This window comes from Triturus cristatus, chromosome 4_1 (genome assembly GCF_964204655.1).
Source record: "Triturus cristatus chromosome 4_1, aTriCri1.1, whole genome shotgun sequence".
In the NCBI taxonomy this organism is placed as follows: domain Eukaryota; kingdom Metazoa; phylum Chordata; class Amphibia; order Caudata; family Salamandridae; genus Triturus; species Triturus cristatus.
The window spans coordinates 241,187,527-241,331,705 of NC_140585.1; the positions used below are offsets into that span (position 1 = coordinate 241,187,527).

Here is a 144,179-nt window from a genome sequence, read left to right on the forward strand (position 1 = left end):
GAGTTTGTAGTCCAGACCGATGCCTCCGAGCATGGCATTGGGGCCGTCCTGTCCCAGGTGAATGACCAAGGCCTAGACCAGCCCATCGCCTTCCTCAGCCGGCGGCTGTTGCCCAGAGAACAGAGGTGGAGCACCATTGAGCGCGAAGCATTTGCCGTAGTCTGGGCCCTCAAAAAGCTGCGCCCTTACCTGTTTGGCACCCAAGTACAAACCGACCATCGGCCCTTGCGATGGCTCATGCAGATGCGAGGAGAAAACCCCAAGCTACTGCGGTGGTCAATCTCCCTCCAGGGGATGGATTTCACCGTAGAACATCGCCCTGGTACAGACCATGCCAACGCGGACGGCCTCTCCCGGTTTTTCCGCCTCAGCGAAGAGAACCCCCCAAGATGATGGGTAGTTCTCTCCGGCTTTCAGCTGGGGGGGACGCATGTTAGACCCGGCCTCGTAGCATGGCTCTTCCTGTCCTCGCACTACCTAACCTGGTACCAGGGACCCCAAGCACACGGCCCAGCCGATCCTTCCCACCAGAACACACACACGCAGCCCGGGCCTCCCCGTCCATGGCCTCTCTCCTTTCGGCCACCCCGGGCACGCGTGCCCACTTCGTGCACCAAGATGGCCGCCCGGCCCCAGCACAACCCGGGCCTAGAGGCGCCACTCCGGCTGGAGGACATCACGCTTCCAGGGGATGAGAGAGGGAGGAGCAGTTTCTATTGCACCTCTGAACTCCCCTGGGACGATGGGTTTCGATCGGCCCTCCGGCCTCCCTGAGGGCTGGCTCCACGCCTGCTGGGTGTCTGGGACTCCTCCCGACCCGGCCCTGAAAGGATCAAAAGACAATAGCAGGAAACCTCGACAAGCGACCCCCAGGTGACAAGACCCCTGCCTGCACAGACTCCGGACATCAAAGAGGGGTCGACCTATAACAAGGGGTGCTCTGGGACTGTCCGGCAGATTCGCCTTGGAACACCTGAGCCCTGCTGAGTGACTCGCGGCTCCCCGAAGAACGAAGACCTCCGAACCTAGGCTTGAGCCCTGCTGAGTGACTCGCGGCTCCCTGAAGATCGTAAGACCTCCGAACTTGTGCTTGAGCCCTGCTGAGTGACTCGCGGCTCCCCGAAGAACGTAAGACCTCCGAACTTGTGCTTGAGCCCTGCTGAGTGACTCGCGGCTCCCTGAAGATCGTAAGACCTCTGAACTGGTGCTTGAGCCTGCTGAGTGACTCGCGGCTCCCCCTGACTCTCTTTGGTCCCGCCGGACCCCACGACGACAAGCGTATCCCCCAGCTCGAGGATTGTGAGCTGTGCGCCGGGTACGCTCCTAAATTTGATCCAATCCCCCCAAAGACTGTCCCGCTACCTCCTACCCCCGCCAAGACTCTGTGAGCCCACGCTCTGCTTGTAAATATCTGCCTTACTGATCATAAAGATCCTACCACTTCGATTTGATAAAGCTTGAATCCTAAGAACCCTCGGTGTGGTGTCTCTTTGTCGTGTGGTGCCAAGTGTACGATCCTAGGTACGAGATTCCTCCCCTGCGGAATCTCCCGCCAGTGCCCGGCTACGATACCTTGAGGGTGGGTCTCAGGACAGTCAGGGCCCCCTCCGGGCTCCCCTGAGGTCGCCTTCTAACAGAGCGGCTTCGCGTAGTGCGGCAGAGTTTTTTTTGCACTTCGCGGAGTTCCGCATAGCAGAACTCTGCGAACTACGCCCAGGCTTATTAAAAACCCAAGATACAGTAAGATGGGTGAGGGAAGAGGGAGATCATAAATGGTAAGTGGAGGATATAAAGAGATGACACATTAAAGGAGAGCCAATAAGAAATAAAACAAGCATTTGCAATGCAATAGGTCTTGCACTTAGGCCTGTTTAAGCTATTGGCAATGTGAATGACAATGTGTTTTATTTATGTTTCAAAAACCAATACATAAATAAAAGGCATTGTCATTTACAATGCCAATAGGTCAAACTAATGTAAATGCGAGACCTGTTGCATTGCACATGCTTGTTTTTATTGTTTCCTGCTTCCGGTGGTGTTACTTTTCTGAAGGCTAATAGTCACTTTTCCTAAGCGATAAATAACTCTTTAGTGTTGATATATATGAATCCAGAATAGTGCTGTAAACTGTATGTCGCATTTCAGCTAGGCCTAGGCTAAATTTCCGTTCCGCTTGCGGAAATTGCGATAATTTGACATTTTCGTGTTCCGCGGAGAGTGCGAAAATGCCAAAGTTTCCGCATTCCGCAGCTTTGCGATAATTTGCTTCTTGCTCGCGCTGTAAAATAATACATTCTCGCGCGCGCGATCGCCATACCTGAATCCCCGCGTTCGCCGACAAGTTTTCCCGATCCGGTCGCGTTCTCCACGAGATGTTGGATTGTTGGTAGCCATTTGCGCTGTCTCGCGACAGTTCGCGCCCGCAGTAATGTCATTGGTCGCGCGATCACGTCTTTCTTCTCGCGATCATGCACCGCGAGAAGAGTGAAAACAAGATGGCCGCGCCCGCGAGCAACCGCATGGGTAAGTTGGCGAGCCGCGAACACGCAGAAAATACCGCGAACGGGCGGGAAAAAAACTTCCGCATCTTCACGATATTTCCGCATGTTTGAGGAGATTTTTAACATTTTCGCGATAATTTGCGAAAGTCACTTTCGCAAATTCCGCCCACCCCTAATTTCAGCCAGGGTTGCAGCTATCATATTTGCCGCTGGCAATGAGAGACACACAAAGTCTTAGAATGGCATCTATGTTCTGAAGCTCGCTGGAAATAGAGGAAAGCACGATTTTCTTTTATCCGTCATCTCATTTCACTGCCTCACAGTGATTCATGTGACACGTCCCTCTTAAAATATGCTACAGAGTGCCTTTAAAAACTGCTATATAAATATTCTGAGCTCAACCTTGAAGCCTTGACCAAAGCACTAGCACGTTACTTATACGGAATAACCCATTTATGTATGGTTTTGTTTTCGGCCCATAACGATTTAAGGACTCGTTAGTAATTATGCGTTAATGCTCTTTTTAATTTTAAGATTAAAGACCAAGGCATTTAAAATGCTTAACATACTATCACTGGCTTTGTTTGGTGAAATGAAAGGCAAATGATCTCCGATGAGATAAACCTTTACAACATAGGGGCCCGGTAGTAGTATTTATGAGGGCGGGGAGGGCGGTGTGCTGGGCGGTGAATGGGCAGGGGAGGCTGCGGCATTTCTGAAATAAAAAAGCCGCTGCACGGCTCGCCTGCCCTGAAGATTCGGGACTGCGGGGACAGCACACATGGACTTTGGAATGCCAGGAAAATGGCATTCACTGACTGGTGTGCAAAACAACGTGCACGCCTCTTACAGTACACCATGCTGAGATTAGAGAGGCGCTGCACGGTTCACCTACCCAGTGTGACCCGAGTGGAAGTCCTTTCTAAAACAAGTAGTCCCCAAAGAACACACAATACATGTGTGTGCAAGGAAACTGTAATTTACCGGTGCTCCTCGCCGTAAAACCGGAAATTATGGTTTTGAGCACTGACAAATGAGGAGCACCGAAATACAAGCGACGCAAGAGTGAACCAATTATAAACAGCAGGCGGGATTTCACTCAGTACGAGTGATTCCAAAAGGTCTTGCAGACAGCGCATGCGTGCTGACGCTCGACCTAAAAAGAAAAGAGGGGGCAAGTGGGGGTGCAATAGCGAGGTTTATCAGAAGGTCATTGAGCAGGAGTGTCTCTTGCTCACAAGGAGGAAGAGTATGGCATATATGTCGCAGATGTAGTGAATGATGATAGAGTACGACTGTCATAGGTCAACGAGAACCACAGTCATGCTAACCTTTCTAGAAAGGGGCACTATATACATTTATATGCAATCAATATAGGAATCATGGCAAGTCAGTGGTTATCCTGAGTCTGGCATGACTCCTGCCCTCATAGTTCCACTTTGGGCACCCCTTAGTGATGGTATGTAACTTGAATTTATTGAGCTGTAGATCCCTCTGGGCAACACGGGTGTGCACTTCTCCACTCTGTTTAGATGTTGCAGTGATGAGGATACAGGTGATACTAGAGAAGCTGGCTGCCGGCTATCATGATGAATTGATTTTAAGGGTCTGTAATTATTAGGGATATGTGTGTGGGGGGATGAAAAGGCAAACTTTGCAATAACATGGGTATGGGGGAAGTAGCAGGCAGGCTTGTCAGACGTTTTTGCAACACTTTGGTCAAAAACGTAATGGGGGTTCTAGGCACTTTTTCCGTTTTTGCCAGGTACCAGAAGCACCTGTTTGTATGTATTAAAAAAATATATTGCAGGAAAAGAGAAAAATATGGCATCTGTCACCATCTGGCCATGAAAGTATTCTTTGATTTAAAAATATAAAAATAACTTTCACATAATTAAAATGCCCCCTTTGCATCCCACCCATAACACAGCCCTGATAGGAGAGGCGAAGAAAAAACGGAGCAGCATGATTAAGGAAGACAGAAAAAAAGGGGCAAGCAAGGCTTTACCCGACTTCAGACCGTGCAACCTTTTGCTTGATCTATGGTTCTGTTGAATGCACAGTGGAGAAAGCAAATGGTGCTGGCACGGGACTGGGGCTAAACTAACGTTACCATTTGTACGTCTCTGTATGCCTAACAAATGCACTACAGACCTGTGATATACGGCGCGTCAGAGAGGGCTGTCAGCCGGAAGGGTGCAGGAGCAGAGGGATAATGGGAGGTGATCATTCGTCAACATCTGAACTTAGGATCTGCGCGCGCCGCACACGCAACACAAACAGCACATGATGAAGAGCTGCGCACCACATTAGAATTCATGAGTCAGGGAAGCGCGCGCGGGAGATTTATGAGGTTCACCTTCTCTGCTCAAACGGCGAAACTCTTACTCATCAGCGGTGAAAATGGGTCTGTCCCCGAATGGCGTTGATCAGGACATTTCAAAAGCACCGACTCCTATTTCCTGTACCTTAACTCCTTAATTTCCCTGCGGGGGGAGGGGCATAACAGACAGCTCCGCTGTCCCTGCGGTGCGTGCGGAGGCCCCCAGCCTTCTCTACATGAAAGGGGGCCCCTCAGTATGTCTGTGCAGCGTGTCTCTCTAAAGCAGCCGCAGTGTGCAGCACACCCTGAGCTGACACTGCACAGACCCATGACTGAAAAGAAACAATATAAGGGGCATATCTACAAGGCGGCGATATAAAACTATCGCCGCTTTTGTGGCCGTTTTCGGCCGAAAAGCGGCGATGATTTTATTGCGATATCAGCAAGGTCACGCTATCGCGTGAAACCTTGCCTTAGACTTCCTAACGCCCATCTTTGCATCTCTAGTTCCTCCCCAAGATAACGGGAGAAATGTCTCTAAGCGACATTTCTCCTATTATCAAGCCTCACGCAAAGCAGCATAGTGACAGGAAAGGTAGCGATAACCTCTGTTATCGCTACTTTCCTTACGCCTGCTTTGAAACTGACTTAGACATGATATCCTATGGAAGGTGAATATCATGGCTAAGTATGTGAGGCCCTATCAGCAGGCTATCGCCAAACTTCGTGGGATTATCGCTGGGTTTGCAGCGATAATCTCACATTTGGTAGCTAGCGCTAGGATTTTTATTGCTTTTGAGATAAGCGTTGCTAATAGCACGCTATCTCAGCGATAAAAATCCACGCTAGCCGGCGATAATTATCCTAGCGCTAAGTGAGTTTAGCGATAATTATCGCCGGTTGTTGCTAATATGGCCCTAACTTCTTTGTTTCTCTTCAGTCCAAACCTGACAGGCATCTTCCATATCTGTCCTTAATAGAATCGAAAATTCTTGGCGCGAATGCTAGCAAATTTTTGATTCTATTACAGGACCGGAGGCTTCAGATTATACTAGTTTAACGCTTATCAAACACAACAGATGTTATATCTAACACCGGCTTATAATAAAACTGTTTGAAAGTTTATTCAGATGACCAATCAGCACAACGCATAATGTCTTGAATGTTAGAACCTAACATATAAGATTTTGATGTCTTGGCACCACGTACAAAATGTGCACCAAACATTTGAATGTCAATACCAGCTTCTTTCTTAACATAACAAAGCCATCTGGCTATTGTCGCAGCTGAAACAGGCTTAAAGGGTTGTTGCAAAGCAATTAGAAGTTGAGTAGAACCCTCTGGTCTCAAAGAACGAGTTCATTCCTCATATGTTTTCAAACACTGTACAACACATAACTTATCATTGCTAAGAAAAGCATTATACTCAATGTGTCTTGAGAAAGTCTTTGTACGACCTGTGATAATAAAGGAAACTCCTTCCGGAGTAAATACTCTACCTAATGTCCAAGGCCCGCCCTTACGATGAATGCCTACAAACTGACAGGCATAAAAGCATTACCAATTTGGCAGACAACTGTTTCCTGGATAAAAGATTATTCGCTGGCCAGCTATTAAAGAGAGAAATGACTAAGGAGACATCCCATAGGCCTGAATACTTAGGCTTAGGAGGGTTAGCCACCCTTACGCCTTTAAGAAGTTTACATATCAATGGGTGCATACCTACCGATTTTCCGTCTACCTGACTATGGCACGCCAAAATGACTGATCTAAAGTTATTCAACGAACGATAAGCCAAACCTTCAGCTGCCTTATCCGAAAGAAAATTTACAATGTGGGGTAGGTCTGCCCCCACGGGATACAGGTGCCGTTCCAGGCACCAACCCATCCAGCCTTTCCAGGCTGAAGAGTACCGTTTCCTAGTTGAAGGAGCCCAAGCTTGCTTGATGAAGGCTGTAGCTGTCTCCAAAAATCCCAGCATTGCCCACTGTTGCCGGAAAGCCGCCATGCCATCAGCGACAGTCGCCACGATAGGATCAATGGATGCTGTTTCTTGTGAGGTCCCAGGAATAGGGACTCCGACCACGGAAGCATCCTGGGGAGATCGCAGCTCATCTCCAGCAACACTGGGAACCAGGGCTGCGATCTCTACGTGGGCGTCACTAGAATCACTTCTGCTAGTTGTTTGAAAATGTGTGACGTCACTCTGGGAATTAGAAGGAAAGGTGGAAACGCATAGTTCAATGTCCCCGACCAATCCTGAAGGAAGGCATCCATTGCCTTCGCTGCTGGATCCGGCCTCCAGCTGAAGAAGCTGGGAAGCTGCCGGTTCACCCTGGAAGCAAACAGGTCCGTCCGACATGGACCCCAAAGGTCCTGCAACCATTGGAATATACTCGGAAAGTAGTTGCCAATCGCTGTAATCTCTGAGATGTCTGGAATTCCAGTCCGCTATCAGATTGGACTGGCCCGGGATGTGTTCCGCTACTACCGTGATTTGACGATTCAGGCAATAGTGCCAAGAATCCTTGGCAATCTCTACTAGTAGAGATGATCTCGTTCCTCCCAACTTGTTGATGTACCTCACCGCTGAAATGTTGTCCATCCATAGAAGGATACAACATGAGGTCTGCTTGGGAGATAGAGTCCGAATCGCAAAAGAACCCACTAGGAGTTCCAGACAATTTATGGGTAGCGATAATTCTTGGGGAGACCACCTTCCGCCTGTGGAGATATCCCTGCAGCGCGCTCCCCAGCCCCAACGACTGGCGTCGGATTCGATGATAACCTCGGGGTGTGAGACGAATATCGCTCTGCTGTTCCACGCTTCCACGTGACCCAGCCACCACTGCATTTCTTCTCTCACTTCTTGTGACAACGGGACCAGGTCCGTGTAAGACAGACCCTTCTGGATTTTTAACCTCTGCAGTGCTCTGTAATGCAGTGGTCCCAGAAAAATCGCCTGAATGGATGACGCTAATAATCCCACTACTCTGGCAATGACTCTGAGCGAAATCACTGGTTTGTTGAGGATTGCAGTAATCTCTTTCTTGAGATCCTTTAACTTCGCTTTGGGAAGACTCAACTGGGCCGACTGGAAGTCTATCACAAAACCCAGAAACTCTGTTGTCTGCGCCGGGGTTAGCGCTGATTTGGAGTGGTTGATTACAAACCCCAGACTCTGTAATAGAGACTTCGTTGGGGTTTCCACCACCTTGTCTGGTAGATCAGGCCGGGGACACTCTGACCTAAGCCGGGAGGGGCCTCTTCATCTGTTGAAGTAGTGTTGGGGTCGGTATTTGTGGTATCAGTGTTCACATAGACTTTTTGCTTGCTCTTTGCTTTGCCCCCTGCGGAATACCCATGATCCCCCATCTGAGCTTGGGGTAGGGAACTTAACGCACTAGCATGCGGCCATTGACTCTCTTGCGCTGTGCCCGAAGCTGGAGGAGTAGACTTGGTTTTATCTTTGGTGAACCAATGACGTTTCACAAAACTTTCAAGCTGCTTAGTAATTGGTTTAAGTGCAGCTGCCAATGCTTGCTGCACAGTGTTTGGTACTGTGCTCTCTATGGCCTTATTGACCGAGGATTGGACCGAGGCGTCCAGAGCCTCCACAATATTATCTTCAAGGACAGTCTCTTGCTGTCCCTCATAATAGATATCCTCCTCATCGTCTTCATACCTCAACCACTCTTCCATTCTTAACTCTTAGTGAGGTGATGTGGCTTAAATTCAATGAAGCACAATATAACTCAGTAATGGAGGAGTAAAGGGGGGGGCAGCCCACTTGCACACTCAAATATTTGCCAAATTGTGCCAAGCCCCCTCACCAAAGCTGTAGTCAAGTTGTTCCAGCCAGTAATAGGCATTGGAGCCAAAATACCAGTATATGGAGCGTGGGCTCACTCTTACAGGTGATGATTATTGCTGCCGATCAGGCGTCACCTCCAACTAAAACTTGTAACAGAAAGTGTGATGAAACTGCTCACTGCAGGACGATCGGCCCAATGGGCTTGCTTGCGCTGCGCACGTCGGCCGTGAACCACACAGCTCCTGCGGCGTGAACGGGCAAACACCAGTGTGGTATACGCGCGTCCGTCAAACTGGCCAAAATGACCGCAACTCGGTCCGGTACGTTCGGGCTGAGTAGCGCGCCCTTGTACAAGTAAAAACGAAAGCCCCAGCAACGCTGTCAATCGAGGCAAAGCCTCGTCTATGCGCACAACGTGCGCTTCCCACAAGTAATTAAGGCAACAATTAATCATCAGACAAATTACAAGACTCTATAAAACCAACGGTGGCACAAGTACATACATTAACATGTGAATTCAAAATAATCATAACACAAGTCGTTTGTCAAGCAGAATAATTCTAATGCTGTAATAAGACAATATTAAGGGAAGGTACTTAGCTCTGCTGTGAGCAGCAAAGAAAGAGGATGATGGGACTGTGCTCATGGCTCTTATTGGGGGCTAAGAAGGCGTGACTGATGCAAAGCATCATGGGCAATGTAGTTTGTGTTAACTAATTGAATGTTTCTATTAGCTGCTGTGATTTTACAGTAAAAGAAAGAGATGGCATAATCCGAAGCCTCTGGTCCTGTAATAGAATTGCTACCTTTCTCAGAGAAAAATTCCAGCTTTCTTTCTTCATGTTTTAAGATTCTCCAGAAGGCCGGCACATGATGCTTACGTCGAACTTTATATGAAATATTCTGTATTCATTTCCACATTGCCTTTCTGTCTTTGTTTACTTAAATTATCAGTCAGGGGCCACTATGGCAGCTGAAAGTGTTTTCTTTTTACATCAACAGTTAAAGGTATATATTGATAAAGGGGAAAAATATACCACCGAGGACATTAAATGCTGGTCATTGCAAGTGATTTCCCAATGGTTCTATCAAAGGATCTGGATAGAACCCCAGAGTTCTTGTTTCCCTCGGGCAGCATGCAAAGCATTTGAATAACGTGTCAGGCAAAAGTTAAAAGCAGCATGCAAAACAATAGTTTAAAAATAATTGACAAATATATAGCAATAAAAGCACTACATTGAAAAATGAAAGTGACCAGTTTTAAGTAAATATATCCAAGTGCGTTGTGTGCTTGTTTTAAACCATAGTAGCCTGCAAAGCAGATTACCTTTGTGGTACATAAAAAGATTCAATGCATTCAATATTTAAATAACAATTTTATCTTGCAGTATTGTAAAGCAGGAATCCCAACTTCTCTCTTGCTATATGTATCTTTCTTTGCAACCTGGTTCTTGTTATTTTGCTTTTCCCATGATTGACAGAGCTACAGGTACTAGAATGCAAAGCATCAACTACCCACACCTGAAATGGAAAAATGTGGGGTCACTGTGTCTGATCTAATGGATGATTACCTGTACACACATACAACATGAACACCTATTCCTTCATTTTTTCCACAAAGTACGTTTGTGTTTTTATACTGGAATAACAGGAATGTTCAGCCGCATTTCAATTTTAGTTTCCAAACTAAAATGCTTCTCTCGTGTATAAAAAGGGGGTCTGTGATACCAAAGCATTGTCTATGGGTCTGCGAGGAAGGGGAGCAAGCAGATGATTTTATTGGGCAGATGATGATAATGCCAGGTGGCTGTAAGGGAATTATTGCTGAAAGGGGAGTCTGAAAGGTATTACTGAATCGAAAGATGGGTTTAGTGCATATTAAAGAGCCATTTTGTGGTTGCAAACCTTATGGCTTTGTGACATGCAGGGACAGGGAATTCATTTTTTTGTGTGTTTTGGGTTCTATATTAGGTAATGAATTAATGTATATTCAAGTGGTATGTTGCGATTAGAGATGTAATGTGTTTTAATAGGACTTCAAAGAAAATGTTTTTCAGTAAAATATTTAATTTCTGATTTGTGTACTTGATAACAAAATACAAATATAATAAATAGAAGTTAGGTCTGCTAGTTTCACTGTGGCCAATTCCATATCTAGACTATAATTCATCCCACAAATATATATATGTTTACTGGATTTATTGGAGTGGGGAGACATGTGGTGGGGGTCCCATCAGCATTTCTTGCAGGGGGGACCCCTTAAGTTTTTTTATGCCCCGGGGGTGGGGGGCTTCTGTGAGCTGCGAAAGAGCAAAAGGGATCAGTACCCTTATTTTGGCATGTTGAGTGCATACAATAAATCAAAATATCTCCGAGTAAATGCATGTTTTTGACAAAAAAGGTCAGAAATTCAGGGCAACAATTGCATCTTTGTGATTCTATGCGTTGCTGTTGGTAAAAATATGCATTTTCTTGAAAATATTTTGTGCTCAAAACCCCAAACAGATCCCTTAGGAAAATGGCATCCTGATTTGACCCTAAAGGCCTTATTACAAACAGTACCCCAGTACCCCAGAGGGGCAAAGTGCATGTGTGCTGATTTTCTGTGCCCCCGGGCAACTGTAGTATCACAGAAGAAGATGCAGCCTTTTGTGTTCCCTGTTCTGTAATGCAGACAGTGCTGGGGCATATAGAGCGCCTGCACTATCTTCAAAGGGCGTACCCTCATTAGCATGGGCGCGTGGCCCCATGCTAATGAGGGTATCACTTTGCATCTGCGCCTGCACCATATTATGGATGGCACAGAGGCAAAGATGTGAACTGATTTCATCACAAAAAGGTGCACACAATTAGTATGGCCACTGAGTGCAACCCCTGGAAGGAGTTTAAAGGATGATCCTATGGCCCACCTTTTAAAGACCACAGGATCCATGCAGGTCTTGTAGGATAGTAGATTTATTAAGATACAGAGAACAACCCCCAGAAGTATCTTCTCAGCTCCTCAGCCAAGCCACACTGAGGAATCCACAATCTAGAATCCCCAGAGAGACTTCGTTGCTAGGAGACTGAGTGATTGTATACAAGAATTGACAATGCAATATTTCCCACAAGAAATATAACACATCTCCCTTTTCCAACCATCAATCATAAAATTTATATATGTTTTTTTTTCTTTATTCTAATCACACAGATAATCATCCAATGTCTTTGGCTTACATTTAACTCGCTCACTTAGAGTTCTTTCGGGATCTTCCCGTGTTTTCATTCCACCTGAAATCTTTTCTTTCCATATTCTCACTTCTGCATCATTACACCTTGCAAGTCTGCGTGAATTCCACCACTTACCATCCACCAATTTAACTATATTACCTTTTACTTCTTCAGCTTCTTTTGGATCAGAAAATTTTGATGCCCCCTTTTTTGACATGTTACTAGAACAAGATCTCACAAAATCCCCTTTTTTAATTCCCATCGAATTCTTGGTTATCTTGTCATTATGTCTTTTTTTGTAAGCATCCTGAAATACCCCAACCTTGGCACACACCTTTGTGACATCCACATTGCTTTTGCCACTCCTACCCATCCACGCCGGCACAGACATAGTGCAAGGCACTCTACCTTTGAGCAAACTAAACGGCGTTTCTCCAGTCACTGAGGGCCTCATGTAGGTAGCGAAATACCGGTCGGTAACGGCCGATTTTCGGTAAATATGCCGTTACCGACCGGTATTCAGACAAGTGAGATGTAGGAGTCCAAAAACCACTTTTCGGTAAATATGAGGCGGTAAATACCGATTCATAGTTACCGAAGTCTAAAATACCGATTCATATTTACCGAATACATAATTAACGAATCGGTAAATATGAAGTGGTAAAAATTTAAAATGACATGTAGGAGCAGTCGGTAATTAAGAAATCCAGGAAAATCGGTAAATAAGAGTCGGTAATTAACACGGATGGAAAGCAGGTGGTAACCATCAACAATGCACATAAGCAATCCCAAAATGCAACAGCGTGGACAACATGGCCGCCATGTACGTCATTGCAAGGCGCCTACGTCTACAGGCAGCAGGACTGAGGGTGTGGCGACGGGAGGAACAAATCTACAGACAGCGCATCACACTATTCCAGCTGACTGATGCAGAGATACATGAGAGGTACAGGCTACACCCCGAAACCATCATGGACCTGATAAGGGACCTGCACCCACTCCTGGACCAGCCAACAAGAAGGGCGCACGCCATACCACCACATGTGCAGGTGCTCTGCAGCCTACATCTACTGGCATCCGGCAGTTATCAGGTGGTGACAGCTGCGGTGGGTGGTGTATCCCAGAGTTGCCTGTCCCGTTTCTTCAGGAAGTTCCTGGATGCCATGATGCAGAGAATGCACCACTACATAAGCTTCCCAAACACACAGGCTGCACTGCAGAAAACAAAAACAGACTTTTATCACATGGCACAGTTCCCCCATGTCATCGGCTGTATTGATGGTACACACATCCCAATCTGTCCACCAGCTGATACAGAGCACATCTACAGGAACAGGAAGTCCACCCACTCCATCAATGTGCAGGTGATCTGTGATGCAGGGAACATCATCACAGATATTGTTGCAAAGTTTCCTGGGAGCACCCACGACTCTTACATCTTCCAGAATAGTGGGATCTACACACGACTGAGTGCCGGCGAATTCGGAGAGGGATACCTGCTGGGTAAGTAACAGTGACGCCCCTTGAAACCTGCAAATCAGAGTGTATAGAGGCATGTAACTGATGGTTCCCTTTTACTCATCCAGGCGACAGTGCATATGCATGCCGGTCATTCATCCTCACTCCCTACCTACACCCAGCAACCCAGAGTGAGAGACGATACAACGTGGCCCACAAATCTACACGCAATGTGGTGGAGCGCACGTTTGGACTACTGAAGAGCAGGTTCCGCTGCCTCCACAAGAGCGGAGGCGCACGCCAGTACAAACCCATCACCTGCTGCAAGATAATTGCCACTTGTGCAATGCTGCACAACCTTGCCACGAAAAAAGGTACAGATGTGGAACTAACATATTTTGAGGACAACGAGGATGAGTCAGGCCAGCCAGAGGGCAGCGCAGCTAGAGTGCCAACTGCAGTCGATGGGAGAGAGAGACGGGCAGAGATCACATGCAACTATTTCTGAGTAAGTGAGGGGACACAGCGAGTTGTGAGAAGTCATGACGTAGTTTAATGTGGCACCACGCCATGAACACATGAACAGGCCAATCTGGCAATATGCCATCTATACAATGAGTATGTCCAGGGTTACGTCACCCAATGGCAAGTGGATAAGCAGGGCCACATCAATGTTTGCGCATACGCGCTGCAGTGGTGGATTGCACGGCCTGTGCATCCTCACTAGAGCCAACCCCAAGCCGCCTGCTGCTCCTGCGTGCTTCGGGGACGGGGGGTGTGATGCTGCTGCTGGTGTCGATGCTCTCCGCAGCATCCCCTGCAGCAGTTGTCGACGCCTGACTACTCAATAGCACCCCTAGTGCACTTGTCACCTGCACCATCCCCCGAGACAGGTCGCTGCTGCACTGTGTTAGGCCCTCCTGCATCGTCACAGAGCGCCGGCAAAGTAGGGAAGTCGCAGTTGCCAGACGGTTGAGTGCCCTGCTGGTAGAGTCCCTTCGCTGGCGTTCCCGGCGCCGTGCTTCGATGTCAGCATCTAATTTGCTGCACAACTGCTGGATTGACTGGGACATGTCCCGAATGCCCGCAGCCATGCCGCCAATGTTTGTGTCCATGTTGACTAAGCTTGTCTTCATCACCCGCATGTGCCTCTGGACTGACATAACTGCCTTTGATTGCAGGCGCTGTTGCTTCAACATTTGGCCCTCGAGCCCCAAGAAGACACCATGGCCGTCAGTGGGTGCTGGTGGACTCTGGACACGCGACCTGCGGCGCCCTCTTGCTCCCGTCTGTGCTGCCTGTGAGGTGTGGGGCACAGTGGGATGGCTCCCTTCCTGGGGCCCGGTGCGGTCTTCTGGGCCCATGCTGTCGTCTGACGAGGTGTCTAAGGCTCGTAGCCTGGCTGCTGGACGCCTCCTCATTCTCACACCTGCAAGCGGAGATGTGGCCGGTGAATCGAACATAAGTGGCGATGCTGGCTCTGGTGGTGGTGATGCTGGCTCTCGGTGAGGTGATGCTGGCTCTGTGTGCGGCGAGGCTGGCTGCGTAGGTGGTGCGGCTGCAAGTGGGCCTGCTCCCTGGTCTGAACTCGTGCTGGCTAGAGGTGATTTTTGTGGCCGGTGTGCCGTCTCCCCTGCAGCATGCCCTGTACTGCATGATGTCACATCTGTGGACAGAAAACAACATTGGCTCAGTGTCCCCGAAGGGCTGCATTGCAAGCGTCACAATAAATCATTTCACATTCCAATCTGTCCTCTGTCTCCTTGTGCCTCGAGTGCGTGACATGCCTTGTTGCCCTGTGACATTTACGTCATGGTTAGTGTTGCCCTGACTACATCTCCCGGAATGCATTGCCTGTCTGCACTGACACGTGTGGACTGCAGTGTGATTCTCGTTTCACAATGGGGGATGTGGGATAGGGGTAGGGGAGGCTACATTGCTGTGCTTTCGTCTTACCTTGGTGTGTTGCGGCTCTGGCAGAGCTGTCGGCGTCCCCAAGACCCACGACGCTCTCTTGCTCGAGTGTGGCCGCCACCAGCTCCTCCAGTTCGGTGAGGGCAGGTGCCCTGTTGGTTCCACCTCCGGTCTGGCTGGCCTCCTTCTGGATGTCGCCCATCTTCCTCTTGGTCACAATCCTCAGGTCATACCAGCGCTTTTTGAGGACCTCAATGTCCCTGTGGGTCACTCCCACAGCATTGACCTGCGCCTGGATGGCCAGCCATATGTTGCGCTTTTCGGCCTCAGGCACTTGCAGGGATTGCCTCCCAAACAGCTTCTGATGCTGCTTCACCACCTCCTCCACCAGCACCTGGAGTTCCTTGGGGCTGAATTTGAGCTTCCTCCTCCTTTCCCCTCCGTCTTTCTGTGTTCTCTGGCTGGACATGCTGTTCGTTTCCCGCTCGCACATGCAACTGCTCCCTGCCTCTCCTCTGCACTCCAGGCCTCTCCAGGGTCGGCTAATTATGTACACCTGCCTGGGTGTGGCCACTTCGGCTAATTGTGTACACCTGCCTGGGTGTGGGCAGTTCCTGGTTGGGTGGGCTGTCGTTGCACAGGATTAGCTGTTTCGTCAAGTCATGTGATGTTATTTACCGAATCCGTACGTACCGATTCGGTATTTTCCGAATCGGTAGATACCACCTCGGTATTTTCCGATTCGGTAGATACCACCTCGGTATTTTCCGAATCGGTAATTATCACCTCGGTATTTACCGAATCGGTGAATTCCGATTCGTATTTACCGAATGTTACCGAATCGGTAACTGTTACCGAATTTTTACCTACATATAACTTACCGATTCTAATTTACCGATTCGGTACGGCTCGGTATTTAAGAACCGGTAAAATTTATTTACCTACATGAGGCCCTGAATGAGGAGTGGTCCTATAGTTCCATAGTAAATCTTTTATTTCAGTTTTCCAACACTTATTGGTTGACATGCATAGTTGAATGCACTCCCCCAAAACACGGTTAAAGCGCTCCACTAAACCATTACCCCGGGGATGATACACTGGCGTCCTTAAATGCTTAATGCCCAATTTAGTAAGAAAACTACTAAATTCCTCAGAAGTAAATTGTGGTCCATTGTCTGATAGAATCTCTGCTGGACATCCCTCTCTTCTAAAAATTTCATCACAAAACGCAATTATACTGCTTGACTTAACCTCCCTTACAAATGCCACTTCAGGCCATTTTGAGTGATAGTCCATCATGACAATCGCAAATCTTTCCGAAGCTGACAAACAATCAAATGGCCCACAAACATCAATCCCCAACCTCTCTCACGGGTTCTCGGGTATCCTTATGGGATTAATTGGAGTCTCCTTCAAGACATGAGACTTGTCACTGCACGTACACGATACACACTCTCTTACACATCTCTCTATGTCCCTGTCCATTCCTGGCCACCAAAAATCCATCCTAGCCTTCCTTTTGACAGCTGACATGCCTCCATGACCCTCGTGTAACAATTCCATCAACCTTGTTCTTAATGAAGAAGGAACAACTAATTTGTCACACCTCCTAACAATTCCGTTAACTACGGATAATTCATCCCACACATCTTTATAGCATCTCACATACTCATCCACTTTCCAAACATAATAGGAAGGTAACTGTTTGATCACATTCACCAAAACTGTATCGGAAGCAATCGCTTCTTGCCATTCCTTCTCCGTAATAGCACTACATACGTTTTCAATATTGGCAACCATCCATTCTTCATCGTTCTCACCATCATTCACTTTACCAACCACTGGTAGACGAGATAAACAATCTGCATTGACATTTCTCACCCCTGGGACATATTTCACATCAAATGAATACTCTTGTAAACGATATAACCATTTTGCTATTCGCGGCGTGGCTCTTCCTGCACCTGCTATAGTAAAGATGTCTATCAAAGGTTTATGATCTGTATATAGTTCAAATCTTATTCCCCATACATAGATTCTAAAATGTTGTACACCCCACCAGCAAGCCAGAGCCTCTTTCTCGATAGTGGTTTATGAAGGTTCAGCCCCCTTAAGGGTACGTGAGGCAAAGGCTACTACTCTTTCTTTACCCTCGTGCCTTTGCATCAAAACCGCCCCCAAACCATATCCACTAGCATCTGTAATGATTATCGTTTCATGTTCTGGGTTGAAAGAGCACAACGCCGTGGCATTGGCAACTGCTCTCTTGACATCTGTGAATGCTGATTGACATTCCAAAGACCATACAAAGGGTACACCCTTTTTCATCAAACAACGCAAAGGATGTACCTGTTCAGGAAAGTGACGAACAAATTTCGAATAATATTCAGCTAAGCCAAGAAATGATCTTAACTGTTCTTTGTCACGGGGAGGAGGAGCTTTTTCCAAATCAGCAACCAAATTCAGTTTCGGTTTAATGCCTTCAGACGATAATGTGTGTCCTAAATTTTCAACAGTAGGTTGAGCAAACTTACATTTTTGGAGGCTAATCGTCAGACCAGCAGACTCCAATCTCTGTAGGACCTCTAACAACGTTGTATCATGTTGACCGTTATTTTCTCCCCATATCAAAACATCATCTTGAAATACTAATACTTTATCCATTCCTTTTAATATGGTTTGCATCACTCTCTGGAATACTGATGACGCTGATGCCAACCCAAATGGCATTCTTACAAATTGATATGCGCCCTCGGGTGTTATGAATGAAGTGAGATGCTTAGATTCCTTTTTTAAACGCACTTGATGGTAAGCGCTGCACAAGTCTAATGTGGTGAAACATTTACCTCCAGCAATACTAGATAAAATCTCATTAATATGAGGTAATGGATGTCTATCTACCCATATACATTCACTCAGGTCCCGCAAGTCCACACACATCCGAATATTTCCATTGGGTTTGTGTGCGATCACAATTGGACTCAACCATTCTGACGCTTCTATCGCCTCAATCACACCCTCCTTACATAATCTTTCTAACTCATCCTTCAATTTGCCCCGTAAAGCTAGGGGTACATTCCGAACTTTATGCACTTTGGGTACAACATTATTTTTCAAAATTATTCGGTGTTCAAAGTTTTTGAGACATCCCAAACCGTCCCTGAACAAATTTGGAAATTGCTCAATCCACTTATTGTTCCCCCATCTCTGTTAACAAAACTTGCGAAGGATGATTTGGATTAAGAATGATTCCCAAATTTTTCTGCTCCACCCAACCCAATAGGCATTTTCCAGTTTCCACAACATATACTTTTGCTTCAGTCTCCCTTCCCATGAAAGACATAAAGGCTTTAAAATAACCAATGACTGGCAATTTAGTTCCACAATATCCTTGAGGTTCTACGTCAGTTGCTATTAATTCCACACCCTTCATCTTTTTCCACCATTGTTTGTCGACTAGAGAAAATGGGGAACAAGAATCGGCCCACATGGGAATATCCACTTTATTGATATTGACCATGCACTTGGGAGGCACGTACCTATCAGAATTTCCCAGACTTTGTGTCTCGCCGTCACTTACTACCATCACTTCAATGTCTGAATCTAAATCACTCAATTTCTCAATGAAAGGACTATCTGTGACATTTTCTCTAACCATGTTTACAGATTTCTTTACATTATGGAATCCCTCCCCTTTGCAAACTCTAGAGAAATGGCCAATCCTTCTGCATTTAAAGCATCGGGTTTTCAATGCAGGACAATGGTTTGTTTGTTACTCCCACACCTATAACATACTCTTCTTTTTGTGACATTATCTTTTTTCAAATACGGTGTTTTCTTGTTTTCACTATCTACCTTTGGATTTTTTTTACTGTGAATAACACTTACTTTGCTTGTATCAGAATCGGCTTTTGATTTGGTATCTGCTAAATCCTTAACGTATTGGGAAGTGTTCTCAATGCGTTTTGCAATTTCTAAGGATTTGTCTAACGAGGGATCTTTTAAATCTAATAGTTTCTCTTGAATTTTTGAATTGTTTGTTCTATTTATTAATTGGTCTCTAATGATTTCATCTCTCAATTCCTTGAATTTACATGTGATCGCTAATCTACGTAAGGCAGAAACATTTTGCTCTATTTTCTCTCCTTGTTTTTGAACTCGGGAGAAAAACTTGTGTCTCTCGACCACGAGACTTAATTTTTTACCAAAATTCTCTGACAATGCAGACATTGCACTCTCATATATATCATGCTGATCGTCATCAGATTCAGAGTTGGCGTTCTCACTATGCTGAATAAAACTTGGCAACGTGCTCAGTACTTTTCTTCCTTCAACCCCCAAACTCAACTTCAAAATTGCAAACTTCCTTTTGGGCAAAAATACATCCCCACCTATAGCCTCTAAATATGTAACAAACGCCTCCTTCCAGTCCTCCCATTCCATACAGGTAGGACCTGGTTCTTGTAGAAAGGTAGGAGGCGGAGGAATATTTTGCGTAGCCATAACGTATTATCACAATCCTGGACTACACCTTTTCAACACAATTACTTAACTTATTACACCATGAAATAGTTTGCGTAATGGTGTGTAACCAAACTCTTTTCCATTCACAATCAGCGTCAAAATGTAGTTTAATTTGTCCCACCTAAGATTTTGGTTCACTAGGGGCGATTCCGTGTACACTGCTTGTGTTCCTAGATCGTTGACACTGATTGAACCACCATTCCGATCTCCTCGTAAGCGCTGTGTGAGATTTATGCAGTAACTTGGCAACGCTCCGAAACACCAATTAGCTCACTGTTACGTGCACCAATCACTGAGTACGTTTCAGCGGTGACGTCGCGTTGAACGCTGCAATCTTTGCGCTCCTTTCAGTAGCTAAGCAACACACAGTGACACATCTCGAGCTCTCTGTTATGAGCACCAATCACTGCGTATGTTTTGGAAATGACGTTGATTTAGTCCAGACCAATCGCCGTGTTTCTTTCAAACCATCCTGTTAACTCGAACCTCCAAAGAAGATGGACGCCGGAACCGCACGCGATTTGGACACGTACGCTCGTGAAGGGTTTTCTTTCAAAGAGATGGCAACTGACTCCCGCACGCTCTACAGCCGTTCCCCTCCTTCAAATGACAACAGGTATTTCACTCACGATGTAAACTGAGGTTCGATCGTTTTCTCGACACGTTGGTTTACTGTACTTTTCATTTCTTTACAACTTTACTCCAATTGCCAGTTCAATCGTCACAGAAAACAGTGAATTTCACGGGAAACAAATTCCCAAACCACTGCAGTTCCGCCGAGCACGCAGTTGCTTCAATAGTTCAATCACCACGCTTGGTAATGTGCACTTCCCATCAAATTTTCCAGACGCACTTCAGACAAATTCAACCGTCGCTTTACTCACATATGATCATATGTTATCTTGTTAGAAACAGGGCGTCCAACAGCCAGCTTCCGACCAGAGAGCGATCTCTCCCTTCTTCGAAATTCAATACACTAGCTCCCAGTCAGAGGACACCTTCTCCTTGAAAATTTCTTCGGCGCAAGTGCTCACATACAAACTGGGGGTCTTCTTCTCAATGCTCTTTGTGGAGTCAAACTTTCTGTGCTCTCTTTGGTTGATTATTGATCCATCCCATCCTCGTCGCCATTTTTAAAGACCACAGGATCCATGCAGGTCTTGTAGGATAGTAGATTTATCAAGATACAGAGAACAACCCCCAGAAGTATCTTCTCAGCTCCTCAGCCAAGCCACACTGAGGAATCCACAATCTAGAATCCCCAGAGAGACTTCGTTGCTAGGAGACTGAGTGATTGTATACAAGAATTGACAATGCAATATTTCCCACAAGAAATATAACACCACCCTGGCATCCCCCTGAAGACAGGTGCAGTCACTCACTGCACCTGTCTGCAGCGGGATCTCGCATGCAAGCACCACCTGCACAGAAAAAGATGGAGCAGATGATTCGAACAGCGCTCCACCTGTCACTGAATGCCATGCCCTCAGGGCAGTGCAAGTTCACAGCTGCATTGGGGCAGCGGGTTACTTGTAAGAGGGTGCACTGTCCCTGTTTGCACCTGGGGAACTTAGCACAGACAGGGATAGTGCATCAGTTATGTCATATCAGTTCTCGTTGCTGTTAATGATATTAAGAGATAACTCATTGTGTACATTGTCATCCTAGTGTGCCAATAAAATAGTATAAATAATGTCACAATACGCCTGTTACCTAACAAATTTATCACTAGTCTAATGTTCTAATGGCATGAAAGCAAAACAGGCTGTGCGGGACTTATCACATTTAAACAACACACAGAAGTCTAAATGTGGTCAGCCTCAGCCTTACCCTTATCTACCTCTCTGCAAGGCCAAACTATTAAATTACTCTTTTCTCAGAAATCACCGAAAGATTTCCCTGAACTTGTTTGTGACAGCTGATGACTCTCTGTGTTGTGTGAACAAAGGTGGAGAAAGAGGAACAAGTCTGGTCTCATCCTAGTCACCTATAAACAACAACTCTGTGAGTGGACAGGCCACTAATATATATTAGAGGAAAAGCTCTACCTGGATGAAAGAAAGAAAGAAAGAAAGAAAGAAAGAAAGAAAGAAAGAAAGAAAGAAAGAAAGAAAGAAAGAAAGAAAATGAAAGATTCCAATGGACACAATCTGGAATGTTGTGAAATAGCAGCAGTCAGAAAAGCAAAATACTCTAAAAGGAATTTACAACAGTATTGGCAGGAAATGGGATCTGATAAAAGATGAAATGTGCATCAGAAATGTCCTATCACATCAGGTGCTAAACACAAAAGCAACACTAAAGTAATTATAAAGTAAAAATAAAAACGCTGGTACTGAAAGGAACTAGTTTCTTACGGATGTGCTCCTTGTGAGGGAGCAAAATGCAGTCACTCAAAGTGAAGTTAACCAATGGCTTAAGAAGGCTGACCCACTGCCCCGTGCTATATCCTGCAGTGTGCGGAAGCAAAATGTGAATGACACAACAACAGACGACAGGATGAAAAGAGATGGCTGAATTCACCTATATGTAAGTACAGTATACAGATTTTAGTAAAATCAAAATGTCTTGGCTAACGCCAGACCTAAGAGATGCAACAGGAATTTCATGCCATTGTTTTATGATGGACTTGTTGCCAATTCTTTGGTGACTAAAGACAAATCCTCGAAGCTATAGTCCATCTTTAGTATCAGTGTCCCTTGTGAGCTTTGATTTTTCTCACAAAGAAGGGGGGACTGTGAGAAGTTGGCCTGGTATATGCTGTCCACTAGTTATAGTGGGCACCTTGCACCAGTCCAAACAACCCCTTATTGGTTATAGGTTAAATACAACCTTTATTGAAAGATATCCTATAGTGGTAAGCTATGGAGAGCAGCCTTCAGGCTAAGTCTTGAAGGAATGTAAAGCAGCTTGTTTTACCAGTCTATAATCTCTTGAATGGCTAAATGAAAAACAATCACACCAGGTATATATATAAAATATATGTATTTATTTCTAAACACACCCTCCTAGTCTCTTTATGAGGCCAGAGGTCAAAACACATAAGTTATACTTCAAATATGACAGTAATAAGCACAAATACACGTCAGGCCCTAGGGGCGAGCCAAACCATATACTAAAATAGTGGTATAAGAACCACAACTTGAGTAGACACAAGGCCTAGAGCCTGTAGAATCGCTGGGACCCCAAGGAACCACCCAAGGTAGTGACACAGGAGACCCACGGGGGCCGTGTGCAGTGTGAGAACACAGCCGCGAGCTCCCGTTAGCTTCTATGGGAAAAGTCGCAGTTAGATTTTTAAAGATTAGGGACACTTAGAATCAAACTAGGACCAAACCCTTTGGGACTTAGGAAGTTCTAGGGCCAACACCCACGGGAGCACCTGAGTACTCGTGTTACCTCACCCAGGGAAGCCGGGTGCATAGGTGTCAAATGGTGTCGGGTCGCGTCATCGATTTCAATGGGAGCTGGCAAAGAAGTGCTGCTGCCGGGAAGATGAGAAGTGTCCGAAGAGATCCAAGCCTGGATCAAAGATGAGAAGAACCTGAAAGCAGAGGGGACAGGTGATAGGCGAATGCTCACCGGTGTCGGGTGCTTCAGGTGAAGAGGGTGCAGCTTAACTCTTCAGCCACAAGGACCAGGAGCGTTGAGGACAACCAGGAGCTAGATTCAAGCTGTGCCACAAAGGATGTTGAGTGCTGCAGCGTCGGTGCCCGGATTGGATACAACAAGCATTGGTAACAGCAACCCACGCAGAAACGAGAAAGATGCTTCGGTGCAGACCAGCAAGGTCTGAGGGACTCACCACTTGTTCAGGAGTTGGGGCACGCCTGGAGCAACCGAAGAAGCCCAAGGAAAATCAAAGTTACCCCCTCAGGAACCCACCAGTCAACGGACCAGGGATCGCGAAGGGACCTCGAGAGGAAACAAAAAATGGTGGCCCACGGATCACTCGGGGTGTCTAGGCTGACAATCTTCAGTGGATTTTCTGCTCGAGGTGGGGGCTACAAGTAACTCCAAGCACGACTTCAAGAGAAGTCGAGAAGTCAATGCACTTGCAAAAGTGCACGGTGACCAGGAGTTCTGGTTCCACGCTACTCACGAGGGCTGCGGGTTTCAGCTGTGCTGGGAACTCTTTCTGGTCTGCAAATACTTCGGAGTCCGGCGGGAGCTTCGGAAATGCAGACCGGCAAAATGCTTCGTTGGTGCCTGCCAAGAAGGGGAGTCACTCCTTGACCCCAAGGGAGATTTCTTCAGTCCTCTAGTCTTGAGAAGAGCGTCGAAGTTCCAGGATTCAGCTTCAGAGTTTTGTCCAGGGATATCTAAAGTTCTGGTTATAGAGGTTCCTTACTTATACCCAAGGAAGGGGTTGGACTAGCTCTAGGGACCCACCTATGGGAGAGTTTGGAAAGAGGGATGGCTACACCCATTTCCTTTGTCCAGTTTTGTGCCAGAGCGGGCTGGAAGCTCTTGAACCAGTTTGAGCTGGGCTATGCACAGGGACACCAAATGTGCCCCCAGTGCAGGACTTCAAAGCACTCAAAGAGTGCTCCCACCCAGCCCCAATATACATCAGCCTGTCTGGGAGGTGGTTACACCTCTCTGTGACAGGAAACCTATTGTCCAGGCCTCCCCTGTCGGCGTTTCGGTCAGCAGCAGGAGGCCAGACTTGTGTCTGTGGCTGCAGCATCCATTTTGTGATGCGAGGACTCTGTTAGATTTCTACCGGGTATACCAGTGCTGCCATGTCTCTCCCTCTAGAAGGGTGGGATCATACCCCCACACTAGTTACTCGTGTGGGGGTATGATTCCAAGGTGTTTCACACCAAACACGACATGTTTCCGAGCAGCCAGTCCAAAGTTAGCATTAACCGTTTAAGATATAATGCACTTAAGAGTATATGGTCAGGCTGCACCACTGACAACCCCGGAAAAGAGATTCCGAAGGCTGCAGTGGGGCTCAACTCATGCCTGGTTACCCTCTCACATAAAACCAAGCACTCTGCCTTCAGGATTGTTAAGGCATGCCATAGGAGTGACTGATAGGTTTGTATGTGCAGTGATAGGTGAGGTATAGTGAACCTATACCTCAGTAAGGGGTGCATGCACCACCTTACCCAGGCTGCAGTAGCAGACCTGTGGTGTCATTTTGGGTGGCTTTCCAGGGGTGGCATAATACATGCTTCAACCCCTGGTAGGCCTCTTCGGTACCTATGACCTGGGGAAATAGTATATCATATACTAGGGACTCACAAGGGTACCTCAGGATCCAATCTGTGGTGTACCTAAAGTACATGCAATCAATTTAGAGAGGAAGCAGCTAGGCTGGGGCCCTGAATAGCAGGGACCCAGCCGGACTAAAGTTGAAAAACAGTGAAACCCCATCAAAAAGTGGGGGTAAACATGTGAAGCAGATCCTACTCTCCTACAGGGACATTGCTTGATTTTCCTTGTCAGAATTGTCACGGTTCAAACAGCAGCCTATGCTGGAAATAAGTATAGGCAAAGCCAATAGGTCTCGATGTAATGTGCCAATGCATGCTGCATTAGCACCTGTGCTTATTAGTACAGCAGCCCCAAAGTCTGGTCAGACGTCCACAGCTGATGCCATTAAATGACGCTGCTTTGAGTACCTGATAGTCTTAAATCTACTTCATGCCTCTTTAATCCTCTACCAGCTACTCCCTGCCTCTTAATCTCACTCATGCAGGTTCCTGCTTTCTCCCTTTGTGACAGGTTTTTTTGTCTTTCTCTTTCTCCGTCTTTCTGCTTTGTATGATTTGCCACTCTTTTTTTTGCAGAGTCTTATATAGCGCAAACTTGACCCGAATCCAATCAGGTATCATAGGGCTTTACATAGCACCAGTTATGTTACATGAGGACACACATTATGTTTTTGTTAGGCACGGGGAGATTAAGTGATGTGCCCAGAATCACAGGATGTTTTAGCGTCATTACCGAGACTCGAACCCAGTTCCCTAGGTCCGAGGTCGAGTGCCCTAGCCATTAGGCCAACTCCTCTCCCCTCTTTCGCTCAGTAACTATCTATTGCGGAAAAATAAGGACTGGTCCCTTAAAATAAGTGCAGATGGCCCCCACTGGCAACCCCCTTCTCAAATTAAGCACTGATTGGCACATTAGAATTGGACTCAAGAGAAGGAGCCACCATGAGGGAACAGAGATGGCTGTACTTGCAAATAGTTCTCTGCATGAAGGGGTGCAAGGGCGATGCAAAACCTAAGTAAGATTTATCAAACCATGCAAGGCCACCTTACGTTGCTCTGAGTGGCTTGATAAATACAGAGTAATGCAACGCAGTGCAAATCACTGCGTTGCCTTAATCTGCCCTGTGAAGGCGTTCCATGGGTGGAACGTGGGAGTTCCCACCCATCCATCCACCCATGGATTCTGAAGCATTCCCAGATTTACCATTAGTGGTAGACCTGGGAAGGCGTCAGAATGCCATGCCTTCCCAGGGGAGGCGTAACAAGAAGCAATATCCTTATTTCTCCTCGTTACTGCCTCTTTCTGTGTGTGCTGCATTCTGCATTCTGCAGCACACATAGAAAGCATCAAGTGCCTCTGGGGATTGTTTTTGTGAAGGAAGGTGGCACAAAAACAATCGTGCTTACAATGCAGGCACCATTGAACCATGGTTCAAGGGCGCCTGCGTTGGTGCTAGACAGCATATTGTGCTTGCTTAATCGCTGGGAAAAGACATGAATGCGCCATAATGTGTTAAATATGGTACGTTCTTGTCATTTCCTGTCACGCAGCGCAGTGCAGAAAGGTACCTTGCTGCGCTGTGTGACTTTTTGTTAAATATGCCCCTGTCTTTTCATCCCGGCGCAGTGAACCAAAAGGAGAGCGCTCCATATGAGATGCCCAGACAGACAGAAAAGACTTCATTGTATCTCTGAAGTGCAGAGTGGTGAGCAGATCAAAATTGCAATTGGCGCTGCCATTCCTCCAGCTAAGAGGTAGTGACGCCATAAAGAAGTGAGATGGAAAATATCTATTTGGGATGTTTGCCTGCATATCGTCTGCCCACCCATGCCAAGCTCCTGCTCAGAAAGGGGAAATAAGAAACTTACGCAGAAAGGAATTTTCAACAAGTGTGCCCTGGGCACACTGAAGAGAGCCTAGCAGTCGTCTGGCTACTATATGTTGCTGGGAGTGAGACTGGCACTGCTGCTAATAGGGGTATAGCTACCATTGGTGCAGCCGGTGCATTGGCACCGGGTCCCAGAGCCCTCACGGGCACATTAAACTCTGATATTTGCTGTATTTTACTACCCCAACAGCAGGCATAGAGGGTATTTCCTTGCTTGCATCAGGGCCCATAGCATCCTTGCTACGGAACTGGCTGCTGGTGCTCTCCGAGACAAACATGCGATGCGCGTATAGCATTGCGACGGTGACTATCCTGCTTCATTTTTGATTTGAGGGACCAGGTTTGAGGCACAGTGTGAACTGAGCAGCCTCCTGATGATTTGCCGCTTGAGCAGAACAACCTTGCCCCAAATCACAGCACAGAGCACCAGCAGCTTCCGCAGCTGTGCCAGACATCTGCTTTCTGTGCTCTGTTGATCCCCCCCTCCCCCCCCAGACAGATGGAACCAGCAATAGTGCGCAAGACTGACTAGATGTAGAGTTAAAGGAAGAAACCACGGATTGCATGAGATGTAGACCAGACTGCAATGAGAGCATTACCAATCAAGAGAATAGAATTGTAGTGGAGAAGTAGAGTGCATGAACAGAGTGAGTATAACAGATACCGAACGAGAGATAGCAAGGGGGAGTTAGCATGCATGTGTACATATGTCAAACAGAGGAGGACGGAGACAGTCAGTGGGGCATATTATCAAGACAGGAGATAAAATTATCGCCGCTTTAGCGGCAGAAAACTGCCGCTAAAACGGCGATAATGGGCTTGATAATATGCTCTATGGAATTCCAATTGAATCCCAGGTTAGATGTGAAGGACAGCTAACATGGGCTTCAATTGGAATTCCATAGAGCATATTATCAAGCCCATTATCGCCGTTTTAGCGGCGGTTTTCTGCCGCTAAACCGGCGATAATTTTTAACACTGTCCTTGATAATATGAGTTTGGAGGAGACTGCAAAGGACACGCGAAGGGAGAGAGAAGTATAGAGACAAAGGACTTGGAAGACAGAAACAGGCATTTCATCCTGTAGTGAAGAATGCTCGTGCATCCATTGGTCCAGTAAGTGGTGGTCAGGAATCCTATGGCTCAATGACGGACAGCAGATATATGGTCTAGGAAGTGATGGGAAGGAAAACTTTGAGCCAGTAGCTAATAGAAGAAATTAAGTGGTCAAGTAACTGACGAGAAGTGACTGACAGGCAGCTATTAAATTATCCAGTATTGGATAGACAGGTATGATGCGATTGCAACCTATTGCAGGCATTGTCTGGCCTAGTTCCTGATGTTGAGGTGTTTTATAGCAATGATGGCCTTAGCGCTGGTGGTGCCGGGTACGAGAATCTGTCCCCCCCCCCCCCACAACCCCTGAATGACCTCGTCCTCGGCTTCCCTCGCTATCACCCGCAAAAGTGCCCCTCATCTCTCCATTGACTCTCTCTCGAACATTTTAGTGTCCCTGAGTGTTGTGTTGTTCTTTACATGTGAGAAATGAAGAATGCTCCTTATTGGTACATCATTATAATTTTGTTCCAAAGGAGTAATGTTCTGTGTACTGTCATTAATATTAAACCACTGGAAAATGTTGTGAGCTGTCCGTCTCAACAGTATCTTAGCTTAGGGTTTTTAAGCTAGTCTATTCGGGAAATTATGCTTTAAACTACACGACTGAGCTATTCAACAAAAATGAAAATAGTGGATAGGAATAGGGGATCCGTACCTCTATAACTAACTTCAAGTGGTGGCTGGTTCATTTGCATGTATGCACATTTCATCTCTCTCTAGTGCATGCAACCAAGAATACTGTACAGACAAGCATGTTGTTGCCACATACTTAGACGAACAGCTACAGAGGACATTGGTTGTAAAGTAGCCCCTCATGGAGTCCAGTGCAAGCTGTCGAGTGGAGGTAGTGGGGCTCACCCCAACATCCAATAGCATTGGGTGAGAGATGAATACGCCACTGGGATGTGCCAGGCTGTGATTGATGAAGTCTAAAGCCAATGGCTAAAAGAGGCTGTCAAGGAAATCCAATGGTTGAATGGGGAGAACCCAAATCCTGCCATATGTTATGTTATGTTAATTAATTTAATTAAGTGCACGACTCACCCGAGGGCATCTCGGTGCTCTCTACAGGTACAAACAAGCACACACAGGAGAAAAATCACTTAAAATTAGGACGCTTTCAACAATTTCCTGAATTGACAGTTGTTGGAACTGGGGGTCTCTAGTTGGCTGAGGTAGATACCTTAGTCCAAATAGGGACCCTTGCTTCTAGTCAGGGAAAGGAGGGACACACTCTCAGATAACCCCTGCTCACCTCCCGGTAGCTTGGCACGAGCAGCCAGGCTTATCTCCAAGGCAATGTGTAAAGTATTTGCAACCACACCCCCAGTAACACAGTGATAACACAACAAATGGACACCACACTGGTTTTACAAAAATAGCTGTATCTTTATCAAAAGGAATACGATAACACCAAACGATAAAAATCCAACATATGCGTATTCATAATATTTCACTTTGCCGGTTATTAGGCCAGAAATCACTTGTAGGTTCTTGCGGTATTAATGAGGAGTTTTCGATGATCTAATGCAGTCCTGATGCAATGCTATGCAGTTCGTAATGTAGTAATAAGGCGGTCCTTAATGCAAGTACTAAGGCAGTTCGTAATGCAAGAATCAGGCAGTTCGTAATGCAAGGAATATTGCGGTTTGTAATGCAAAAATCAGGCAGTTCATAATGCAAGAATAAGGCAGTTCGTAATGCAAGAACAAGGCAGTTCGTAAAGCAAGAATCAGGCAGTTCGTAATGCAAGAATAATGCGGTTCGTAATGCAAGAATCAGGCAGTTCATAATGCAAGGAATAATGCGGTTTGTAATGCAAGAATAATGCTACAAGCCAATCTGCGCGGTCAACTCGGGCACCACTAAGCCCCAACAGCAGAGACAAAGGTTGTAAGCTCAAAGAGGCGGCCCCGGTACTGTTGGGCAGGTATGAGCTGCTCGGGGACTCAGCGCGTCTAACGCAGTGCAGCGGGAGAGAGATCGAAGCACTCCTGTACTCCTCTTGCACACCTCCCCAGGCCACACACACTTGCGGCTCCCGACCGGAGTCCAAGCCTTACCTGGGGGGTGTGCTGCCTCACTCTCTCTCTCCGCTCATCGGACGTTCTGCCGGGCGGCCCGATGACATTGCAGCTCTGTTGCTTATGCAACGCTGTAGCCGGACGGGTTACAGCGCTGCCTTCTCCTTCGTTGACGATCTCGGGCAGATTCCTCTTGGCAAACAACGATCACGATCCCTTTCACCTTGCAGCTTCCTTAGCTTCAAGAAATCCTTTAGCACGATGTGGCTCGGGCCGGCGGCGGCGATCCTCACTCACAGCCTCAGTTACGATGACAGCTCGAGCCACAAACAGCAATGCAGTAGCGTGGACGATATTTCACGCTGCTAGGGCAATACGGTCACGGGGCACCTCATAAACAGCGCCACAGACCACACGGCAGTCTCAGGCGGCAAAAGCACATGCACCAAGCGTCGCTGAGACACTGTTGGAAACTTTGATGTTCCTGAGTTTCCTCAACAGGGGACCAGTTCTCCTCGGGCCCTTGGAAACAAGATACTTCAGGACACAGCACACACCAAAGGCCTCTCAAGCAGAGGGACACAGCACACAGCAAAGTCCCTTGTCCTCTCCTTAGTCAAATCAGAAAACTGCAGGCCAGCCCCAGAACACACAGCAAGGGCAGTCCTTCTCTTCAGTATCTTCAGCTGCTCTCCTTTGGCAGAGGTTCCTCTTGATCACAAAGTAGTTTCAATGCTTTTTCAGTCTGGATTTCAGTCTTGAGTTTCAGCTCTTACATTTATACCCCTAAATGCCTTTGAAGTCTTTGTGTTCAAGGGGCACTGAGCCCGGGCCAAACCAGTTCTGGGTGTCTTCCTGCCTGTGCACACCTTCTTCCTTTGATAGTGAGGGTCTGGGCCCCAGACACTCCGCAGGAGGTGGAGCCATTCTTTTGTGGCAGCAGCACAGCTTTCTTCGCATCAAAGGGGCTACTCCTCCCATCACACCAAATGCAGGCCAGCCTGTGCTGTCTCACCTACTCCTCCCTGGTGTCAAGACACTTCCCAGACCCTGTCACATCCAAACCCAGACAGTCAATACACAACCAGGCAGAGGCGCACAGGATGGTTAGGACAAGAAACCAGCCACTTCCAAAAGTGTGGTTCCTAAACACACAATTTAAAAACCATCTTCATTAAAAGATGTGCTATTAAATTCTGAATTCAGGCACACTAAACTTCATCTCTCCATCTTATGTCTATGGGAAGATATGCTGCAAACATGGGACCCAGCATTCCTCAGTCTGTCCTATGAATAAGATGGCCTTGCAACAGTGAAAAACAAATTTGGCAGTATTTCACTGTCAGGATATGTTACACACCTCAGTACATGTCCTACCTTTCACATACACTGCATCCTGCCCAGGGGGTTAACTTGGGCCTACTACAGGGGTGTCTGATATGCATAAAAAGGGAAGGGTAAGGTCTGGCAAGTGGGTGCACTTGTCAGGACAATAAGGCAGTTAACAACTGCGCGCAGGCACTGCAGTGGCAGGCCTGAGATCTCTCTTTAGGACTACTTGTGTGGCTGGCACAATTAGTGCTGCAGGCCCACTTGTAGCATTTGCATTACCAGCCTTGGCACACAAAGTGCACTTTACTAGGGACTAAACTAGTAAGACAAACATACCAATTATGGACAATCAATTACCATAACACTTTATACAGGGACCACTTGCACTTTAACACTGATCAGCAGTGGCAAAGTTTCCAAAGCATCTAAGTCAGCCAAAAAATGTCAGAAAAAGGTCTAGGAGGAAGGCAAAAAGTTTAAGGAACTTTAGCCAAAAAGTGCCAAGCCCAACACAACCCCCTCCCAACCTAAAGCCAGGGTAGGCCAATCAACTACCTTGATGGACTCCCCTGCTTGGGGCGATAGAACCCGGACGCAGGCCCGCCACCGCAGGGACACCCTCCCGTTCCATGCCTTCCTGATCCCAAGGGGTTCCCTCGGTTACAGCTCTCTGAGCCAACTAAGCTACTCCACTGATACTTCATGGCAGTCTGGAGCCCTCTAGGGGTGCTTGTCCCTTGCCAACTCCCACATGGAGCGGTGCCCCTGGAAGACCAAGCAGCCAGGGCACTTTTTACAGTTATCCTGCCCTTCAGGTTAAAGGTGGGGTTATCCTGATGATTTCTAGGGGACCCATCCCTTCTGGCTGGGCCCTGACCCACGGGTTTTCCTACTGGGAAACACCCCCTCTCAACCTTCCGTCTAGACCTCTGGGCCTGCCACTTAGGAATGGCACCAACAAACTTCAGGGCCACGGGAGCTCTGGTTACAGACGCCCCACGACCTCCTGATGCTAGATGTTCTTTCTCGCACAGCTGACAAGTAGGCTCAAGACCTCGAACTGGGTGCTCTCCTAAGGAACCCTCCAGTCTCTGGGGTGGGGCTGCGGACCCCCCCCGGGGACGCTGCTTATACTCCCTCCCTCTCCTCTGAGACAGGGTGCTAGCATGCACGCCCCCCCACTACTCTGGGTCCTGACTGCGCCACTCTGTCCTTCTTTCCTCCCACGGGACCGGAAGATCTGAGTCGCTGCTGGAATCCCCCCTTAGTGCCTCTTCAGACCCTCTGTTCCTTATCCAGAGGTCTGTCTCTGGTGCAATCTCCTGGGAATCAAAGAGCTCGCTCTCTAACAGGTGTTGGCGCAACTCTGAAAAATGATTACTGAGCCGCGGCTCCCTGGGGCCAAAATTGAGCAATCCCTTGAAATCATTTGCCATGCTAACCATCACCCAATCACCTAGTGCTCGTGTGTACTCATCCACACCCCCACCCCAAGGACTGGATTTCAGTTTCTTGAAGTTCCTGAATTTCTGCCAGTACTGTTCAAGAGTGAGCCCATACCTGAGGCATAAAGCCTCCTTCATGTTGGCGTAGGTCAGGGTTCCCGCCCTCTCTAAAGGTGGCAAAACATCCCTCCTGGAAGCCTCAAATTGTTTCCATAGGCCCACCCCCCAATGCTTTTCAGGCACCTCATTCATCCTCAGTGCGATCTCATATGCCGTGAACAACGCATAAATATCATCATCCCTTTGGTAATCTCGCACTAAGTCTTTTGGAATGTACACCTTACCTGCTGGCACTGGCTGTGCGCTGCCACCATTTGAACTGGACTCCACCTGTTTAGCCTTAATGTCAAGTTCCCTCATGCTTAACTCATGAGCTAAGAGAATCTTCTTCTCTTCCAAGGTGAGAGCGTTCTTGCTCTCATCTTCTCGCTTTTCACTTTCAATGAGCAGCTTTTTCTCCTCTGCTTGAGCCTTAAGTTTTAAAACCTCCAACTCATGCTCTCTGACCATTTAGTTTTCCTCCAGCACCTCTGGGGAAAAGCTCTTCCCTGAATGGTTACTACCAGCCCCTGAGGCTGGTCCTCCCACCGGCAAATCCTGTGGACCAAATCCATTCCCTGGGTCATCCTCATCCACCTCAGCATCACCTGTCTCCTGAGCCTCTTTGGCTTCCCACCAGGCCCTCAAGGCCGTTTGCAGCTCCTCCTTCTTGGTGGTACATTTCATGGGACATCCCAAACCTCTGTAGAATTATCTTAATTGATCAACTTTGTAGGTAAGCAATGCCTCAATGTCGAATTCTGCAACCTCACTGGCTACTTGACTCCTTTGAGACATGATGTGTGGCTTAAAGGTCGCTCAAAAATAGAACCAAAAATCAAAAACATAATATGTGGTTGCATCGTGGTCTGCGCTAAAACTAGTGATGTACACCAGTCAGGACACTCCCCAGACCCTGTCACATCCAAAACCAGACAGTCAATACACAACCAGGCTGAGGCACACAGGAGTGTTAGGACAAGCAATCAGCCACTTCTAAAAGTGTGGTTTCTAAACACACAATTTAAAAACCATCTTCATAGAAAGATGTATTATTAAATTCTGAATTCAGGCACACTAAACTTCATCTCTCCATCCTATGCCTATGGGAAGATATGCTGGAAACATTGGACCCAGCATTCCCCATTCTGTCCTATGGGCAAGTTGGCCGTACAACAGTGAAAAACAAATTTGGCAGTATTTCACTGTCAAGACATGGTACACACCTCAGTACATGTCCTACCTTTCGCATTCACTGCACCCTGTCCGGGGGGGGGGTACCTTGGGCCTACTATAGGGCTGTCTGATGTGCATAAAAAAGGAAGGGTAAGGCCTGGCAAGTGGGTGCATTTGTCAGGACAACAAGGCAGTTAACAACTGCGCACAGGCACTGCAGTGGCAGACCTGAGATCTCTCTTTAGGGCTACTTGTGTGGGTGGCGCAATTAGTGCTGCAGGCCCACTAGTAGCATTTGCATTACCAGCCCTGGCACACATAGTGCACTTTACTAGGGACTTTACTAGTAAGACAAACATATCAATTATGGACAACCAATTACCATAACACTTTATACAGGGAGCACTTGCACTTTGACACTGATCAGCAGTAGCGAGAGATTGCTGGACGAGAGATTCACCAACTTCCAGCAGCTGTCATGTTAACGCCCCCTCTAAAAGAGGCAGTAAATATCACCTAGCTGCGAGTTTAGTGTTACTTTAATTGTGCAAATAATACAATCTTCTGCCATTTTTAAGGAAGAGGGTTTAATAAAACAAAAATGGCTCAATACAATTAAAACAAGTAGCCTCAAGTTGGGCTCATCAGCTTAGGTCACTCTGCCATATTGCACCACTGTCTCCATGGCAGTATTTGCTTTCAGCAGTTTTCTTTAAAAGCTTTCCTTTAAATTGTGTTTATTGGAGTCCATAATGACCATTATTGAGCGGTACATTGTACATTAGCTTTCAGGAGCTTGTGTGACCCTTCTCTTGACGGAAATGCAGGTGGTTTGCCTGACCATCATTTTGGAATCGTAGGGATGTTTTCCACAGTTTGCTGCCATATCAATAAAAGCTGTTAAAAAGAAAAAAGAGAAGGCAAAAAAGCTGATGTTGAATGGACAGGGTCACAAAAGTATGTTGTTGAAAGTACAATTCAATAACCTGCATTTGTGCAGCGATCCATGGCTGCAAACTGAAATGGAAAAATGTGGGAAGACTACCTGCTGTGTAGCATCATCACATTTTGACTTTCCCATGAAGAAATGCATGAAAAGCAGACTATATAACAAAAATGCACATGACAGTCAGTGAGTGCATACATGCAAAGGGAGGCTGGCACAAAAGCCACTTAAAAAATGCAGATAGAAACTGTTTGCAACAAAAAAGGCAGTAGGAGTGGCGAAAAAAAGTGATAGCGAAATATATGGAAAAGAGCGGTGCGAGTGGAGGAGACAGTGCTGTGCCCTACAGTGTCACCTTAAGGATTTTGAAGGCCACAGGCAAGACATACTCGGAGGCCCATGTTCTGAAAAACTTTTAATTTTCTTACCTATTTCCTGCCATTTCAAGCTCATAAGATGCCAATGTGTTGAAATATTGTGTTACATTCCTTCAATGCCATTTGCTTGTTTTGTCATCTTGTGGAGTTCCCTGTTGGAGCATGGAACACATGCCTGCGTGGTATGACTTGTGTTCTATGTTCCAGAGGGGGCAGTTGAAGGAGATTCTTCTCTTATCAGGATGCGCTGTGTCTCTACTCCATGAACCTGAATAAACTTGGATAAATCATCCGCCTGCCTCAGCTGTGATACTTTACAAATTGGCGACGATCTACAAGAAATCCACCAGCTGCTACTACTTACGGAGACACAGGTGCGGTGGGATTTCTTCGAATTCACCTCTATGTCTCTCGGTCTACCGGCAACATCCATGCTCCCAGCATTGTAGATTTCAGCCTCCTGCAACTCCGGAAGTCCTACGACGTATTGTGGCAAGTCTACCGAATTTCAACCTTTTAGCGATAAGATTAAGCTTACGAACGGCTTCATGATCTTGTACGCATGCGCGCGTCCAGACGCGAAACACAAGTGAGCGACGTCATTGGCTACGCGTGACGACATCACGCTGGCGGCCATCTTGTGTAAGTGTTTGCTGCATAAGTCTTCAATACTTGCAGAGGCTGACATATCTGGTTGTTTTAAGAGCGGAGGACGTCCGAACACGCGTCTATGCGCAACGCAGATTCTGGTATTTACACATATTGTGCGCAGAATTATTTTTTTGATTCATTCATTTTTAAGATATTAACACAGCATGTATATGTAACTGATAACTTGGATTATACTTGGATATTCACTCGTGTATGGAAAGGTACATACCTTTTAACTGCTGATACTTCAAGTGGTGGGGTCGAGTTACAAATACTTCATCTGGTGAATTACTATTTTTACAAAATCACTCTATAAGCCTTAGTGCTGTTTTTGTTCAAAATATTTAGTGATTGATACTAGCACCCACATTACCACCAAAAAAATGCAGTTTGATCCACCTTCCAAGTTCCTACAAAACAAAGGAGAACCGCCTATTCCGTGGTCAAGGTGGAAAGAGGAGTTTTTCACTTTTTTAAAGGCCATTGATGGGGAACGCATGTCAGCGGAAAGAAAGAAAAATATTTTTTTGCATTCCCTTGGTTCTGAAGGACAATTAGTGTACAGAACACTTCCTCCTGTTAGGTCTGGTGGAGATTACAATGTTTATGACGAGGCTATTCTACGCATAGAGGGAAGGTTTAAGCCTACTACTAGTGTTGCACTCAATAGATTTAAGTTCTGTACGAGAGCCCAAGATGAAAATGAGAGTTTCGACGAATTCCTTACAGCCTTACGTGCTTTATCGCTACACTGTAATTTTGGCCTTATGACTGATGAGATGATCAGAGATCAAATTATAGTACATGTTAAGAGTAAAAAAGTTCAAGAACAGCTATGGATTTTGGGAGACCCTAACTTGGAGGTAGCGATTAGTACTGCGAAAGCATTGGAACAATCGGATAAGTGGATCAAAGCTCTTGACAAAGACACGAAACCCACTAGTTCAGGAGAAGTAAATGTGGTCAATCCCAGCACGTCAAAGGGATACACTGCTGTAAAAGGAGATGTCAAATCAAAACAATTTTATTGCTATAGATGTGGGTGTCCAGAACACATAGCTTAATTTCCACAATGTCCGGCTGTAGGCAAAGAGTGTAACAAATGTGGACGTTCTGGTCATTTTTTCTAAAATGTGTAGAAATGTTGTCAAATTCAAACCTGATACTAGGAAAAATCTTTCAACTTCTTCTAATGGAGGAAAGGGAAAGATTTCTTATGTTGCATGTGATGACTCTGCTAGTGATCACTCTTTTGGAGGTACAGAGTCTGGTGTTGTAGTCTCTATCCAAGACTATTTTGATATTTCAGAGACTGACAAGATTGGTTCGCCCAAATGTGTGGTTAATGTGTTGGGAAGAGAATTGGAACTCATGGCAGACTCTGGATCTCCTTGGACGATCATTACCAAGGAGTATTGTTCACAACGTTTGGGAGAACTGGTAAATATCACTTCACTATGTAAGCCGGATATTGTTGCTTTTAATTTTGATGGCTCGAAAATTGATTTTATTGGTTTCAGAGAGGTAAGTATTGAGTTTAAAGGTAATTCTGCTACCATTAAATTGTACGTAGCAATTAAAGAAGTCAATGTATTAGGCTGGCGTGACCAAGCTAAACTAGGCATTATGTTGAACCCTAGGTTCAAAGAACCAGTTTCTGTGCTTGCTTTGTCTTTGTCCGGTACAGATTTCTCACACCTATTCCCTCACGTGTTCTCTGATAATTTGGGAAAACTTAAAGGGTTCAACCACAGAATAAAAGTCAAGGTTGGTTCGGTACCTGTAAAACAAAAATTAAGAGGGGTCCCTATTAGTATCAGAACAGAATTAAGGGACATGTTGGACACCATGATTAAGGATGGCGTGATTGAAGAGATTGAGTCGTCAGAATGGGTTTCTCCCATTGTTTTAGCTCTTAAGGCTGATAAGAGTATTAGGCTATGTGTGGATTTGAGGGCACTGAATTCCAATTTGGTCGTTGATTGCCATCCTCTCCCAAATATCAATGAGATGCTGTGTATGTTGGATGGTGCATCTGTGTTTTCCACTCTCGATCTTCGATCGGCCTACCATCAGATTGAACTTACTGATGACTCAAAACATTACACGGCTTTTATAACACCTCATGGTCTTTTTGAATTTAAGAGAATGCCTTTTGGCCTTGCTTCGGCCGCGTCTGTGTTCCAAAGAGCTATGTATCATATTTTTAAAGATCTGGGCTCGTTTGTCAAATGTTTCCAGGACGATATTCTAGTGTTTTCTAAAAATAAGGATGAACATTCTCATCATCTTAAGGAGGTGTGTACAAAGTTAAGTGATTTTGGTTTAACACTGAAAGCTAGCAAATGCAAATTCTTTTGTGATTCTGTGGAATACCTAGGACACACACTTTCGGGGGAGGGTGTGGTTCCTAAGAAGACTTTGGTGGATGCTATTGTCAATGCACCGGCTCCGGATAATAGAGAAAAACTCTTTTCTTTCACTGGGCTGTGTGAATATTACAGTAAATGTATACAAAAATTTGCCACAAAAATGGAACTTCTCAGAGAGCTAATGAGAAAATCCTCTGAATTTGTCTGGACAGGTAAACAGGATGCAGCATTTAGGCAAATCAAGGAGGAAATTATCAATGCTCCTACTTTGAAGTCGTTTTGTCTCAATAAGAGGTGCATTATTACTGTTGATGCTAGCCTGTACGGTTTGGGTGGTGTCCTTAGCCAATGTGCTGGCAAGGATGAGTGGTGTGTTGCATTTGCATCGCGGACACTCTCAGAAACAGAAAGAAGATATGCTGTAATTGAAAGGGAGTTATTAGCATGTATTTGGGCGGTTGAGCATTTTCGTAATTATGTTTGGGGAAGTAGGTTTACACTTAGAACTGATCACAAACCTCTTGTTGGGATTTTATCCCCTGGGGGTGGTTGGAATTCTACAGCCCGCATAGCTCGCCTTACTTCTCGTCTCCAAGAGTATGATTTTGATGTGGCATATGTACCTGGTAAGAACAATGTCACTGCTGATTTTCTGTCAAGATTACCATGCAATGATGTGAATGTCTCTTCTGTTGAACAAGACATGGATATTATTGGTACTATCAAAGATTTTGTCTCTGATGAATTTTTGAAACTATCTGAGGATGATTGGATGGTGGAAATGAGTAATGATTCCTTATGCCAAAAAATCCTTGATTGTGTCAAAAATGGATGGCCTAAAGAGAAATTTGCTTCTCCTGATCGTGCTCCTTTTTGTCGCATATCTCCTGATATAGAGGAAAGTGATGGCTTGCTTTTCAAAGGGGGCAAGGTTATTCCCCCTGGTTCTATGCAGAAGAAAATCCTGTTACTTACCCATCAGACTCATTTAGGTATGTCCTCTATGAAGCGTCTTATCAGGGCAAATTTTTGGTGGCCAGGTCTTGATAAAATGGTGGATAAGTCTGTCAGGAAGAGTCAGGAATGCATCAACAGTGATAGAATGCTTCATACTTTGTCTGCTCCTCTCAAACCTATCTCGTGGCCGGATTTTCCTTGGCAAAAAGTAGCGTTTGACATTTCTGGGCCCTTTAGAGACCTACCTTCAAATGCTCGTTTTGCATTAGTCATGATTGACTATCACTCTAAGTGGCCAGAAGTCATGTTTGTGGCTAATGCCTCATCCCAAGTGATCATCACTTTCTTTAAGGAAATTTTTGCACATGAAGGTTATCCTGAAGAGATTGTGACTGATAATGGAGTACAACTTACATCACATGAAATGGAATATTTTTTTAAAATGTGTAATGTCAAACATTTAACTACTTCTTTATATGAGCCAAGAGAAAATGGTCAGGTAGAACGATTTAATCGAGTTCTTAAGGAAGCTGTTCATTTGGCTCATAGATCTAGTGAACCTTGGTTAGAGGCTGTTAGGAAGAGCTTGTGGATGTATCGTATTACACCACATTCAGTTACGGGTGTGAGTCCCTTCAGATTGTTGAAAGGGAGAGAACCTTCATCTGATATTTGTCCATGGTGGATAAAGAAAATCAATAAAACCAATGACATTACTGATGTTAAGGAGGTTGCCAAACGGGTTGAAGTTAAACAACAGGCTAGGAAAAAGAGGTTTGACTCTGAAATGAAGGTCAAAGTACCTGATTTTGTGGTAGGGGAGTGGGTCAGGATCAGGAAACCTGGTTTCTTGGTTAAAGGCTATTCCAAATGTTATCATCCTATCAAGGTGGTGAAGGTTTGCAAGAATAGTGTCATTACCCAGGATGGTAGAGTCTGGAATGTAAGAAGAGTTGCTAAATGTAATAATGTACATAGTGATAAATCTATCGTTTCTCAGAGGTCTAGTGAGGTTTTAAATGAGGTTTCTTATCCTACACAATCTATAGCATCCAGAGTTAAGAGCAATGTCAGGGAAAGGAAATTACCTCTAAGGTTGTTATGTTAATCTTCTTTTATATTTATGTAGGAAGGGAAATGTGTTACATTCCTTCATTGCCATTTGCTTGTTTTGTCATCTTGTGGAGTTCCCTGTTGGAGCATGGAACACATGCCTGCGTGGTATGACTTGTGTTCTATGTTCCAGAGGGGGCAGTTGAAGGAGATTCTTCTCTTATCAGGATGCGCTGTGTCTCTACTCCATGAACCTGAATAAACTTGGATAAATCATCCGCCTGCCTCAGCTGTGATACTTTACATATGTCTTACTTGAGATCCCACAAATCCTTAAGATGGCACTGGGGAGAGAGAAGGAGAGAAGAAAGAGAGAGCGAAAAGAAAAAGAGAGAGAAAAAAGAGAGAGAGAGAGAGAGAGAGAGAGAGAGACAGAGAGACAGACAGACAGACAGAAGTAAAGTTAGGCAGAGAAGCTTAGAAACGAAATAGAATATTCAAAGGTGAAATAGGGAGAACCTTCACTTTCCCATTGGGCCGCTCAGAAGGTGGGGATCCTTGGCAATTTCCCACTTTGCCCATGCCTTAAAATGGCTCTTAAGATCAAAGCACAAAGCCTGAATTGCTAATGGTCAGGCAAACAAAGTCCAGTAAGGTGGTAAGATGGGACACTTCAGAGCAGAGAGAGCGGTGCTACACATTTGTCCTGCGCCTGTGGCAGGACGTAGATGGCCCCTTCATGGAACTGTCTTCTACAGTAACTATACTGTCCTCAAGCAGTTGTAGATAACACAGGATCAAGTGTTAAATAATCCTAAGTCATAAATTTATGCCAAAAATGGGTGTGTTGTTGGAAGTGGTAGATTGAAGGAAGTCATGGCTACAGACAAACTCGGCTCAATGTTTCCAATAGGAGGAGGACAGGACCATTTCCGTGTCTTGGTAAGCTAAAAAATTAATGCTTAAAACATTCAATGTTTTTCTCACAAATCCAGTCTTGTGAATTTACACGTCATGGACCACCTTCAATAATACATGAACACACACTTAAGAAAACAAACTTATGAAAATGTTGTGCTATTGAGATTGTTTTTCAGTTTTTTTACATTTTACTACAGTGTTTGTCAGTCCCTTCTTTTATCTTGTGAATCCCAAGAAATGTAATCACATTTTAGGTGTTGTTATGGGAAAAGTCAACATATTGTTGCACATGGAGCAGGCACGATCACACTGGTTTGGAAGTGAGAGTGACATCCCGACTACCTGGTTGTGCTAAATGCTGTTCATTCCAGGACTGAATAACTGATCACCTGACTTGTGAAAGCAGACAGGTGACCCCACATTTCTTCAGTCTTTCCCTGTGTCCCATTTGATATGTTGGCCATTGGTGCTCCCTTAGCCTGGCTCCTTTGCCATCTTGTTTCTCTATTTGGGGATAATTGGTCTCCCTTCACTTCAGGCAATCGCTGTAAGAACGGCTCGGGTCTTGGCTGTTAGTAGGTTTGGTTGAGTCACCAGAAGGGTTGATAGTGGTTCATTGGCAGCTGCGTTTCCACCAATTTTGTTCATTTAAATATTTGTTTGGTGATTGTTTCCTAGTCTATTTAGCCCCCTGTTTTGCTGTGTTGCAAAAAATGCCTGGTGGTATGCAGAAGGGCTCCAGGCATTCGTGTATGGAGGTGATTTTAGAGGCTTTGATGCGTCAGATGGTCACTATGGATGAGACTTTAGCTTCAATGAGGGAGTGACCTCCACTGTAGAGGCAGGAGGGGCCTGAGGTACCAGTTGAGGGACCTAGGTGGGCAGGTGTGGGCCCAAAGGCAGCATTCCCCCTGGTCTCAAACAGGGCCAGGGTACCCAGAAAGGTTTGGCTGGGCCTCTTGGGGGGATCCCACGGGACGGTCGTCGGCTGATCTCAGGCAGGGAGAGGGATAGAAGCGCCGGTGGGGTTGCTCTAAGTTACAAACAACCTGGGCCCAGTGCTGGCTGAGGGTATTGTGCCTGCTATAATGAGACCTGCGGTTGGTGGTGGTATTGTGCAGAATGGTAATAGTTGTATAGTGATTGGGGTTACACCTGGAGTGGGTCTTAGCCAGCCAGATCAAATGGCCGATTTGGCCAGTGTTTTGCCTTGGCTCTCCATGGTGGGGATGTTGTCTGCCCCCTTACTAGGTAGGTTTCTTGCCGGTGTTGGCAATGATTTGGAGAGGGCTAGGAGGTTGGTGGTGCACCTTGATGGTTCAGTGAGCCAGGGGCACAAGCAAGTGCTGCTCCAGTGACAGGAGTGGTTTTCGGTAGTGAGATGTCACCAGTTACCTAAGAGGCCCAAGCACGGAGTTAGGTAGGGCTTCCCAGGGCTGCTCCCACGGCACGGGGCTTGTGGGCATTTCAAATGCTGGAGCAAGGAACTTCAGCCCAGGCAAGATGCTGCTGGACAGTGCGCCGGGCAGTGGTGGCGTGGTGATGGCCCCACTTGCCCAGTATCCCACAATTTGACGTACAGCGATTCCTTTACCAAGTGTTGGTTTGGGTGAGGTGTGGTTGGAGAATGACCAACTAGGTGGGCATAACTCATTGGAAGGGAAAGAACGTTTTTTAAAAAAGGGGCTTATGTGGACATTTTTTTAATCAGATTGTGGATAGGTCTGAAAGGGAAGAGGTGCAGCGCTGCAAAGAGTGTTATCATTCCAGGGACTGGGGCCACTGGCCCTACAATAGAGGGTTGAGGAAACGTAAATTGGGTGGAAGGGTTTTCAATATATCAGGCTATTTTGGCTGAGGGTTGTAATAATCCAGGCCCCAACTTGCGTGATACTAGAACAGAATAGCGTGCGCATATGATGAGTATGGTGGTACTTCCTGGAAGGAGTATGAAAAGGAGTTCAGGAGGGTTAAGACCACTAGCCCTAGTTTGGTTTGGGATCAGGTTGATGTTATTTTTGTAGCTGCATCCTCTGAAAGCACAATGCGCAAATCCTACCTCCAGTCAGCTCATTTGCGCTGGCATGGGGGCCTCTAGCAGCCGGGGGAGGGCGAGGGGGTCATATTGGGACTTTGACAAGCATTCCTGTGTTCCAGGCCCGAGGAGCATTGTTGCTCATTCTGCGGCTTGCCCTCCCACCCAGAGTCAAAATGTTTCAGAAAGTCCAAGGAGAGGGGGGCAAGAATCAAGACTGATCACCCCTTCTTAGTCAGAGCCCACAGCCCGGTCAATTGGATGGCAATGGTCCCATGGATCAATGTGTACAGAAATCCCATGGCAACTTAGGTCTTCTATGAAGGTTTTAGAGAAGGTTTCTGGATCCCAGAAGGGGGGTTCATAGACGTCTCTTACTGCAGGAACCAGCAGTCACTGAAGTCCAATCATGGGGTTGCTCTGGCAAAGATTACCAAGGAAGTGAGTGTAGGGAGAGTAGCGGTCCTTTCGATTCAGTCCCCCTCGAGTGTTTTGTCTGCTGGGGGTGGTCCTCAAGAAGCACCCCCGTGAGTTCATATTAATACCTGCTCCCAGGGTCCGTCTGTGAGTGAAGCTATTGATGGGACTCTATGCTCTGTCAAGTACACTTCTCTGAATCAGGAAATTGTGATGCTCCAAGAGTTGGGACCTGGCAGTCTCCTAGCAAATTCGGATGTAGGTCAGCCTTCCTCGTGCTCCCTGTGCACCTCCAGGATTTCCACTAACTGGGTTTTCAGTGTTAGGGGTCATTTTACTTTGAAAAATGCATTCCGATGGGTTGTTCAGTCTCCTGCCCCTGTTTTGAAAAGATCAGCTCGTTCCTCGAATGGGTCTTTGGGTGGAAGTCGGGCCCTCAGTGGGTCTTACACTATTTGGACTAAGGTCGCAGGACTGCACCAAGTCATTACAGTGCTTCTGCGCATCGCTGAGGGACTATGGGGTAGCAAAAGACTTTAGGGCCTTCAACTGTCATTAAGTGTCTGGGGATCAAGTTTCCTCCTTTGCCCAGGCCGTGCATGAATGTTTCAGGAGCAGGGAAGGTCCTGCTGCATCAGTTTCAGAAGGTGGTGGGGCAGCTGAATTTTGCCTTAAGAGTCATTCCCATAGGCCGCCCATTCTCGCAGTCTATTGACCAGGCAATGTCCAGCTTGAGGGAGAAGCATCAGCACACCAGGTTGTCAAATGAGGTTCGGCAGGACATGCAGATTTGGGAAGCATTCCTGGAGGACTTCAATGGCACAGTGGTGTGGCCTGCCCCTGCAACTAATGAGCTAGGGGGCACATGCATCATTGGAAATTAAGGTCGCAAAGGGGCAGGTTCACAGAATCTGCCCCGTAGCGACCACAGTTTTTGCATTTGGGATGCATCATCCCAAAGGCAAAAATCACTATTCAAGCAATCACTAAATTTGCAATTACTTAAATTGCAATTGCATTTAGGGAATCGCAAATTCTGATGATTACTACTCCATGCTCCAAGACTGACCAGGGGTGCCGGAACGACTACAGCCTCTTGCGTAGGGCGCCGGGTAATTCCTATTGCTTCTTGAGCAACCTAGAGGCGTTTCTGGCGCACAGGCCTTGTAGGATTGGGGGCCCCCTCCTCATGCATACCGATGGATTGCCTTTGACAAGGTTTCAGTTCTCCAGGGCACTCAATGGGGCCTTGCAAGCAGCAAGGTTTGACTTTGCCAAGTACGGTTCTCAGTCTTTTAGGATTGGGGCTGCCACTTCTGCGACGGCAATGGGGTTCACGGTCTAGGCGGTGCCGAGGATTGGCAGATGGTCCTCTGAATGCTACAAAAGTTACTTTAGATTGCACATGCTGTAGGACTGCCTCTAATCACCATTTTTTCTCTCCCCCATTTTCTTTCCTGTGGATGCAGGTGGAAGGCGCGAAGAAGCAAGCGGACAGCTGGATTTCCGTGCGACCCCTGTACACGCAAGGGTGGGTCAATCTTATGTGCGGCGAGCTAAAGATATTTATGTAGCAGGAGGTTTTGTGGACAGAGCCGGCCAGGCGGGTTACCGCATGCCCTTTCATGGACAAGGAGGGCTCCATTTCCTCCATTGGAGACCCCCATTGGACTCAGTGTTGCTCAAGGAATATTTGTCTCCTGGGATTGTGATAGTGCCTCTTGGTGGCAATAATTTGGTGCATATCGGCAAGAGGGAATTGTTTGAAATGTTACTTACCGGGATAGGCTGGCTTGCAAAGAAACTCTTTGTCCGTCATCGCATGGTCTCACATCATCCTGAGGTTGCAATGGATTGGTGAAGAGTCGGTCAGGGCACTCAGTCACTCAGATAAGCGGATTAATAATAAAGTTGATAAGCTTTTCAGGTGACCAAGGCTGCAGGCCACCCCTAACAGCTTCATCAAGGGGGAGTATTTCTTTTTGTGGTATGGGGTCCACTTATCAAGACTTGGAAATTAGATCTTTTTGGAAAACCTGCTGGCATGGTTAATATATCGACCACATTGACATGTCTATTTTTGGGGGGAGGCTAGATAGTAGCTGGCCTGTGGCGGGTGACGTCATGATTAATGGGCCAGTTCAGGTCCATATATGGCATCCTTTTTCCCTTAGATGAACCTGACAGCGGTGTCACAGGGCCCTCCAAGGGAGGCTTGCAGGAAGTCGACTAGAGGTTGCAGTGGTGCGGGGTGTGTGGGAGTTACGCTGCCAACGGGCCCTTCTGGCCAACCCCCGCACAGGCATGATGGGCTCAAGACTAGCACGGGCCCTTGAGGGAACATTGAGGGGTGTAGGGGGTGCCCAAGGTCGGCATCTCGGTGGGCAGATGGGACCCCTGCACAAGCTTACCCCAGAAGGGGAGGCAGGCGAATGGGGAAGTCCCCTAAGAAGGGACACACCCAGATTCCTTTAGAAGGAAAATGTTAGGGGAAAAGGATGCTGCTGGGACTAGTCATGATCCCACTCGAAGGCCCAATGACTGGATACGTAGAAACAGATCTAGATATAGTTAGGAATTCTAATGTATTAGCGTCTTTGTTAAGGCTAGGTATCAAACAAATGTGAACAATGTTGTATGGGTTACTGCATATAATCTTTGAAGGGACTTGTGTAATTTTGCTGTGCTTCGTTAAATATTAGCTAAGACAGGGCGACAGGAGGGTGTGATGTGAATGGGCCCTTTCTCTCATTCATCCCTTTGTCTCCCTTTGTCTTCTTCCATTCTCCTTGATTTACTCATTTTGCGTGTTTATTGCTGCCCGTCCCTTTTTGCCCGTTTATTTCCCTCATTCTATTGTTTCTCTTTCTCCTCTTTCAACTATCTTTCTGTCACCTAGAATTTCCAAATTTACTTATTGATATTTAGGACGTGAGAAGGATGTCAGACAATAGTCACAACAATATTTTGGCACCACAATTTATCCCACCGCCATACCATCTTCTGCTAAATTCACACCATTTTCCCCCTTTCACTCCTTCGGCTTTTATCCAGTCTGTCTTTCTTTCTTCCTGTGCTTTTATTGCATTACTCTTTTATCACTCTCCTCCCTTTTTTCCCTTTTGTTCTCTCATGTTTCCTCTTTCTCTTCATTCAACTCCTCTCTCTCTTTTTGGCATTTCTTTCTCCTTATAACCATTCTGCTCTTTCCTTTACCTTTCGCTTGTCCCATTTTATAAATTTTAGCAACTTTCACGCCTTGTTTTTGAGTCTGTCTCTTCGTTTGCTTTTCACTTCTTCATCCTTTCTTTCAATTAATCACAATCTGTCCTTCTTTCCCTTTGTTGGACATCATTAAAAGCATCCGGTAAAATGGGTCACAACTTCCTAACCTCTGGAGATATGATGTTTGGGGTACCGGTCAGTCTGGGGTGTGGAGAATTCAGCCTATAATGAGCTGCACCCAGGGTCGGTCTTGGGCATGGGAAAGCTTGGCCAGGCCAGGGCACCAATATTCGGAGAGTCGCAGCAGGGAGCTGCCTGACTTAATGTTATGCAAACAGCAGCTCGTTCATCCCGCTTGGTCTCAATCGGGTCCCAAAGACTTTATAATTAGCCATTAATGTACCTCTGAGTAGTTGTTAGCACCCCATCAACCCCCTTGTCTCCTCCCATCTTCCTCACACCTCCTGCTGTCACACTGCAATGACACCCCCACACACACACCCACAAAAAACAACACATTTTCTTCCCGTGCAGGGTGCTGTCCCAGTCAATTCAATTCAGGGCCGACTATGGCTGCATCCTGAGGGTCTACTAACAAATGAGGAATATCTGGGTGAATCAGTAATATCAAGTCCGATCCCCTGGTTATTTCTCATTTTCTTCTGTGACTTTGGCAAAGAGTTTTGGTTGCTTTTAGAGATGAAGTCTCTATGTGAAAGTAAAGTGTTCCGTGATACTGCTGCAGACCTCGTAATTCTGAGGCTTGTGACTGCGGTGACCGGCCCCAGCGGAATTAAGAGGCCACTTGTAATGAAAGCCCTTATATGTTCATGGATTTATTTTTTGCAGGGTAGCACAGTATATTGTAGGGTGGCAAATTACATTGTGATAATAAAACATTTTTATATAGTGCTATACTTCCATTTCCAAGCACTGTAAATAACAAGTATAAACTAATATGATGCTTCTCAATTTACTGAGATTGGAAGGATGGAATTCTGAGCAGGACTAGACTGGCCTTTTGTTCCATCGGGCATTTCCCGGTGGGCCGGAGTCTGGTCTTGTAAGCCCAGGGTCACAGATGGTGCCTCTGTATCTTTCCCCAGCTCTCCAGAATAATGGCAGCCGGCACTGCACGGACGATTCAAGATGGAGAGAGTGAGGGAGAAAAAGTGAGAGCTCAGGAAGGGGAAGGAGAGAGGGACAGAGAGATGGAGTACAGGGAGAAGTTTAGGAATTTCAAGAAGCTTGAGTCCAATACATAGGTGGAGTGTGTGAACCTTTATTACAGAGCACTGGATGGTTGGATAACGGGCAGAAAGGTAACTGATTACAAGGGGTTGTATGATTTGATTGCATGGGAGCACTTGAGTAGTCTGTGTGTTCCGGAGCTGCGCCAGCATCTAATGGATAGCAAGTTGACTGACCCTAGGAAGCTTTCTCAGGAGGCAGACTGCTGGACTAGCACCAGGGTCCACAAGGGAATTGTGGGTAACCCAGCGAAGGGTGGGCAGGGTCCCCAGCAGAAGAGTGGGGGGGTACAAGGGTAATAAAAAGGAGTTCGCTAAAGGGCCCCAAAACACTACCCAGGGAAAGGAGTCCCAGCCCCCTGATTCTAAGATGCCATGGCCCCATAAAGGCTGGCAGGATAACCGGGGTCCCCGCCGGTGTTATTCATGTGGTCAAGAGGGTCACATAGCCTGTGATCCCAAGTGCCCCAAGGCACCACCAGCACCCACTGGCGCACCGTCACCGGTGTTAGTGAGTGTAGCACTGGGGGAGGAGTTGGTTCCTAGTAAAGGTGGGGAGCCAGCAGTTATGACCCTTGCCTCCTTAGGAGACAGAGAGATGGTCCAGGGATCCTATCTGCCTGAGAACACTAAAAAATACAGGCAGTTGGTAACCATCAATGGGAGGAGGGTGGGGAGAGAGTGAAGGAGAAAAAGCGAGAGATCAGGAAGGGGAAGGAGAGAGGGACAGAGAGATAGAGTACAGGGAGAAGTTTAGGAATTTCAAGAAGCTTTAGTCCAATACATGGGTAGAGTGTGTGAACCTTCATTGCAGAGCACTGGAAGGTTGGATAAAGGGCAGAAAGGTAACTGACTACAAGGGGCACTGGCTCTGAGAGACACAGGAGCCAGTGTGACATCTGTCAGAAGTCAATGGGTGTGTGAAGAGCAGGTTATTCCCAATGTGCTTCACCCTGTGGTTGCTGCGGACAACTCTGAGTGCCTGTGTAAGGTGGCGCAGGTTCCCTTCGAGTAGGGGGGTCTCAAGTTCCTTGACGGTCGTTGTTAGTCCATTCATGCCTGTGGACTGTCTGCTTGGCAATGACCTGGAAGGAGGTGGAACGCCAGGCTCATTTGGAGATGCTGGGTCTGCCTGAGTGGGCGTGTGTGACCACTCAGTCAATAGCAGACAGTAGGGGTACTCAAGAGGACCTGGAGCCTGAAACAGTGGCCAGATGCCTGCCAGGAAGAGGAAGAGGAAGGGAAGGGGGCGTGGGAAACCAGCCCAAGAAGTTCCCGCTGTCCAGGAAGGAGCAGACTCTGAGGGGGATGCCCCGGAGCCCACAGGGGAGCAGGCAGCCGAACTGGGAGACCTACCGGAGGTCAATCAATCAATCAATCAATCAATCACTTGTTTGTAAAATGCGACTACTCACCCATGAGGGTTTCAAGGTGCTGGGGAGGAGGAGAGGTGCAGGTTCCAGTCCATCAAGGAGGAGGTCCATCGAAGAGCCAGGTTTTGAGGTTTCTTGTGAAGATAGGGAATGATGTTGTCTGTCTGAGGTGGATTGGTAGGGCATTCCAGACTCTGGCTGTGAGGAAGGAGAAGGAGCGGACTCCCGATCTGGTCTTTCTGGTGCAGGGGACCAAAGCGTAGGAGAGCTGGACTGATCGTAGGGTCCTTTGGGGTGTGTGGAATTCGAGTTGGCTGTTCAGGTATGCTAATCCGGTGTTGTGGAGGGATTTTTGTGTGTCAGTGAGAATCTTGAAGGTGGTTCTGGCCTCAATGGGAAGCCAGTGGTGTGTGCGCAGGTGCTGGGATATATGGCAGTGTCTTGGCAGGTTGAGGATCTTGCGGCGGCGTTCTGGATGTTTTGTAGCTTGCAGGTGAGGTTTTTATTTATTCCAGCGTAGAGTGCGTTATCGTAGTCAAGTCTGCTGGTGATGTGGGCGTGAGTGACAGTCTTTCTGTGCTCGAGGAGCATCCATTTGAAGGTCTTACATTGGATGTGAAGGGTGTGGAAGCAGGAGGATGCGACAGAGTTGATCTGGCGGTCCATTTTGAGCTCGGAGTCCAGGCTGATTCCAAGGTTGCGTGTGCGTGGTCCGTGGTGGTGGGTGGGCTTCCGAGGGCAGGGGGCCACCAGGTGTCGTTCCAGGCATCGGGGTGTGTGCCCATGATGAGTACTTCTGTTTTGTCAGTGTTGAGTTGTAGGCAGCTGCTTTTCATCCATTTGGCGACAGCTTCCATGCCTTCTTGAAAGTTGCGTTTGGCTGCGCTGGATAGGGAGAGGATGAGCTAGGTGTCGTCTGCGTATGAAACAATGTTGTGTCCGTGGGTTCTGACGATGGGGGCCGGCTGAGCCATGTAGATGTTGAAGAGCGTGGGGCTGAGGGAGGATCCCTGGGGGACTACGCAGGTAGTAGGTGTAGGGTCTGAGAGGAAAGGAGGTAGTATGACCCTCTGTTTTCTGCTGGAGAGGAAAGACTGGATCCAGTCGAGGGCCTTGTCCCGGATACCTGCGTAGTGGTGTCTGCGTGTCAGGGTGCGGTGGGAGACAGTGTAAAAGGCCGCTGAGAGTTCGAGGAGGATGAGAGCTGACCCATTGGCAGCAGGAAGGGGGTCCCTCCAGGGAGGAGTTTCGCAAGGCGTAGATGGAATGCCCTACTCTTGTTGGTTTGCGGCAACAGGCTGCAGACCAGGCAGCAGGTGATCAGTATGGGTCAATTCTGATTTATTGGGAAAATGGATTTTTGTATAGTGAGCCTAATGTCGCTGAACCCGGTGCAGCCTGTGTGCTGGGGATACCCGAGCGCTACAGGGCCTTCCTACTGGGTCTGGCTCATGACGTGCCTTTAGCAGGACATTTGAGGAGCGACAAGACCTATCAGGGGCTTGTCACCCACTTTTACTGGCCCCAATGAGAAGGCACGTTGGCACACACTGTAGGTCTTGTCAGACATTTCGGGCAAGTGGCAAGAGTGGAGGGAAGTATAAGGCTCCCCTCCTACCCTTTCCTGTGGTGAGCACCCCTTTAGAGCGGGTGAACATTGATATTGTGGGGCCACTGGAACCCAAGACAGCCTTAGGCAACAAGTTTATCTTGGTCTTGGTGGACCATGCCACCCGGTACCCGGAAGCTGTCCCTCTCCGGACAATCACAGCCCCCATGGTGGACTGTGCATTGATGGAGATCTTTTCCCGTGTGAAGTTCCCCAGAGATGTGGTCTCTGACCGTGGTACAAACTTAATTTCGAAGTACATGACATCTTTGTGGGAGGAGTTTGGTGTGACATACAAGCTCACCTCTCCTTACTATCCTCAAGGGAATGGGTTGGTTGAGAGCTTCAACCGAACCCTGAAGGCCATGATAAAGGGTCTTGCAGAAACCATGATAGGGAAGTGGCACGTCTTTCTACCATGCCTGTTGTTTGCATAGAGGGAGGTACCGCAGAAGTCTTTGGAGTTTAGTCCCTTTGAACTGCTGTACGGGCACCCTGTGAGAGGACCTCTGAGTCTGGTGAAAGAGGGCTGGGAGAAAGCTCCTGGTAAAACCCCCTAAATGTGTTCAGATATGTGCTGGTCTTCTGGAACCAGACTCAACGCTTCAGAAAACTCGCTCAGGCGAACCTAGAAGCCAGCCAGGAAGAAATGAAAAGATGGTATGACCAGATTGCCACCCAGGTCGAAATTCAGCCTGGCCAAGAAGTGTGGGTGATGGCATACTGAATACTGAATACTGAAATATTTATAGAGCGCACGAATGCCGAGGCGTCTTGGCGCTATAGAGACATTGAGAGCGGTGGAGCGCAGGTGAGAGGGCAGAGAATTCCATAATCTAGAGGCCTGGTGCGAAAAGGACCTGCCACCCCACCGCGCTCTTCTAATTCTAGGATGGCATATCAGATCATGATTGGCTGATCTTAACGTACGCGATGGTACATAGCGAGGAAGAAGTTTGGACAGGTCATCTGATCCTGTGCCATATAAGGATTTGTGTACCAGGCAGAGAGCCTTGAATTGTATTCTGGCTCTAACTGGGAGCCAGTGAAGTTCCCTGATGGCTTTTGACGTTGGATGACGATAGGGCAGGTTGAGCAGAACCCTAGCGGCGGCGTTTTGAATAGCCTGGAGTTTGTTAATTTGTTTTTCCCCTGTGCCCAAGTAGAGTGCATTACAGTAATCTACTCGGGACATTATCAGCGCGCCCATTACAGTCTTTTTTAAAGTTACAGGAATATAGGGTAAAATTTTTCTAAGAATCTTGATGGTGTAAAAGCAAGTTGAGGTGATCTGGTTGATCTGCGCTTTACAAGAGAGATCTTTATCAACCAGGAAACCGAGGTTTCTAACTTTGTCAACCGGATTCGGGCAGGCGCCTGCCTCCTGAGGCCACCATAGGCTGCTCCAGACAGGTGGTTTTTGCCCAAATTCGATTATCTCGGTTTTATCCGCGTTTAGTTTTAGGAAGTTACAGCTCATCCAATTTTTCACATCCAGAAGGCAGTTTTTAAATCGTTCTGCCGTGGCTTCGATGGTCTGGGATACTGACACTACAATTTGAGTGTCGTCGGCGTAGGACACTAATTGTAGGCCATGAGATTGAATAAGGGCAGCTAAAGGAGTGACATATAGGTTAAAAAGGGTGGGCGATAATGCCGAACCCTGAGGGACCCCGCCAGGAAGGGAGAATTCATCAGATCGTAGACTTTCCCAAAATACCTGTTGGATTCTAGAGTCCAAAAAGGAAGTTAGCAGAGCAAGAGCCGTTCCAGTAAATCCTAAAGTTTTTAGTCTGTTTAGTAGGATTGAATGGTTGACGGTATCAAATGCCGCTGTAAGATCTAATAGGATCAGGGCTGTTCTACTGCCCTCGTCCATCTTCATTCGAATGTTTTCTGTGGCCATGATAAGAGCGGTCTCTGTTGAGTGGAAGGGACGAAATCCATGTTGAGAAGGATCTAAGAGCTTATTTTGGTCAACATATTTCATCATTTCTTGATTCACAGCTTTTTCAAGAATTTTAGCTGGCAGGGGCAGGCAGGATATTGGCCGGTAATTCTTAAGTACCGTTGGATCTAATGAATCCTTCTTGAGGATCGGACGAATACATGCTTTTTTCCAGCATTTGGGGAAATCACCAGACGAGATGATGTTATTTAGTAGAGGGGTCAGAACAGCTGCCACCGTCTGTGGAATCAGGTGTAGAATGCGTGGCGGGCATGGATCTAATGGGGATCCTGACTTCATCTGTGCAATTAACTCTGCCACCCGGGTTTCCTCTAGCAGTGGAAAGCAAGGATAAGTGGGTCCTGTCAGATGGACAGTGTCTGTGTGGTTATTGGGTATAGTCAGTGCAGATGAGCTCAGATCATCGTATACTTTCTGCACCTTTTGCTGGAAGAAGGTAGCAATATTGGTAACGAAGTTCTGATCAGGATTAAAAACAGTATCACGGGGGCTTTTGGTCAGATGCGTAACCGTCTTAAATAGCTCTCTGGTGGTATTAGAGGCTGTCTGGATTTTGTTTGTGAAATATACTGACTTGGCCTGAATTATTGCTGACTTGTACTCTTGTAGGGCTTTTGTGTATACGGATTTGTTTAGGATACTATAATCCGAACGCCACAACCGCTCAAGTCGTCGACATTTCATTTGGCACCAGTGGAGTCTTGTGCCCTCTGCTGTGTGGCTGACCGTGCAACTGACTGACGCTGTAATTGACCATCGAACTTCCGTGTTTCGCTCCTCGTAGCACCCCCACTTCCTGGGACGTGACACGGGACGTCAGTCAATCGCAACACTGCACTGCTGCTAGCGCAGAAGAAACCCTGAAAGGAATACGAATCCAGCACCCTAGCGAGACCCAACGATGCTGGCGGTCGGCGGGCATGAAGGGAGCAGGCGTCAGTGCTTGGGGGCCCGAGTGAGTAGGGACGGCCCCTAATAACTAAGGAAACTGGGACGATTAGGGAAAAAGCTCAAGGAAGGGGGGAATGTAAGGCGAACAATTAAGTAAGGGAGGTGCAGGGGCTAAGATCCCTGACAAGCAGTAGCACCCCCCACACTCCCTGGAGCTCACCCCTACCAGTCGGAGCTCACCCCTACCAGCCCTAGCCTTAGCCCTAGCAGGGGGCTAACTTGCATATTAAGGCGCTGTGGCAGACAGGAGGTCTACCATCGGAGCCAACCGGTATTCTGGAAGACTGGAAAATTTAAAAAAGTGGAAAGAAAAGCAAAAGTCCCGAGGCTTTCTGTGAATATCGAAAGTCTTAATGTTAGGTAGGATTTTTCTCAGTATAGGAGTAGTAAAGTTAGGACTCCCAACTTTAGGACTCTTAAATGCCTTCTGTGAATACCGAAAGTCTTAAAGTTAGGATTTTTCTCAGTTTGGGAGTAGTAAAGTTAGGACTCCTAACTTTACTACTCCTAAACTGAGAAAAATCCTAACTTTGTCTGTAAATACCAAAATAAGTAGGTGCCTTCTGTGAATACCAAAATGAGTAAGTGCCTTCTTTGAATACCAAAATGGTAGTAAGTTTAGGATTTTGTCTTAAGTTAGGCCCTAGATCCCTGGTTTACAGAAATACTGTGCTCATATAATATAGTGCCCGCTGACTTCCCCAACTGTATTCCTACTAGTCAAGATGTAACACTAGGAAAGTATTTGGGATCACAGGGGCTATTTAGTTTAAATGGTAGGATGGTAACCGACTGCCCATCCAAATAAACCTTTAGGATAGGCACCCAACACTGCCCCATTGACTATGTGTTTTTCCATGCCTGGAACTTTGCAATAGTAAAAGGGTTCCAGGTAACCCAGAGTAAAGGCAGCAACCATAATGCTCTGTTGCTCTGTACTGTGAATTATAAGGGCCCAATAAGCCACCGTAAATCATTCTTCCCCAACAAATGGAGTACCCTAAACACCTGACAACAAGATTAACAGATGAATATGTAGAGAAACTGGCAAGCTTCCAACAGAAATTAAATATGGAATGCACAAGGGATCAGAAAGTGGCCTGGTTTGAGGAAACCATAGAACATGTTCTACAATGCCTCAGAGTAGTACTAAAAAGTAAGAAAGATGGCCCTATCAATAAGTAATCTATACAAGGAAGTCAATCAATGTGGTTCAATCTGGAATGTAAGAACAAGAAAAGGTTAATAAGGAGAGAAGAGAGAAGCCTAAGGATAAGGTATGACCAGGGTAGTCTGTCTAACATGATTAAATTGAGAAAGGAATATAAAGCACTAGTTAGGAACCAGAAGTGGGTCTTTAAAGAAAAATGTTGGGAAAACCTGCTGTAAACAATCGAATCAAAAATGTAAGAGGGTTTTGGAAGCTGATACAGGAAGCCTCCAGACGGATCCCTGGGGCTTTGAGCTGGGTAGTAGAAGAAGCAGCTTGGGTGGTGTACCTAGGCGAACTGTATGGGACAAGTGAAGTGCCCGCAGTAAGCAAAAAAACTCACTGGGGAGGGGCTGTCATAGATCTAAAAACGTGCTTTACAGTAGAAAAAGTAAAGGATACTATAAGGAAGTTAAACTTAACCCGTGCAGCAGGACCCGACAACGTACCCGCAATCATAATAACGACTTAGTTAAACTGGTGGGCTGAATTCCTATCCCATATGTTCTTAGCCATATTGCCCTCTGGTCATATCCCCAAAAATTAGAGGGGGCAGTAATTATACCAATACATAAGAAGGGTAATAGGAGAGCCCCGAAGAATTACAGATTGATTAATCTGCTAGATGTCGGTGAGAAGGTTTTGGCCAAAATAATCCTGGGCGGATTGAAGGATTGGGTGGAGCAGCGGTCAATCATACTGGTGGAACAAGGAGATTTTAAGGAGGGGCACTCTACGATCGACCACTGCCTCGCCCTATGGGCAGTGGCGCAGAAGTCTATGGAGCTACAAGGAAAGTTTCAGTGCTGCTTTGTAGACTTCCACGTGGCTTTTGACCTGGGTGATAGGAAATGCCTTTGGGAGGCCTTGAGAAAATATGATATCCCAGAAGGTCTCCTAGCTGTAATTCGGGAGCTACATAGGCAGAGCTGGGCCCAGGTTATTAAGGATACGGCGGGGGCTTTGACACAAGAAATAGCGATTAATAATGGCCCAAGACAGGGTTGTGTATTTGCCCTGCTACTTTTCGCCATATTCTTAGCAGATCTGCCAACTATCCTGGCGGTAGATAGAAGTGCTAGTCAAAAAATGAATGGGTAACAATTATCATATTTACTATATGCAGATGACTTAGTAATCCTCGACCAGACAGAGATGGGCCTACAGAGGAAGCTAAATGCATTTAGTGAATATTGTGCAGCAAAACAATTAACTGTATATATGGATAAAACCAAAATCCTGTGTTTTGGGAAGAGAGACCAGTGGTTTAATTGGTACTTGAGCCCAACCAAATTGGAAATTGTGAACGAGTATAAATACCTTGGGGTCTGGTTTCACAAGGCTCTAAAGTGGTACACGCATCTGGAGGCTCAGAATGCCAAAGCCCATACATCTGTGTGTGGGGTGAAAAAATGTAACCGCAGTTATGGGGATATGTCCCACAGACCACTGAAAAAAGGCCTATAATGCTATGATACCCCAGCAACTACATTATGGAGCAGAAGTTCTCTGCTTAAGTGGTAAAAGCAGTTGGGATGTCAAGGAAGGGAACTGCATAAAACCTCTAATGTCGATTGGCAAGACAGTGTCTGACTGTCTCTGTCACTCAACCCACTCTCTTCTTGGTGGTCTTCACACTCACACACCAGGATTTTTACCATGGGGGAACCCCTCTCCCTGTACCTCCCATCTAGAGTCAGAAGAGTGTCCCTCCCACCACTAGGAATATGATCCCCGGTGTCAGTTCCCCAATCTACTTCAGGGAAACTGCACGCCACTGGAGCAACCTCATAAACCTGCACACCCTGGTGTGTGTCAACCCCCTCCCTCAAGTCAGGTGCTACATTTCTGGGTGTGTGTGCTTTTCTTTCAGCACTAGATAACACAAACTTGCTGCCACCATCTGAGCTGGACTCCACCTCCAACTCAGCAAAGCTCACTTCCTGAGCCCCACAGATCTCTTTTTGCTGTCCTGAAACACTCATGGCCTCAATCCTTTTGTGCTCCAACTCAAGCTCCCTCATTTTTAACTTATGAGCCAAAAGCAATTTCATTTCCTCAAGAGCGCGCTTGCTCTCTTCCACTCTCTTTTCGCTTTCCAAGTGCTCCCTCTCCATCTGGCTCTTCCGCTTTAAAACTTCTGGCTCATGTTCTCTGATTCTTTGGTTCTCCTGTAACTCCTCTGGAGAGAGTCACCTACTGGAACGGCTGCTGCCAGCCCTTGAGGCCGGTCTGCCCACTGGCAGATCGTGTGATCCAAATCCATCCCTTCTAGGATTCTCTCCTCAATTCTCAGCATCTGCCTCCTCTGCCTCTTTAGCCTCCCACCAGGCCTTCACGGCTTCCTGCAGCTCCTCGTTCCTGGAGCTGCTTCTCATGGTGCAACCAAAATCTTTGCAAAATTGTTTGAGCTCCTCCTTTTTGTAAGAATATAGATCCTCAATACGAAATTCCAATTCTGCCTTCTCATTTGCTACACTCCCCTTCTGAGACATGACGCTTCCTGGGTGTTACGCAAAAATAGAACCAAAAAGCAAAAAGTTCAGTATGTGGTTGCGTAGTGATCTGCGCTAAACTAGTGATGTTCACCAATTACTGTTTGTTCAAGTGCAAACACAAGTTCAAATCCCCACCGCTGACCACCAATATTTGAACTGGGGGTCTCTAGTTGGCAGAGGTAAGTACCTTTGTCTGAGTAGGGACCCTTTCTTCTAGTCAGGGAAAGGGGGTACAAATTGTTGATAACCTCTGCTCACCCCCTTGGTAGCTTGACACAAGCAGACAGGCTTATCCCCAAGGCAATGTGTAAAGTATTTGCACCAACACTCACAGTATCACAGTGAAACACCACAATTGGACACTACCCCAGTTATTAGAAAAATATTATATCTTTATATAGTTTAGACCAGATCAAAAACATCCAAAAATGCACATACATAAATTACTCCCTCTTTAGAAATGTCTCATGATAGGTTTCTTTAGCCAAAATAAACTGGTAGGGTTCAAAGTCCACTTCAGGAATGCTCGTTGTGCTCACACAGTACCCTTCAGTAATAATGAACCTGGTGCTTTGCAAAAAAAACAGTAATGCCGCCTTCTCAGCGCAAGATGTGCGCCGCTGGTTGACTCAGGGGTAAACAATGCGGAAATCACTAACTCCCCCCGTGTCACAAATGCGCGAGTGCGCGCTGAGCCTACCAGTTCAAGACTCAGATCACCCCGTGTCACTAATGCGCGAATGCGCGCTGATGCTGCCAGTTCAAGACTCAGATCACCCTGTGACACAAGTGCGCGAGTTACCTTCGTTAGGGCAGAGGGAAGAGGGCTCGGCAGTCCGCGCGGCCCCTCACAGATGCAGCTTCCTCCGTGCGCGGCTCTCCCGGCTTCCGAGACCATCTTGTTGACGTCAGAGGAGCGTGGAAACCTCGTTGCTAGGAGACGCCCCGTGCCTCCTCCAGTCCCTGCGCAGCTCTGCCCGGTCGAGCCCCTCGGTTGCTAGGGGACGCCCAGCGCTGCAGCCAATCCCAGGGCGGCGGTTCCCTGACGTCAGCAACGAGGGGAAGCAGTGTTTACGAGACTCCCGGGCCGCTGGCGGTGACTCCTGATACAGCGATCTCATGCCTCTCGGGCGGCGGCGGTGAACGTAGCTGGCACAAAGCAGAAACGCCAGAGGGCGGGGGCCGCTTCAGAGCTCCCGGTCTGGCAGCGGCAAACCTTGTCACGACACCTCAGGCAAGACGGAGGTTGGCGAGGACAAATTGCTGGTCCTCTGATAGTCACACTGAGCACTAGAATTACCCTGCACGTCAGACAGGCGGCACGAAGGACCTCAGCAGTGTTCTGGGGTCACACAGGTCAGCCCACAGTCAGCAGGGACAGCGGAGCACGATATAGGGTGAGTTTGAGGGGAGTCCTTAGGTTAACTTTTATGTTCCTGAGTTAAAACAGGAGGCCAGCTCAGCTCAGGCCCTTGGAGACGTAGTAGGACACAGCACACCGCAAAGTCCTTTCTGAAAGCAGGAGAGGAACAAAGCACACAGCAAAGTTCCTCAGATCTCTTCCTTAGTAGTCACAGCAAACTGCAAGTCAGCCCCAGATCACACAGCAAGGGCAGTCCTTTACCTCAGTCTCTTCAGCTGATCTTCTTTGGCGGAGAGTCCTCTTGATTGCAGAAGTAGTCCCATTTGTGGTGTTTCACTGTGTTACTGTGAGTGTTGGTGCAAATACTTTACACATTGCCTTGGGGATAAGCCTGTCTGCTCGTGCCAAGCTACCAAGGCGGTGAGCAGGGGTTATCAACAGTGTCTACCCCCTTACCCTGACTAGAAGCAAGGGTCCCTATTCGGACAAAGGTACTTACCTCTGCCAACTAGAGACCCCCAGTTCTAACAGCTGGGCTCATCTATGATCCAGGCAATTAGGCTAGAGTTAGGCATGACTTCATGGAATGTACAGGTGCAAGTGGCCCTATTACGAGTCTGGAAAAGACTGGGGACAGGAGAAGCCACAAAAGCGTCACAATGATATAAGAATGAGATTCAGCATAGTGACCTTAAATGGGCCAAAGAAGTCAGAAAGAAACTGTATACGGTCTGTGAGAATATAAACGTGAGAAGTGATCAGCAGACTCTACAAACAGAAGTAACAAAGAGTGAACTCAGAACTCTAGGGAAGGAAATGTCTAGGATGGAAGACATGGAGGGTTTGGAAAAGATAGAATCTGTGAAATTTATGATAAATAGCTGGGTGAAAGAAATCTGGTACCCCTATCTGGATTTATTGCCTAATCAATGACTTAGATCAGAAGTACTTAGGTTGGGAATTAGCATTAATCCTGCAATGACTAATGGTAGAATAAAAACAGGATTGATGCGATCTGATGGTAAATGTTAATGCAGGTTGACACAAAATGTGATAATATACATATCCTAATAGACTGCCTAAAATTGTTAGCTCTGCAGAAACAGTTTTTACGCCCTATCTTTTTAAAATATGGTACTGGTTTGCATGCACAAGCTATTGAACTTCTTACAGATATGCCATACCTTGAAATTTCAATAGCCATTGTGAAGTATATGAAGGCTGTAAACATATTTTTTATGGGAAGGGAAATGGTTGGCTGTAAGTTAGGATAGAAGCTATGATGGTTAAGGATTTTAGATAACTTTTACTTGATATATACCTTTTAAAAAATTTTTAGAATAAGAATTTTATCGTTCTTTAAACTATTTTTATATATAGGCGTGTTTATGACCTATGTGTGTGGAGTACTGAGTAATTTTGAAAGGACGCATATGGAAACGGGACTACTATAATGGCATTGGTTGATAAATTTGTAATGATTTTAGAATATTTACATAAAATGTTATGTTTTTATGTTGTTTAAAGACCTACGGTCTAAATAAACCTTACTTTTGACTGCCTGACTGGAGCCTTGTGCTCTCCAAGATAAGTGGACTGGTCCATATGAGGTGGTGGAGCGCAAGAGTGAGGTGACCTACTTGATTGAGTTGCAGACTCCTAGGAATCCTTTGAGGGTGCTGCATGTGAACCGCCTCAAACCACACTTTGATAGGTCTGAAGTGACGATGCTCCTTGCTACAGCAGATGATGGAATGGAGGAGGAGAGTGAGCCTCTTCCTGACCTCCTGTCACCGAAGGAACATAATGGGTTAGTGGATGGGGTAAACCTCTCGCCTACCCTTACCCCAGAGCAGCACAGGGGCTGTTGCCAGGTGCTGGGACAGTTCGCCTCCCTGTTCTCCCTGACTCCAGGAAACACCGTTTGGTGTGTCCATGATGAGGACACCGGGGACAGTCTACCTGTGAAGCAAATATTTTGCAGGGTAGCTGACAAAGTCAGGGCTATCATTAAGGAAGACGTTTCCAAGATGCTGGCGTTAGGGGTGATAGAGCCCTCAATCAGCCCTTGGGCTAGCCCAGTGGTCTTAGTGGCAAAAGCTGCTGCACCCTGTACCACTCCAGAACTCCAGTTCTGTGTGGACTACCGTTGGCTCAATGCAGTCACCAAGACTGATACACACCCCATCCCCAGAGCTTATGAGCTTGTTGATCGGTTGGGAGCTGGCCGGTACCTCAGTACATTTGATTTAACGTCTGGGTACTGGCAGATTGCCTTAACAGATGGGGCAAAAGAGAGGTCCGCGTTCTCAACGCCAGAGGGGCACTACCAGTTCTGGGTTATGCCCTTTGGGTTGAAGAACTCCCCTGCCACGTTCCAGAGACTGGTCAACTGGGTACAGTCCGGGCTGGAGGAATTCAGCGCCCTTTACCTGGCTGACATTGCTGTGTTCAGCTCCAGTTGGGAGGAACATTTGCAACACCTCTGCGAAGTGTTGAAGGCTCTGCAACAGGCAGGCCTCACTATCAAGGCCAATAAGTGCCAGATGGGGCAGGGGTCTGTGGTGTACTTAGAGCACCAGGGGGGGAGCGGCCAGGTGGCGCCCCTACAAGCAAAGATTGACACCTTTCTGACTTGGGTGCCACCCAAGACCCAGACAAAGGTGAGAGCCTTTTTAGGTCTCGCCAGGTACTACAGACGGTTTGTCAAGGGGTATGGCACCATTGTTGCCCGCTTGACAGAGCGGACTTCAAGGAAGTAACCCAGGAAGGTGATCTGGACTGATGCCTACCAGACCACTTTTGATGCCCTGAGATCTGCCATGTGCACGGCGCCCGTGCTTAAGGCACCTGACTTCTCCAAAGTATTTATTGTGCAGACAGATGCTTTCGAGCATGGTGTGGGAGCAGTACTTTCACAATTGAATGGCGAGGGCTTGGACCAACCTGTAGCTTTCATCAGGAGAAGGCTACTTTCTAGGGAAAAGAGGTGGAGTGCAATTGAAAGGGAAGCTTTTGCTGTGGTCTGGGTGCTGAAGAAGCTAAGGTCCTACTTGTTTGGGACTCATTTCTGGGTTCAGATAGACCACAGGCCCCTCAGATGGTTGATGCAGATGAGGGGTGAAAATACAAAACTGTTGAGGTGGTCCATCTCTCTACAGGGAATGGACTTTACGGTGAAACACCGCCCTGGTACAGAACACGCCAATGCTGAGGGTCTGTCCAGGTTCCTCTGCTTTAGTTATGAGAACTCCCAAGAGGGTGGGTAGTTCTCCCCACTTTTCAGCTGGAGGGGACACGTGTTAGACCTGGTTTTCTCAAAATGTTTGCCTTTTTTACCTCCTGTGTTTTTGATGCTGTGCTGGATTTCATTTTTGCTGGCTTAGATGCTTTGGGCACTTTGCCACTGCTGATCAGTGTCAAAGTGCAAGTGCTCCCTGTGCAAATTGTTATTATGATTGGTTCTCCCTGATTGGCATATTTGATTTACCAGTAGGTCCCTAGTAAAGTGCACTAAGTGTGACAGCGCTGGTAAATCAAATGCTACTATTGGGCCTGCAGCACTGATTGAGCCACGCACATGAGTAGACCTGTAAAGATGTCTCAGGCCTGCCACTGAAGTGCCTGTGCACAGTTTGTTAACTGCCATGTTGACTTGGCAAGTGCACACACTTGCCAGGCACTAACCTTCCCTTTTCTTAGATATAGTACACCCCTATGGAAGGCCCAAGGTACCTCCTGGGCAGGATGCAGTGTATGTGAAAGGTAGGACATGTACTGATGTGTGTAACATGTACTAATAGTGAAATACTGCCAATTTCGTTTTTCAATATTGAAAGGCTATCTTGTCCGATAGGACAGAATGGGGAACGCTTTGTAACATTTTACGAGCATATCTTTCCATAGTGATAAGATAGGAAAATGTAGTTTGGTATCTCTGAACTCAGGATTAAATAACCCATCTTTTAATAAAGATAGTTTTTAAATTACCACTTTTAGAAAGTGGCTATTTTCTTGTTCAACCATTCTTTTTGCATCTGCCTGTTTGTGTATTGACTGTCTGGTTTCAGTGCGACAGAGACAGAGGATGTGCATTCCCTGTAGAGGTGTGCCTGGCCCCTCCTGGATGACTCAGCCTTAAGCTGACTAGACCCTGGCTGCATATAGAGTGGTGGGAGGAGATTTAACTTACACCTGAATGGAGCCTGTCTCCCTTGCACAATGCTGTCTCCACCTCCTGTAGTCATGCTGTCCCAGGGAAGGCAGAAGTGATTTGAACTAGGCTCAGAGCCCCCAGCACTAAGAGAACAAAGACATTATGGGGTATCAGCATCAGACCCAAAACCCAGAGTAGTAGATCATTCCTGGAATTCAAGAGGAACCTTTGCCAAGGAGAACAGCTGGAGAGATTGAGTAGAAGTACTGCCCCTTTCCTGTGTGCTGTGTGGGGTTGGACTACAGTTGCTGTTACTGGCAAGGAAACGAGAAGGACTTTGCTGTGTGCTGTGTGCCCTGCTTGAAGGAAATCTCCAAGGGCCTGTGTGTGCTGGCCTCCTGTTCTGAAGTCTCAGGGACATAAAGACTTCACCCCCAGCTTCCCTGAACTCTGCTGCTGTGAATTCTGACCTGCTAAAAGATGCCTGTGCCAGTTTGGGCCTCTGGTGGTTGTGGTCTGGTACCCGCGGCAGGCAAGGGCCCAAAACGTATTGAGGAGACATCAAAATTGCCTTTCAGAAAACGTTTTGGCCCTTGCCTGTCGCGTTTACTTTGGCCTCCCACACGAGTGAGGTACCATTTTTATCGGGAGACCTGGGGGAACGCTGGGTGGTAGAAATTTGTGTCAGCCCGGTGATCCCACAACTTTCCCACACAAAAATACGTGGAAAAAGTGAGTTTTTTCAGCTAAATTTGAGGTTTGCAGGGGATTCTGGGTAAGAAAATGTTGGGGGATCCATGCAAGCCATACCTCCCTGGAATCTCCTGGGTGTTTAGTTTTTAGAAATGTGTGAGTTTGGTAGGTTTCCCTAGCTGGACGCCGAGCACGGGGCTAAAAACCCAGGTTACCCCCCTTGCAAAACCAGGTTGTTTTGTGATCGGCAATTTTGATGTCTCCTCAATATGTTTTGGGCCCTTGCCTGTTGCGGGTACTTGGGCCTCCCACACGAGTGAGGCACCATTTTTATTGGGAGACCTGGGGGAATGCTGGGTGGCAGTAAATTCATGTCAACCCGGTGATCCCACAACTTTCCCACACAAAAATACGTGGAAAAAGTGAGTTTTTTCAGCTAAATTTGAGGTTTGCAGGGGATTCTGGGTAAGAAAATGTTGGGGGATCCATGCAAGCCATACCTCCCTGGAATCTCCTGGGTGTTTAGTTTTTAGAAATGTGTGAGTTTGGTAGGTTTCCCTAGCTGGCCGCCGAGCACAGAGCCAAAAACCCAGGTCACCCCCTCTTGCGAAACAGGCTTGTTTTGTGATTGGCAATTTTGATGTCTCCTCAATACGTTTGGGACCCTTGCCTGTCTCAGGTACTTGGGCCTCCCACATGAGTGAGGCACCATTTTTATCGGGAAACCTAGGGGGACGCTGGGTGAAGTAAATTCATGTCAACCCGGTGATCCCACAACTTTCCCATACAAAATGTGTGGAAAAAGTGATTTTTTAAGCTAAATTTTAGGTTCGCAGGAGATTCTGGGTAAGAAAACTTTGGGGGATCCACGCAAGCCATACCTCCCTGGAATCCCCCAGGTGTCTAGTTTTCAGAAATATGTGGGTTTGGTAGGTTTCCCTAGCTGGCCACCATCACCGGGCCAAAAACCCAGGTGACCTCCCTTGCAAAACCAGGTTGTTTTGTGATCTGCAATTTTGATGTATCCACAATAAGTTTTGGGCCCTTGCCTGTTGCGGGTACTTGGGCCTCCCACACGAGTGAGGCACCATTTTTATTGGGAGACCTGCGGAAATGCTGGGTGGTAGGAAATATGTGTCAGCCCAGTGATCCCACAACTTTCCCACACAAAAATGTGTAGAAAAGGTGATTTTTTTCAGCTAAATTTGAGGTTTGCAGGGGATGCTGGGTAAGAAAACATTGGGGGAGCCACGCAATCTATACCTCCCTGGAAGCCCCTGGGTGACTAGTTTTCAGAAATGTGTGGGTTTGGTAGGTTTCCCTAGCTGGCCGCCGAGCACGGGGCCAAAAACCCAGGTGACCCTACTTGCAAAACCAGGTTGTTTTGTGATAGGCAATTTTGATGTTTCCTCAATACGTTTTGGGGCCTTGCCTGTCACGGGTTCTTGGGCCTCCCACACAAGTGACGCACCATTTTTATCGGGAGACCTGGGGGAACGCTGGGTGGTAGGAAATTTGTGTCAGCCCGGTGATCCCACAAATTTCCCACACAAAAATGTGGGGAAAAAGTGATTTTTTCAGCTACATTTAAGGTTTGCATGGGGAGGTTGCGTAAAAAAAAACCCTTGTCTACTACTAAAAAATGTGAAGGTTTGCCTAGGTGACAACTGAGCTAGGACATTAAGTCCCCTGCTACTCATATTGACAAAAAATAGTCTTACAAACAGCCATTAAACTGCCACAAGTATAACTCTAACACTGATTTGATAAAGTTAATCCACTAATTCCACTGGTTGGTTTTAGCACCTCCAGAAACGCTGGCTTCAAAGCACAAATTCTTATCAAAGTATATCAATATTGAAGGTAAGCCTTCTGAAGGGGAGCCATAAAGCCACATCAAGCCACCAATCACTTTATGGTCCATTCACACGCAATTCACGCACCACACACAAGACTTCCATACCGCCAGCCACAGGCCCAAACAACGAGATCACTTGCACTCACATAAACATACCGCCGCCATGCAAGGGCCCATCACATTCATATGCCACATGACATAATGAGTTTGACTACATTTTACCACCTGTAAAGTCTCCCCTCCTTCCTCCTAAACATTACCAAATGCATGCCGAGTGAACCTTTACTAATGGCTCCCATGACAGCCACATGAGGCTCAGGAAGACATGTCTTTCATGTGCCTTTAGCACACTCACTATGCTCAATCCAACTCCTTCCAGTTTGTGGATGCAAGTTGGGGAGGGCCCGAGTATGCCGCAAAGTCATTCCTCGAGCTGAGCAAGCATATCTACCTTTGAAACTAAGGCAAACATGCTGGAAATTTTCAAAAGCTTTCTAAAGATAACATCACAAACTATGAAGAACAGATGAATGTGAAACACGGGTAGTCTGTGACAACATGGCATATGTCCAATCCACCGTTATGTGCAGTGACTGTAATGCACTTATCATACAGCAAACTGACCATCTACTAAGTTCTAATGGAGGATGAACATGGCAAGCAGCATTGACCCATAAATACGACAGTAAATTCAGTGTGAGTGTGGCAGCACTGGATTTGAATCCATGGGTGAAGATGAAGTCATGACGTGTATCTATACTACCTTTACTAGCTGCCTTCTACCCATGCCATATTCCTCGGAAAGCGCACCTACCGTAAGCTGCTCTAACCCATCCTGACTAATCCTGTCCAATTGTCAAGAGACCCAATACCAATGCCTTCCATCTCTAGCTATTTGAACCTTGAGTAAACATTTCTGTCACGTGCTATCAATGCTCTCACTGTGCTCAATCCAACTCCTTCCCATTTATGGATGCAAGTCGGGGTGTGCCCGAGTATGCCCCAAAGTCATTCCTCGAGCTGAGCAAGCATATCTACCTTTGAAACTAAGGCAAACATGCTGGAAATTTTCAAAAGCTTTCTAAAAAGGACATCATAAACTATGAAGAACGGTTGAATGTGAAACATGGGGTACTCCATGACAACGTGCCATATGTTCTGTCCACCAGTGCAGCGTGGGGACTATAATGCACTTGTCAATTGGCAAACAGAACTACCACGTTCTGAAAGCAGATAAAGGTGTTAAGAAGTCCATGATTTCCTGAAGTAGAGGAACAAATATTCTGCACCTGCTTGCGTAGTGAAGAAGTGGCCCACAGACAGTAGGTCTACATTCACATCAATTGAAAAGCTTACCTATTGGCAGCTCCACCTCAGTCAATTTCCCAGTATTTTGCTTACAACATAAAGCAAGTAGGAAAACAGAAGGCAGGCTTACTTGGGCACTGGGGACAGTAAACACGAGTCTCATACCTCTTTCCCTGCATCGAGCACACTTTACGACGACATGGTCGCTCCTTTTTGGGTATTGCAGGAATTTCATCCGCAAAGTGTTGCTCCTGCAGCCTTGGCACGTCCTCCAGAACACATGAAGTGGAGGCTGCTGCTTCTGTAGCAGTGAGACTTTCAATCACAGACAACTAAAAGTCAAGGAAAGACATGAGTCTTCCTGTGGTGGTCTGACGATAAACAACATACGCATTGGATGTTGCCATCTGGATCTGGTGAGTAAACAGTTTCTTATACCAAGTGCGAGTTTTACAACTCGCATTGTATGGCTGAAGAACCTGGTTATTCTTGTCCACTCCACCCATGTACTTGTAATCAAGTAAACAGGTGGGCTTGTGGACTTCGGCCATCTGACCCCAAACCATGACAGGGGAAGTGCTCTCAGCATAAATTGTAGTGAACACGTACACGTCACACCTATCTGAGAACTTGACTGCGAGCAGTTCATTTGAATGCAACGCAGTGCTCTGGGATTTCTGGAGCTTCTTGCAAACAAACTCCTGAGGGAATCCTTTGCGGCGACAACGAATTGTCCCGCAAGCCACGATGCCAGCTTTGTAGAGCTCACTGAACAGCTCTACTACTGTATTGAAATTGTCCACATAAAGGTTATCACCTTTGTGAAGAAGTGGCTGGACAAGCTCCCATACTATCTTTCCTGTGATCCCTAGCGTGAGAGGGCAACCTACAGGGTTAAGAGTTGTGTCCTTCCCTGTATACACTCTCAAGCTGTACGCATAGCCAGTCGAGCTCTCACACAGCATGTACAGTTTGATGTCGTAGCGAGCGCATTTGCTCGGAATGTACTGCCTAAACAGCAGCCGACCCTTTATACAAGATCAAGGACTCATCAATGGCTATATTCTTTCCATGAGTATAAACCTCTGGAAACCTGGCAGACAAACGTTCCACGACAGGCCGAATTTTGAACAACCTGTCACGTTCTGGATGGTCTCGGGGCAATGCAGCAGAATTGTCATTGAAATGCAGCATGCGCTGCAATAGCAAAAAAGATCTCTGCTCATGTATGGTGCGAAGATGGGGGTTAACCAAACTGTGCGAGTAGACCAGTAGGATAGCAAGGTTGGTTTATGCACTACCCCCATTTTAAGCGTGAGGCCCAAAAATATATTCAACTCCCCTAAAGAAGTGGGAGTCCATTGCGCACCCTAGAATGAGGCCCAAGAGTGCCTCCATGGTCCTGCAGAAATTGTTCAGCACACAAATTTGTTAGCTGCACAATTTCGTCAAGGAAGTCAACATCCAAAAAGAGATGGACGCAGTCAATTGGCAAAAAAATTGCTGTATTAACCTTACATCCAACGTCACCAGTGAAAGGTGGAATTTGGGGCTGAACTAAATTGGGAGGCTGCCAAGACAGCACTCCGTCTGTGATTGCGGCTGCACGTGCCTGCGCTCTGGGTTGCTCTAACCTGCTACTGGTGTCCTGCTGCACAGACTGTGCTGGCAAAGGGACAGCACAAATGACATTGTCTCCTTCAGAATCACTGAAAAATCACTCCCAGATTCAGCTCCATTGTCCTCTCCCTCAGATGCTGTCTCATTATCTGCTGTCTTAGTCTCTGAGCCTGCTTCAGAGCTGGACTCCAGAACCAGACTTGGGGCCTGGGCAGCATTCATCCAACGATATGCCATCTCTGCTAGTGCCTCAAACTATCCTTTTAAAACACCATCCTACGTAGAAGGCAGATAGGTTGTTGGTTTCAAAGTGTAGGTGGGTGTGTGCGTGAATCAATTGTTTAACAGTCAATAATGACAAAGTCACCTTACCTTTCCTTTGCGAAATCCGTACCCTCTCCAAAAAGACTAAGAAAGAGAGAAAAAAGACACAGTATTACTCTACCTTGCCACATACCCCTCATCGCAGCCTTTTAGCGCTGGTGGAAGCCAGTGCGACCATCATTTTTGCACCAAGATGCCTACGGTGAATGTGTGCTTTACAATTGCACACTATGACCTCTTTTGAGTCCTTCACTACCATCCTTGAAAATGTGCCCCTCATCTCTCCATAGCCCCTCTCTAACATACATTTCATCTGTTTCAAAGTGTTTCTACTGCGTGGGTTTACTAATCCACTTAGCTATCCACATAATGCAGATCTGTTCTTTCCAGCATGCCCTTTATTGCATCAAAACTGCCACTAGACAAAAGTCAGATATCTCTATCTAGCAGGAATTTTGTTTGTACTCTGCAGCAGTACCACACTTTACTGCCTTTCATGTAACTTCAAAGCTCCGTTTCCTTGTTTCCCAAAAAAGAAAAACAGCGCTCGCAGGGTAAGTTGCTAGAGTTTATTGGCAACACAACAAAGCTTGGATAAATATTACGGGCGCACCCCCCGCGTTTGTAAAGCACCCGTCTGCGACTGCCCCGTTTACGGTGCATATATATATATATATATTCACTTAAAAAACCATAGGTTTCACACATGTTATAGTTAGGTGGATATTTCACTCGTAAAAAACCAATGAAAGTCCCCTCATTTCACTCATGACATGGTCAGTGGCATCACTCTTGACATCACTGATGACATCATCCTTGTGATAGAGTGGCGGTCGCGCGAGTTATAGTTATCTGAAGTAACTATAACGGGGGAATTTCATTGGTTTTTTACGAGTGAAATATCCACCTAACTATAAAATGTGTGAAACCTATGGTTTTTTCAGTGAATTTGTATGGTTTTTGAAATGCTAAGTTATGTATGTATTTTTTTATATACATTTATTTTTCAATAAACTACGTATCAATTATTTTTTTAATGGTTTTTCACCGTGCGCGCACGGTGCATGCACGGCGCACCCCCGCGATTTTTTAAAATTATTTTTTAAATGTTTTTTTCTGCCTTCGGGGTCCTTCAGGGACCCCCTGACAAAGGCTAGGGGGTCAGGAACTCTCTACCCTGCCCCCTTTTCACGTTCGCCACCTTCCTTTTCCACTCTCGCACTGAAAACAAACAAAATGGCGGCCGACACTTCCTGATTTCGACCGATTCGAACGTTGACTGACATGTAACAACCAATCAGAATTACCACGGTGCGCGGCTATAGATATGTATGTGCTTTTAAATGCAATTTTCTCTGGAAATACTGCACAGATTGACTCCATATATGCAAAAGGCACTTCCCTGACCTGAGGACTACCTCTCTGCCAAATTTCAAGTAATTCTGTTCAGCCGTTCGAGCTGTACCTTCGACTAAAGGTCCTATGGGAAAATGCATGGGGAAAACGCGTTTTGGGACCCCCCTTTTTTCTCGGCCCCCGCTTGACGAATCCCCCCGAGACTTTCCGGGTAGGAGCTGAGCGGAGCGCCCCATTAGTTTTTAAAATTTCGCGAAGATTCGTCAACCAGCGCCAAAGTTATTCAAAATAGAATTTTAGATTTCCTATGGAATCACGGTCCTAACTATAACTATCTACTGGCGACCGCCAGTAGATAATATACACTCACACACACACATATATATACATTTTATCTCTACATATATTTATATGTATCTATATACATATATTACCTACTGGCGGTCGCCAGTAGGTAGTTATAGTTAGGACCACGTTTCCATAGGAAATCCGCAACATTCTATTTTGAATAACTTTGGCGCCGGTCGACGAATCCTCGCAAATTTTTCAAAATAGGTGGGGCGCTACGCTCCGCTCCTACCCTGAAAGTCTCGGGGGGATTCGTCAAGCGGGGGCTGAGATAAAAGTGGGGTCCCAAAACGCGTTTTTCCCATGCATTTTTCCATAGGACCTTTAGACAGGGCTGCAGCCCGAACGGCTGAACAGAATTACTCGAAATTTGGCAGAGAGGTAGTCCTCAGGTCAAGGAAGTGCCTTTTGTAGGTTTGGTGTAAATCTGTTCAGTAGATTCTGAGAAAATAGCCTTTAAATCAATATATATATCTGAGCCAGCTTACGGTGCGCTTACGGTACGCTTACCGTACGCGTACGGTGGCGTGCGCGAGCGCGATTCTGATTGGCTCTTAGATCTTAGTAAACATTCGAATCGGCCGAAACCAGGAAGCGGCGGCCGCCATTTTCTCTCTCGCACTGAGAGTGATTTCTAAAATATAAAGCCCAAAAACATGTAAAGGGGCTGTTTAGACAGCTCCCACACACATAGCCATGTTGAGGTAGTCCCCAAAGATCCCCCAAGGCCAAAAACGGAATTTTTATTTTTTCGGTAATTTCGCCGATTACGCTTACCGTAGGCAACTATAACTCACGCGACCGCAATCTTCTGCTGATGACATATGTGTCTTTATGAAAAAAAAAAAATTGTAATATATGTATAGCTAAAAATGTATGGAAGAAGACATGGGCAAATAAGTGTCTAAATACAGTATTAGCATCAGCAGAGGATTGCGGTCGCGTGAGTTATAGTTGCCTGCACTAACTATAACTGGGGAATTTCATTGTTTTTTTATCAGTAAAATTTCTGCTAACTATAACATGTGTGAAACCTATGGTTTTTTCAGTGAATATATATATATATATATATATATATATATATATCCATTCCAAACTTCTGACACAAGGAGAGCCTCATCCTCTCGGGTCGGGGCCTGTTAAAGGTGAGTCAGACACCTCTAGTATTCCGCAGGACACACGTATCACTCCGCAACGTGAGACAGGCCACACCAACTGTGCTTGTTTCATTCATTTATTCGAGGCAAGGTAGGCATGACGCGTTTCAACTCCAACGAGTTTTAATCATATGCAGGCATTTCAACGGTGGGATCGCCAGCTTTTAAAATACGTAACTTAAGACATTGAAGACGGACTTATGCTTTCAAGTCGGATTAAAGCAGCAGTTAGTGTTAAAATTCGACAACTTTCATTTACTCTGGGATGAAAAGTACACATTTTTCCGTTGTTTAGATTCAGGTTAAATGCCTCGAAAATCAAGTATTTTCGTAATCACTGTTATTCATCTCTGCAAAATTCGTTTTAAATTACTTAATGTAGTCACTCCTCCTACAATGTCCACAATGCACTTTTGCTGCTGCTTTTCACCAACTCGGTTATTCAATGCAGATTTTGGCAGAACTTAGACTTGCTTTATATGTGCAACCCTGTATGCATAGCGCCTTTAAAGGAATAGTTCCATGTTCTTGCCATATCAGAAGGGCACATTATTCACAGCCAGTCAATTCCGCAACCACCGATTTTTTTCCCTCCTCCTTTCGGATTTGTCAATTGCCTTCAAAAATGATACTTTCTAGCACAAAGTGCCCAGGGAAAATCCTGTCGCAAACCCTGGCTGATATAATGTTCATCTCCCAAGTCGGGGCGGGCCTTTTACGGGGCCCTTCCATCCATCCTTCATTGACGCTCAGTACTTCCAGCCGGCGGGCTCTCCATTCTGAATTCGATCCATTCCAAACTTCTGACACAAGGAGAGCCTCATCCTCTCGGGTCGGGGCCTGTTAAAGGTGTGTCAGACACCTCTAGTATTCTGCAGGACACACGTATCACTCCGCAACGTGAGACAGGCCACACCAACTGTGCTTGTTTCATTCATTTATTCGAGGCAAGGTAGGCATGACGCGTTTCAACTCCAACGAGTTTTAATCATATGCAGGCATTTCAACGGTGGGATCGCCAGCTTTTAAAATACGTAACTTAAGACATTGAAGACGGACTTATGCTTTCAAGTCGGATTAAAGCAGCAGTTAGTGTTAAAATTCGACAACTTTCATTTACTCAGGGATGAAAAGTACACATTTTTCCGTTGTTTAGATTCAGGTTAAATGCCTCGAAAACCAAGTATTTTCGTAATCACTGTTATTCATCTCTGCAAAATTCGTTTTAAATTACTTAATGTAGTCACTCCTCCTACAATGTCCACAATGCACTTTTTCTGCTGCTTTTCACCAACTCGGTTATTCAATGCAGATTTTGGCAGAACTTAGACTTGCTTTATATGTGCAACCCTGTATGCATAGCGCCTTTTAAGGAATAGTTCCATGTTCTGGCCATATCAGAAGGGCACATTATTCACAGCCAGTCAATTCCGCAACCACCGATTTTTTTCCCTCCTCCTTTCGGATTTGTCAATTGCCTTCAAAAATGATACTTTCTAGCACAAAGTGCGCAGGGAAAATCCTGTCGCAAACCCTGGCTGATATAATGTTCATCTCCCAAGTCGGGGCGGGCCTTTTACGGGGCCCTTCCATCCATCCTTCGTTGACGCTCAGTACTTCCAGCCGGCGGGCTCTCCATTCTGTATATATATATATATATGTTAGTTTTTCCAATTAAAAACTCTCAAACTAATATTAACAGCAAAGGCAAGTATGAAAACATATATGAACATACAAATTCTAACAATCAAATAAACTGATATAATAAATATAGAAAATGTTACGTTTTAAAAATTTCTAAAATTAATATAAACCCTAAAAAATAGAAAATATTGTAGAAATATAAACGTACAATATTAACTAGCAAATACTACTAATGCAAACTAACAAATATTACATACATTATTTATTATTACATAATTTGTAAATGAATATTTTACTCTTCACACCACACTATAAAACAGTAAGGTAAGTGTTGAACTTCAGAGAGTTGTACTTATATTCCCAGTCCAATCCAAGCAATAGTATGAAAAGTGTTGGACTCCAGAGAGGTTAGATTTACCATTCTCAGTCTAGTCTCAGTCTAGTCTACGCAACAGTAGGGGAAGTGTTGGACTCTGAAGGGGCTGCATTAATTGCTCCCACTTCAATATACACAACAGTAGGAAAAAAAGGAAGTCCAGAGGGTTTAAATTTACTATTCTCACTCCATAACCACCTCCATAAATAAAACAATATATTATACATAAAAAATAATTATTATATAGCACTAAGAAAAATGTAAGACACGCGCAGGAGGCAAGGGTCCATCCATGATTAAAGCACGGACGGACTGGCAGAGAGAACTCGAGGTCACACTCAATGATAAAACATGGCAACACTGTTGCGCGAAGACAGGTGACATTTCCCTTAATGGCAGGCACCGACTCATAAACATAATCGTGTTTATTATACTCCTGAGAGATTGCATTGCTATGGCCTTAGGGAGTTAGTAGAATTCCTTCATTGTCATTTCCCTGAGGCAGGTTTATACACACTAAATGGTATTGCCTAGGTGTTATGACTTTCTGGGTGAAGATCTTCCATAAAATGTCGCTCATTAGAAAGTGCGCTCTAGAACCTGCTCGTCTACTGGCATTGCTGGGGCTAGACAAAGAGGTTAGGAAGGAAGTAGGGAAATTAGAGGCCCTCGGCCTTCTCTTAGCTAAGCGTAAAGTAGCCATGCACTGGGCCCGTAGCCCGCTCCCCACACATAAGGAATGGCACAGTGATATGTTATACTGTAATACGCAATCTGATAACGATCTCCTCTCACCACAGAACCCCCCTAAAGATATCTGGTGACCATACAAAATGTACCTGGTCTGTAAGGAAACAGGAGAGGCCGAGGGAGGCAGTGAGGCAACACCAGCGTGAGGGCAAAACTGGTAACAAATTGCCCTAATGTCAGTATTGTATGCTTGAATTGCTGATTTTGGACAAATGTAGTACTACTGTAATCATTTCTGAGTTTAAAAATTGGATATACCTTGACATTACTTGTCTTGCAAAGGGGACTAATAATTGAGACATATTGATTGTATTGCCTGTATCATTTCTTGACTACTGTAGATATGCGACATCAGGCAGCAGCAACTTTCTGTGAATTGTACTTGCTACTTTGAAAACAATTGTAAGAATGCAAATATAATAATAAAGCATCTAAAATACATAATGAAATACAAAATGTAAATAGAATTTACTATCCCACCATAAAAGGAAGAGGAAACACGAAAAAACATTTACCACATAATAAATACAACACATTTTATTTTAAAATGTTACTTAAACAAAAATTAAAACAAAAAATATATTCTACAAACATTACTATTAAAAACACTTATTAAATAAAACAATTAATGTACATATTTCCAATATTAAAAAGAAACAAAAAAAATCGATCAATTAAATATTTATTTCAAATTAATTTAAAAAACTATAATTTCAATACCTTCCTATCATATTCCAGTACAAAACCGCCAACCCACTCATAAAATTCAAGTTACTAACAAATATGCAAACATTTAAATACACTGCAACATTTTTGAAGAAATATATTAATAGAACAATTACAAAATCAAACAATTTATGTAATTAATTATGCATTGCACAATTATTTAATAACTAGTGTTAAAATGAAATTATTTAAACTTTAATTAATTTCCCACCCTACCCTTACAACCAACCAGCCAACAACTTGCTGCTAAAATATAAATTACTAACAAAAATAAAAACATTTATATAGAGCATAAACATTTTTTAAATAAAAATAATCTAACGGTTAAAATATAAAACAATTTAAATGGTTAATAATCAACTATATAATTAATAAACAGTTAAGAGTTCATATAAATTAGCATTAATATAAAATTATAATCAGTTTAAGCAATTTCCCACCTTATTCCCTAACAAAAACTAACAATCCACTACTTCAATAAAAATTATTAAATAAAATTTCAATATTTAAATTTACATTAAAAATAAGAAATGAAAATTAAATGCATACATATATACACATATATGTATGTACATACATATATGTGTATATATATACACATATATATGTATATACACATGTATGCATGTATATATATATATATATATATATATATATATATATATATATATATATATTCACTGAAAAAACCATAGGTTTCACACATGTTATAGTTAGCGGAAATTTTACTGATAAAAAACCAATGAAATTCCCCCGTTATAGTTAGTGCAGGCAACTATAACTCACGCGACCGCAATCCTCTGCTGATGCTAATACTGTATTTAGACACTTATTTGCCCATGTCTTCTTCCATAAATTTTTAGCTATACATATATTACAAATATTTTTTTTTCATAAAGACACATATGTCATCAGCAGAAGATTGCGGTCGCGTGAGTTATAGTTGCCTGCACTAACTATAACGGGGGAATTTCATTGGTTTTTTATCAGTAAAATTTCCGCTAACTATAACATGTGTGAAACCTATGGTTTTTTCAGTGAATATGTATATAGATACATATATATATAGCATTCACTCTGTAGACTTATATATATATATATATATATATTCACTGAAAAAACCATAGGATTCAGGGGCGTTATAGTTAGCTGGACTTTTCACTCGTACAACACCATTGAAATTCCCCCGTTATAGTTAGTTCAGCTAACTATAACTCGCGCGCCTGCAATGCACTGCTCATGACGTCACATATTACATCACTCATGACATGGTCAGTGACATCACTCATGACATCACTGATGACATCTCAAATGACATCAGTGATGACATCACTGATGACATCATCCAGTGAATGTGTGTTTTTCTGAAAATTACATATGTTTTATATATGTATATCTCAAGGTCGATGGAAGAATAAATGGGTATATAAGTGTCTAAATGGATGATTTGTTTTTGAAAAATTGATTGTATAACTGACTGATTAAGTGTATCTTAGTGAATACATGGCTTAGTGAGTAATGTTTAAATATGTAAATATCTGCATCAGTCTCTCACTTTGTGTATAAGTGGCTGCATGGGTTGGTGAGTAGCTACATGAGTGTCTATATAGGTTATTAGTTGTTTTTTTGAGTATCAGTATGAGTGTCTGAGTGTCTGTATGGTTCGGTGGGGGGTATTACGTAGTGCATAGGTGCATGAAAGAGTGACTCACTGTTTGTATGTGTTGAAGACAGCATGTGTGCAGGACTGTATGGGTGGATGAGTGTGTGCATGGGTGTGTTAGTGAGTGAATGGCTGTCTCAATAGTGTCTTTATGAGTAACTACATATGTTTTAAACTAGTATATGTGACTATTGGTGTATATAAGTGAGTATACGTGAGAGTGAGAGATTGAAAGAGTTTCAGTATGAATAAGTATGTGTTTCTATAAGTGATTGATTAAACGACTAAGTATGTGTAAGCTTCTGTAGAAGTAAGTGTGGTGGTGTGTGTATAACTGTATATGCAAGTAAATGGATGTTTGATTCTTCATTAGCATGAGTGACTATGTGTGTGAGTAACTCTATGGATGAATGGCGTTGTGTAACAGGATGTATAGGTGTATGAGTACATATGATGAGTGAGTACATGTATGAGTGACTGTATAGGACTGTTGGTGAATGAGTGGATGTGTATGTGGATCTTAGAATTACTGAATAGGTTGTTGTAACTGATATTGGTATGTCCATTGTTTTAAACATTTTAGTTTCTATTTTTGAATGTGTGTATCAAAGGTTATATTAGGGGGAGAGGAGGTCTGCCACTCTATCACAAGGATGATGTCATCAGTGATGTCATTTGAGATGTCATCAGTGATGTCATGAGTGATGTCACTGACCATGTCATGAGTGATGTAATATGTGACGTCATCGGCAGTGCATTGCGGGCGCGCGAGTTATAGTTGGCTGAACTAACTATAACGGGGGAATTTCAATGGTTTTGTATGAGTGAAAAGTCCAGCTAACTATAACGCCCCTGAAACCTATGGTTTTTTCAGTGAATTTATAAGGTTTTTTAAATGCTAATTCATAACTATAACGTGCCTGAAACCTATGGTTTTTTCAGTGAATTTCAAAGATTTTTTAAATGCTAATTTCTAACTATGCCTACAGATATAGGACATGTGAAGGAAGAAGAAAAAATGCACTGAAAGAAAAAAAAGAAATACAGAAAGAAGAACCAGAAGTCCCCAAAGACGAAGAAAAGTGCAGGGTGAAGGATAACGTGCAGAAAGAACAAACAGAAGAGCAGAAAGAAGCCTTGTTGCAAAATCATCCTGTACCCTCAACTTTTTCAGACGGATACTGGTGGTAACTGAGTCTGACTAACCAGTCCTCGAGCCAGTGCTATGTTAAAAGACACTCAGAATACAGTGAAAACGCCTACATACAATAGGGAACACTATGCGTTGGGGTCCCCCTGTGATCAGCATGACCTCCTCTGTAAGCCCCTAGTATATAATAGGGCAGGGGATTAAAACTACCTCTTAAAACGCACCACAGGGCGTGTTTGCACACGTCACCTCGGGCCCCGTCCCCTCACTTCCCCACTGTGTAAACACGCCCTGTGGCCGTTTTAAGTTGGGAGATTAAGTCCCCTTGAATCCTGAGGGTCCCTAGGGTCCAACTAGCCCACTAGGTACCCTCCAGTAAGTGCCACAGAGCTGCGTTGCAGAGAGGTGTAAAAAGTGGCACGGCCTGGACCACCTCTCTGCAACGCAGCTCAGTGGCGCTTACTGGAAGCACCTGGTGGGCTAGTTAGCCCCCAGGGGCCCTCAGGATTGAAGGGGAATTATTTCCCCAACTTTAAACGCGCCATAGGGCGTGTTTGCACACGTCACCTCAGGCCCCGTCCACTCCCTTCCCCACTGTGTAAACACGCCCTGTGGCCGTTTTTTAAGTTGGGAGATTAAGTCCCCTTGAATCCTGAGGATCCCTAGGGGCAAAATAGCCCACTAGGTACGTCCAGTAAGCACCATTGCAGAGAGGTGTAAAAAGGGGCACGGCCTGCACCACCTCTCTGCAACGCAGAGCAGTGGCGCTTACTGAAAGCACCTGGAGGGCTAGTGGGCCTCCTGGGTCCCTCAGGATTGAAAGGGAATTATTTCCCCAACTTAAAACGCGCCACAGGGCGTGTTTGCACACGTCACCTCAGGCCCCGTCCCCTCCCTCCACCACTGTGTAAACGCGCCCTGTGGCCGTTCTAAGTTGAGAGATTAAGTCCCCTTGATTCCTAAGGGTCCCTAGGGTCAAACTAGCCCACTAGGTACCTCCAGTAAGCGCCACAGAGCTGCGTTGCATAGAGGTGTAAAAAGGGGTGTGGCATCAGACCACCTGTCTGCAAAGCAGCTCCCTGGCGCATACTGGAGATACCTGTTGGGCTAGTTGGCCCTCAGGGACCCTCAGTATTGAAGGGGAATTAATTCCCCAACTTACAACTGGCCAGGGGGGTGCGTTTGCAGAGTGCTGCAAGGAGGGGGCGTGGCCTCCAGCGCGATGCCAGTCTTTTTATTTATTTTATTTTTTTAAGAAGGAGGGCTGTGTGGCCCCCCTTCTTTTTCTAATTTACTGGCCCTGGGGACCCCATCCCCCAGGGCCTGCACCCTAATTTTTTTCATGGCCTTTGTTTTTTTTTTAAATTCTTTACGAGGGGGCTGCGTTGCCCCCCTCCTCAGGCCACTTTTGGCCCTGGGGACCCCATCCCCCGGGGCCGGCCTTTGTTTTTTATTATTTAAAAAAATATATATTTATAGAAAAACCTAGGACATGCTGGACAAACCGTATGTACCTATCACTATGACAATTTGCGTGATATTCATTAAAAGGCGACTATGCATAGAATGAATCCACATGGAATGTATTTACACCGCTAGTGAAGCTCTGACGTGTCTGACGCCCTACCGTGCCTAATCCCGGCGCCCCCGCCGGTGGGTACTCTCCAAGTAGACACCCTTGTCGTTTATTTATACAAACATGGGTAGCTATTGACGGGCACATTTAATATACACGCACACCAAGCCATTCAAAGGGGATTCGACAAAAATTCAACCAAACTATACAAGAAACCCCCCTCACGCTTAATAAAACACACATCCACCGCCGGATGTGTAATATTTTATTTTACTCTCTGGAAAGGAGACGAACCTCACTTGAGAATCACAGCGTGCTCCTGGCTGAGCCCAATGCTGTGTTACACCCACCAGTGCCCACCGAGTGCCTCACACCTCTGTGTTGTATTCCACCCGCTAGTGCGTATGCTATGACACTCTCTAGCCCATGTGCACTGTAACACCACCCCGTGAATATGTCATGCCACACTTGCCTTCGCACAGGTTATATTGCCCCATCTAACGTGCCTTCCTCGATGCCTATGTTATAACGCACAGCGCTATGCCATACATATTACAATCTGGGATCCATATCTTTGTCACAGTGCATATGCAACATAACACTCCCCAGCACATATTTTATATTACAACTTTAGAGACTAGTTAGGTTACACAACACTGCCCTGTGCATATTACACTCCAAGGCGCATATCGCATAGCACGCGCTAGTGCCTGTGCTATCTCGCGCTCTCCAATGAATCTGTCATTGCGCACAATGTATTGCATATTATATTTCACGCCCCGGTTCATCTTATATCACACTTTTTGGTGCATAGTTTATACCATATACTATATCTAGTTTTCATTTTCAATCGTGCTCTCAGGACTATGTTCTATATAACACTGCGTCCACCTACCCTTTTCACGGGCATTACATTTTGCGATGGGGGGTGGAGGGTCAGGGGGTGTTTCTGCCAAGTGAGCCCGGTGTCACAGTCACAAACGTCCTCTTCTTCCTGAATAAAAGTGAGATTATGGTGCATACTTGTTCATATTTTAAGTAGTTCGCACAGACACACATTTTAAAAACAATAATGTTCCTAATACCCACCTTCTCTGAACAGTTAGCCTGCTGCCCCATCCACCTCCTCCCTATCCTCTGTTGTCTGAATCCATTGACGAGCCTCCTCCCTCCTGCCATGCATGGTCTGATCTGCTGCCACTGCCCTTCATTTAGCATGATGTACCAGTCCACTCCTCCTGCCCTCCATTGCCCAATTCTATGGCCAATCATTGACCTCCTGCTTAGCCTCTGTGCTTAGCTTGCTGCCCCTATTCTCCTTTCCCCTGCTCTCCGATGTCTTTGTGCATGCCCCTGCTCCATCCTTTTTGCCCACCATGTTCCATGGACCTGCCACTCCTATCTACTCTGAGTGTTCTTTTGAACTGCCACTCCCGTCCCCCCTGCCTAGCATTGTCAGATGACTGTAAACTGTCCCTGCCACCTCCACACTGCCTTTCCACATGCCCCTATCCCCTTCCTCCTGTCCTCCATGGTCCATTTTACTGCCACACCCTTCTGCCCTCCCTGGTCTGTTGTGCTGCAACTGCTCCTCCTGCCTGCCCCGCGCGGTCTGTTGTGAGGCCCCTTCCCCTGAACTCTCTTGTCTGTGCCCAGGTCCTGACCCTCCCTTCTATCCTCCATGGTCCTTTGTGCATGCCCCTGCACCCTCCTTCTTGCCCATCATAGCCATTGTGCTGCCACTAACCCTCCTGCTTGCCATGCATGGTCTTCTGTGCTGCCATGGCCCCTACCACCTTCCCTGTGTGGTCAGCTAGCTGCCCCTGACCCCCTCCCACCTTCCCTCCATGGTCTGTGTGTATGCCATCATAACCTCATTGTTGCTCTCCATGGTGTGCCTTGTTTCTAGTGCCCATCCTGCCTGACCTCCATGGTCATCTTGCTGCTCCTGCCCTGCCCCCTTGCCCCCAGCCCTCTGTTTCCATGTGCAGACCCCTATTTCCTCCCTCCTGGCTTGTCTGTTCCATTGTAATGCCCCTGATCCATCCCTCCTGCCCTTTATGGTCTATTATGCTGCAGCTTTCTCTCCTGTCTGTCCATTATGGTCAGCTAGCTACCATTGCCTCTTTCCCCTCTGTTCTCTGTTGTCCATGTGCATGGTCCTGTCCCCTCCCTATTGCTTTCTATGGATTGTTGTGCTGCACTCCCGTCCTGCATGCGCTGTGTGGTGTATTGTGCTGCTGCAAACCCTGATGCCTGCCCTGTGGGGTCAGTTTGGTGCACCTCTCCATGTCCCTCCTGTCCTCTGTTATCCGAGTCCATGTCCCTACCCCAATTCCTCCTGCCTACCATGATCCAATGTACCATACTTGCGAACATTTTGAACTTGGTAAGAGGGAGATTTTGAAAAAAACGTGGGTATTGATTTTCCCCTTTGAGTTACATTGAAAAAGAGGAGATTGTAGATAGGAGACAGATCAAATAAAGCCCATTTGAGCTTAAAAACATTGGACGTTTCCTGGCTGAAACTGGTCTGGTGGCATGTATGGTTGTACTACCACTGCCTCTTCCTTCTGCCCACAATGGTCTATTATATTGCCACAGCTTCTCTTGCCAGTCCTGTATTGTTGGTTTGTTGCCCCTGCCCCCCTTTCCACTGCCCTCCATAGTCTGTTGTGCTGCCACTGCCCTTCCTGCCTGCCCAGTGTGGTCAAATTGTTGCATCTGCACTCTCCTACCTGCCTTCAATTTTCAGAGTCCGTGCCCCTGGCCTCTGCCTCTCAACAGTATCCCAATGAACAACTAGATTGCTAACGTTCTATATTTATTACAAAAGTGTGGAACGCCTGACGTCATCTTGATGTAATCAAAGCTGTAATACCTAGAGTATTTCCTTTAGAAATTACATATATGAGAGGGTCTTATTTGCATCAAAATTATGGTTAGTGCTCTAAAAAACTAAAATGAGGACATATTTTCTGAGTTTTCAAATAGCGACAAAGAACTTTTAAATTATTTGTAATCTTTATGTTTTTTTATCCAGTTGACCACTTGATTAAATGTTGCACCTAGGGGAGAGGATGTGGTGTTACTTCCAGAGCTGCAGACTTTGCAACTGGGGAACCAGGTTGGAGTTTCTGCTTCAGCTCAACATTCTGTGATTCTGGTCAAATCACTTAATCTCCCCATGTCTACAACCAAAATGAATTTGATCTTGTGTGATGTAACCAATACTCATGTAAAGCACTCCAATACCTGACAAGCCTGCACTATATAAAACTGCCAATACACAAAAAATAAGTGTTTTGCACACTTCTGTCATTGGGCTATACTTGGGCTACATCTGGGTGATATTTGGGCTACATTTGGGCTCTTTTGTCTCTGGTGGCCATCTTGGGAGATTTATTTGTTATGAAGTTTCCTAATTTCCTCATTTACTGCAGTCTCCTCAGTGGGAATACTTTCAGTTTTTTATTTTGGTTTCATCAAGAAGGCATTCAGATGTGTCACACATTTGCCATAAATTCTGAATGTTAGCACTCTAGTTGCTCATTAGATCACTGTAGTAAAACAACTGCTCACCAGGGAAGTCTGCTGCTGGTATTCAAAGTGCATGTTTCAGTCTGCATGTCAGAATTTTTTTATGAAATAGAAGAGGATTTGAGAAGTCAAAATGTGCCCTAATTTTTCTTTCTGCAGAACTAATCATACTTTCTATGGAAAAATGAACCCCCTCATTTTGTTCCTTTGTAAATTAAATGTTTTAAGTGTTACCACTTTATTCCAATCAAGATGGCTTCAGGTGTGCCATGCTTTTGTCATAAGTAAGACTGTTAGCACTCTAGTTGTTCGTTAGAACACTCTGGGATATTCTGTCATTGGGCTATACTTGGGCTACATCTGGGTGATATTTGGGCTACATTTGGGCTCTTTTGTCTCTGGTGGCCATCTTGGGAGATTTATTTGTTATGAAGTTTCCTAATTTACTCATTTACTGCAGTCTCCTCAGTAGGAAATACTTTCAGTTTTTTACTTTGGTTCCATCAAGAAGGCATTCAGATGTGTCACACATTTGACATAAATTCTGAATGTTAGCACTCTAGTTGCTCATTAGATCACTGTAGTAAAGCTACTGCTCACCAGGGAAGTCTGCTGCTGGTATTCAAAGTGCATGTTTCAGTCTGCATGTCAGAATTGTTTTATGAAATAGAAGAGGATTTGAGAAGTCAAAATGTGCCCTAATTTTTCTTTCTGCATCACTAATTATAATTTCTATGGCAAAATGAACCCTCTCATTTTGTTCCTTTGTAAATTAAATGTTTTAAGTGTTACCACTTTATTCCAATCAAGATGGCTTCAGGTGTGCCATACTTTTGTCATAAGTAAGACTGTTAGCGCTCTAGTTGTTCGTTAGAACACTCTGGGACATTCTGTCATTGGACTATACTTGGGCTACATCTGGGTGATATTTGGGTACATTTGGGCTCTTTTGTCTCTGGTGGCCATTTTGGGAGACTTATTTGTTATGATGTTTCCTAATTTCCTCATTTACTACAGTCTCGTCAGTAGGAAATACTTTCAGTTTTTTACTTTGATTCCATCAAAAAGGCATTCAGATGTGTCACACATTTGCCATAAATTCAGAATGTTAGCACTCTAGTTGCTTATTAGATCACTGTAGTAAAGCTACTGCTCACCAGGGAAGTCTGCTGCTGGTATTGAAAGTGCATGTTTCAGTCTGCATGTCAGAATTTTTTAATGAAATAGAAGAGGATTTGAGAAGTCACTGAAAATGTGCCCTAATTTTTCTTTCTGCAGCACTAATTATACTTTCTATGGCAAAATGAACGCCCTTATTTTGTTCCTTTTTAAATTAAATGTTTTAGGAGTTACCACTTTATTCCAACCAAGATGGCTTCAGGTGTGCCATATGTTTGTCATAAGTAGGACTGTTAGCGCTCTAGTTGTTCTTTAGAACACTCTGGGAAGCTGCAGTAGGACACAAAGGAATCAACTGACAGTCTCTGCCCTTGTTGGATGTACATGTTTTACTGAGAATGTCAGACTTCATTCTCACATGACTGAGAAAGATAATGTGAATTTACAGAAAATATGCTCTCAGTTTAGCTTATAGATCACCTTCCAAACCTCTATGGGAATAGCATGAGAAAATAGTTTTCTCTCAAACATGATTCATGATATCACAGCAGAAGGCTTTTTCACATGGTAAAATCACCTTACAACACACCACAATTCCTAAAATGGGTATGGTACCATCAACAAATGATTTATAATGTAACTAAAGTCTTAAAACCTTCTATTAACTGCAATGCTTTGTAATGAGGTGCTATCATGTATATTGGTCCCAAGATGGCTGCCAACACTTCTTGGATGAAGTGCTGACAGCCAATCAGATCTCACGATGAGATGTGTGGTTAGGCTCCGCCCAGATATATATGTGATTTTACTTTTGATTTTCTCAGGAACTACTGAACAGATTGACACCATATATGCAAAAGGCACATGCCTGACCTGAGGACTACCTATTTGCCAAATTTCAAGTAATTCTGTTCAGCCGTTCGGGCTGTACCTTCGACTAAAGGTCCTATGGGGAAAATGCGTTTTGGGACCCCCCTTTTTTCTCAGCCCGCGCTTGACGAATCACCCCGAGACTTTCAGGGTAGGAGCTGAGCGGAGCGCCCCATTAGTTTTGAAAATTTCACGAAGATAAGTCAACCGGTGCCAAAGTTATTCAAAATAGAATTTTCGGATTTCCTATGGAAACTAGGTCCTAACTATAACTATCTACTGGCGACTGCCAGTAGATAATGTCTCTATATACACATATATGTATATAGATACATATATATATATATACATCAAACAGAGTTTGCCCCTCGTTGGAAACGCACTCAGGAAAAGTGCGAATTCAGAAGAATCCTTTATTGCAGGTAACCGGCGTTTACATTTGAAATATTGTCGTGCCCTACGCGTTTCAGAGCAACATGCTCCTTGATCACGGGCTGTGGGGCTTCTGTGCAATCTAAGTGAAGAGTCACATTTCCGCTGCTTTAATTGATTTTGACGCCCTCTGGTGGGCCTCTTCAGTGAGTTAGATGGCAGAAAGCATGTTGGGAATTGTAGTCAGTCCACTTAAAATATTTCCCTCCGGTGGGTGATGCATCAGAAGCCTGCAAGTGACACCAATCATTTAACCCTTCAGTGGGCCTCCAAAGATAAGTGCCGATTTAATTTTACCCTTTCACCTTTTCCTCCGCTTTGGTGATTCCGGTGAGGTCCGTAGTCACAGCAGTCCGCTTCCAAGTTCTTTGCGGCGGTGCGAATTCCACGGCCTGGGCTGGCCGTAATACATCAAACAGAGTTTGCCCCTCGTTGGAAACGCACTCAGGAAAAGGGCGAATTCAGAAGAATCCTTTATTGCAGGTAACCGGCGTTTACATTTGAAATATTGTCGTGCCCTACGCGTTTCAGAGCAACATGCTCCTTGATCACGGGCTGTGGGGCTTCTGTGCAATCTAAGTGAAGAGTCACATTTCCGCTGCTTTAATTGATTTTGACGCCCTCTGGTGGGCCTCTTCAGTGAGTTAGATGGCAGAAAGCATGTTGTGAATTGTAGTCAGTCCACTTAAAATATTTCCCTCCGGAAAGCGGAGGAAAAGGTGAAAGGGTACAATTAAATCGGCACTTATCTTTGGAGGCCCACTGAAGGGTTAAATGATTGGTGTCACTTGCAGGCTTCTGATGCATCACCCACCGGAGGGAAATATTTTAAGTGGACTGACTACAATTCCCAACATGCTTTCTGCCATCTAACTCACTGAAGAGGCCCACCAGAGGGCGTCAAAATCAATTAAAGCAGCGGAAATGTGACAGAATCAAAATAGGTAGGGCGCTCCGCTCCGCTCCTACCCTGAAAGTCTCGGGGGGATTCGTCAAGCGGGGGCCGTGAAAAAAGGGGGGTCCCAAAACGCGTTTTCCCCATGCAATTTTCCATAGGGACCTTTAGTCCAAGGTACAGCCCGAACGGCTGAACAGAATTACTTGAAATTTGGCAAAGAGGTAGTCCTCAGCTCAGGGATGTGCCTTTTGCATATATGGAGTCAATCTGTTCAGTAGTTCCTGAGAAAAGTGCAGTTAAAAGCACATACATATCTATAGCCGCGCGCACCGTGCGAGCACCCTAATGTGCGCGAGTGTAATTCTGATTGGTGGTTTCATGTCAGTCAACGTTTGAATCGGTCGAAATCAGGAAGTGTCGGCCGCCATTTTGTTTGTTTTCAATGCGAGAGTGAAAAAGGAAGGTGGCGAACGTGAAAAGGGGGCAGGGTAGAGAGTTCCTGACCCCCTAGCCTTTCGTCAGGGGGTCCCTAAAGGATCCCGAAGGGTGAAAAAAACATCTTATTTTTTTTTCAAAAAATCGCGGGGTGCGCGCACAGTGCGAGCACCGTGCGCGCACGGAGAAAAACCTTTAAAAAAATATATATATAAAAAATATAATAAAACATACATAACTTAGCATTTAAAAAGCCGTACAAATTCACTTAAAAAACCATAGGTTTCACACACGTTATAGTTAGGAATTAGCATTTAAAAAACCTTGCAAATTCACTTAAAAAACCATAGGTTTCACACATGTTATAGTTAGCTGGACATTTCACTCGTAAAAAACCATTGAAATTCCCCCGTTATAGTTAGTTCAGATAACTATAACTCGCGCGGCCGCCACTCTATCACAAGGATGATGTCATCAGTGATGTCATGAGTGATGCCACTGACCATGTCATGAGTGATGTAATATGTGACGTCATCAGCAGTGGATTGCGGTCGCGCGAGTTATAGTTATCTGAACTAACTATAACGGGGGAATTTCAATGGTTTTTTACGAGTGAAATGTCCAGCTAACTATAACATGTGTGAAACCTATGGTTTTTTAAGTGAATATATATATTTATATATATATATATATATATATATATATATATATATATCACGAAGCAAAGAAATATACATATAAAGAGATTTCTCTCTTTCTCTATTTTTTTTTTATAGCTATGGCTTCCCTGGGGGCCGATTGTGGCCCCCAAGGAAGGCACATGGCTATAAAAAAAAATTGAGCAGGCGGACCGACCCCCTGCCAATTTCGGCGCCATTTTATATTTCATTTTTTTTTTCTTTTACATTTTGGGGGGGCCATCGCACCCCCCACAAGGAAAGCCAACATTCTTTTTTCCAAAAATATGCCCCGGGTGGGCGATCCATTACCACGAGGGCCGACCACCCCAAAGACATCCCTGGTGTCTAGTGGGGTGTCTTGCAATCCAAAGCCAGGAAACTCTTTCAGGAAGGCCTCGTTTGAAAGGGGAGACTCTCCCCTTTCAAACGAGTCCTCCCTGAAAGCTGGGGAGGCTGTTTTTGGCCTGATTTCCCCATTGGAGTCGAGCGCGGCCTTACCTGCAGCTGTCCTCAGCTCTGGTGGGAAAATCTGCATTCAGGCTGAAATGCAGCCTCCGTGGAGAACATGCAAAGTGCGCATGAATGTTGGCCGGTCCGAATGGGCAAACCACTCCTCCACTCATCCACTGCCCTGCTCTGAGAGCAGAGCAGCCCGCCTGCAAAGCAGCTGGAAACAATAAAGTGATAATAACAGTAAGTTATTATCATTTTATTTTTCCTTTCCTCACACTGCTTAAAAGCAGTGGGGCGACGCTCCTTCGCCTTAGCAGAGGTGCTGCCCCTGCTAAAATAGATATCTATATTATTTTTAGCCAGATACAAGAGCCTGTCTAGTGGTGTGAGTATGAGTTTAAAATCTGGAACTGTGGCAAGTCCTAGCATCAATTTAGTTAGTTGACGCAGCTCGTCCAATAATGGGCCCTAGACGGAGACTACCATATTATCTTTAAACCCCACCTCCAAATGCATTATTATCTTCTCCCAGTATAATAAATGCAGCTGTTTTCGCTTATGGTAAAAGCAACTTCTCGAATTGCAGCACTTGTGTGAGAGAGACAAAAATCTCTTGTGTCCACCCAATATTTTCTATGTACCTAGGCCCATTACCTGTTCAATAGGGCTCTTGCACAATTATATCAGCACAGCTACATATATTGTCATGAAGGCTTTTGTGTTGTCTGTTGTTTTAGCAGTCCACAGTAACTGACAGAAGCTTAACTGTGTCGGGGATATCGCCTGACTTTTTTAGAACTGCAAAGATTCTGATGATAACATTTGCAGTTATCTTCTGATGATAACCCCACCTACCTCCAATTTCTGCTTCACATCGTCAACCTCTCCCCAATATCAGGTGAAGGCACAAATGGCATTTGAATATTAGAAGAAGGCCTGGCTAGGACTCTCGTACCTTGGTAATAAAAATTACTTCTAGCCTACTGGTATTTTGGAATCCCTTCTGTTGGGGGTCAGTTGGCACATATATATTTTCCCCTTCCCTTTTGTCATACTACTATATCCACAAAATAAAGTTCCAACCAAGTTTCAACTTTTTTTTTTACTTAACAACTGAACTTTTCAAATCGGAAATATAAGCATATGCATATCCAACCCCTTCATTGGTAGGAGCCCCATAGCTACATTGTGTCTCTATATTATCTGGACTTCTGTCAAATCTGGGATAAGAAAGCCTGCACCTATGGAACCTCATTGAATATCTTGGAATTCATCTTTCTAGAGGATACATTAATTTCATTGTTGGAAAAACTGTGATTTGCCCTCCAGACGGCTTCCGTTCTAGGATGAGCTTCCTCATTGCTTTTCCCCTGTAAGCTGCTTCATAAGAGATTTGAAAAGTTATAAAGGTTTAAAGGCATAATTGTACACGGTCTAACTCCTTGCTTTTTCTAGGATTAGTTATTTAATGTGGTAATACTGAAAATAAATGATTGTGAGTGGTGGCACTCCAAGCTTTGGTTTTTGGAAAGGGGTTTGATGCGCTCTAGCTATTGTCAACTTTTTACCACATTCACCTGAAAGAACTAATTCCCAGATAAGTTCATCTATAAAGCTGCTCACTGTTGTCTCCCTCTCAGTATCTTCTGCTATTCCAACAAATCTAAGATTAGATCTTCTGGAGTTATTATCTAGATCATAATTTTTTCTTTGGCTTTATTTCCAAATGGAGTCAACAGACAGATTCCTAGGAGAGTTTTCTTTACTCTTTTGACAAAGCTTTCAATCTGTTGTCCCATTTCAAGTTGCTGACTGATCTCTATAACTTCTTTTACTGAGAACTCTTGCATTCTCCTTCATTACATTTCCCATTGTTTGGGCTGCACTTGATAGGGGGATTGAGGGTCCAGTAAATTAATTTACTTCAGAAAAGGACCTGGGAGGCTGGGTGTGCTTATCCATATTATTTGTGGGCTTTCCATCTTTCTCCTTCCATCCTGGACCTACCTGTTCCTCCTCTAGTGCTTATATAATATACTGCTCAGTGGCTTCCTTATTAGTCCTTTTATAATTTTGCTGAAAACCGCTATGTTTTCAATAGATTTACTCCACCTGTAAAATTTGTACAAAGATGCAACAGAAAGTTATAGCCCGCGTGCCAAGAATTATTCTCTGAATCCACACCTTCAGAGTGATCAAGTATCTCTTTCAGTCAATATGATAGAGGGATTTCTCTCCCAAATGTCCGAGCATACTAATGGGCTGCCCAGTCAATGATTATCAATGACTGGGAACATATGCTGGGAAACCACCCCACTTATTCCTTTAAACGCACCAAAATAGATTCAAAATCACATATACGCTATTTGTACAGTGGAGGTGGATTTGAGAAAGTCTTGCCGGCAACTCAGGTAATCATTGCCACCTGGAATAGGACACAGAGGTACTTGGGGTAGGAGACATGGTACATCCAAGAGACACCACTGTAGATGGGCAAAAGATGTAAAGAACCGCGTAAATTGAGAGGGTTTGGCCCCTGGGATACAATAGGGATTTTTAAGTTGGGCGACCTTTTGAAGGGAGGATAGCTGATTCCATTTGGCACCCTTTAACGAGATTACCACCTTCATAACCCACAATACTATAAGTGTATGCAGCTCAAACATGCATCAATCAATCAATCAATCAATCAATCAAGGAAATTTATAGAGCGCACTACCTACCCGTAGGGTCTCGAGGCGCTTGGGGGGGGGGGGGGGGGGTGCCGCTACTGCTCGAACAGCCAGGTCTTGAGCTTCTTCCTGAAGGAGAGGTGGTCTTGGGTCAGGCGCAGGTCGGCCGGGAGGGAGTTCCAGGTCTTGGCGGCCAGGTAGGAGAAGGACCTTCCTCCAGCAGTGGTTCTGCGGATGCGTGGGACGGTGGCGAGGGCGTGGCTGGCGGATCGGAGGTGGCGTCTGGGAGCGTAGAAGTTGATTCGGTTGTTGAGGTAGCTCGGGCCTTGGTCGTGGAGAGCTTTGTGTGCGTGGGTAAGGAGGCGGAAGGTGATTCTCTTGTTGATCGGGAGCCAGTGCAGGTCTCTTAGGTGTCCGGAGATGTGGCTGTGACGTGGGATGTCGAGGATGAGTCTGGCTGAGGCGTTCTGGATGCGCTGGAGTCTCTTCTGGATCTTGGCGGTGGTTCCGGCGTAGAGTGCGTTGCCGTAGTCCAGTCGGCTGGTGACGAGGGCCTGGGTGACGGTCTTCCTGGTCTCCGTGGGGATCCACCAGAAGATCTTCCGAAGCATGCGCAGGATGTTGAAGCACGATGAGGAGACGGCGTTGACTTGCCTGGTCATGGAGAGGGAGGAGTCCAGGATGAAACCCAGGTTGCGTGCGTGGTCTGTCGGTTTGGGTGCGGTGCCCAGGGCGGGGGGCCACCAGGAGTCGTCCCAGGCGGAGGGCGTGGAGCCCAGGATGAGGACCTCCGTCTTATCTGAGTTCAGCTCAGGGAATAGGCAAGACTAATATCCCTGAATATGCCCCTATTGTGGCGAGATTATTGCAGGGAGAAGAAATTCCGGGGAAGGTTGTCTCCTGCACTATAAGACCATCAATAATAACATGCCTGACACAGTAAAGAAACTGAGAGAGAACTGGGAAAGGGACCTGGGTGAATTATATAACAAGGACTAAGAAGAAGCTTAGATGCATTCAAGAATAGTGGTGATTAGATCGAGGCTGTGCTTTGTACAGTACAAGATCCTCCACAGAGTTAAGTATGACCGGGCCCGATTACACAAAATTGCAAGGACTGAGTCACCCCATTGCCTGCAATGTTGGGAACAAGACAGCACTTTCTACCACACAATATGGGAATGCCCAGTCATTACAGTATATTGGAACAACATAATAGAGGAGCAGGCTAAGATCCTCTTAGCGCCCCTTCACGCCATTCCTAAGTATGTCCTACTCTGCATTTACACAGAGGCAGACCTCCCGAAAGCCCAGCTTCTCTTCTGAAACTTGAGCTTGGCAGTTGCAAGAGAGACCTGGTCAAGTGCTGCGAAGGTCCTGAACCACCCACCCTGGAAGAATGGCAAATAGGGATAGACCACTACATGACAGCGGAGAAAGTCACATATAAGATTTGGGTCTGTCCTATAAAGTTAGTTAAGATCTGGGGTCCTTGGCGAGCATACTATGGTCTGGATATGATTGATGGATATAATAAACTGTCAACAGAATGTCTATAATCCCGCTTTTGTACCTTTGTGTATGCTTGCATATATTTTATTGATCACTAGAAGTTCTAAATATTACACTACCTGTACCGTATTGCCCTCTGTAATTACTAATCATTGTTTACTCAATGTGACTAATTTTTATGGTTTACAAAAATATTTTTTTAAAAAGGTTCTCTTTAAGTTCCAGGATTGCAACACCTAGCGCCAATATCCCAACATCCCTTGCTGTATTTGGGACCAGTAACCAGGGAAAAGTTGATAAGTCTGCCTGGTGGTAGTACCTGGACCCTGCTTTAAAGGAGAGAGCTGACTGCCAAGTGCATCGGTGGGGGTGTTGCATGAGGATTATGCTACTTTGAAGAAGAGGCGCTGTGAATAGCTGAGGCACGACACATTGATACCACCATTGTGAACTGCACCACTCCAACAAAGGTGAGGTCTTTGGACCCTGAGAAGTCCCAACAGCACTCCCCACAGACCCCTCAGCCTGAGGGTATCCTGGAATGTTACTAGCGCAACATGGTCATCTACAGCTTAGATGCATCCAATCACTAAAGGTCTGACTGCAATCCATAGTCATACAACAAGGGAACTACAAGCCCAAAGAGAAAGGCACCAACTACTAAAGAGACTATGGCTGCAACTTGGGGTGGGCAACTAGCTTGTTTGAGCGGTGGGTGTTTGCAACTGGGGTCAACGAAGGACCCAAGCTGCAGGACCTTGACCACCATGTGAAAACATACATTATATTTACTCCCATTAATGTATCTATAACCTGCTTCAGCCCTATTTTCTAGCTCAGACTAACATAGTCCACAGGAAAACCATATCTTTGATATGGAGCAACTTTTTCATATTAGCTCTCAGAGGCGTGAAACAAAATTAATATATGGCATCTACTAGAAACTGGTGTATACTAAGGCACACAGTTGCCTTCCGTCTTAGCTCTACTAGCTTCCTCCATTAACTGCTGTTGAAGGAACCCTAGACCGACTGACTCTGTCATTCCCTGATGATTCATTTTTCTTTTGTCTGTAGACCCTTTAGGACTCTGATTGTTGTGTGCAGTGAAATTATTTGGCAGAGACAGGCACATTTTGCCAAGAAGTGCCTGTACTTAGCTGAACCAGACCTCCACTCCACAGTCTTAGATGCCACAGGCAAGATAGAGGATTCTCCATGGGGAAACTTGGGCCGGGGACGGCCCAGCGCTCAGTTGCAGATCAAGTTAGACAGTATACAGCACATTTTAAAAATATGAAATATGAGTCTGATTGTGTTAACTGTCTGTACTAGATACATGCAATCTTAGAAATTGAGATTTCTCCTCTAGGCAGGTAATGGCGGGATAAAACCAACTTGGGTAGGTTCAGGCGCAGTCTAACCTCCTTCCTAGGTGACTGGTGGGAAGAGAGCTTTCTGGCTCTAACTTTCCTTTCTTACCTTTTTTACCCACCCCCCAAGGGATGTGCTGCGGCACGTGGGGGCAGACTACCTAATTGTCTTTCTGGTTGTCAATGAGAGTACAATGAGAATAATTTTGAAAAGAGGAGGCTGTCACGACAACACCACATTTACCACATTTATCTCGCTCCCTCCCTGGCCTGTCAGACACGCTACCTCAGAGCAGTCGGGCAGGTGGTCCTGCTATAGCCAGGCTGGTCAGGGATTGACTGCAGGACGAAGAGTGACCACAACTCTGAGCATGTGCACCAGTCTGATAGACGGGCCTCTTCGCCTACTGATGAGGACAATGATGATTCCATTGACTTCAATTAACCAACCTCTGCCCTTTTACTATACATGAAAAATGCAAATCACTGCAGACGTGTTTTTCTTACTTATGCTAAGTGTGCCTAAGTGAATGTGCCCAAACATGTGTGCTTGGTCAAGCTCTAGGCGTGTAAGGCAGGGGGATTCATCTCACCTAACCTCTGACTACAATTTCTTTACCATACACCTGACTACCAGTCAACGTTTTAATCATAAAAGTATTTGGACTTCCAAATGTTTCTGAATGCTCAGGTGTAAACAGTATAATAAAGAGGAATGTCTTCTCACCGGACTTTTGATGCCCATTTCTCTAACATACATGTCACTACCGCTCGGCATTTTAATCATGGAAGTTTTTGGACTCCCAAAGAAGTGGAACGAACTCCAAATATGTAGGAAAGCCTAGATGCAAACAGTGCAAGGCAGGGGGGTTTCATCTCACCGAGCTTGTTGCTTCCATTTCCTTGTCACACAAATAATTAACTCTCAACATTTCAGGCATAAATGTATTTAGACATGCAAATATTGTGATTTGGCTACTAAATGTTTAGGAGTGGTATTTAATGACTTACTCCCCTCCCCCCCCCCCCCCCCCCCCCCCCCACTCCCCCGAAGGTCAACGGAGGTGCTGCTTGTATGCATAGATAGGTCAAAGACTGGGGTCCTGGTGAGTTCCTCTACTAGAAGAGGTCGCCCAAAGAAACCCAGGGTAGACCCGGGAGGAGAACAAGGGAGGAATCACTGGTCAGGATTTAGAATGTTCCTACCCCTCACAGTTCTACTGCTTCAGCCATCGAGCAATGAAATAGATGATGTTGTATATTTCCCTCTCTTCCTTCATGAGTTTATGCAAATCTATTCATTCGACCAATGTTGTTTTCCCTCGGTGTGCTGCGGCCACCTTAAGTGGGACCAAAGTCTACAATTAATGTAATACAATTTCATTAAACAAAGCCCAGAGGCGGGTCCTAGCCGCAGCTGGCGAAGCTGTTTCCGAGCCCAGCTGGGGCGCGTGGCTCCGCTGCTGCCGCTGGAGCTGTTGACCCTTTGTGGATGGATGTAAATACTGATCTGGGCGCCGCATCTCGCGCGCGTCATCCCACACAAGCTTTCCCAGTTTAGCTGCAGGAGCAATAACACGGCATTAGCGAGGAGGTCATTATCGTTTTGTTTTTAATGCCTTATGCTTAATGCGCCTCCCGAGTCTCCTAACTTCCAGCTTAATGAAACACATGGCTAGCTTCTTCCTTTTAGGGCAAAAAGCGAGCAGAGTGAACGCAGCGCATGCTGCTGCGCGCGGGGAGCGCGGACCGCGGCCGCTTCCAGAAGGTTCGTGGGGTGCGCGAGGCAGCCTCCTCCGAGAAAGCTACTGCGGACCACGGGAAGAACAGGGGGCATATTAGCAACGCTTTGCGATAACTATCGCAAAGGGTGCTTAGCGCTCCTTTTCCTAACGCCCGCTATCGCAGGTTGTTATCGCGGAGATATCGCGTTATTAGCAACGTGTATCTCCAAGGCGTTAACAATTCCTGCGATAGCAGGGAAATCGCCGTTTTGCAGGGAACATCGCTGGTTTTCCAGCGATGTCCCTGCAAAACGGCAATAACCTCGCTGATACGACCCTGTGGTCGTATCACCAGAATCCACCCCCTATGTTAGGGGTGGCTAAGTCAGGATTTTAGCAGACGTAGGGGCATATCAGCAAAAAAACGGCGATAATTATCGCTAAGCGCACTTAGCGCTAGGATCATTATCGCCGGCTAGCGTGGATTTTTATCACTGAGATAGCGTGCTATTAGCAACGCTTATCTCAAAAGCGATAAAAATCATAGCGCTAACTGCCAAACGTGAGATTATCGCTGGAAACCCAGCGATAATCCCACGAAGTTTGCCGATAGCTTGCTGATAGGGCCTCACATTCTTAGCCATGATATCCACCTTCCATAGGATATCATGTCTAAGTCAGTTTCAAAGCAGGCGTAAAAAAAGTAGCGATAACAGAGGTTATCGCTACTTTTCTTGTCACTATGCTGCTTTGCGTGAGGCTTGATAATAGGAGAAATGTCGCTTAGCGACATTTCTCCCGTTATCCTGGGGAGGAACACCCACTTTGCATCTCATTAGAGATGCAAAGATAGGCGTTAAGGGAAATGGCGATAAGGCAAGGTTTCACGTGATAGCGTGACCTTGCTGATAAGGCGATAAAATTATCGTCGCTTTTCGTCCGAAAACGGACGCAAAAGCGGCGATAATTTTTTATCGCCTGCTTGCTGATTTGCCCCGTTAGTTTTTGGAGAACACAGTTTCTCCAAAAACTAACGTCTTCTAAAATGCTAGGGCATCCTTGCTGATAGCACGAAGCCACGTTATGGATGTTCTGACATGTAGTGAATGTCAGGAACGCCCACTTTGCATCTAATTAGAGATGTAAAGATAGGCGTAGTGAAAAAGGGTGCTAACAAGCAAATATGCATGTTAGCACCCTCTTGCTGATAGGGCGATGGTTTTATCTCCGCTTTTCTGGCTTTTACAGCCAAAAATGCGGATATAAAGCCCTTGCTGATATGCCCCAGGGTCTTACAGTGCAGGGGGCAGAGAGGGCGTCCTCATATATGCACGTGTTGGTTACTGTGATACGGAGGTTTCTATTTGAAAGTAGGAGATGTCAGAGACGCCAACTTTAGAATCGAGGAGTGCGGCTCGAGACTTAAAAAATGAATCTGTAGTGCAATCTGGAGCTCATGTAAAGCGCTCGTGGGTAGAGACAGCGCTATATAAAACTGCAAAGAAAATAAAAGTAATAAAGCGCCACTTACATAATGTAAGTTGGCTGTACCCTATGGGACATGGATAGGGCCTATACATTTCCTATAGTTTAACTGCCCACCTTCGAGCACTAAAGACTCAGAAGGGTATTAAAAGTATGAAGAAATAATAGCATTTGTGTAAATCAGTGGCGCTCCTACTCTGCCGCCCTTGTGGTTGTCTTACTCTGTTTAGTCAAGAGAAGTGTCAGGTTTATATTTGCCAACCCTCAGGTTTTCCAGCAGCATAAATCCTTGCGTTGATGGTCCATCCGCCACAGAGCCCTTTTGTAAAGATACGGAGACGGCGGCAGATGATAGAAGGTTTTATTTAGAGAAACCGCCTCTACGCAGTCCGCCCTCACCACCCAGCCACCAATTAACTCGTATGTAACTCCCATGTAAGGAATGGAAAATTTCACAACCATATGACACATAACATTTTCAAGATACTCCAGCCCAGAGTATAACATATCCTCTTTCTTATAAACAATGAAAAGAAAACACGAAATATAAACCTACAGAAATATCATGATAAGAAGAAATAAAAATGACATCATTTAACATAATCTCTCAAACATTCAGGCGATCTATGAAATCTCTGCGCCCTCCTTCCTTCCCGACTCTTCCATGAAGACCGCAACTTCATTTGTACCCCCTGAGGTGTGACACCACCGCGCTCTCCTCCAGCTTCATCACTCCTCCCCACATCAGCACTTGAACTATTACATCTACCCAAAACTTCACTGTCATCCATCAACATAAAAATGATTGCATCCATTCTCATCCTCCCAGCTTACCTGACTTATTTTACCATATGTAACAATTCTCCTCCGATTCCAACACTCACCGTTTTCCAACACAATAAAATGCAGAAGTACGGCTGACTTTGAATTGTCCACAAAACTTCTTTAGACCTCCTTAAACATGTTCAGACCTCACCTTTACTTAGTCTCCTACCTTGATACCACCTTCCCAATCCTCCTTTAAAAAAGTAGGGCCCGATTCACAGAACTAATTTAAGACAAAATCCTAAACTTACTACCATTTTAGTATTCACAGAAGGCACTTACTCATTTCGGTACTCACTGAAGTTAGGGGTCCTAACTTTAGGACTCCTAAATGCCTTCTGTGAGTACTGAAAGTCTTAAAGTTAGGATTTTTCTCAGTTTAGGAGTAGTAAAGTTAGGACTCCTAACTTTAGGACTCCTAAAGGACTCCTAAACTGAGAAAAATCCAAACTTTTAGACTTTCGGTATTCACAGAAGGCATTTAGGAGTCCTAAAGTTAGGAGTCCTAACTTTACTACTCCTAAACTGAGAAAAATCCTAACTTTAAGACTTTCGGTATTCACAGAAGGCATTTAGGAGTCCTAAAGTTAGGACCCCTAACTTCAGTGAGTACCGAAATGAGTAAGTGCCTTCTGTGAATACCAAAATGAGTAAGTGCCTTTTGTGAATACCAAAATGGTAGTAAGTTTAGGATTTTGTCTTAAGTTGGTTCTGTGAATCGGGCCCGTACTTTCCCTATCTTCAACCAAAAAGGATCTCATCCACGCTGATGCAATTTTTGTGCAAGCCTTTCTTACTTTCATCACAACAAAGAGAATTTCTCCAGTGACTCCATTTTTGGTTGCACAATAAGTCCTCATTTACTTATTTTTGGCACAGGGCAGCACAGCAAGCCTTCCTGCTGTGTAGCCCTACATCAAATAAAAAGAGCAGGAATGATTGATTGATTGTGAAACTTATATAGCGCAGCTATCGCCCTACGGGCATCTTGGCGCTTTAGACTGAGAGGAGAGCATCAGAGATGACAGAGGAGGACCGAATAAACATGCCAAGATTAAGCTTCAGGAAATAACCAGGTCTTAAGTCCCTTACGGAATTCGAGTAAGGAGTTGCACTGTCGCAGGTTCGCAGGGAGTTTATTCCACTCTCCAGGGGCTACCGTGCTGAAGGCTCTTCCGCCTACCCTCATACGCTTAAATCTCGGGACCGTCAGTAGTCCAGCTGTAGAGGAGCGTAGTTGTCTGCTTGGAAGGTAGCGAGCAAACCTGTCCTGTAAAGGGACTGGACCTAGTCCGTGCACTGCTCTAAAAGTCAGACACAAGGACTTGAAGGAATGCTCTGTATCTATGATATACATTGCATTCCTGTCCTCATTTACTGCGCTGCTGCACAAATGGCTGCCTAGCGCCAATGCAGGCACGGTTGCACCATTGTGCAAAGGTGTCTGTGTTGAAATCAGGTTGTTTTTGTGCAGGAAGGGACACCTTCCTTCACAAAAGCAACCGTTACAACAGCCATGGGGAGGCACAGGCTTCTGACACATTCCCAGTTTAACAGCATGTTGTAAATCTGGGAATGTGTCAAGTGCCATGGGTGTTATGTGGGACACACAGACCAGTAGTACTTTTCTTGGTCACCTATCTATCCTTTTTAATCAGTTTTTATTGTTTAATCAATTGGAGTTTTACCTTCTTTGTGGAATTTTAATGCACTAGTAATGATAGAGCCACGTTTACCTCTTACTTGCATACGGCCTCTCTGCAATGTTCACCCTAGCCTCTTGCCACTGTTGCTTCCCCTCACCGCCTTTGTGTCTTGCCTGCTCTCCGTTCCACCGTGGAATTTCCCGTTTGAGTGGAGAGAGCGAGGAGCACAAAAAAACCCTCACTTCCGGTTTAGTGGAGGGCTACAGGAGCCTGTGGTCTAACTGCTCCGTGGCTCCTTTATAAATTGCGTGGCACCACCGGTGCGTAGCGGGCGCACAGGCCAGTAGCGGTTTTCTTGGTTACCTATCTATCGTTTTTAATCAATTTTAATCGTTTTAATCAATTGGAGTTTTACCTTCTTTATGGAATTTAGTGCACTAGTACTGGATAGAGCCATGTTTACCTCTTAGGCCACTTGCATACGGCCTCGCTGCCATTTTCACCCTAGCCTTTTGCCGCTGTTGCTTCCCCTCACCGCCTTCATGTCTCGTCTACCCAAACAAACCCTCACTTCCGGTTTCGTGAAGGACTATAGGAGTCAGCGGTCTAGCTGCTTCCTGGCTCCTGTATAAATCGCATGGCACTGCTGACACGGAGCGGTCATACCGCCGGCGCGCCAGAGGCACATCAAAGGCAAGTCTGACTGCGCCCCTCTGCACCCAGCCGTCGCCAGGACCCCTGAATCTTTTGGGACAGATATTGCTTCAGATGCTCCTACTTGGCAAAGGAACTCATAGGTATCAGACCCTCTGGCAGGGCTCACTGTGGCATGTCTTGGGTCTCATTTAATATGGAGGGTGCGTTTTCCTGCAGATTCTGTCACTAGCAGAGTTTTGAGTTGAAGCAGAAGGCAGTAATACCAACTATCTCTGACCGGGCGGTTGGGAATTAAACTCTTGATTCATCTCCTCTCCGACACGTCTCCCGTTAAGTCTGCTCTGGTTTGGAATTGCTTCTTGGGCAATGTTAGATCATTGCCCAAGCAAGCTGTAGAAATATGGGACTTGCTTACCTCAGAAACACCCAATCTTGGGTTTCTTACTGAGATGTGGCTTAAAACTACCTCCATTCCTTCCATTATCTTGGCACTCTCCAGGAATTATCACATTCACAGGACTGATAAGGAGGACTGAGTGGGTGGAGGCATTGCCATTATTCATAAGGACTCTGTTAACGTATCTATAATTGAACTTAGCTAAGAAGAGAAGATAGAGATTTGTTTTTTCAGAATTGATCTCTCACCCTAAGGCTTTTGGAAAGGTGCCCTTGTGTATCGCCATCCTGGACCCCTCTGTGATTTTACTCTTAAATTGATGGAACTAATTGCTACTCATACTATCTCCTCTAAACCTTTTGTTTTATTAGGGGATTTTAATATGCACAGTGAAATTACCTCTTACACTGAAGCTTCTCAGCTGCTTTCTGACTTGGTTACTCTAGGTCTGAAAAAGATTAATGATGGTCCTAGACATTTGGCAGAACTCATTTTGACCAACTCGTCTCACATTCATAATGAGGTCCCCCGCCCTTTGGTATGGTCCAATCATTCCCTGATTGATTTTTAAATTTTAGGGCAAAAGTGGTTATTCCCCCCACTAGTGCTTCTTATAGTTTCAGGAGACAATGTCGCAAAATTACACTGAACGCTTTCATGAAAGAATTTACGATGCCTACGAATCGGGAACCGAGGAGCATTAATGCTTGTTTAGATGACTATCATAACACGTTAAAATTGGCTATAGATAGTATTGCCCCCCTTTCAAACTACAATTCAATGACACACAGAGACCACATGCTGTCTGGTACTCTCCTGGACTGCGTAACGAGAAGGCCCATTGCGAAAAAACGGAGAGACGTTGGCGTCACTCACACAAGCTGAATAATAAAGAGACCTTTCAGTCTTCCTTAGTACTCTACCACAAGACTATAAAAAATGCTCGACGGGCCCACATCGCCTCACGACTTAACAGACAGGGAACTCTCCTAAAGAACTATATTAAGCTATTAAATCTTTCACTAACTCAAGTGCCTGCATCAATGACATCCCCTGTCTCAAGTACTTTGCAACGAGATCGCTAAGTACTTTGAATAAAAAAATCAATTTGATTTATGATAAATTTCCTAGAGCTAGTGATTCTCTGAAAGAAACAACAAGTCACACTCTACCTATAGGTTCGGATTGGTAAAGCAGGCACTCGGGCAATGGCCGAGGGGCCGATATCCGAGTTCCAGCTGTTGGCTGCTTTTTTGGGGAGCCTGGGGTTGCCGATTTGGGCGGTGTCTGTGTTAGGATAGCCCCTTTGGGTGCCTGAGTGGCCTTTCTGGAGGCAGATGGGCCTCCATTAACTGCCTTTTACTAACGGGGAGGAGGCGTCACTCCATTTCTCTCGCTGGGCCGGCCCATTAAGGTGTGCAGATTACGTGGGGCAGGGGGCCTGAACAGAAGTGGCCTCACTTGTATTCAGGTGTGTTTACCAAGTGTGAATAAATCTGTGCATTTTTTTTATCGAAGTGAAGTTAAGAAAACATGCCTCTGGTCGCCGACGCAGTGTGTTGTTTAAAGGCAATATGCAAATGTGGGCCACTTTTTTTAGCGTGCCCGGGCCTATTTTGATCCTAATCCAACCCTGTCTACCTACCTCAGATAATATCAGCTTTTTGGATAGTTTCACCCCTCACAAGGTGGACACAGTAGAGGCAATGCTGAAAGCGGCAAAATCAGGGTCACCTTTGGATTCAGTCAATCAATCAGGTGCATTGTAAGCGCACTACTTACCCGTGAGGGTCTCAAGGCGCTGGGGGGGAGGGGTAAGTAGCTCTGTTAGTTGAAAGGCCAGGTCTTGAGTGTCTTCCTGAAGATGTTCAGGGAGGGGGCGCGTCTGATGTCGATCGGGTGTTCATTCCAGGTCTTGACTACGAGGTAGGAGAAGGCTCTTGCACCTGTTCTGGCTTTGCGGATTCGTGGTGCTTCGGCGAGGGCAAGGCCGGCGGACGGAGGTTTCTCTTATGTACGTGAAAGGAGATTCTTTCGTTGAGGTATTGGGGTCCTGTGTTGTGGAGACATTTGTGGTCATGGGTTAGTATCTTGAAAGTGATTCTCTTTGCGACGGGGAGCCAGTGGAGGTTGCTCAGGTGCTGGGTGATGTGTTCGTGTCGGGGGATGCTGAGGACGAGTCTGCCTGTGGTGTTTGGAATGGTCTGGAGTTTGTGGAGCAGCGACTTGTTGATTCCAGCGTAGAAGGTGTTGCCGTAGTCTAGTCTGCTGGTTATGAGGGCGTGGGTGACAGTTTTCCTTGATTCAGGGGGGATCCATTTGAAGGTCTTTCTGAGGATGTGGAGCGTTTTGAAACAGCTGGCGGCCACGGCGTTGACCTGTCGGGTCATGGAGAGCGAGGAGTTGAGTACGATGCTGAGGTCTCGGGCGTGGTCCGTGGGGGCGCTGCCGAGGGCTGTGGGCCACCAGGTGTTGTCCCATGCAGAGGGGGAGGGTCGGAGTACGAGGACCTCTGTCTTCTCCGAGTTGAGTTTCAGGCAGCTGCTGCTCATCCAGGATGCAACATCCCTCATTCCTTCCTGGAAGAAGAGTTTGGTGGCGATGGGGTCCTTGGTGAGGGAGAGGATGAGCTGGGTGTCGTCTGTGTAGGATACTATGCTGAATCCGTGGTGTCTGACGATCGAGGTGAGGGGGGCCATGTAGATGTTGAAGAGCCTGGAGCTGAGTGATGATCCTTGGGGTACTCCGAAGTTGATTTCTGTGTGTGCAGAGAGAAAAGGTGGCAGTCCAATCCTTGGGTTCTGCCGGTGAGGAAGGAGCAGATCCAGTCGAGGGCCCTTCCTTGTATGCCGGCGTCATGGAGTCTGGCGGTGAGTGTGCGGTGGGAGACGGTGTTGAACGCTGCGGAGAGGTCGAGCAGGATCAGGGCTGTGCTGTGTCCTCGGTCAAGAGACAGACAGAGCTCTTGAGGCGGAAAGCCGAGAGCCAGGAAACAACAGCTTGAAAGATTGATTTTTAAAATTGTTATTGTGTGAAATACTGTGTATTTTTAAAACGTTTTACCCTGCTCACTTGAGGATTGCCTCGCCGCACAGCTGAGTCAGGCGCTGTAGCGGGCTGCAGGGTAACCGCCGGGAACTCCCGGGCTCCGCCCACCGAATAGGCCACGCCCCCCTTGTTTATAATTAGGCGCGCTCAGCGTCAGCGCTGCTTACAGACAGAGCTCTTGAGGCGGAAAGCCGAGAGCCAGGAAACAACAGCTTGAAAGATTGATTTTTAAAATTGTTATTGTGTGAAATACTGTGTATTTTTAAAACGTTTTACCCTGCTCACTTGAGGATTGCCTCGCCGCACAGCTGAGTCAGGCGCTGTAGCGGGCTGCAGGGTAACCGCCGGGAACTCCCGGGCTCCGCCCACCGAATAGGCCACGCCCCCCTTGTTTATAATTAGGCACGCTCAGCGTCAGCGCTGCTTACAGACAGAGCTCTTGAGGCGGAAAGCCGAGAGCCAGGAAACAACAGCTTGAAAGATTGATTTTTAAAATTGTTATTGTGTGAAATACTGTGTATTTTTAAAACCTTTTACCCTGCTCACTTGAGGATTGCTTCGCCGCACAGCTGAGTCAGGCGCTGTAGCGGGCTGCAGGGTAACCGCCGGGAACTCCCGGGCTCCGCCCACCGAATAGGCCACGCCCCATCCCACTGGTACAAAAGAATGTGCAGCTTCCGGAAGCGCAGCGGACGGGCGCAGCGGGCGCGCCGGCGTTGCGCCGAAGGCGCGCCAAAGGCAAGCCCGTCTGCGCCCGTCCGCGACCAGACGGGACCAGGGGCCACAACCCCTGCCCCTAACGCCCCCCAGGCCAATACCTACAGCTCGGTGGCCATCCAGAATATGAGGCACACCACAGCTGCACTATGCCCACACTCCTATTTCCCAGCTGATCTCCCTGCTCGATGCCCCGGCTGTAAACACTCTTTCGATAATACTGTGTTGCCAGCCACGGCACAGGAACATCATATGTACGTGCTTAATTGCCGATCCTTACCGCGGCACAGCACCCAAATTGCCTTACTAATAGAGGAGTTCAACCCAGATGCCATCTTCCTGACGGAGACATGGCTCGCGTCTCATTCAGAACCAGATATAGTCTCTGCCTTACCCCCCGGGTTTCAAATTCACAGACTAGACCGGATTAAGGGGAGAGGTGGAGGCCTGGCTATCATTTTAAAAGACAAGTACTGTTGTCGCATCACTACCGAAGCTATTCCTGAGTGCGAAAGCCTAGCATTCAGCATAGACTTTACTGCGAACATCTCCTTTACTGGTACTCTGATTTACCGGCCCCCAGAACCAGCTAAGCTGTTTCACAAATCCCTACCAGATATCTTAGCCAACCGAATTTTAACCTCCGCCAACTACACGGTTCTAGGAGATCTTAACCTTTATTTTAACTCTCCCACAGATCTTATCGCCAGGGAATTAATCGACGATCTTGCAGCCCTTCAGTTGATCCAGCTGGTTACAGCCCCCACCCATGAAAAGGGTAATCTCCTAGACCCAATATTTAGCAACTGCACTGAGCTAATAGTGGGGGAACCTACTCGTCTTCCCTGGTCGGACCACTTCTTGGTCCCTTTGTCCTGGCTCACCGATAAGTCCTTCATATCTACCCCTCAACACGTAACCAAGCGCAACTGGAAACAACTCCCTATAGAGCCATGGGTAACTAACCTAGAGCGCTCCTGCCCACCACCCTGTATTGACCCCAACCAAGCAAATAAAAATTACGAGAGTTGGGCCAGGGACTCACTAGACACTATCCTTCCTCTACGGAAATCCATTCCAAAGAGGACACACAAAACTGCAGCTTGGTTCTCAGACACTTTGAGAGACCAAAAGCGCCTCTGCAGGAAAAAAGAGAGAGCCTGGCGACTTGATTTCCACCCTGACAAAAAATTCCAATATAAAGAGGCAATCAAAACCTATAGAAATGGGATCAGGACGGCACAGGCCTCCTACTTTGCTGATAAAATTATAGCAGCCAACTCAAAACCCAAGGAGATTTTCCACATAGTAAAAAATTGCATCAAAGCGAATACTGCCCCCCCCTTGACAAAAACGCCGGAACAGTGTAACGAGTTAGCAGATTTTTTTCACAACAAAGTCTCTCAAATATACTCCTCTTTCCCGATAGTAGCCAATAACTCAGGAACATCCAATCATACCCCATTGAGCACTTCCCCCCCCTCAGACCAGTCTACTCTGGAACGCTTCCCTCTACTAGACCTGGACACCCTTCACAAACTGGCACGGCTAGTTAAATCTGGCTCCCCCAGCGATCCGGCCCCTCCGGAGACACTACTCCAGGCAAGCCAATCTATACTTCCCGTGGTACTAGATCTACTCAACTCTTCCATCGCCTCCTGTACTGTACCCACTGGATGGAAGAGAGCCATGGTTCGGGCATTTGCTAAAAAACCCCACTCTCAATCCAGAAGATCACTCCAGCTACCGCCCAATCTCTTTACTTCCCTGGGTAAGCAAGGTGCTGGAGAAGTACATAAATACCCAACTAGTACAATTTCTGGAAAACAATCTGCTCCTGGACCCAACCCAGACAGGTTTTAGGCCCAAGCACGGCACTGAAACTGCCCTGCTTGCAATCACCGAAGAGTCGCGAAAGATATTAGATCAGGGAGGATCAGTGGCAGAGATCCTCCTTGATCTAAGCGCGGCCTTCGACACGGTCAGCTACGCCACCTTGCTGAACCGCCTATGCAACATCGGCGTCACAGGCGATGCTCTGAGATGGTTTGAATCTTTCCTTAACAACAGATCTTTCCAGATCTTTGACGGGGATACAGTATCAGCCAGTAAATCTCTGAACTGTGGAGTACCGCAGGGCTCCTCACTGAGCCCTGCGCTGTTTAATGTATATATGAGGCCACTGGCTGGGATCGTCGAACCATACGGTATAAAAATTGTATCGTATGCCGACGATACCCAGCTAGTGGTCTCATTGGCTCAAGAGGGTACCAAACATATGTCAGCAGGTTTGATGAAATGCCTTGAGGATGTTAAGGAGTGGATGACACGCTCCTCCTTAAAGCTTAACGGAGACAAAACTGAGCTCATGCTCCTGGGCTCAGCATCCCCAGTGTCTCTCACCCCCCACTGGCCTCCCTGCTTGGGTACCCCCCCAACTCCCAAGGACAGCGTAAAAAGTCTAGGAGTTTGGCTTGACAAAAACCTTTCCTTCTCTATTCAGGCCACCAAACTATCCGCCACATGTTTCGGCCTACTAAGAACACTAAGGAAAGTCCTCCCCCTCTTACCAATGGAAGCCAAACAAGTGGCAATACAGGGCCTGATTCTGTCCCGGCTAGACTCGAACAATGCCCTGTATGTTGGAGCTCCAGAGATGACCCTGCGAAAGTTACAGGTGGTGCAGAACTGTGCGGCCCGCACCCTGTTACAGATCCCACGGACTCAGTCAGCAAAACCCGCAATGAACAGCCTACACTGGCTTCCAGTGAGACAAAGAGTGGCATTCAAGGCACTATGTATTGCCCACCGGGCTTTCTGGAAGTCGGGCCCAGCTATCACCGACAAATTAGTCACGCAATATCACCCCAACAGAAACCTTAGATCTACGGAGGCCTTCCTGGCTGTGGTACCCAGAGTCAGGAGAGCTAGGTCCGGAGGCAGGATGTTCTCCTTAAACACCTCTAAGATGTGGAACTCACTCCCCTTACAGCTCCGGACTAATTCAAACCTATTCTCCTTCCGCAAACAATTGAAAACCTACCTGTTTGCGAGGTCCACCAAACCTTAAACCCATCCGTCATACTCAGTTCTGTCTTATGCTTCAGCGCTTGGACGCCCTTGGGCAGCAACCGCGCTATATAAATGACAATACAATACAATACAAGGAGATGCGGATGTCATCTGTGGCGGCGAGAAGAGCTGTCTCGGTGCTGTGGTTGCTGCGGAAGCTGGATTGGCAGGGGTTGAGGATAGAGTTTCCTCGATGAATTTTGTTAGCTGGGCATTGACGATCTTTTCGGTGACTTTGGCCATGAAAGGGAGTAGGGAGATGGGTCGTTAGTTCTTGAAGTCCGTGGGGTCAGCTGTGGGTTTCTTTAGCAGGGGTCTGACTTCTGCATGTTTCAAGTCGCTGGGGAAGATGTCCGTCTTGAAGGTGGTGTTGATGGTGCGGCGTAGTTCTGGGGCGATGGCGGTGGCGGCTCTGTGGTAGATGTGTGGCAGACAGGGGTCATCATTCTTTTGCTCACCATGCCACCACAGTTTAGACCTGGCCATATGCAAATCAGTCTTGACCCTGTGCCTCATGGGAACAGTCCAGCCTGAACAGCCAAGCCAGGTCCTCCCTGGATCAGAATCAAGCACCCTAGGACTGGTTTCGGGGTTTCAACCCTCATCAGCCAGGATAGCTTGACTCCAGTGGCAGTGAGCCCAGAGCCCACATCTAGGCATACCTGGCACACATAGGGTGAGAAAGCAAAAGACACACAATTGATGGACGGAATGCAGAACAAATCAAGACATTCACCCCCAGTCAAGAGATCTGGGTTAAATCCATCATTCTTTTGCTCACCATGCCACCACAGTTTAAACCGTCATGGCATTTCTTGTAGGTGGTGCAGTCTTCTATTGTTTTGCTGTTTCTCCAGTTCTTCTTGAGACATCTGCAGGTGCTTCTGGATTTTTGGAGGTCGGAGGTGAACCAGGTGGCTTTCCTAGGGAGTTGTCTGTCGGGGCTGCGTAGGGGTGCAAGCTTCTCTGCGCCGTTGGAGATCCATCTGTGGAGTTCTTTGGCTGCGCTGTTGGGGTCGGTCGAGGTGGTGGAGGGGACATGGTTGAGGGTAGAGTTGTGTTGCTCCTCAGTGATTTTGCTCCAATTCCTTCGTGGGGGTCTGGGTGCTGGTTTGGGGGCGGTGGTTTGTTGACATTGAAGAGGGGTTCCGTGGTGTGACTGCGTGGTGTGGCTGAAATGGATGCTGTTACCTCCTGTGAAGATGTATTTAATTCAAGATAGGATTTCCCCCCTGTTATCCAATAAACTTGCTCCCTCCATTGGCTCGATACTTTATCAATACTCTATCAATGAGGGAAGGCCAATTTCCACAAGAGTGGACAACTGCAAGGCAGTGGATCTATCTAATTATCGTCCTGGTATACCTGGCTTGTCCAGCAGGTTTATACCCAGATTTTATTGCTTTTTGGCCTACTGTTTTGGACCCTGTTTTTGTTGGTTTTATGACTCTGGGCACTTTACCACTGCTAATCAGTGCTAAAGTGCATATGCTCTCCATGTAAATTGTTATGATGGATTGGTGATTCCATGATTGGCATATTTGATTTACTGGTCAGTCCCTAGTACAGACTACTGTGTGTGCCCAGGGCCTGTAAATCAAAAGCTGCTAATGGGCCTGCAGCACTGATTGTGTCACCCACATGAGCAGCCTGTAAATGTAACTCAGACCTGCCACTGCAGTGTCTGTGCCCAGTTTAGCACTGCCATGCCGACTTGGCAAGTGCACCCACTTGCCAGGCCCTAACCTTCACTTTTCTTACATGTGAATCACCCCTAAGGTAGGCCCAAGGTACCCCTATGGACAGGGTGCAGTGTTTGTGAAAGGTGGGACTTGTCTGGATATATGTGGAATGTCCTGACAGTGAAATACTGCCACTTTTCTTTTTCACTATTGAAAAGCTATCTGTCCAATAGGATAGAATGGGAGTTTATTTATAACATTTTATAAATATAACTTTGCATTGGGACAAGATAGAAAGATGGAGCTTAGTATGCCTGAACTCAGAATATTAAAAAAATATTTTAATAAAGATGATATTTATAATGTGTGTTGGAAAATACCGCTTTTAGAAAGTGGGTATTTTCTTGCTTAGCCATTCTGTGTGACTGCTGGTTTGTGTTTTGACTGTCTGGCTTTGGAGTGACTGGGGCTTGGGAGGTGCATTCTCTCAGACATCCACCAGTGGGGGTTGATGTGTGTCCTGCCTTTCCTGAATGAGTCAGGGCTGGGCTGAGTAGACCTGGGCTGCGTTCAGAGTAGGGGGAGGAATTATCACTAGCACATGAGTAGGCCCATCTGTATTTAGAGTGGTGGGAGGAGGTTTCCCTTGTACCTAAATAGGCCCTGTCTGCCTTACACAAAGCTGTCTCCATCTCCTGCCAGGCAGCTGAATCAGAGAGGACAACACTGGTTTTGATTGGGCAAAGAGCTTCTCTGCCACTAGAGAACAAAGGAATGTGTGCTATAAAAAGTGGGGCCCAGACTCCTGTACCTTAGATTACTACTGAACTAAGGAACCTGCCAGGAAGGAGAACCTGGAAAGCTGGAGGAGCAGTACTGCCTCTGTGCTGTGTGCTGTTGGGGTTGGCCAGCAGTGGTTGCTTCTATCTTGGGCAAGGAAAGGACTGGACTGTACTTTCATCATCCTGCTGTAAGAGTTTTCTTCAATGGCTTGAAGTAGAGCTTGCCTCCTGTTGGAAGTCTCAGGGGTAGAAAATACTTCAGAGATCATTTCTGGAATTCAAGAGGAACCTTTGCCAAGGAAAAGAGCTAGACAAACTGAGGAGAAGTACTGCCCCTTTGCTGTGTGCTGTCGGGGGTTGGCGTACCGTGGCTGTTTCTGCAATGGAAAGGATAAGGACTTTGCCGTGTGCTGTGTCCCCTGCTGGAGGAAGATCTTCAAGGGCTTGAAGTAGAGTTTGCCTCCTGTTTTGAAGTCTCAGGGATACAAAGACTTCACCCCCAGCTCCCCTGAACTCCCAAGTTCTGGACAGATAAGAGGTGCCTGCTGCTGTCCTGAGCCTCTGGAGGTTGTTCCTGCTGTTGGGAGCTGGAAAAGTAACGCAAAGAGAAGAAGCGCAACACATTCGTACCTGTTGCCGACATATCGCAGAAGAAACCAACCCAGCGCCTGCCCGTGGCTCAAGAAATTACTGCACGCCGCATCAAGTGCATGATCTACGAATGCCAAGATCACTGCACTGATTCAGACGCAGGCCCTGCTGTGCAGCTGCAAGAACCAATGCATTGTGGGACCACGGCTGAAGAAATCAATGTAAGCGCTGTTGCAGCTGCCGCATTGAGAACTCACACATCCCCGATCCTCACGCATCGCACCTTGGCGGCAAGTCTACAAGGACGCTGGGGCCACAGTAAGAAACCAACGCATCACCTCCCCATACAGTAAGAAACCGACCTATCACCTCCCGGCACAGTAAGGAACCAACGAATCACCTCTCCTGCTTGGAAGTAAGGAACTGACGTATCACCTCCCCTGGATTAAGGAAACAACGCATCACCTTCCTTGGACGCAAGAAATTGTCGCATCACGTTCCCTGCGGCTGTTCTTGCTTTTAATTTTGACGCATCCAAGGTACTTTATGTTGAAAGTATCGCATCTGCAATTTGTTATGTTATGTTAAGTACTCTTATAACGCGCAACAGCTACTCCGAAGAGTGTCCCGGCGCGAATCTAAGAGGAGTCCATGAACTACACCACCTTCATTTACGGAAACAGGTACGTTTTTAAAAGTTTCTTGAAGGCTAACGGATCATGAGTATTGCGCAGTGAAAACGGAAGGGTATTCCAAGCCTGGGCAGCCTTAACAGCCAGGGAGCAACCACCCATCTTGTGACGAGTGAAGCGGGGCACCCCAGCTTGAAGGAGGGCTGAGGAGCACAGTTGTCTCAGCGGGACATAGAAGGAGAACCGCTTCTATAAATAGGCAGGCCCACGACCATAGAGGACTCGATGAGGAATGACCAGGGATTTGAATTTAACCCGATCCGCCACGGGAAGCCAGTGGAGTATGTGGAGATGTTCCCGCACGCTGCACTTCTTTGCGATTCCCAAGAGAAGTCTGGCGGACGCATTCTGAATGACCTGGAGTCTATTCAGAGAATATCCAGGGATGCCTATGTACAACGTATTAGCATAGTCCAATCGGGAAAGGATCAAGGCTCGGATGACCGTCTCTTTGGCCAACCTGAGGAGGAGAGGTAAAAAACTCCTTAGTGTTTTGAGAAGGCAAAGCAGCTGCCTTGAGAGCTTTTTCACCTGAACGGAAAAGGAAAGGTTATCCTCGAACCACACTCCTAGGTTTTTGGCGAATTTGCCATTAGAGGTTGGTAGGGGGAACCCATGAGGCCAGATCGTGTCTCTGAAGCCTACAGGGAATTTGCCGTAGAGTAGGATCTCTGACTTGTCTTCGTTACATTTGAGTTGGGCGGAAGCAAGCCACTCAAAAAACGAAGACTAGCAGTGCTGAACGAAGGAAACAGAGTCCTCATCCTTTCTCCAGGTAAAGAGAAGCTGGGTGTCATCAGCGTAGGCTATCAGCTTAACCCCCAACCCCTCGGCTAAATAGACCAGAGGAGTGACGCAGATGTTAAAAAGAAGGGGGCTAAGGGAAGACCCCTGTGGGACACCAGTGGTGACCAGCTGCGGTGTTGAGGCGGCCGGTGTCAATCAGACCTGTTGGGCCCACCCTTCAAGGAAGGACCTCAGCCAGCCCCAGGCAGCACCTGAGAAACCTATCTCAGTGAGTCGGGTGAGCAGCAGGGAGTGTGGTACCATGTCAAATGCCGCCGACAGGTCGAGCATTACTAGTGCTGCTCTCCCACCGGCGTCTAAGCACTCGCGAATGGCTTCGGAAATCTCCACCAGCACTGACTCGGTGCTGTAGGAGGAGCGAAACCCAGACTGCGCTGGATGCAGAATATCAGACCCTTCAACAAACTCCATAAGTTGTCTGGTCACCACCTTCTCACAGACTTTCGCTAAACTGGTCAGGAGGGAGATAGGGCAATAATTCCCTGGGATCAGGGGATCAAGAGTGGGCTTCTTCAAAAGAGGAAGGATTTTTGCCTGTTTTCAGGCCTCCGGTACCCGAGCCTCATGAAGGGAGGCGTTTAAGATTAAATTAACATCGGTGTTGATGATCTCCGCGACTGTGGCAAGCGATCTCGCGGCACAGGGTCCGCAGGTGAACCCGATTTCAAGCCCTTCAATATTTTAAGAGAGCTAGACAGATCCACAGATGAAAAGGCCAGCAGATTTGCTTTGAACAGAACTGTTTCTACCTTTTAAAAGTCATATTTTTATATTCTGCATAATAGATGCAATTCATTTTGGTCCTGTTTGGTTTCGATAAAGATTACATATTTTTCTAAACGATTTTGGTGTCCATTTATAGTGTTTTCACTGTGTTACGGTATGCATGCACAGATGCTTTACACACTGCCTCTGTTCCTGCCAAGCTACCAAGGGGGTGAGCGTGGGTTATTTTATAAGTGTATCCCCATTACCCTGACTAGGAAGAAGGATCCCTACTTGGACAACAGTGCAAACCATTCCCAACTAGAGACCCCATTTCTAACACACCCCATTTCACTTCAACCCTTGATGAGCAAATTCCTACTAAAGCACATTAATAAAGAAATTACAGAATACACTGAGTGGGTGTCTGGATCCTTCACAGTCTGCTTTCAGAGCTATGTACAGTACGGAGTCTGCACTGATAGCAGTTACAGACAACATAAGATATTCTATTGGCAACAACCAAGCGGTCCTGTTGGTGCTGCTGGATTTATCAGCAGCCTTCGACACAATATCCCATCGTATACTGCTCCGGACACTTGAGGAGATTGGGATCTATGGGCGAGCCCTATCATGGTTGTCGAGCTTTTTATTATAACAATCGCAAACCATTAATCTCGGACCACTCCGCTCTCGAACCAGGAAGCTCATCAAGTGAGTGCTACAGGGTTCTTGTCATCCCCACATTGTTCAATATCTATGTGGCACCACTTGCAAAAGAAATCAGAGAGTTTGGCTTTGCTCCGATCTCATATGCAGATGATGCTCAGCTTCTACTATCATTCGATAAGAGTACTTTGAACATTCACTCCCACTTTTCAGAAGGTAAGAAAGCAATTTTATCGTGGATGACGTAGAATTTCTCCAGTTGAACGCTGGCAAGATGGAGATTATGCTCTTTGGTATTGCCCAATCGCTCTTGTCTCCAGAGTAGTGGCCCCTTGAGCTGGGTAGAGCTCCGGTTCCTAAGTCTGTGATGAAGAATCTGAGTAGTCGTTTAGATCAGAATCTCACTATGAGAGATCAGGTAGTGGCCACCTCTGGTACTTGCTTCTACATGCTGAGCCTTTTGCGTAGAGTCTTCCCTCTTCTTCCACTCTCTGTGTGAAAAACGCTCATTCAGATGCTGGTGATCAGTCACTTGGACTATTGTAATGCTCTCTTGATTGCGGCAAGTAAATCCTCATTAAACAGACTCCAGATGGTACAGAATACAGCTGCCTGACTTGTTAAAAACTTGCCAGCCAGAATGGCCTCCCCCCCCTTCTGGGACAACAACATTAACTCCCTATACGTAAGAGGGTCAAGTTCAAGATCTGCTGTATTGTACATAAAGCTTTGAATGGTAGAGGACCCGGTTATTTAATTGAAAAACGTATTCCTACCAGCCAACCAGATCTTTATGATCGGGAGAGAAATTCCTGCTTGTGTTTCCCCGCTTTAGGAAAGCTCATACATGGGGTGAAGCCTTCTTCTACCTAGCTCCCTACTATTGGAATCCACTTCCTTCCCACCTTCAGAAATGCTCAGATTATCTTCCTTTTAGGAAACTTCTTAAAACTGAGCTCTTCTCAAACTAATTCTCTCTGGTCTGTGACATTTTGTCATTCTTTCCTCAGCGCGGAGATACCCCTCTGGGGGTGATTCAGACGCTTTATAAATCAAATAAATAAATAAATGCCCATGCCCCGCCTCCCTATCGCAATGGGAGGCAACAAAGCGACTTGTACTGCGTTGCCTTAGTCCATATCTACAAGGCCATGAAAAGCCATGCTTTACGTGGTCTCGTAGATATTGCTCTGCAGTGTGCGCCAGTTATTTGCAATGTCAATAGCTGAAACTCGCCTAAATGCGAGAGCTATTGCATTGCAAATGCGTGTTAGATTAGTGAGTAGAAACTCTCCCTTTCGGCCGGCACGGCAAATTAATTAAATAAACAAGCGCGGCCACTAAAGTGAAAGCGGACCGCACTGCGAATAAAAAAAAATAGTGCTTACCGACTTATGACGGAGACCGTGTAACGCCACAAGTAAAAGATCCAGTCCTCATGAGAGGTAACAAATGGCGACAGGATGGTAACAAGGAGGTACTAACAAGCCTCATTATCAATCCGAAACCAGCATTTACCAAGGACAATGACACCAGCCAATCAAAAATATGGGCAGAGAGAAGGTGAGGCTCCCACAGCATTCTCGACTACTGCATGCCTCGCAGAGCGAGCAGCGCATGTGTGCTGCCGCTAGGCTCGACCTAAAAATGACTACTTCAAAGCATGAATGTTCATACAAACATTCTGAAATATTAAAGAGACAAGGTATAACAGTACATCTCCAACGTACTTGTTATTCACAAACTTTTACTCGTCCCATTTCCTCCCTGGAAATGCTTGGAGATTTCCATTTTTCAAAGCTCTAGTAACAGCTGTTTACAACAGTCTTCCTAATACACTTCTGGAAGCACTCTTGTAAACCTTTCTGAATTTCAAACAAGAATACATTACACACAAAGGTATAAGTAACTTTATGAATGAAGATCTGATTTTTTTTTTTTTAATAGCTCCACAAATGTTGTTTTTGACTGATTTCAGTGTGTTACATTGTGATGTTCTTGAGAGTCAATACAAATGTTTTAATAGGAAGATGGAAATAATTTACTGCTTATGACTTCAATGGTCAGTCATTTGTGCATATACTAGAACTGGATTTGAAACTTGTTAATTCACTGAGGTCAGAGTATTAAAAAGCTGCTACTGTTACAGAATCCAATCCTCTCCCTTCATGGCCATCAAGTGACCAATGGGAAGCAGTGCATTGATTGTTGGCTGATTTTCCCACCTCCTTCTGTTTCTCTTTGGTCGCTGCAGACCGGAGAGAAGCTGTGGGATGCAAGTGCCCCCCTTGTACTGCCAACCACCACCTCCTCTTCACACAAACAGGTGACCGGGGACTGTAGGTCATGCTGCCACAGAGCCACTGTCAGTACAGGGCTGGGCCTCCCTTCTTGGGTTCTGTGGTTAATGTGATGGTGTGGGGATGGGGAGCTCAGACAGAAGGTTAATTTAGGTTGTGGACAGGGGGCAGGAAAAGGTGCTGTGCACGGATGGCAAGACTCCAGGTTTTTATTCTGTTATGTGGAGAAAAGTAAAATACTGATGCGGGGAGGGGGACAGGATGCCATTTTGGTACTGGCGCACGACGCTGACGATGTGGAGTTCATGAAAGAAGGATGTCTGGGGCGCTTCTGAGACTGTCAGGGCATCTGTGTAGGTGAGGGCAGCCCATGGGGTGCAGTCCGGATACAGAGACCAGGTTAGTCCTGCTGAAAGAGTTTTCCTTCTAAAGTCCAGCATGAATAGTTCCATTCATGATGGAGGGCGCTGCGAGCAACAGGGTGAGCTTCATGGAGGGTCATCGCTGCAGCATAAAGAGCAGGCCGGGCTGTCATGGGTGGTTATCGCTGTACCGTAAAGATCCTGCTGGGCATCACAGACTGTGGTCGATGTAGCACAATGTGCAAATCTTGCATTGCCGGTCATCGCTGGAAGTTGCATCACAAAGAGTCGGGTTCACCGGAGTTTTGTTTTGGCGGGTAGCACTAGCAGCAAGATCTTGGTGCAAACAAAACCATTCTCGGTCACCAAGAGACCAAAACTTCAGGATTTCTGCTTTTCTTGAAGAGGGAGCTCAACTGATGCCACGCCAAGGGCCCTGGAATTGAGGGTCACCTCTTGGAGATCAAGAACTCACTCCAGCAAACACCAGCAGGGCTCAGGCAAGCCCAATTGTAGGTCTAGGTAGATGCAGAGAGGCCTGCGGAGCTTGTTATGTCCCTGTACCTTAGAACAAGAGGTCAATTAGCTGACAATTGGAGTCACTTCAGCCTGGGATGAAGAGTTCAGGTCCAGTCTTCCTTCTCAGCAAGCAAGGCAGCAGGCAGTAAAGTAGCAACCCTTATGGTAGCAGAGTAACACAGCTGGCCTTCGGTAGTACCCACAGGTCCAGAGGTGTACTGTAGAGTTGGGTCCAAGGATCCACTATTCATCCTTGGTGCTAACTTCGAAGTATGAGAAGTTTCTAGAGGGCTCTAATCCCAGAGGTTCTTGGAACTTGATGCCTTCCTGCCCTAGCATCAGCTTGGGTGAGAACACAAAAGCATAGCATCATATCCTTTGTGAGTGTTCTCAGGCAGAGCATTCGTGATGTGTAAGTGTGGTAGGTGACTGCTCCGCTCCCCCACCATCCAGTCAGAGATGACCCATCCTGTCAACACTTTTTACACCTAGTCATGTGACTCAGGATACAGGTGGCAGGCGCCAAATGGTTTGGACAAGAAAATGCCAGTTTTCTAAATGTCAATCAATCAAGGCGCTGGAAGGGGGGGGGGGGTGCGGCACCTATGTCCTCGCAGAGAATCATCAGATATCATAGCCCATCAGGGGGAGTTAGGTGCAGGACGCTCATTGTGATTCGTTGAAGAGCCAGGTCTTGAGGTCCTTCAGGAATTTGGAGAGAGTTTGTGTCTGGCGGAGGTGGAACAGGAGGGTGTTCCAAGCTTTGGCCGCGAGAAAGGAGAAGGAGCGACCACCTGTTCTGGTTTGCTTGATGTGTGGTACCGTGGCGAGGGAGAGCTGGGATGCGCGGAGGGATCTTTGGGGTTCATTGAACGAGAGGCAGTGGTTCATGTAGGCGAGGCCGGTGTTGCGGAGGTCTTTGTGGGCGTGGGTGAGGAGCTTGAAGGTGATTCTCTTCTCGACGGGGAGCCAGTGTAATGCCCGCAAGTGTTGGGTGATGTGGCAATGGCACGGTAGGGTGAGGAATAGTCTGGCGGTGGCGTTTTGGATGTTCTGGAGTTTGCGGGTGAGGTTCTTGTGAATCCCAGTGTAGAGTGCATTGCTGTAGTCTAGTCTGCTCCAGATGAGGGCATGGGTTATGGTTTTCCTGTGTTCGAGGGGGATCCAGTTGAGTTTTTCATAGGAGACAGGAAGAGGTGACGGGGTTGATCTGGCGGTCCATTTTGAGTTCAGAGTCAAGAATGATTCCAAGGTTGCGTGCATGGTTAGTGGGTGGGGTGGGTTTCTGAGGGCGGGGGACCACCAGGTGTCATTACAGGCATCACAATGTGGGCCTAAGTTGAGTACTTCGGTTTTGTCTGTGTTCAGTTGTAGGCAGCTTTTCTTCATCCACCTGGCAACTGCTTCCATTCCTTCTTGAAAGTTGAGTTTTGAGATGTTGTGTTCGTTGGATAGTGAGAGGATGAGTTGTGTGTTGTCTGCGTACTATACAATGTTGAGACCGTGTGGTCTGACGATGGAAGCGGGGGGGGCCATGTAGACGATGAACAGGCTGGGGCTGTTGGAGGATCCTTGGGGGACTCCACAGGTTGTTGGTGTGGACTCCAAGATGAAGGGAGGAAGTCTGACCCTCGGCGTTCTGCCAGAGAGGAATGAGCGGATCCAGTCAAGGTCTTTGTTCCGGATTCCTGCATTGTGGAGTCAGCTGGCTAGGGTGCTGTGTGAGACTGTGTCAAAGGCTGCTTAGAGGTCTAGGAGGATGAGGACCACAGCCTCTCCTCTGTCGAGGAGGGAGCGGATGTTGTCTGGCGCGGCGATGAGGGCGGACTCTGTGCTGTCGTTCTTCCTGAAGCCTGATTGGGAGGAGTCAAGGATGTTGTTCTTGTTGATGAAGGAGGCGAGTCGGCGGTTGACAGCTTTTTCAATGACTTTCACCAGGTAGGGAAGTAGGGAGATCAGTCGGACGTTCTTGAGGTCACTGGGGTCCGCCGAGGGTTTCTTTAGGAGTGGGTTGATCGCTGCATGTTTCCCGTCATCGGGGAAGGAGGCGGTCTGAAAGGATTAATTGATGATTCGCTGTAGTTCGGGGGGATGATGTCTGCGGCTCTGTGGTAGATGTGGTGGGGCAGGGGTCCGTGGGGCACCGAAATGGGCGTCTCATCTTCAAAATTGTGATTTAAAATCCAAGTTTACCATTAAAGAGGGTTTTCAATTACAATTGTTTAGACACAAAAATCAACATTACTGCCTGCTCCCCATTGAAAGTTATCTCTTATTTAATGTAATAAGGTAACCCAATGTTATCCGATATGAGAGGTAGGCCTTTGTGTAGTAAAAGACTAATTTAAGTTTGTTTTCACTATCAGAACATGTAAAAGTTAAAAGTACATGCCCAACTTTTTAAATACACTGTACCCTGCCCTATGGGTGTTTAGGGCCTACCCTAGGGGTGACTTATATTTATTAACAAGCATTTTCAATGCAATAGTTCTCGTATTCACGCAAGTTTGAGCCATTGGCATTGTAAATGACAATGCCTTTTATTTATGTTTTGGGTTTTAAAACATAAATAAAAGGCATTGTCCTTTACAATACTAATAGCTTAAACTCTTGCAAATGCGAGACCTATTGCATTGCAATAAAGGGCCTTCACGACCGCTTGTTAGATTGTAAATATCTTAGGAAGAGACCGGCCTGCGACATCTTCTAAGTAGTGATAAATGGTGCAGTGAAGAAGATGTGTAAGTGTTGTAAATTACACAGACACAAAGTGTGAAGTGAGAGTTACATATGATTTGAGCTATAAACACTAACAAAGCGCTCCAACACCTTTTCCCCAGTGATTAAACTGTCGCGGCTCAGGAGGAAGAGCGGGGGTGATTTCCTGCCCTATCCGTGATTTGAGTGTGCAGTATGGCATTGTGTAATATTATTGCTATCTTTAGCCTAATAAAAAACACTCCTGCTGTAGTAGGGCCCTGGCTTCACCTCCTGTGCTTTATGGCAGGCTTGGAGGGACTGAGGTATGGTCTCGACTGCAGCTCCAGCCTCGTACAGTGCCCCTGCTATTAGTAGTGAGAGAGAGGCACTGAGGTGGCGGTATTGGTATTGGTGGTGGTGGTATTTGTGGTGGTGGTATTGGTGGTGATGGTGGTAATGGTGGTGGTGGTGGCATTGGCGGTATTGGTGGAGGTGGTGGAATTGGTGGTGGCGGTATTGGTATTGGCGGTGGTGGTATTGGTGATAGTGGTTTTGGTATTGGTGGTGGTGGTATTGGTGGTGCTGGTATTGGTATTGGTGGTGGTGGTGTTGGTGGTGGTATTGGTATTGGTGGTGGTGGTATTGGTGGTGGTGGTGGTATTGGTGGTGATGGTGGTAATGGTGGTAATGGTGGTGGCATTGGTGGTATTGTTGGAGGTGGTGGAATTGGTGGTGGTGGTATTGGTATTGGTGGTGGTGGTATTGGTGGTAGTGGTTTTGGTATTGGTGGTGGTGGTACTGGTATTGATGGTGGTAGTGGTATTGGTGGTGGTGGTATTGGTGGTGCTGTTATTGGTATTGGTGGTGGTGGTGTTGGTGGTGGTATTGGTATTGGTGGTGGTGGTATCAGTGGTGGGATTGGTGGTGGTGGTGGTATTGGTGGTGGTATAGGTGGTAGCTGTGGTGGTGGTATTGGTGGTGGTGTTATTTGTGGTGGTGGTGGTATTGGCGGTGGTGGTATTGGTGGTAATGGTGGTGATGGTGTTATTGGTGGTGGTGGCGGTATTGGTGGTGGTGATATTGGTGGTGGTATTGGTGGTGGTGATATTGGTGTTGGTGGTATTGGTGTTGGTGGTATTGGTGGTAGTGGTGGTATTGGTGGTAGTGGTGGTATTGGTGGTGTTGGTATTTGTGGTGGTTCTGGTATTGTGGTGGTGGTGGTGGTACTGGTGTTGGTATTGATGGTGGTGGTGGTATTGGCGCTGGTGGTGGCATTGGCGGTAGTGGTATTAGTGGTGGTATTGGTGGTAGTATTGGTAGTGGTGGTGGTATTGGTGGTGGTGGTGGTATTGGTATTGGTGGTGGTGTATTGGTGGTTTGGTGATGGTATTGGTGTTGATGGTATTGGTGGTGGTGGTGGTATTGGTGGTAGTGGTGGTGGTGGTATTGGTGGTGGTGGTATTTGTGGTGGTTCTGGTATTGGTGGTGGTGGTACTGGTGTTGGTATTGATGGTGGTGGTGGTATTGGTGGTGGTATTGGTGCTGGTGGTGGCATTGGTGGTAGTGGTATTAGTGGTGGTATTGATGGTGGTGGTATTGGTGGTAGTATTGGTAGTGGTGGTGGTATTGGTGGTGGTGGTGGTATTGGTGGTGGTGTATTGGTGGTTTGGTGATGGTATTGGTGTTGATGGTATTGGTGGTGGTGATGGTATTGGTGGTGGTGGTATTGGTGGTGGTGGTATTAGTGGTGCTTGTGGTATTGGCGGTGGTATTGACAGTGGTTTTTGTATTGGTGGTGATGTTAGTATTGGTGGTGGTGGTATTGGTGGTGTTGGTATTGGTGGTGGTATTGGTGGTGGTGGTATTGTTGGTGGTATTGGTGGTGGTGTTATTGGTATTGGTGGTGGCAGTATTGGTGGTGGTATTGGTGGTGGTGATATTGGTGGTGGAGGTGGTGGTATTGATGGTGGTGGTATTGGTGGTTGTATTGTTGATGGTGGTATTATTGGTGGTGTTGGTGGTATTGGTGGTGGTGGTGATGGTATTGGTGGTGGTGGTGGTGGAGGTATTGGTGATGGTATTGGTGGAGGTGGTGGTATTGATGGTGGTGGTATTGGCAGTGGTGGTGGTATTGGTGTGGTGGTGTTGGTGGTATTGTTGTTGGTGGAATTGGTGGTGGTGTTGTTGTTAATAAAACAGTCTTTTGAAAACAACCGGTCAGGTGGCCTTAGCACACATGACATGTAACACAGATGTGCTGTTGTCAGCTTCAGCCATTAGCACAGGATTGTGTGCTACCTGGAATTCACATGACTTAATTCGCTAATCATTTCTAAATCCACTTTACTTAGGGAGTTGAAACAGAGACGTGATAATGCCGGGTTAAAGTGATTGAAAGCGGGCGCCTGTGTTACGGGTGCATCCATGCTGCTTAAAAAACACACAAGCGGTTTCAGCTGAAGCAGCGCATGTCTGGCCTGCAGTAAGAGAAACTCAATAAAGTAAATATTGCTTGCTGACTAAATAACAGGTCCTGTGTAACAACCGAAGTAAAGGGGCCAGTAGCCATGGGAGGTTACAAATGAAGACAAGGCCATACTAAGGAGGGACTAACAAGCCTATTAACGAATCCAAAGGCAGCATTTACAAAAGACAATGACACAAAATAATGAAAAATATGGGAGGAGAGTGGGCGCAGCTTCTCTCCCATACTCTACTACAGCAGTCTCGCTGAGCAAGCAGCGCATGCGCGCTGCGCTAGGCTCAACCTAAAAAGGAAGGTTTAGGCCTGGCAAGAGGTTTATCTTGCCCAGCCGAAATGGCAGTTTAAAACTGCACCCAAAGGCTGCAGTGGCAGACCTGAGATACACTTAAAAGACTACTTAAGTGGGTGGCACAATCAGTGCTGCACGGCTACTAGTTGCATATGATTTAGATGCACTTGGTACATGTAGTACCACTTTACTGTGGTCTAACATGCAAATTAATGTGCCAATTGAGTGTAAAACAATTTTACCATGTTTAAAGGCAAGAGCACAAGCACGTTAGCGCTAGTTAGCAGTGGTTATGTGTGCAAGTCCTAAAAGCTAATAAAGACACGTTCAGAAAACAGGATGCTGAAGGCAAAAAGTTTGGGAATGACCCTGTAGAAAGGGCCAAGCCCAACACAACCACCATCTGAATAGCACCTTTTACCACGTAATTGGCTATTTTAGCAATACCATTTGCCTGTGGTTTGTACAAACTAGTGTGTGAATGTTGATGCCACACAAACCCAGAACATTCTTCATCTCTTCCGACACCAGTTGAGTACTGTTATCTGTCATCAATCTGAAGGGATAACTCTCTTCTCGGAAAATGTCTTCCATTGTCCATATGGTGGCTTTTATGGTAACTTCTCTGAAATGTTTTACCACTGCAACTTAGAATGAACATCAGTCATGACTAAAGCAAACTTTAGTTCTCCACAAAGACCCCCAAACGGCCCTATAAAATCCATGCATGGATCTGTGATTACTCCTTCACTCGCTTGTCTCACCACTCTCAACCTTTTTTCTCCCTCTTTGCAAGCCCCACATCACCCTATCCATATCACAATCCATACCGGGCCAGCAACAATACTCTCTCAACCTTTTCTTAGTCAAAGACTGTCCTAAATGACCCTCATGCGCTAACTGGAATAATTTCATTCTGAGAGTATCTGGAGGAACAAATTTACCCTTCTCATTCAGACATTACCAGCTATCACTGCCAATACATCTATCACTATAACATACAGCCGGACACACACACTCACCGTACTCTCTCACCTGCTTCTGTTAAGAATCATACAAGCTACATCTTGCAAACTGGAACCCATATTCATCTCCTACAGACCTACACCATTCTTCCTTTGACATTGCACCCTGCGTGCAATCATTATCATCACAAACACACGCAACAGCACCTTTCTTCTCAAAAACATCCACAATTTTTATTCCCTATTTCACCAAGTGGGAGGTTATTTTCAGAAGGCAACAAAACAATGGTTCGAGAGAAAAAAAAATTATTTTCATTTTGAAATTGTATACTATTAAATAATGATGCAAAGAACATATCCATTTATAATGAATACCAAGATTTTTCCATGTGTGTGGGGCTACTGGGCATTTTACCTGCAAGGAGCAGTGTGTAGGTAAAATGAGTGACAGATGCCCAGCTCTACCTACAGCAGAACAAGCTCAACTGTTAATTGGTAGTCTGTTATACTCTGGGCCAGGGTAGTTTGAGAATGTTATATATTTCATATGGTTATGAAATGTTCCATGCCTTGCATGGGAGTTCCACAAGTTAACTAGTGTCTGGCTGATGAGGGGGGACTACGTTGAGGCTGTTTCTCTAAACAGAATCTTCTTCTATCATCTACTGGTATCAATGCAGATTGTCGAAGAGCCCCAGTTCAGCATGAGGAATGGCCTGTGGTCACACAATGACATCTAAGAGTGTGAAAAATTCATTTATGTACGGTGAGGAGGCAAGCTTTTAATGCGCTATGACTCTTTTCATTACGGCATTATTTCTGGGGGACAACCAATTTGGCTGTTGAACTTTATGTGCTTTATTTGGATCCTCAACGGTGAGCAATTTGTCAGCGCTTATGTGTGGTACAGCTTTAATTCCTCCGCTTCCTCCGCTTCCTCCAGTCATCTGTTGGATCTGATAAAAATAGAAATAGGACAATGCTGTCATGGGATTCCTCCGCAATAATAAATGACAAACATTATGGAATCTGGAAACTCAGCAGGAATCATATCTCCATCACTATTTCTAGCTCAAGCAGAGTGTCCACCTATTGACTGGGAGGAGTGGATAGATGTGTTTGAGAACTGTTTGGAGGCACTTGATTGGCAATATTTTTGTCTGTCCAGGAAGAAGGCTATTTTATTAAGCACTCTTGGCAAAGAGGGACAGCATATTTTAAAGTACTTACCTATGGCTTAGGAACAAGATGGTCAACAATTCACTGACACCTATCAGAAAGCAAAAACAAAATAGGAGAATCGATTGGCCAAGTATACTAATGTTGTCATGAGCAGGTTTAAGTTTTACACTTAACCACAAAAAATGGGTGAATCTGTAGATTACTTTATTTCTAGGCTACAAGAGTTATCCATCAAATGTCAATGCGGAGTAATGTCTGTTGAATTGGTAAGTGACCAGTTAATTGTGCAGTGTCAAAGCAAGAAAATGCAGGAGAGGCTTTGGTCAGCAAATATTCCCTCTCTTATGGATGCAATTGAGATAGCAAAAGTAGTTGTCTTAGTACTGCATGAAGAAGATAGAAAATAGTACAGCAGAAAGGGAGTGGTTGCATGTGCAGCGAAAGAGAGTGATGATTTTTTGGCATCAACAAACTGGCATAATTTTTTGAATAAAAGTGCACTCTCGCATAAGCAATTTAAAAGATGAAAAAAAAAAAAAAAGATTTAAGGTTTTTATTGTAAACATACAGCCAACAATTAAGTTTATGATGCCGATCTACTGGATAATTTACATTCGTTTTGTCACATTATTCCAACATGAGAAAAAACGTGCTTTCACTGTAAATTCGCAACTTCCCCTCCCCGCCACCAATGTAGTACCTTGCAATAGTCCAGCCAAGGATGTCCAAAATACACCAATTGTAGGGAAATAAGGGGGTTGTATTCCCTTGGTGGTGGATATAATATATATGTAGAGTCTCACATGGGTTATCAATATTAATGGGATAGGCCTCCAGGCTCACCTACCAAGCTGCTGATAGCGTGTTAAGTCAGTTATCCATCCCCCGTTCCCTGTAGCTGTAACTGTTCCAGCAGCGTAGCCAACACCATAGAGATGGGTCGTTTATGTAACCCCCTGTACTTCTCCCTGTGCAGAGCAGTTTAATAGATGTTGTTCTAGGTATGGGAGGACTTTACACAACTCAGAGTCAAAATCTTGTTTTGCAGTGGGAAGGAAACTTAGAAAATGTGCATGCCAAGGTCATTTTGCGTGTATGTATAAAGATAATTCGAGACCTAAGGTTGCGGTGATACAAGAAGGTTGTAAAGGGGAGCTGAATTCAAAAAGTGAGGGCAAGGATAGAATTGTATGTGTCAATGACAATAAGGATAGTGTTAGCAGGCTAATTAGACTCAACACAGTTTTTAAAATCAAAGGATGAGTGGTTCAGATCATGGTAGATTCAGGGTCGCTTTACAGACAGTATAACACTCAAAAGTATGTTATTGCAAGAGTGGCCAAGGAGTGAAATATTTGGATATATGTTAACAGAAATTTTATTTCAAGACAGAGTGATTGAGGGCAAGATTTACAAAGCAGTGAGTGGCCCCCCAATTCAGGGTTGGTATCATCAGTATGATCTCCAAATAATTAATAATCTGAGAGCTCGGAACCAGATTATGATAGTGGAGTATATTTCTGTGGACAAACTTGTTGAGAGTGCCAAGCAAGTATTTTCTGACAAATTGGGAGAGCTAAAGGGGTATGTACACAGAATTGTAGTGAAATCGGGTGATGTCTCAGTGGAACACAAACTGAGGAGAGTACCTACTCTTGCAAAGAGAGAGAGATCAAAAAATGCTCTATGATATGATGACTGAAGGAATAATTGAGGAGCCAATAGAGGTGGTGATCACAGAGAAATTAGATTTGGTGTGGGCCTTCAAGACGTCAACCAGAATATTGCGGTTGGTAACTATCCATAGCCGAATACAACTAAACTAGTTTTGTTAATCAAAGGGAAAAAATATTTTAGTAAACTGGATCTTAAGGGTGTGTATCATCAAATCAAATTACACAAAGATTCTAAACAGCTTACAGCATTTATAATGATAGACAACATTTTCCAATTTACCAGAATGTCGCTTAAGCTCTCTTCAGCTTTGAGTGGTTTTCAGAGAATGATGGAGAGGTATTCAAAGGTATAGACTATGTCATATATGTTCAAGATGACATCTTCTTGTTTGGGGAGACTATTGAGGTGAACAATTTCACTTTCAAGCTTGCTGAGGCTAGGTTTACTCTTAAGAAATCGAAATGTATGTTTCTGGTGGAAGAAGTGGAGTATCTGGGATACACACTTTCCAGGGATTGTGTGAGACCAAAAAAAGATTTGTTGGAGGCCATAAGAAAAGCCCCTGCTCCATGTGATAAAGACCAGCTCCAATGCTTTTAGGGATTGATAGAGTACTACTCTAAATGTATTCAAACTTTTGCGGACAAGACTGAAAATCTGCGGAGACTTTTGAGGAAGGGGTGAAACTTTGTGTGGGAGAACTGTCAACAGGTTGCACTGGATACCACAGAAAATGAAAAACAAAGTGTTGGCTCCATTTGACACTGGGATCAAGACAATGTTAACCGTTGATTCGAGCGCTATTGGTGTGGTGCTGTCACAGGTTCATGTCAGAGATGAAAGGACTGTAACGTTTACCTCAAGGTTGTTGACCTCTACTGAGAGGAATTATTCAGTAATTGAAAGAGAGGCACTAGCTGCAACTTGGGGAATGGAGTATTGGGGTGTGATATTTAAGAGAGCAAAATAGGTTTGTTTTCAATCACCACCGTATCCCTGGACCCCTCTCTAGGGACTGGTTGTAACCCAAAAGTATTGGCACCACTTCAACTATATATTGTGTGGGGTTCTGCATAACTACAACAATATGTCTTTCAAATTTTAGTGTTGGTGCATTGAACTAAGTTAACTCGTGTCACTTGTGGTTGTAAAAACAAACCTTGTAGAGCTAAGCCAGAGACTAAGTTTAGGCAACACAAGGAAAATGACTGAAAACCACGGAGGGGGGTCTCATAACCCAAACTGGTCACACAAAGATTTACCTTGGACCTGAGAAGATTGTATTGTTGTCCAAGTCCTCTGGCAGAATAAGGTAGGATGCTGAAGCCAGCGATTAACCCCCAAAGGTAAATACATCATTGTTGTAGCCATCCAGATATTGGAAAAATATGCAAGTCCTGCAACGTTCTTGTTTCTGAGAAGATTCTTTCTAGTAACTCTAATCACCCTCATGCCCCTAGGAAAGGCTTCTAGGTGTCTGGTCTTTCTCCAGCTAAGGCTCTCTTGAGCTCTTTCAGGGTCTTTTCCACATTAGTAAGCTGGGACTTCTTTAAGTCAGAAAGCTCTTCTGCCTTTTATCTCTGTTTCAGCAGCAGGAGGCCAAATACTTGATACTTAGAGAGCAACTCCAGTCCCTGGTTTCCAGCAGTGGTCGTGAGTCCTGGGTCTTCTACCAGATGAGTCCTCCCTGGTCAATGCAATGGCTTGTGGAGGGTGTCTTATTCTATGCCCTAACAAATGATAGGAGAATTCACTATACCCAATCCTAGCAACTTACCCACTGAACTTCAACCTGCTTTTACAGCACTTCTTTTCTTGGCTTAATACAACACTTCCCACAGTTCCTGTTTTGTGAATTTTGAGTTACGCTTGTTAAGGGAAATTCCCCAAATTACACAAGTTGTGCCAATTTGCATAGTTACTACATAAATTTACTGTGACCACATGGAACAGAAAGCAAGCAGCTGTTGTGCTTTTGGTTTTTTGCACTTTTTTCCCTCAAAATGCACTCAAGTAAAAATTGACATGATGACGCATTTGTTTACTAAAATATAGCGCAAAATAACGTATTTCCATTTGATATAATTCTGCATAATTTCGCTGAAATTCTGCATAATTATACAAAAGCAAATTGTGAGAATTTCACTCACCTATACTTGTCGGTACAACCACCACACTTTGCTGTGTCCAAGATTATATTCTTCGGATCCCTCTAATTGAATGGCATTCACACTGATTTTTGGGCTAACCACCGCTCCCGCTTACGAGTTGCTTGGAACTAGAGGGATGGTAAATCTGCACACGCACCATTCAATTATGAATAACGCCCTATGGAATGGGGATTAACTGTGCGGACTTGGAATTTCACATGGTACTCCCTTTTCTATGGGGATTATCGCTTACATTTTCAACACTTGCTCTGTTGGTAAATGTGAGCCAGTTTGAGGAACGAGGATGGTGGGAATTGTGGGGGAGAGCAGGGGAGACTGTAGTCTGACAGGAAGGGGCATTACATGCTCCTTCTGTGATATGGCAGAGGGTTGGACAATGCAGTCCATTCTCAAAGCAATTTTACTGGTTGGATTATCCAGTTAATATAATCAGATCCCTTGTCACATACTCTGTATATCCAGGTGCAGGAACAATGGCCCACTCATAATTGAACACTGTGGAATTCCATATCAGAATTCTGTTCCACTAAACTAATAATTGAGCCTTTCGATTCTGCCCTCAAAATTAAACCCCCTCAGTTGATTTCCCTACTGGATGCCTCTTCTGGCATTCTTACACTGGCTCACCACTATTGACAATAATAAATAATAACTACTTTGTATATTGTGCTTCATATGGCACTGCAAATGGCTGTTGCTGTTATCACCTACTTTATCGTACTCAATTTACAAGCCTTGGAAGGAAGGCAGGCTGAGTCTGGACCTGCTCTCCTGAGCTCTCCCCAGTATAAATAAGTGAACTCCAAATGTTTGTGAAGTCAGTCAGCAGTGAGTTCAAGAACTACTTCTAATTTCTAGCTGGAAATGTGTGTACAGTCATGCTTTACACTTGAGGTGAGTATGGAATTGTTTACGGAACTGTGCATGGACTCAGGAATGAGTGTCTAGTCAGAAGGGTTTGCTAAGTCAGGCATGAAGGGGTTTTTATGACTGTGTGTGGGGAGGATAGAGTGTCAAAGGGATTGTGCGCACACTTTTCAGTGTGTGTGTGTGTAAGGTCAGGTGGGTGTTCACTGCTACTTCTGGGAGCGTATGTAAGGGTGGGCGTAGTTCGCGAAGTAGCACTTCGCGAAGCTACGCAAAGTGAAGTTCGCACTACGCGAGCTACGCGTAGCACTTCGCGAACTGCGTAGTAACATGTTCGCACTGTGCAAGATGTTGTTTTCAATGATTGCACAGTGCGGACAAGCAACCGGCACTGTGCAATCATTGAAAATGGCATCTTGCACAGTGCGAGCTGTAGTTTTCTGCTGCTCGAGTAGATTTTTACTCGAGCGGCAGCTTTCTCAACGCGAACTGGTAGTTTCTCATCGCGAGCGGTCGCGAGCATACGCAACCCCTCGCAATGAGAAACTTGACCTCCTCGCGTTGGGAATCTCGCCGGGAGGTTTATTTTCTATGCTCGCGATCGCGAACAAGGAAAAAGTCTCGCCGGGATGTCATTTTGCATGCTCGCGGTCGCCAACTTGACGTTGAGGACCGCGAGCTAGCAAAAAATGACCGCAGCACTACGCAACACTACGCTACGCGTGTTCGCACTGTGCTACGTGCAGTTCGCGTAGTGCGAAGTAGCGCGAACTTCGCAAACTACGCGAGCGTAGCGTAGTGCTTCGCCCAGGCCTAGTCAGGAGTGTGTATGAACTCTTTAACGTGTTTACTTAACTGTGTGAAGTCCAATAGGAATGTTTGTGATGTTGGGGCTGACTATTAACAAACTTACGGGCTGATTTAGAGTTCAGTGGATGGGACATACAAACACAAATGTGACGGTTAGCCCATCCCCACATTACAAGTGCATTATATCCTAAGGCACTTGTAATACAGCAGACTTGATATCCGATACATTTGTGACAGAGTAACCCATCTGCCAAACTCTGAATCAAGCCCTTAATTGGGAGTTTAGGTTTGCAGTCTCAGAAGTGTGTTTGTGCTCCAGAGGTGAGTATATTTGTTGGGAGTGTGTGTGGAGTCAGTCAACAGTGTGCTTCTGGAAGCATGTGTTGCATCAGCAGTGTACACACAGAAGTGTTTGCCATCTTAGGAGTGTGTAATTGGCACACTGTGTAAAGACTGAGAAGTGTATGAGAGGTAAACAAACTGCAGTTTCTAAAGTTTTTAAATGCTTGTCTTCAATCACTCTCTGCGAACATATTGGGCATACGCAAAATGTGTTCCCAAACAATATATATCTTATTTGAAAATGCTTATTGGTAACTCACATTCTCCTTTTATCTCCAAAAACAGCTGAACGGAATTTCACCAAACCAAGAAAAGGCACCAAATGACAGAATGGCTAACGTGATATGGTGATTTATAATGATATATTTAGATGCATTTAAAATAATGGATTCTGCCTGTTTTCTTGCAGTCCCAGTGATGTTGAAAATGTCAGAATCCTCCTCCTCTGTGGATTTCAGTCACGTAGGAAATTGCCCAGGACAAAAAAGTATACCTTTTAAGTCAACACCGATTTAAATCAAGCCCCTTTCAAATTTAAAAAATGCCTTCTTTTATGCACAGCTGCTTGTGCTTTTTTCACAGCAAACACACCTTCGTCACATCGCTCTCCTTTTTAATGCTAGAAATAGCAAAATTATCTGATAATCGTGCATGCCATACGGCCTTTGCTTTGTTTATCTAGGAACAAGTGAAACAATTCACCAAAAGTGAAATCTTGTTTTTTTAATGCACCTTCAAATTTAAATTTCCCTGAAAATCTTCACGGTCAAGAGTACAAGGGGTGATTTTGCTCCTCACCAAAAAAATAAATAAAAACCCATAACTGTGTCTTCCACTGTGACCGCACAACGTCAATCAGTAGAGATTCAATCACAAGAACCTATTTTGATTAGTTGAAAAGGCAACCAATCAAATTGGTTAACTTTTCAAATAGAATAGCCCATTGTAATTGGCTGATGGTCTCAATGTTGTTCATCCAAAGACAAACTGCATACCATTTACATTTGGCCCTCACCAGTCCATAAATCGATACAGGATACTGAACAATTTTCACCAGTGGCGACTGCTCCTTGGAAGCAGCAGTGGGGTGGCATTGGGGAAGAGGGGAGGAGGGGAGGAGGGGAGCTTAAAATAAAATACCCCTTACCTGCCAGCTGGCCGGCTGCTGCCTCTCATCCGTCCTTTTAAAAACATATTTCCAAAATACGTATTGCAAATCTGACTTGACTAGTGAACTGGGCTTGTACTAAATATTTCAAAAAGTTCAAAATTATATTTGTTTCTGTTTCCTAAGTGGAGATTACATTTATTAGACTTAATAGTTAATCCTAATGCTTTCCCATGGAATAGCCAACCCTTGTACATTGAAAAAAGCTAAAAGGTGCTAGTTATTTTGTGTATTTGTAAGGCTCAGTATAACCCAGAAGGGCATCCTGGCACTCAGCAGGTTTGTGTGCCTAGCCTAGCCCTGCCTATAGTAGGTTGGTTAATTGAAAAGCCAAGTCTTCAGATTCTTGTAAAATTCTAGAAGAGAGGAGTAGGCTCATATATGTAATGGAAGGCTGTTCCAGTTTTTGGGAGCAATGTAAGAGAATGTCCATCCTCCTGCTCTGGATCAGGGAGATATGGGACCTACTGCACCACCACGGTCCAGACCTGCTCTCCTCACAGAAACATGGCTAAACCAAACCTCTGCACTGGACATTGCTGCAGCCATCTCCACTGGTCATAAGATCATCAGGCAAGAGCTCAGAACAAGCCCAGAGGTGAAGTAACCGTCATACGAAAAAGGGAGGAAGTCTGACCCTCTTCGTTCTGCCAGAGAGGAATGAGTGGATCCAGTCATGGTCTTTGTTCCAGATTCCTGCATTGTGGAGTCTGCTGGCTAGGGTGCTGTGTGAGACTGTGTCAAAGGCTGCTTAGAGGTCTAGGAGGATGAGGACCACAGTCTCTCCTCTGTCGAGGAGGGAGAGGATGTTGTCTGTTGCGGCGATGAGGGCGGACTCTGTGCTGTCGTTCTTCCTGAAGCCTGATTGGGAGGAGTCAAGGATGTTGTTCTTGTCGATGAAGGAGGCGAGTCGGCGGTTGACAGCTTTTTCAATGACTTTCGCCAGGTAGGAAAGTAGGGAGATCGGTTGGACGTTCTTGAGGTCAGTAAAGGTCCGCCGAGGGTTTCTTTAGGAGTGGGTTGATCGCTGCGTGTTTCCCGTCATCGGGGAAGGAGGCGGTCTGAAAGGATTAATTGATGATTTGCTGTAGTTCGGGGAGGATGATGTCTGCGGGTCTGTGGTAGATGTGGTGGGGGCAAGGGTCCGTGGGGCACCAAAATGGGTGTCTCATCTTCAAAATTGTGATTTAAAATCCAAGTTTACCATTAAAGAGGGTTTTCAATTACAATTCTTTATACACCAAAAGCAATATTACTGCCTGCTCCCCATTGAAAGTTATCTCTTATTTAATGTAATAAGGTAACCCAATGTTATCCGATAGGAGAGGTAGGCCATGGTGTAGTAAAAGACTAATTTAAGATTGTTTTCACTTTCAGGAAATGTAAAAGTTAAAAGTACATGCCCAACTTTTTAAATACACTCTAGCCTGCCCTATGAGTGTTTAGGGCCTACCCTTGGGGTGACTTATATTTATTAACAAGCATTTTCAATGCAATAGTTATCGCATTCACGCAAGTTTGAGCTATTGGCATTGTAAATGACAATGCCTTTCATTTATGTTTTGGTTTTTAAAACATAAATAAAAGACATTGTCCTTTACAATACGAATAGCTTAAACTCTCGCAAATGCGACACCTATTGCATTGCAATAAAGGGCCTTCTCGACCGCTTGTTAGATTGTAAATATCTGAGGAAGAGACCAACCTGCGACATCTTCTAAGTAGTGATAAATAGTACAGTGAAGAAGATGTGTAAGTGTTGTAAATTACAAAGACACAAAGTGTGAAGTGAGAGTTTCATATGATTCGAGCTATAAACACTAACAAAGCGTTCCAACACCTTTTGCCCAGTGATTACACTCTCGCGGCTCAGGAGGAAGAGCGGGGGTGATTTCCTGTCCTATCCGTGATTTGAGTGTGCAGTGTGACATTGCGTAATATCATTGCTATCTTTAGCCTAATAAAAAACACTCCAGCTGTAATATGGCCCTGGCTTCACCTCCTGTGCTTTATGGCAGGCTTGGAGGGACTGAGGTATGGTCTCGGCTGCAGCTCCAGCTCCAGCCTCGTACAGTGCCCCTGCTATTAGTAGTTAGAGAGAGGCACTGAGGTGGCGGTATTGGTTTTGGTGGTGGTGGTATTTGTGGTGGTGGTATTGGTGGTGATGGTGGTAATGGTGGTGGTGGTGGCATTGGTGGTATTGGTGGAGGTGGTGGAATTGGTGGTGGCGGTATTGGTGGTGGTGGTATTGGTGATAGTGGTTTTGGTATTGGTGGTGGTGGTACTGGTATTGGTGGTGGTAGTGGTATTGGTGGGGGTGGTATTGGTGGTGCTGGTATTGGTATTGGTGGTGGTGGTGTTGGTGGTGGAATTGGTATTGGTGGTGGTGGTATTGGTGGTGGTATTGGTGGTGATGGTGGTAATGGTGGTGGTGGTGGCATTGGTGGAGGTGGTGGAATTGATGGTGGTGGTATTGGTATTGGTGGTGGTGGTATTGGTGGTAGTGGTTTTGTTATTGGTGGTGGTGGTACTGGTATTGATGGTGGTAGTGGTATTGATGGTGGTGGTATTGGTGGTGCTGTTATTGGTATTGGTGGTGGTGGTGTTGGTGGTGGTATTGGTATTGGTGGTATTGGTGGTGGTAGTGGTATTGGTGGTGGTATAGGTGGTGGTTGTGGTGGTGGTATTGGTGTTATTTGTGGTGGTGGTATTGGTGGTGGTATTGGTGGAATGGTGGTGATGGTGTTATTGGTGGTGGTGTTGGTGGTGGTATTGGTGGTGCTGATATTGGTGGTGGTGGTGGTATTGGTGGTGGTGATATTGGTTTTGGTGGTATTGGTGGTGGTGGTATTGGTATTGGTGGTGGTGGTATTGGTGGTGGTATTGGCATTATCAATGGTATTGGTATTAGTGGTGGTGGTATTGGATTGGTGGTGGTGGTATTGGTGGTAGTGGTGTTATTGGTGGTGGTGGTATTTGTGGTGGTTCTGGTATTGGTGGTGGTGGTGGTGGTACTGGTGTTGGTATGGATGGTAGTAGTGGAATTGGTGGTGGTATTGATGCTGGTGGTGGCATTGGCGGTAGTGGTATTAGTGGTGGTATTGGTGGTGGTGGTGGTATTGGTGGTAGCATTGGTAGTGGTGGTGGTATTGGTGGTGGTGGTGGTATTGGTATTGGTGGTGGTGTATTGGTGTTTTGGTGGTGGTATTGGTGTTGATAGTATAGGTGGTGGTGGTATTGGTGGTGGTGGTATTAGTGGTGCTGGTGGTATTTGTGGAATTGGCGGTGGTATTGGCAGTGGTTTTTGTATTGGTGGCGATGCTAGTATTGGTGGTGGTGGTATTGGTGGTGTTGGTATTGGTGGTGGTATTGGTGGTGGTGTTATTGGTATTGGTGTTGGCAGTATGGGTGGTGGTATTGGTGGTGGTGGGGTTATTCGGAGTGTTGATATTGGTGGTGGTGTTGGTGGTGGTATTTGTGGTGATGGTATTGGTGGTGGTGGTATTGGTGGTGGAGGTGGTGGTATTGATGGTGGTGGTATTGGTGGTTGTATTGTTGATGGTGGTATTGATGGTGTTGGTGGTATTGGCGGTGGAGGTGATGGTATTGGCAGTGGTGGAGGTATTGGTGATGGTATTGGTGGAGGTGGTGGTATTGATGGTGATGGTATTGGCAGTGGTGGTGGTATTGGTGTGGTGGTGTTGGTGGTATTGTTGTTGGTGGAATTGTTGGTGGTGTTGTTGTTAATAAAACAGTCTTTTGAAAACAACCGGTCAGGTGGCTTTAGTACAGATGACATGTAACACAGATGTGCTGTTGTCAGATTCAGCCCATTAGCATAGGATTATGTGCTACCTGGAATTCACATGACTTAATTCGCTAATCATTTCTAAATCCACTTTACTTAGGGGGTTGAAACAGGACGTGATAATACCGGGTTAAAGTGATTGAAAGCGGGCGCCTGTGTTAAGGGGGCATCCATGCTGCTTAAAAAACACACAGGCGGTTTCAGCTGAAGCAGAGCATGTCTGGCCTGCAGTAAGAGAAACTCAATAAAGTAAATAGTGCTTGCAGACTAAATAACAGGTCCTGTGAAACAACCGAAGTAAAGGGGCCAGTAGCCATGGGAGGTTACAAATGAAGACAAGGCCGTACTAAGGAGGGACTAACAAGCCTATTAACGAATCCAAAGGCAGCATTTACAAAAGACAATGGCACAAAATAATGAAAAATATGGCAGGAGAGTGGGCGCGGCTTCTCTCCCATACTCTACTACAGCAGTCTCGCAGAGCAAGCATCACATGCGCGCTCCGCTGGGCTCAACCTAAAGAGGAAGGTTTAGGCCTGTCAAGAGGTTTATCTTGCCGGCCGAAATGACAATTTAAAACTGCACCCAAAGGCTGCAGTGGCAGACACATTTAAAAGACTACTTAAGTGGGTGGCACAATCAGTGCTGCACGGCTACTAGTTGCATATGATTTAGATGCACTGGGTACCTGTAGTACCGCTTTACTGTGGTCTAACATACAAATTAATGTCCCAATTGAGTGTAAACCAATTTTACCATGTTTAAAGGCAAGAGCACAAGCACGTTAGCGCTAGTTAGCAGTGGTTATGTGTGCAAGTCCTAAAAGCTAATAAAGACACGTTCAGAAAACAGGATGCTAAATGCAAAAAGTTTGAGGATGACCCTGTAGAAAGGGCCAAGTCCAACACAACCACCATCTGAATAGCACCTTTTACCACGTAATTGGCTGTTTCAACAATACCATTGGCCTGTGGTTTGTACAAACTAGTGTGTGAATGTTGATGCCACACAAACCCAGAACATTCTTCATCTCTTCCGACACCAGTTGAGTACTGTTATCTGTCATTAATCTGAAGGGATAACTCTCTTTTCTGAAAATGTCTTCCATTGTCCATATGGTGGCTTTTATGGTAACTTCTCTGAAATTGTTTACCACTGCAACTTAGAATGAACATCAGTCATGACTAAAGCAAACTTTATTTCTCCACAAAGACCCCCAAACGGCCCTTTAAAATCCATACATGGATCTGTGATTACTCCTTCACTCGCTTGTCTCACCACTCTCAACCTTTTTTCTCCCTCTTTGCAAGCCCCACATCACCCTATCCATATCATAATCCATACCTGGCAAGCAACAATACTCTCTCAACCTTTTCTTAGTCAAAGACTGTCCTAAATGACCCTCATGCACTAACTGGAATAATTTCATTCTGAGAGTATCTGGAGGAACAAATGTACCCTTCTCATTCAGACATTACCAGCTATCACTGCCAATACATCTATCACTATAACATACAGCCGGACACACACACTCACCGTACTCTCTCACCTGCTTCTGTTAAGAATCATACAAGCTACATCTTGCAAACTGAAACCCATATTCATCTCCTACACCATTCTTCCTTTGACATTGCACCCTGCGTGCAATCATTATCATCACAAACACATGCAACAGCACCTTTCTTCTCAAAAACATCCACAGTTTTTAATCCCTATTTCACCAAGTGGGAGGTTATTTTCATAAGGCAACAAAACAATGGTTGGAGAGAAAAAAAAAAATTCACTTTGAAATTGTGTACTATTAAATAATGATGTAAAGAACATCCATTTATAATGAATACCAAGATTTTTCCATGTGTGTGGGGCCACTGGGCATTTTACCTGCAAGGAGCAGTGGGTAGGTAAAACGAGTGACAGATGCCCAGCTCTACCTACCGCAGAACAAGCTCAACTGTTAATTGGTGGTCTGTTATACTCTGGGCCAGGGTAGTTTGAGAATGTTATATATTTCATATGGTTATGAAATGTTCCATGCCTTGCATGGGAGTTCCGCAAGTTAACTAGTGTCTGGCTGATGAGGGGGGACTACGCTAGGCTGTTTCTCTAAACAGAATCTTCTTCTATCATCTACTGGTATCAATGCATCTTTACAAGATTGTCGAAGAGCCCCAGTTCAGCATGAGGAAGGCCTGTGGTCACACAATGATATCTAAGAGTGTAAAGAATTCATTTATGTACGGTGAGGAGGCAAGCTTTTAATGCGCTATGACTCTTTTCATTACGGCATTATTTCTGGGGGACAACCAATTTTGCTTTATTTGGATCCTCAACGGTAAGCAATTTGTCAGCGCTAATGTGTGGTACAGCTTTAATTCCTCCGCTTCCTCCGCTTCCTCCAGTCATCTGTTGGATCTGATAAAAATAGAAATAGGACAATGCTGTCATGGGGTTCCTCCGCAATAATATTTGGAAAACTCAGCAGGAATCATATCTCCATCACTATTTATATCTCAAGCAGAGTGTCCACCTATTGACTGGGAGGAGTGGATAGATGTGTTTGAGAACTATTTGGAGGCACTTGATTGACAAGATTTTTGTCTGTCCAGGAAGAAGGCTATTTTATTAAGCACTCTTGGCAAAGAGGGACAGCATATTTTAAAGTACTTACCTATGGCTTAGGTACAAGATGGTCAATAATTCACTGACACCTACAAGAAAGCAAAAACAAAATAGGAGAATCGATTGGCCAAGTATACTAATGTTGTCATGAGCAAGTTTAAGTTTGACACTTAACCACAAAAAATGGGTGAATTTGTAGATTACTTTATTTCTAGGCTACAAGAGTTATCCATCAAATATCAATGTGGAGTAATGTCTGTTGAATTGGTAAGTGACCAGTTAATTGTGCAGTGTCAAAGCAAGAAAATGCAGGAGACGCTTTGGTCAGCAAAGAATCCCTCTCTTACGGATGCAATTGAGATAGCAAAAGTAGTTGACTTAGTACTGCATGAAGAAGATGGAAAATAGGTTATCAGAAAGGGAGTGGTTGCATGTGCAGCGAAAGAGAGTGCTGAGTTTTTGGCATCAACAAACTGGCATTATTTTTTTTAATAAAAGTGCACTCTCGCATAAGCAATTTAAAACATTTAAAAAAAACAGATTTAAGGTTTTTATTGTAAACATACAAAAATACAGCCAACAATTAAGTTTATGATACTGATATCCTGGATAATTTACATTCTTTTTGCCACATTATTCCAACATGAGAAAAAATGTGCTTTCACTGTAAATTCGCAACTTCCCCTCCCCGCCACCAATGTAGTACCTTGCAATAGTCCAGCCCAGGATGTCCAAAATACACCAATTGAAGGGAAATAGGGGGTGTATTCCCTTGGTGGTGGATATAATATATATGTAGAGTCTCCCGTGGGTTATCAGTATTAATGGGATAGGCCTCCAGGCTCACCTACCAAGCTGCTGATAGCGTGTTAAGTCAGTTATCCATCCCCCGTTCCCTGTAGCTGCAACTGTTCCATCAGCGTATCCAACACCATAGAGATCGGTTGTTTACGTAACCTCCTGTACTTCTCCCTGTGCAGAGCAGTTTAATAGATGTTGTTCTAGGTGTGGGAGGACTTTACACAACTTAGAGTCAAAATCTTGTTTTGCAGTGGAAAGGGAACTTAGAAAATGTGGATGCCAAGGTCATTTTGCGTGTATGTATAAAGATAATTCGAGACCTAAGGTTGCGGTGATACAAGAAGGTTGTAAAGGGGAGCTGAGTTCAAGAAGTGAGGGCAAGGATAGAATTGTATGTGTCAATGACAATAAGGATAGTGTTAGCAGGCTAATTAGACTCAACACAGTTTTTAAAATCAAAGGAAGACTGGTTAAGATCATGGTAGATTCAGGGTTGCTTTACAGACAGTATAACACTCAAAAGTATGTTTTTGCAAGAGTGGCCACAAACTCAATTGGTACCAAAAGATATTAATCCATGAAGCAATCAAGGCGAAGGAGTGAAATAATTGGGTATACGTTAACAGAAATTTAATTTCAAGACAGAGTGATTGAGGGCAAGATTTACAAAGCAGTGAGTTGCCCCCCAATTCAGGGTTGGTATCATCAGTAGGGGTGTGCGGAATTTGCGAAATCCACTTTCGCAAATTATCACGAAAATGTTAAAAATTATCGCAAACACGCGGAAATATCGCGAAGATGCAGAAGTTTTTTTCCCGCATGTTCGCGAGATTTTCTGCATGGTTGCGGCTCGCCAACTGTCCCATGTGGTTGCTCGCGGGCGCGGCCATCTTGTTTTCAGTTGTCTCGCGGTGCATGATCGCGAGAAGAAAGACATGATCGCGCGACGCATGACGTCACTGCGGGCGTGAACTGTCGCGAGACAGCGCAAATGGCTGAAAACAATACAACATCTCATGGAGAATGCGACCGGATCAAGAAAACTTGTCGGCGAACGCAGGGATTCACGTAAGGCGATCGCGCACGCGCGAGAATGTATTATTTTACAGCGCGAGCAAGAAACAAATTATCGCCAGGCTGCGGAATGCGGAAATTTTTACATCTTCGTGCTTTCCGCAGAACGCGAAAATGTCAAATTATCGCAATTTCCGCGAACGGAACGAAATTTTAGCCCAGGCCTAATCATCAGTATGATCTCCACATAATTAATAATCTGAGAGCTCGGAACCAGATAATGGTAGTGGAGTATTTTTCTGTGGACAAAATTGTTGGGAGTGCCAAGCAAGTATTTTCTGACAAATTGGGAGAGCTAAAGGGGTATGTACACAAAATTGTAGTGAAATCGGGCGATGTCTCAGTGCAACACAAACTGAGGAGAGTACCTACTGTTGCAAAGAGAGAGAGATCAAAAAATGCTCTCTGATATGATGACTGAAGGAATAATTGAGGAGCCAATAGAGGTGGTGATCACAGAGAAATTAGATGGAAGTCTGAGATTTGGTGTGGGCCTTCAAGACATCAACCAGAATATTGCGGTTGAGAACTATCCATAGCCGAATACAAATAAACTAGTTTTGTTACTCAAAGGGAGAAAATATTTTAGTAAACTGGATCTTAAGGGTGTGTATCATCAAATCAAATTACACAACGATTCTAAACAGCTTACAGCATTTATAATGATAGACAACATTTTCCAATTTAACAGAATGTCGCTTAAGCTCTCTTCAGCTGTGATTGTTTTTCAGAGAATGATGGAGAGGTATTCAAAGGCTATGTCATATATGTTCAAGATGACATCTTCTTGTTTGGGGAGACTATTGAGGTGAACAATTTCACTCTCAAGCTTGCTGAGGCCAGGTTTACTCTTAAGAAAGAGAAATGTATGTTTCTGGTGGAAGAAGTGGAGTATCTGTGATAATCACTTTCCAGGGATTGTGTGAGACCAAAAAAAGATTTGTTTGGGGGCCATAAGAAAAGCCCCTGCTCCATGTGATAAAGACCAGCTCCAATGCTTTTAGGGATTGATAGAGTACTACTCTAAATGTATTCAAACTTTTGCGGACAAGACTGAAAATCTGCGGAGACTTTTGAGGAAGGGGTGAAACTTTGTGTGGGAGAACTGTCAACAGGTTGCACTGGATACCACAGAAAATGAAATACAAAGTGTTGGCTCCATTTGACACTGGGATCAAGACCATTTTAACCGTTGATGCTAGCGCTATTGGTGTGGGTGTGGTGCTGTCACAGGTTCATGTCAGAGATGAAAGGATTGTAACGTTTACCTCAAGGTTGTTGACCTCTACTGAGAGGAATTATTCAGTAATTGAAAGAGAGGCACTAGCTGCAACTTGGGGAATGGAGTATTGGGGTGTGATATTTAAGAGAGAAAAATAGGTTTGTTTCCAATCACCACCGTATCTCTGGACCCCTCTCTAGGGACTGGTTATAACCCAAAAGTATTGGCACCACGTCAACTATATATTGGGTGGGGTTCTGCATAACTACAACAATATGTATTTCAAATTTTAGTGTTGGTGGATTGAACTAAGTTCACTCGTATCACTTGTGGTTGTAAAAACAAACCTTGTAGAGCTAAGCCAGAGACTAAGTTTAGGCAACACAAGGAAAATGACAGAAAACCACAAAGGAGGGGGGTCTCATAACCCAAACTGGTCACACAAAGATTTACCTTGTACCTGAGAAGATTGTTTTGTTGTCCAAGTCCTCTAGCAGAATAAGGTAGGATGCTGAAGCCAGCGATTAACCCCCAAAGGTAGATACATCATTGTTGTAGCCATCCAGATATTGGAAAAATATGCAAGTCCTGCAACGTTCTTGTTTCTGAGAAGATTCTTTCTACTAACTCTAATCACCCTCATGTCCCCAGAGAAGGCTTCTAGGTGTCTGGTCTATCGCCAGCTAAGGCTCTCTTGAGCTCTTTCAGGGTCTGTTCCACATTAGTAAGCTGGGCCTTCTTTAAGTCAGAAAGCTCTTCTGCCTTTTATATCTCTGCTTCAGCAGCAGGAGGCCAAATATTTGATACTTAGAGAGCAACTCCAGTCCCTGGTTTCCAGCAGTGGTCGTGAGTCCTGGGTCTTCTACCAGGTGAGTCTTCCCAGGTCAATGCATTGGCTTGTGGAGGATGTCTTATCCTATGCCCTAACAAATGATAGGAATTCACTATACCCAATCCTGGCAACTTACCCACTGAACTTCAACCTGCTTTTACAGCACTTCTTTTCTTGGCTTAATACAACACTTCCCACAGTTCCTGTTTTGTGAATTTTGAGTTACGCTTGTTAAGTGAAATTCCCCAAATTACACAAGTTGTGCCAATTTGCATAGTTACTACATAAATTTACCGTGACCACATGGAACAGAAAGCAAGCAGCTGATGTGCACGGTGCTTTTGGTTTTTTGCACTTTTTTCCCTCAAAATGCACTCAAGTCAAAAATTGACATGAGGATGCATTTGTTTACTAAAATATAGCGCAAAATAAAGTATTTCCATTTGATATAATTCTGCATAATTTCGCTGAAATTCTGCATAATTATACAAAAGCAAATTGTGAGAATTTCACTCACCTATACTTGTCGGTACAAGCACCACACTTTGCTGTGTCCAAGATTATATTCTTCGGATCCCTCTAATTGAATGGCATTCACACTGATTTTTGGGCTAACCACCACTCCCGCTTACGAGTTGCTTGGAACTAGATGGATGGTAAATCTGCACACGCACCATTCAATTATGAATAAAGCCCTATGGAATGGGGATTAACTGTGCGGACTTGGAATTTCACATGGTACTCCCTTTTCTATGGGGATTATCGCTTACATTTTCAACACTTGCTCTGTTGTTAAATGTGAGCCAGGTTGAGGAAGGAGGATGGTGGGAATTGTGGGGGAGAGCAGGGGGGACTGTAGTCTGGCAGGAAGGGGCATTACATGCTCCTTCTGTGATATGGCAGAGGGTTGGACAATGCAGTCCATTCTCAAAGCAATTTTACTGGTTGGATTATCCAGTTAATATAATCAGATCCCTTGTCACATACTCTGTATATCCAGGTGCAGGAACAATGGCCCACTCATAATTGAACACTGTGGAATTCCATATCAGAATTCTGCTCCACTAGACTAATAATTGAGCCATTCAATTCTGCCCTCAAAATCAACCCCCTCAGGTGATTTTCCTACTGGATGCCTCTTCTGGCATTCTTACACTGGCTCACCACTATTGACAATAATAAATAATAACTACTTTGTATATTGTGCTTCATATGGCACTGCAAATGGCTGTTGCTGTTATCACCTACTTTGGTGCCAATTACGATCCGGCAAAAACCGGTTACGAACCGTCGGACGGAGGCTTTTTTCCGTCCGACTCGTACCCGGTCGTAAAACTTTACAAACATGCAAGTACGATTCGCACGGAAACACCATTTCCGTACGAGTCGTACAAAACACCGACCGACGAAAAGATACATACAAATGGGATCCGGGGAAAGAGCCGACGTGACGTCGGGACGCTCTCAGGCCGCGTTTCACGACCCAGGAAGTACGATTCGAACCGACAGCAGTCCGGACGGCAATATTTTTACGGCACCCAAAAAGTGCCGGAAAAGCGAAGTACGGCGCGAAACGACCAGAGTAGGTGGCCCGGTAAGCGCCGTACCCCCCCCAGAGCCCCCGCATGTACGCGCCGTACCCCCCCCCAGCCCCCGCATGTACGCGCCGTACCCCAGCCCCCGCATGTACGCGCCGTACCCCCGTGTATGTACACCCGAGTACGTGTCGAACTGTACGTGTCGAACCCCCCGTGTATGTAGACCCGAGTACGTGTCGAACTGTACGTGTCGAACCCCCCCGTGTATGTACACCCGAGTACGTTTCGAACCCCCCCGTGTATGTACACCCGAGTACGTGTCGAACTGTACGTGTCGAACCCCACCGTGTATGTACACCCGAGTACGTGTCGAACTGTACGTGTCGAACCCCCCCGTGTATGTACACCGAGTACGTGTCGAACTGTACGTGTCGAACCCCCCCGTGTATGTACACCCGAGTACGCGTCGAACCCCCCCCGTGTATGTACACCCGAGTACGTGTCGAACCCCCCCGTGTATGTACACCCGTGTACGTTCGAGTCGTACCCCGTACGCGCTGGGGGTATGCACCTTACATACACGGGTGGGGGTACGACTCGAACGTACACGGGTGTACATACACGGGGGGGTTCGACACGTACTCGGGTGTACATACACGGGGGGTTCGACACATACAATTCGACACGTACTCGGGTGTACATACATGGGGGGGTTCGACACGTACTCGGGTGTACATACACGGGGGGGTTCGACACGTACAGTTCGACACGTACTCGGGTGTACATACACGGGGGGGTTCGACACGTACAGTTCGACACGTACTCGGGTGTACATACACGGGGGGGTTCGACATGTACTCGGGTGTACATACACGGGGGTACGGCGCGTACATGCGGGGGCTGGTGGGGGGTGCGGCGCGTACATGCGGGGGCTGGGGGGGGCGGTACGGCGCGGACCGGGCATCTGTTTGGACGTCTCCATGGTTGCTATTGGAGTTCGGTGCGGACGGTCTTTTAACCATACGGTTGTA

At 45.7% G+C, this 144,179-nt stretch overlaps 1 long non-coding RNA gene across 1 annotated transcript; it reads right to left on the reverse strand.

Annotated features, from left to right (window-relative positions):
* Positions 1 to 34,603: 34,603 nt before the first annotated feature.
* Positions 34,604 to 100,153, reverse strand: LOC146854189 (uncharacterized). Its single transcript, XR_014981168.1, has 3 exons — positions 100,062 to 100,153; positions 69,238 to 69,273; positions 34,604 to 34,950 (listed from the first exon to the last, which is right to left on the reverse strand). It is a non-coding gene; the product is annotated as an uncharacterized LOC146854189 (long non-coding RNA).
* Between the last annotated feature and the right edge of the window lie 44,026 nt (positions 100,154 to 144,179).